This window comes from Rhopalosiphum padi, chromosome 3 (assembly GCF_020882245.1).
Source record: "Rhopalosiphum padi isolate XX-2018 chromosome 3, ASM2088224v1, whole genome shotgun sequence".
NCBI lineage: Eukaryota > Metazoa > Arthropoda > Insecta > Hemiptera > Aphididae > Rhopalosiphum > Rhopalosiphum padi.
In genome coordinates, this window is record NC_083599.1 from 71,857,834 (window position 1) to 72,002,012 (window position 144,179).

The window sequence follows — 144,179 nt, forward strand, 5'->3', positions numbered from 1 at the left end:
GGATTTATGCAATTAAATGTAATGCTGAATGAATGTAATTCATACTGATTTTAATAGTTGTCAAAAAATTAGAATTTTTTAATATTCTGAATAATTAATTATGTAAACACATTTAGCTAGTAATCTTCAATCTTAAAATTTGCCTTAGCAATAAAAATCTTTTTATTATTGCTACGTTTATATGATAATTTTGACGAAGGCTACTACTTTATATTTTTAACTTTTTATAAAACAAATATTTCTTAAGTTAGTGTCATGAACCCTCGACTACTAGATAAAGAAAATAATTCTTATTTTTCGTTATCAAATTTTCTATATTTCATTTATGCTGATATAAAGAATACACTATAAAACATATGTTTATATAATAGTTTTGACGAATATTACCAATTCATATTTTTAACTGTTTATAAAACAATCAATTCTCAAGTTAGAGTCTTCAAACCTTGACTACTAGATTAAGAAAATTATTCTTATTATTCATTATTTACTTTCTTATGTTTCTTTAAACCTGATACTTTTTAAACATTATAAAACGATTGTTTATATGATTATTTTGACAAATGTTACTAATTCATATTTTTAACTACTTATAAAATACTAAATTCACAAGTTATTATCCAACCAATATATATATTTAACTGACTACATTTTTTTAGATAGCAGTATAGCAGATTATTGGCGTTCATACCACTTGGGGAAAATAACAAGGTTCTATGTTGAAAACGAAAAAGACGATACAGATAATAAAAAAGGATTTATGCAATTAAATGTAATGCTGAATGAATGTAATTCATACTGATTTTAATAGTTGTCAAAAAATTAGAATTTTTTAATATTCTGAATAATTAATTATGTAAACACATTTAGCTAGTAATCTTCAATCTTAAAATTTGCCTTAGCAATAAAAATCTTTTTATTATTGCTACGTTTATATGATAATTTTGACGAAGGCTACTACTTTATAGTTTTAACTTTTTATAAAACAATTATTTCTTAAGTTAGTGTCATGAACCCTCAACTACTAGATAAGGAAAATAATTCTTATTTTTCGTTATCAACTTTTCTATATTTTATTTATGCTGATATAAAGAATACACTATAAAACATATGTTTATATAATAGTTTTGACGAATATTACCAATTCATATTTTTAACTGTTTATAAAACAATCAATTCTCAAGTTAGAGTCTTCAAACCTTGACTACTAGATTAAGAAAATTATTCTTATTATTCATTATTTACTTTCTTATGTTTCTTTAAACCTGATACTTTTTAAACATTATAAAACGATTGTTTATATGATTATTTTGACAAATGTTACTAATTCATATTTTTAACTACTTATAAAATACTAAATTCACAAGTTATTATCCAACCAATATATATATTTAACTGACTACATTTTTTTAGATAGCAGTATAGCAGATTATTGGCGTTCATACCACTTGGGGAAAATAACAAGGTTCTATGTTGAAAACGAAAAAGACGATACAGATAATAAAAAAGGATTTATGCAATTAAATGTAATGCTGAATGAATGTAATTCATACTGATTTTAATAGTTGTCAAAAAATTAGAATTTTTTAATATTCTGAATAATTAATTATGTAAACACATTTAGCTAGTAATCTTCAATCTTAAAATTTGCCTTAGCAATAAAAATCTTTTTATTATTGCTACGTTTATATGATAATTTTGACGAAGGCTACTACTTTATATTTTTAACTTTTTATAAAACAAATATTCCTTAAGTTAGTGTCATGAACCCTCGACTACTAGATAAAGAAAATAATTCTTATTTTTCGTTATCAAATTTTCTATATTTCATTTATGCTGATATAAAGAATACACTATAAAACATATGTTTATATAATAGTTTTGACGAATATTACCAATTCATATTTTTAACTGTTTATAAAACAATCAATTCTCAAGTTAGAGTCTTCAAACCTTGACTACTAGATTAAGAAAATTATTCTTATTATTCATTATTTACTTTCTTATGTTTCTTTAAACCTGATACTTTTTAAACATTATAAAACGATTGTTTATATGATTATTTTGACAAATGTTACTAATTCATATTTTTAACTACTTATAAAATAATAAATTCACAAGTTATTATCCAACCAATATATATATGTAACTGACTACATTTTTTTAGATAGCAGTATAGCAGATTATTGGCGTTCATACCACTTGGGGAAAATAACAAGGTTCTATGTTGAAAACGAAAAAGACGATACAGATAATAAAAAAGGATTTATGCAATTAAATGTAATGCTGAATGAATGTAATTCATACTGATTTTAATAGTTGTCAAAAAATTAGAATTTTTTAATATTCTGAATAATTAATTATGTAAACACATTTAGCTAGTAATCTTCAATCTTAAAATTTGCCTTAGCAATAAAAATCTTTTTATTATTGCTACGTTTATATGATAATTTTGACGAAGGCTACTACTTTATATTTTTAACTTTTTATAAAACAAATATTTCTTAAGTTAGTGTCATGAACCCTCGACTACTAGATAAAGAAAATAATTCTTATTTTTCGTTATCAAATTTTCTATATTTCATTTATGCTGATATAAAGAATACACTATAAAACATATGTTTATATAATAGTTTTGACGAATATTACCAATTCATATTTTTAACCGTTTATAAAACAATCAATTCTCAAGTTAGAGTCTTCAAACCTTGACTACTAGATTAAGAAAATTATTCTTATTATTCATTATTTACTTTCTTATGTTTCTTTAAACCTGATACTTTTTAATCATTATAAAACGATTGTTTATATGATTATTTTGACAAATGTTACTAATTCATATTTTTAACTACTTATAAAACACTAAATTCACAAGTTATTATCCAACCAATATATATATTTAACTGACTACATTTTTTTAGATAGCAGTATAGCAGATTATTGGCGTTCATACCACTTGGGGAAAATAACAAGATTCTATGTTGAAAACGAAAAAGACGATACAGATAATAAAAAAGGATTTATGCAATTAAATGTAATGCTGAATGAATGTAATTCATAGTGATTTTAATAGTTGTCAAAAAATTAGAATTTTTTAATATTCTTAATAATTAATTATGTAAACACATTTAGCTAGTAATCTTCAATCTTAAAATTTGCCTTAGCAATAAAAATCTTTTTATTATTGCTACGTTTATATGATAATTTTGACGAAGGCTACTACTTTATATTTTTAACTTTTTATAAAACAAATATTTCTTAAGTTAGTGTCATGAACCCTCGACTACTAGATAAAGAAAATAATTCTTATTTTTCGTTATCAAATTTTCTATATTTCATTTATGCTGATATAAAGAATACACTATAAAACATATGTTTATATAATAGTTTTGACGAATATTACCAATTCATATTTTTAACTGTTTATAAAACAATCAATTCTCAAGTTAGAGTCTTCAAACCTTGACTACTAGATTAAGAAAATTATTCTTATTATTCATTATTTACTTTCTTATGTTTCTTTAAACCTGATACTTTTTAAACATTATAAAACGATTGTTTATATGATTATTTTGACAAATGTTACTAATTCATATTTTTAACTACTTATAAAATACTAAATTCACAAGTTATTATCCAACCAATATATATATTTAACTGACTACATTTTTTTAGATAGCAGTATAGCAGATTATTGGCGTTCATACCACTTGGGGAAAATAACAAGGTTCTATGTTGAAAACGAAAAAGACGATACAGATAATAAAAAAGGATTTATGCAATTAAATGTAATGCTGAATGAATGTAATTCATACTGATTTTAATAGTTGTCAAAAAATTAGAATTTTTTAATATTCTGAATAATTAATTATGTAAACACATTTAGCTAGTAATCTTCAATCTTAAAATTTGCCTTAGCAATAAAAATCTTTTTATTATTGCTACGTTTATATGATAATTTTGACGAAGGCTACTACTTTATAGTTTTAACTTTTTATAAAACAATTATTTCTTAAGTTAGTGTCATGAACCCTCAACTACTAGATAAGGAAAATAATTCTTATTTTTCGTTATCAACTTTTCTATATTTTATTTATGCTGATATAAAGAATACACTATAAAACATATGTTTATATAATAGTTTTGACGAATATTACCAATTCATATTTTTAACTGTTTATAAAACAATCAATTCTCAAGTTAGAGTCTTCAAACCTTGACTACTAGATTAAGAAAATTATTCTTATTATTCATTATTTACTTTCTTATGTTTCTTTAAACCTGATACTTTTTAAACATTATAAAACGATTGTTTATATGATTATTTTGACAAATGTTACTAATTCATATTTTTAACTACTTATAAAATACTAAATTCACAAGTTATTATCCAACCAATATATATATTTAACTGACTACATTTTTTTAGATAGCAGTATAGCAGATTATTGGCGTTCATACCACTTGGGGAAAATAACAAGGTTCTATGTTGAAAACGAAAAAGACGATACAGATAATAAAAAAGGATTTATGCAATTAAATGTAATGCTGAATGAATGTAATTCATACTGATTTTAATAGTTGTCAAAAAATTAGAATTTTTTAATATTCTGAATAATTAATTATGTAAACACATTTAGCTAGTAATCTTCAATCTTAAAATTTGCCTTAGCAATAAAAATCTTTTTATTATTGCTACGTTTATATGATAATTTTGACGAAGGCTACTACTTTATAGTTTTAACTTTTTATAAAACAATTATTTCTTAAGTTAGTGTCATGAACCCTCAACTACTAGATAAGGAAAATAATTCTTATTTTTCGTTATCAACTTTTCTATATTTTATTTATGCTGATATAAAGAATACACTATAAAACATATGTTTATATAATAGTTTTGACGAATATTACCAATTCATATTTTTAACTGTTTATAAAACAATCAATTCTCAAGTTAGAGTCTTCAAACCTTGACTACTAGATTAAGAAAATTATTCTTATTATTCATTATTTACTTTCTTATGTTTCTTTAAACCTGATACTTTTTAAACATTATAAAACGATTGTTTATATGATTATTTTGACAAATGTTACTAATTCATATTTTTAACTACTTATAAAATACTAAATTCACAAGTTATTATCCAACCAATATACATATTTAACTGACTACATTTTTTTAGATAGCAGTAAAGCAGATTATTGGCGTTCATACCACTTGGGGAAAATAACAAGGTTCTATGTTGAAAACAAAAAAGAAGATACAGATAATAATAAAGGATTTATGCAATTAAATGTAATGCTGAATGAATGTAATTCATACTGATTTTAATAGTTGTCAAAAAATTAGGATTTTTTAATATTCTGAATAATTAATTATGTAAACACATTTAGCTAGTAATCTTTAATCTTAAAATTTGCCTTAGCAAAAAAAACTTTTTATTATTGCTACGTTTATATGATAATTTTGACGAAGGCTACTACTTTATATTTTTAACTTTTTATAAAACAAATATTTCTTAAGTTAGTGTCATGAACCCTCGACTAGTAGATAAGGAAAATAATTCTTATTTTTCGTTATCAAATTTTCTATATTTCATTTATGCTGATATAAAGAATACACTATAAAACATATGTTTATATAATAGTTTTGACGAATATTACCAATTCATATTTTTAACTGTTTATAAAACAATCAATTCTCAAGTTAGAGTCTTCAAACCTTGACTACTAGATTAAGAAAATTATTCTTATTATTCATTATTTACTTTCTTATGTTTCTTTAAACCTGATACTTTTTAAACATTATAAAACGATTGTTTATATGATTATTTTGACAAATGTTACTAATTCATATTTTTAACTACTTATAAAATACTAAATTCACAAGTTATTATCCAACCAATATATATATTTAACTGACTACATTTTTTTAGATAGCAGTATAGCAGATTATTGGCGTTCATACCACTTGGGGAAAATAACAAGGTTCTATGTTGAAAACGAAAAAGACGATACAGATAATAAAAAAGGATTTATGCAATTAAATGTAATGCTGAATGAATGTAATTCATACTGATTTTAATAGTTGTCAAAAAATTAGAATTTTTTAATATTCTGAATAATTAATTATGTAAACACATTTAGCTAGTAATCTTCAATCTTAAAATTTGCCTTAGCAATAAAAATCTTTTTATTATTGCTACGTTTATATGATAATTTTGACGAAGGCTACTACTTTATAGTTTTAACTTTTTATAAAACAATTATTTCTTAAGTTAGTGTCATGAACCCTCAACTACTAGATAAGGAAAATAATTCTTATTTTTCGTTATCAACTTTTCTATATTTTATTTATGCTGATATAAAGAATACACTATAAAACATATGTTTATATAATAGTTTTGACGAATATTACCAATTCATATTTTTAACTGTTTATAAAACAATCAATTCTCAAGTTAGAGTCTTCAAACCTTGACTACTAGATTAAGAAAATTATTCTTATTATTCATTATTTACTTTCTTATGTTTCTTTAAACCTGATACTTTTTAAACATTACAAAACGATTGTTTATATGATTATTTTGACAAATGTTACTAATTCATATTTTTAACTACTTATAAAATACTAAATTCACAAGTTATTATCCAACCAATATATATATTTAACTGACTACATTTTTTTAGATAGCAGTATAGCAGATTATTGGCGTTCATACCACTTGGGGAAAATAACAAGGTTCTATGTTGAAAACGAAAAAGACGATACAGATAATAAAAAAGGATTTATGCAATTAAATGTAATGCTGAATGAATGTAATTCATACTGATTTTAATAGTTGTCAAAAAATTAGAATTTTTTAATATTCTGAATAATTAATTATGTAAACACATTTAGCTAGTAATCTTCAATCTTAAAATTTGCCTTAGCAATAAAAATCTTTTTATTATTGCTACGTTTATATGATAATTTTGACGAAGGCTACTACTTTATAGTTTTAACTTTTTTTAAAACAATTATTTCTTAAGTTAGTGTCATGAACCCTCAACTACTAGATAAGGAAAATAATTCTTATTTTTCGTTATCAACTTTTCTATATTTTATTTATGCTGATATAAAGAATACACTATAAAACATATGTTTATATAATAGTTTTGACGAATATTACCAATTCATATTTTTAACTGTTTATAAAACAATCAATTCTCAAGTTAGAGTCTTCAAACCTTGACTACTAGATTAAGAAAATTATTCTTATTATTCATTATTTACTTTCTTATGTTTCTTTAAACCTGATACTTTTTAAACATTATAAAACGATTGTTTATATGATTATTTTGACAAATGTTACTAATTCATATTTTTAACTACTTATAAAATACTAAATTCACAAGTTATTATCCAACCAATATATATATTTAACTGACTACATTTTTTTAGATAGCAGTATAGCAGATTATTGGCGTTCATACCACTTGGGGAAAATAACAAGGTTCTATGTTGAAAACGAAAAAGACGATACAGATAATAAAAAAGGATTTATGCAATTAAATGTAATGCTGAATGAATGTAATTCATACTGATTTTAATAGTTGTCAAAAAATTAGAATTTTTTAATATTCTGAATAATTAATTATGTAAACACATTTAGCTAGTAATCTTCAATCTTAAAATTTGCCTTAGCAATAAAAATCTTTTTATTATTGCTACGTTTATATGATAATTTTGACGAAGGCTACTACTTTATAGTTTTAACTTTTTATAAAACAATTATTTCTTAAGTTAGTGTCATGAACCCTCAACTACTAGATAAGGAAAATAATTCTTATTTTTCGTTATCAACTTTTCTATATTTTATTTATGCTGATATAAAGAATACACTATAAAACATATGTTTATATAATAGTTTTGACGAATATTACCAATTCATATTTTTAACTGTTTATAAAACAATCAATTCTCAAGTTAGAGTCTTCAAACCTTGACTACTAGATTAAGAAAATTATTCTTATTATTCATTATTTACTTTCTTATGTTTCTTTAAACCTGATACTTTTTAAACATTATAAAACGATTGTTTATATGATTATTTTGACAAATGTTACTAATTCATATTTTTAACTACTTATAAAATACTAAATTCACAAGTTATTATCCAACCAATATATATATTTAACTGACTACATTTTTTTAGATAGCAGTATAGCAGATTATTGGCGTTCATACCACTTGGGGAAAATAACAAGGTTCTATGTTGAAAACGAAAAAGACGATACAGATAATAAAAAAGGATTTATGCAATTAAATGTAATGCTGAATGAATGTAATTCATACTGATTTTAATAGTTGTCAAAAAATTAGAATTTTTTAATATTCTGAATAATTAATTATGTAAACACATTTAGCTAGTAATCTTCAATCTTAAAATTTGCCTTAGCAATAAAAATCTTTTTATTATTGCTACGTTTATATGATAATTTTGACGAAGGCTACTACTTTATAGTTTTAACTTTTTATAAAACAATTATTTCTTAAGTTAGTGTCATGAACCCTCAACTACTAGATAAGGAAAATAATTCTTATTTTTCGTTATCAACTTTTCTATATTTTATTTATGCTGATATAAAGAATACACTATAAAACATATGTTTATATAATAGTTTTGACGAATATTACCAATTCATATTTTTAACTGTTTATAAAACAATCAATTCTCAAGTTAGAGTCTTCAAACCTTGACTACTAGATTAAGAAAATTATTCTTATTATTCATTATTTACTTTCTTATGTTTCTTTAAACCTGATACTTTTTAAACATTATAAAACGATTGTTTATATGATTATTTTGACAAATGTTACTAATTCATATTTTTAACTACTTATAAAATACTAAATTCACAAGTTATTATCCAACCAATATATATATTTAACTGACTACATTTTTTTAGATAGCAGTATAGCAGATTATTGGCGTTCATACCACTTGGGGAAAATAACAAGGTTCTATGTTGAAAACGAAAAAGACGATACAGATAATAAAAAAGGATTTATGCAATTAAATGTAATGCTGAATGAATGTAATTCATACTGATTTTAATAGTTGTCAAAAAATTAGAATTTTTTAATATTCTGAATAATTAATTATGTAAACACATTTAGCTAGTAATCTTCAATCTTAAAATTTGCCTTAGCAATAAAAATCTTTTTATTATTGCTACGTTTATATGATAATTTTGACGAAGGCTACTACTTTATAGTTTTAACTTTTTATAAAACAATTATTTCTTAAGTTAGTGTCATGAACCCTCAACTACTAGATAAGGAAAATAATTCTTATTTTTCGTTATCAACTTTTCTATATTTTATTTATGCTGATATAAAGAATACACTATAAAACATATGTTTATATAATAGTTTTGACGAATATTACCAATTCATATTTTTAACTGTTTATAAAACAATCAATTCTCAAGTTAGAGTCTTCAAACCTTGACTACTAGATTAAGAAAATTATTCTTATTATTCATTATTTACTTTCTTATGTTTCTTTAAACCTGATACTTTTTAAACATTATAAAACGATTGTTTATATGATTATTTTGACAAATGTTACTAATTCATATTTTTAACTACTTATAAAATACTAAATTCACAAGTTATTATCCAACCAATATACATATTTAACTGACTACATTTTTTTAGATAGCAGTAAAGCAGATTATTGGCGTTCATACCACTTGGGGAAAATAACAAGGTTCTATGTTGAAAACAAAAAAGAAGATACAGATAATAATAAAGGATTTATGCAATTAAATGTAATGCTGAATGAATGTAATTCATACTGATTTTAATAGTTGTCAAAAAATTAGGATTTTTTAATATTCTGAATAATTAATTATGTAAACACATTTAGCTAGTAATCTTTAATCTTAAAATTTGCCTTAGCAAAAAAAACTTTTTATTATTGCTACGTTTATATGATAATTTTGACGAAGGCTACTACTTTATATTTTTAACTTTTTATAAAACAAATATTTCTTAAGTTAGTGTCATGAACCCTCGACTAGTAGATAAGGAAAATAATTCTTATTTTTCGTTATCAAATTTTCTATATTTCATTTATGCTGATATAAAGAATACACTATAAAACATATGTTTATATAATAGTTTTGACGAATATTACCAATTCATATTTTTAACTGTTTATAAAACAATCAATTCTCAAGTTAGAGTCTTCAAACCTTGACTACTAGATTAAGAAAATTATTCTTATTATTCATTATTTACTTTCTTATGTTTCTTTAAACCTGATACTTTTTAAACATTATAAAACGATTGTTTATATGATTATTTTGACAAATGTTACTAATTCATATTTTTAACTACTTATAAAATACTAAATTCACAAGTTATTATCCAACCAATATATATATTTAACTGACTACATTTTTTTAGATAGCAGTATAGCAGATTATTGGCGTTCATACCACTTGGGGAAAATAACAAGGTTCTATGTTGAAATCGAAAAAGACGATACAGATAATAAAAAAGGATTTATGCAATTAAATGTAATGCTGAATGAATGTAATTCATACTGATTTTAATAGTTGTCAAAAAATTAGGATTTTTTAATATTCTGAATAATTAATTATGTAAACACATTTAGCTAGTAATCTTTAATCTTAAAATTTGCCTTAGCAAAAAAAACTTTTTATTATTGCTACGTTTATATGATAATTTTGACGAAGGCTACTACTTTATATTTTTAACTTTTTATAAAACAAATATTTCTTAAGTTAGTGTCATGAACCCTCGACTAGTAGATAAGGAAAATAATTCTTATTTTTCGTTATCAACTTTTCTATATTTTATTTATGCTGATATAAAGAATACACTATAAAACATACGTTTATATAATAGTTTTGACGAATATTACCAATTCATATTTTTAACTGTTTATAAAACAATCAATTCTCGAGTTAGTGTCTTGAGAACTTGACTACTAGATTAAGAAAATTATTCTTATTTTTCAATATTTACTTTCCTATGTTTCATTAAACCTGATACTTTCTTTATTTTTTATATTGGATCATAATATATAAATATAAATTTAAAAAATTGATATTCCAATATGTTATTTAATGATATATGTTCTTGTACTTCATACAATATAAATATACATAGTGGATGCTAATTGTCTTTATTCAACAACTAAATATTTTAATGAAATAAAATAGGGAAGGATTTCAGTTTACAGCTCCCTAAGTGATAATATAATTACATTTATTATGAATATAGGCATAACATTATAACTATAACGTCAATAACCAATAAAGTCAATTTCTATAAACACGTTACATTTATCTTAATAGGTCAGGTTTTAAATAAAATGAAACACATTTTCATACAAGAACTATTCTACCATTATCAGAATAAAAAGACATTTGCCTTAAAATCCAACCATTTTTTATTACCTATCGATTATTGTTAATTATCAGTTAATATAACTCATATTAATAAACAATTAAAATAATTTATAATCTTTATTCTTAAAAAATGTCTTACTCTCTTTCTGCAATATAAGCATAACTTAAAGGAGACAGATAATTGTAATTGATATCTTTAAAAACAGTTATGTACATACTCTGTTTTTGATCAATAAAAAAAAAAAAACACTGGTAGATACCTACAATATATTTTGTATCTAAAATATGTAAATACAATTATAAAATGTAATTACTAATTAATATTAAACAATATTTAATTTTTTATTTAATATTACAAATTTTTGCAACATAACTTATTCATCTATTTTGATGATAAATTTACGAAAATTGGACAGTAAACTATTCTTTATTACCAGAGTTTCTACTGATAAATTGTTCAAAATATCCTGATAAATCAAACAATGAAGAGTTTAGTATTTTAAAAGAAATGAGCTTGTAATAAATATTTATAATTATATCCCCTTATGTGCATCTACACATGAAACTATCTTTATTTTATTCCACTACAGTACCATACCAATACACACCAATAAGTAAGTTTTTAATATATCCTCATTTATGACAAAAATATTTTTAATAATTATGAATCAAATATATTATTAAACACTAATATACTCAGTTATCAATTCAAAAGTTAATACAATTTACATTTATGCATTATACTTATTTTAGTCTGTACAAGAAAATGGTAGAAATCAAACTATAGGTATTCACTAATTTTATAAAAAAAATTAATTAGTTTTGAACTTAATGTACTTTCCAAATTAAAATTATCCTCAATTACACATACACTATAAGATATTGAACTAGACATTATCATAATTTGTATAACATGAAATTTAAATTAAAAATACATAATACATTTACAGTTATTGTTTGGATATCCGCACATATCCTTCTATCCTTGATCAAAATTAAAGCAAATAATCAACTATATTATAATAATTAATATTATGTATTACTTTTTTAATATTTTTATCATCTTAAATTATAGTAAGAAAAATATTTGTGAAATATTTTTGTACAAAAATTTAAAAAAAACATATTGTAAGGAGATTCATATTTTTATACGATCAAAATCGGCTATTTTAATATCACAACATGTATATAAATAATCAGAAAATCTACTTAATATAATATAAATAAAGGATCACATTTTTATTTCATAGTTACAATTATTACAAATCAAAAACATTTATATAAACGTGAGATTTATTAATTATTATTTAAAATAATAAACTTATTCACAGTTTTATTTGTTTAGTTGTAGTATAATAATTATCATGATTTCATTAAAAAAACAATAATTGATAGTGATAATTGAATATATAAAAACTTATATGACTACTTAATTAATAAATTATTATACTTATCCTTCAAATGGTCTTATACAGGGGTGGACTGGGAATCGGGGGCGATTGCCCCTTTGCCTCCCTGGCTAGTTTTCTCTTTGTCTTTTACAATTATTTGGAATATTACAAGACATTGATTGCATTACGTAACCAATAGACAATTTTGGAGAAAGGTATCTCATCTTAGCTATGTGTACCTATACTTTATTTGAGAGTAATTGGGTATTATCCATCTGTTACACACAATACAACGACCTACTAAATTAAAATATACTCATAGTGTACAAGGTTTATCTTGTCTCTTGAATGGTATAATACAATTATCCATAAAATTGTACAATGATACATTTTTTAATGGTTGAACGATAGTTTTTGAATAATCTTCATTTTTTTCTTTATTAGACACATCCAAATAACGACGTAGATATGATTTTTTTTGGCATTTCGTTATGACTATTGGGCTATTTAATAAATGCCATCCAAGATTTTTTGCATAAAAAAGATTTTGAGGAACATATAATAATGCATCGTGTTCAAGATTGAAGTATAGTTTCTCAAGTTCTAGAAGACAATGAGGTATATATGTCTGAAAAAAATATAATTTTCTTATTATTCATAGGATTAAAACAACTAGATATTTAAATTCAGAATTTTTAAATAGTAATATTTTACATAGTTATAACCTGCATGAAAATTGAAATATCATAAAAACTCAAAGTACAAATGCAGAATATGTTGTTAAGTTTGTTTGATATTTCACAATTTACTCAAAAATTAAAGGTTACACACTACATTTGTTCTGATGACAAAAAATTTGATTTTTACAAGTTAGATATCATTAGTTGAGATAATAGAATAATGCAGTTAATTATTGAAAACTAATAAAAGGTTGTTATGATTTTAAATAGGTATTTGAGTATTTATTATTGTAAATTATATCACATTTGAAACTGATTCTTGGTATAAGTAATAAACATTTTTTTTATCAAGTGCTTACATAAAATATAAATACATTTTTTATAACTGCATAACTATTTAGATATTCACTTTTTCTTTAAGTCATTCATTATATTAATTTTTAAATACATATTATAATTCCAAGTTCTAAATTAATAATGAAGAATAATACATTTTTAGGATTTCACCTAAAATCTCAAAATTAATATATTTTTTAAATAATCTTGTTATGTACTATCCAAAAAACTAGAATCAACAAGTATACTAAAGTAATAACGCTGATTGGATGTGAAGGTGAATGGTACTGTTATACAATTTACATTAAAAACACAATACATTCAAAAGATAACGTAAAACAATTCATGCTTTATAAAAGTGTATTGTAAAAAAGACAGTTAGTAGATATAAATAGTAATAAATTCACTATATTACCAGTTCATTATATCTTGCAGATGACAAATATAGATTTTTCAGGAACATTATTTCAAATGGTAATCTTTTGAGGCCAGTAGAATCTAAATTTAAGTATTTTAATGTATTACAAATTGATGTCATCGATATCCAATTTCAGAAGGTATCTTGATTAGTAGGTACCGCGTATGCTTAGCACTTCAATAGGTAAACAACCAATTTCTACAGGAATCGTTGGTAAATCACAGTTTTCCAGCTGAAGTGAAGTGAAATGTGTCTTGTCCAATACAAGCTTATAATAATAATGCGCTCCCGTAATTCATTGACCATGATTTTTCTCTTATAAGCCATAAATTGAATTATATCGTCTAAAAAATTTACATCAAGTGATTCTATTAACAATAATTTATTGGGTTTTTTGAACTCCAATTGTAACTTTCGACTATTAATATTTGAGTGGTACACAAATCTCCACATGGCAAGTTGTGGTAGATCATGCATGTCTCCATTAAACATCGGTAATTATTAATAATTATTTATTGTTTGTGTCACCACTCGCGATTTGAAAGCCCCGAGCGTTAGATTGCTTTAAGTCTAAATTTTGAATTGTAACATATGAAACCGTATTATATTCAGACAACATAATTATTAAAATTAACGCGCACGTTCACAATTTATAAAAAATGAACAGTATTACTGACTATTGAGTACTGGTCATTATACCACAAAATTATACGGTCGACGTGGTGTTAGGTAGTGCGGTCAGGGCATCGGGCAGTTGGACCCCGAGATAACAGCTAATTTATTATCATGGAATTTTCATATACGCATAAATCAAGACCAACCAAAAATGCTAATGCGCCAACTATGAAGTATAAACATTTTAAAATTCCCATTACAGTTCAATTTCTATCTTAAATTTATCTATTTTAAAATTAAATTATAAAAAAATATTTTATTTACGAGTTGTTTTCCGGAAAAACCGTGAGAGATAGGACGAAAGACGTAAGGCTTTAAGTTGGCCCTCGTAACGAGCTACATAAGTTTTATGATTTTGATTTGTCGAAAACGTGGTATTACGACTTTTTAAAACATCGTACCTTGGCCAAGGGCTTTCAAAAACTATATATTTGAAATAACAACTTTTTGGAATAATGAAAAACTGCTGTGCATCTTAAACCGGCGTCGGATGGTAAACTACGACAAAATTATTAATGTAAATTATACAAATAGTGAAGAAATAATAGATGGCAGATACGATATTATGTAAGATATTCACTTTATGTATTTCATCGATACAAAAAATATAACGATAAAGAATACCATTGTATAATGTACCAATAGACTGTGTTGCCTAAGATAGATAAATATAGTCTGGTCTAACCACAAACGATTATTGTAGTTCGGACTTTTACAAACAAGATTTGGTAAATCTTAGAATAAACTATCACTGTTTGTGAGAGTCCGTAATATTTTAGGTACTAATTGTGTTATATTTTTTTCCTTGCTTTTTTTTTTGTATATCAGTATATCAATCACAATATTATATTACGATAACTTAAAAATGATATTATTATTATTTATGTATATTATATTAGGTACTACCATCAGATATATAATAATACGTATTAGCAGAGGCGTATGTAGAAATTAATTTACCTACTCTACAAACACCTACATACGTAAATTTACTGTTTATTCTAAAAAATTCAAAAGTATTACCTAACTTTATATTTACTCGAATAACTAGTATATTCTATGCGATATCTCAAGGGATTAATATTTATAGACTTTAAGATTATTAAGTTGTGAGATTAGTTTAAAATTCAAATGATTTATAATTATTTACAAACTTAAACAGACACAAAATTTTATTTTTAATTTATTAATGGACTGTAGTTTGAATATGAACTTATTGTCATTAACATCATAATCTTGATTATAACACAAAACTAAATAACTATAAATAAAAATAAAATAACTATTTTGCATATTTTAAAGATTTTTATAGTATATTAATCTGGGCCCTAAAAATAACGTATAAACATAAACAATTTTTTTTTAGTTATAATTTGGATGATTTGGAGAACTATAAAGCAAGACATTAAAAATTTCTATTCTTCAACAAAATGTATGTTTCCAGTATGTATGTTGTGTTTTATTAACTATATAAATAAAAAAAGAATTCATTGATTAAAACATAATATTTTTATTGTTATAACAATATGTTTATGTCTAATTATAACTAACAATTCTGTATTTTTTATCTATTCAATTTATTCTTAAAACTTATAAATATATAATATAATTTATTACAAATACATTGATTTTTGTATTAAATATTTTATTTTTTTAATACACTGAATCAATAAAGCATTAAAATCAAATTGCTTATGCTGTGGATCTCCTTTTCCTAATTGGGCTGCGTGTCGTCCCAAAGTATTTATTTTCTTTTTCAAATGGTTCGACGGGATCCCAGGCTTTTGGGGGGTGACCAAAATTTGGGTCGCTGTACCCTGCTGTTGTTGTTGTTGGATCTGAGAACCAACTGCACCTCTTCTTTCTGAATTTTTCACCCATCACTTGTAAATATATTCATTAATTATCATTATTCATTTTTATGAAGTGATGTATAAAAATATGACAATATTACATAAGTAGGTATAAAAGCGATAGTTACTTGCGCGCCAATGTTAATAAAAAATAAATAATCATTTACATATTTCATATTTAAGAGTATGTTAGTGCAATATTTGTTTTTCTCTCAGACTCACATGCAACATATTATGTAATAAGTTTTCACCTAAAATCGTTTTTTATGGCCGAGTTTAAATGATAAAAATCACAATGATTGCAATTGAAAAAAAAAATTTTCACATCTACAAAATAGTATTTTAATTGATGTTCCAATTTTAAATCTAAACAAAATGCAACTATATGAATAATTTTAAAAGGTATATCATTTAAATTGATTGTAATAATTAATGTATATATATAAACTTTTTTAAAGGGTTCAAATCGTATTAAAAAAAACAAGATAACACTGGACACATTACTAATTATCAACACAAAATGTTACCATCTCAGTGAAATTCTAACAACCAAAAACATGACGATCAAATGGGCACAAACTAACTTATTTAATTTTAATTTTTGTTATTTTTATTATTTTTTTTTTTTTTGATAATATTATTCTCATCACAGAAGCAGACTTATTATTGGTTATTTAAATATTACAATTTATTAATAAAGGAACAAAGAATTTGTTCATATTATGACTATTATTTTCTAATTATTTATAGATATAAAAATGGAAATACAATGAGTATTTTAAATATCTGTTTTTCATTTTAAAATATTAAAAAATGCTTTTTCTCACAATTGTTAAGTATTAAAAATATTTTTAAATGATTTATGAGATTTTTTAATCATTTGTAATCATTTAAATAATGTTTTTAAAAATATTATTTTCAAATAATATGAATCAAATGTATTTAAAATAATGTTTTAACATTTTATTTTGATTGGAAAAAAGGCCATTTAACATTTATCAAATAATGCATAAACCATTTTTAACTTTATTTTTAAACATTTAAAAAATATTTTTTTGCTACTAGGTATAATATAAGCTTAAAATTAAATATCATTAAGTTTATATAATAGATAATATCCTCAGCATATTATATCATTTTATTACCAATTTACCATTATTATTATTTTTTATTTTTAGTGGAGTAAAATTGTGAAATATTAGATTGTAAGAAGTACTTATAAAGTATTTACAACTATCATAGTAGAAAAAAATATAAAAAATTAAAAGCAAATCAATAATATATAATGTTTAGAAATAATAAAACAAAATAAAATAATAACATTGGTAATGGTAAAATAAAGTAATAAGTCTTAACAATAAATAAAAATATACATGCACAAAAAATAATATCTATAAATATTTTATAACGATAAAGATTATAATTTTTTACCTTCTTTATGCGGGAGCTGATGCTGTGCTTTTTCTGGAATCGCGTCGGGTGCATCATTGGTCGGCATCGCCTGTACATGTACAGTGACTGCCATAATTACAAACAAGCTTAGTATGAATAATTTCATGTTGATGCAGAGCTGAAATGATACGAAAAATGTTATTGGAAAAATTCCTGAATAAAATATAAACGACAGGCAAGAGAGTATAAAATATGTCACGGACAAAAAAATAATGTTCGGAAATCGTGGAGTACTTACGTGTAAAAAATATTCTTGAAAATAAAGGTGACTGTTGAGACATAAATGGCGATCGGCACCCCCTTTTATGCCCTGGCTGCGGCGGCGACTTCTTCGGCGTCGAACTGGTGGTGGTGGTTTCCACCACCGATCACGCGTCGAAGGCCTATTAGGACAGGAGCCTACCGGAGCATCGGGCGAACGGAAATTCTATTTGCTGAACTGCCCTCCGACCTTCCTGCTCACCCATCAATCGGTCAGCCCACTCAACCACCCTCATCGACAAGTACTGCGAACAAATACAGACATGCGCACAAGGTCAAACACTCTCACTAACACACATACATCTGTACAGCGGTGTTTCGGCGGTGGCGGCGGTGTTGGATGCCCGAAACCGGATGCCTGGACGACAAACGTCGAATGTAGAGTACCTACCTATATCAAATATAAAAATTTACGATGTATTCGAAATTATATATTTCAATAATATTTCGTAAAATGGAACGCGTTTACCCCTACTCGACGTCTGACTGTACAGCGTTCACACGAATTTTCTAGTTTATAATATTATATATTATATTATATAATAGGATTATGTTAAATTATTATTATATACGTATATACATACACGGTTACACAGATTGCGGCCAAAAAAGTTTGACCGCCACTGGTTTATAATAATATATTAATATCACATTCAAAATATCCAAAACATTTATTTACCCATAAAAAGTTTTATACCATAAATTAAACTAATTGTATTAATAAAATATCATAAGTATTAATATGTTTTGCTTGTTCGTAATCAGTCCCTATTTTAGTGTACAGTACATAAATGCATGTGTAATAAACTGTGAACTAATAAAGTGTATACATGTATTTACAAACGTTTTTAGTTTTTAATTATGTGCTAAACAAAATGTGCAAATTTAGTATAATTTTTAGTATGGTATTAAGTACCATATGACACAACATCACTACCGCAGAAATACAAAAACAGTCCTTTTATTCCAGTGGGTAAGTATAGAAACACCTCATATATTATATAATATATTGTATGGTGCAGAGTATACCGACAGAACCTTGGCGCCCGATGTTATGTAGACCCACCAAGTACAACAATAACAATGTACCTACAAATGCCATTTTTGTAATTTACCTTTTACAGTATTCAGACGATGGCAACAATGATTTTTTCTACGGTGAACATTGGACGACATGCGTTCATATGGAAACTTTTTAAAATGGTAGGCAGGTCCTACTTAACAATATTCATTCTACGACGTGTGACCGTTTTCATTGTGCGTAGTATTTGTACCATAGCTCTTATACGTATTGCATTTTAGGTGTTATTGTTGCTTTCAATGTTTTCTACAGTGTCGTACGGCCCCTTAAGAATTCATGACTGACCGGTTGTTTTAGAAATGAAACTATAACTGCAGGAAATTTATATTGAGATGGGTCGTCACTCGTCGCCTGCAGTGAGTTACGGTGGTTCTATAAAGCCAAGAAAATGTTCGAATCTCACGTATTGCTCTCATTCTTCGACTTATTAGTTATTATTACCAGGCGGCCGGTGCCGTAACCCTAGACATGCAATCCCCGATGAACGCATCATTTTAATAATGTGATAAATAATAATTTAATAATAATATTAGTTTAATGAAAATAATTATAATAATATTTTGATTTGCGCTTATTGCGCACAGCGCAAAAACAATGAATAAGATATTGTAATATTGCAAACCTTAAATTGTTAAATAGGTCTAAACTCTAAACCAATAAATTATTTAGTTGAGTTATAACTGAGAATTGTAATATTCACGTAATAAAGTGTATTGTATACTGAGTATATGGAGGCAACGAAATTATGACGTCACCCGTAGTATTTTTATTAATTATGGCTTGCTAAATAATTGTTATAAATATTTTTTAATGATATTTCTGTTTTCATCTTTTACACTAAATATTTTTAGTGTTTTTTTCCTAAATCTTAATGTTAAGTAATTATAATAGGTACATATTTCGTACATGAAGAAATAAAAACTATCGATAACGTTTAATACCTAGCTTGAATCGCATCATCTTGTCACTAATTTTAATAATTATATGCTTTAGATATCAGATACACAAGTACTCGGTATAAGATAAAATATAAAATTATAAAATATAGGAATTCGAAATTCAATCGAAAAACTGCGTCGTATATGATATTATTAGTGTTGTATATATGTATGTATATTATAAGTGTAAAAATTTATTTTTATTTTGAACAAACACACACGGGGCCGACTGTGACAAACACCACCCCACACCACAATCATTGTGCGCGGGATTCCTATAACAGCGGGCACCTGTATTCTTTACATTAAAACATAATACACAAAAGTTTAAATGCGCAGTAGAGATCGGCGGTCGCCTTTGGTGAGAAAAGAATGCCTACCCGAAATATATCACCCCTGACTGAGCGGTGAATTATAATTCCACAATTGTTACAATATGGGTAGGTATAGTGGTACCCATCGAACCACACTTTATGTATAATAAACGAATGAATTTCCGCTCTTTATAATATAATCGAATGTACATTTTCTTTTTCACCATATAAGGGTATGCGATTTAAAAGATACCACATTCGTACGTATTGTATTATATTAAGTCCATTATTGATTATTTTTGACCGAAAAAATACATTAGAAGACACCCGCTTACTTATTATTGTTATATAAATTGTAATAATATGTCCATTGGCGTCTATACAAAATGTTAACAAAGACGTCGTCTCTGCGACGCCACTGCAGACTTCGCCAAAATATGTTCCATATAGTATATTGGTGTTGAAATAACACCCTATTGTGTTGCCGTGTTGGTCGATTTACGAACATACGAAATAATAATGCATACCATCTGTTCATATGTATAAAACTATAAATGCGTGTACAATACCTACATCCGGCCGTTAGCTTAACATTTTTTCTTAAAAATATATATTTTTTTCACGTGAAGAAAAAATACAGACTGTTTCATTATACAGAATCAAAGCAGATACCTATGTACTGGACTTGTATTAAACACGCTATTAATTTTTCGTTTAATTTAAAATCATATAAACTGGTAATCACGGAATAGAAACATAAAAACGTATTATATTGTTTATACTCTAAGGTCAGAAATGGTTTCTATATAATATATATGTATAACTGTATAAGTTTTAATTTTTGAAGTACATAGCATAGTGCGATTGGGTATAATATTAATATTTATCAATATATGTATATTGTATATAGTACATGTTTAAATGTGTTTATGAGCACGATAATCTGTAGCAACAGACTTATTTTCCTTGTTGATTCTAAAAAGTGTTTTTATATTAACTGGGCCAAAGGCCACGGTGACGGCTGATGAGATAATTCTATACGAGATCTGAACACTTTTGAACATATGTAGGTAAAATGTGCACCACCATATGAAACGCCTGCACGTATTATTTTATTCTACCATCTATTGTATACTAAACACATAGAAATTTCGGAGTTAAATCTACAATAAATATGGGAGTTAAAAGTATATGCAGAGTATATGCAAAGTATAAAATAAATTTAATATGCATACTTATAGGAGGGATAGTACGATCTAAATGTATCAATGATTGAAATCACTAGCGACTTATTATGTTAGGTACATAAAGTACGTTTTAATTTAAACTCGTTTGAAAGCGGTTCTATAGTACTCGTTGTGTCTATAACTGTGTATATAAGCATCGAAGGGGTTGTGAGTTTAAAATATTTTTGGAAGGTGTCGACCTTGGTCGATATAGTACAGAACGCACAAATGACCAAAACATTTATTTATCCATAAAAGCTTTATATACTATGCATAAGTAAACTAATTTTATTATTTATTATGGCTTTATATTGATATGCAACGGTAATATATTTTATATGTAATCCGCTCCTATTTTAGTGTGCAGTATCGAAATGCATATCACAATACCTATCACTACTACAGTAATACAAAAACAGTTCTTTATTCCAGTGGATAAGTATAGTAACATCTCATATACTCATATATATTAATATTATATACTATAGCTGTATAGTGCGCTTTATACCGACAGAATCTTGGCGCCCGATGTTATGTAGACCCGCCAAGTACAACAATAATAACGTACCTACAAATGATACTTTTGTATTTTACCTTTTACATTACAAAGATTTATAGACTCGGAAGATGGCGAAAATGATTTTTTCTACGGTTAACATCGCACGACGTGTGTTCTTATGGATAGGTACTTTATAAAATGGTAGGTAGGTCCTATTTAACAATATTCATTCTACGACGTGCCGAAATATTATCTTGACGGAAAATATAATATATGTTTTGAACAAATGTAACGCAGTATACGGCGTCAGAAAGCCGGACATTTGCATTGCCTGTACCATGTACAATATACATAATATATTATGTAGACGATACACGTGCACTGCACAAGATCTTGTCGTCTTCTTTGTGTTTCTCGTTTAATTATTCTACCCTATACAGCGAAAAGTAAAATAAATCGATCTCTGTATAGTTTCTGCTTAGAGAACGTGTGACCGTCTTCATTGTGGGTGGCATTTGTACCATGGCTCTTATACGTATTGTATTTTAGATGTTATTGTTGCTTTCAATGTTTTATACAGTGCCGCCCCTTAAGAATTGTGTGACGGGTCGTTTTAGAAATGAAACGAACTGCGGGAAATATAATATATTGAAATGGGTCGTGTCCAGTGCGTTACAATAATGGTTATTTTTCTGTAAAGCCGAGAAAATGTCCGAATCTCACGTATTGTTCTCGACCTTCGGTTTATTATTACCAGGCGGCCGGTGCCGTGTTCTGTGACTATAACCGTACGCGTCCGGTGCCGTGTTCTGTGACTGACTATACGCACGAAACCCCAGACATGTAGGTAATCACTGATGAACGCACAATTTTAATAATGTGATAAATAATAAGTTGATAATAATATTAGGTTAATGAAAATAATAATAATAATATTTTAATTTGCTCTTACTGCGCACAGCGTAAACACAATGAATAAGATATTATTTTAAACCTTAAATTGTTAAATTGTTAAAATAGGTCTAAACCAATAAATTATTTAGTTGAGTTATAACTGAGAATTGTAATATTCACGTAATAAAGTGTACTGTGTACTGAGTATATATATATATATAACAGCAACAAAATTATGACGTCATGTGTATTTTTTATTAACTATGGCTTGCTAAATAATTGTTGTGAATATTTTTTAATGGTATTTCACTATTTCTGTTTTCATCTCTTTTGATACTAAATGTTGTTTTTTTTTTTATTGTGTTTTTGGCCTAAATCCTAATATTAAGTAATTAGAATAGGTGCGTATTATGCACATGAATAAATAAAAACTATCGACAACGTTTAATAGCTTGAATCGCACCATCTTGTCACTCATTTTAATAATTTTTCGATTCATATTTTTTTTTCGTTTTTTGATAAATTTAATGTGAAATTGTTCCAAATACTTTACATATAATTTTTTTCAAAATCATACTCGTAACAGATACACAAGTACCCGGTATAAGATAAAGTATAAAATAATAAAATATAGATATTCGAAATTGCAAAGAATAACTGCGTCGTAGATGATATTATTAGTGTTGTATCTTGTATATGTATGTCCATTATAACTTATAAGCGTACAAATATATTTTTATTTCGAACAAACACACACGGGGCCGACTATGACAAACACCATCCCACACCACAAGCATTGTGTGCGGGATTCCTATAACAGGCGAAACACATTTCAAGACTGCTGTGAATAGGTCAAACACCTAGCAATATGTGTATGGGTTTATATACAGTGGGCGCCTGTATTCTTCACATAAAAACATAATAAGTACAACAAAAGTTTTAATGCGCAGTAGATATCAGCCGTTTCCTTTGATGAGAAAAGAATGCCTACCCGAAATATATCCACCCTGACCGAGCGGCGCGTCGAAAAATAACAATTATTTACCAACTGAAATCTAAAATCTCTAGCTAAAAATACGACGCAGTAGACATCATCTTTTACGTTTATACGATCGGGATACGCGTTTCTGGAAAACACATTTATGACCTCCAACGACTTGAGATTTATAACCTACCTTTAAGGACATGACCGTCGTTATAAGAACGTTGAAAAATAATACATTTGACCAACTCCTTTTGAATCGAATGATTTTAAAACCATCATAAATTACATTGATTGTCACAAACTGCGTCGTAGTTTTGGATTTTGAAAAATAAAATATTAACAAAAGGATAAAGGTTCTTCTTTACACGCGGATGGACTGTCCGGATAAAGGGATGGTAACAATTTATTATTGACAAAAATTGGAAAGTATGTGTTATATAATAACAGTGTGCGAGGACCGGCTTTCGAGAAGCGTATTTATTCTTTTTTCCTTATATATTATACTCGTAAATATAATAATAATAATATTTTCGTATATAATAGGGTTTCAAAAACCTTTTTAAAAACCTCTATAGTATTCACCGAAAAACTCATCTTAAGAAAAATCATTATTGAAATCCTTAAAATGAAAGCGTACTCGTATATTTATTTGCTGGAATTCACGGTTGTTGGAAAAATAATTGTAAGTGAGTAGTTTTATATTTTTAATGTTTATGATATGTCTTGGAGACGTATGATCGTGTTTTTTTTAATTAAAATTACTTATTAGAGGTTAGTAGAAACAATTTGCTGTACAATAAGTGTTGAGTGCACTAAGTCACTGAGTAGGTTTTTATGTACTATTCAGTCAATAGGTAGAGTAGTTTAAACCAATTTGGAAATTAATACATTTTTGTTCAAATAAAATTTAAAAAAATTTCCTCTTATAGCACATGTCAAGGTGCATAACTCATATTTTAATATTTTGGAATATTGCTCCTAAATGTTACAAATGATACAATAATTGTCTTAACCCTTTCAGTACCAAGTTCATTTTGGTCATTAATTTTTTAATTTTATTATTCATATGGATTGCTTAATAAGGTAGCTAAAAAAAAATCAAAATGTTTAAACTATTTTTTCCAAAGTTATTGGCAATCTAGATCAATGCAGCCATTGGTTCTTAAAATGTAATTAACGAATCCAATAATTAGCTGCGGTTACAATAATAATTATTATTTCTCATATTTTAATTGATTTTGATTTTTATTCATTTTAAAATAATATTGATAACAATAGAAAAACATAATAATACCTTTTAAAAGTTATTAAGACAGAATAAGAATTTTGATATAAAAAATTAATAAAAAAAAATTTTGGGACTCCATGAAAAAATTAAAATTTTAATTCATTCCTAACTTTTTTGATATTTGTCAGATATATTTTCTGATAACGTCTTTGAATTTGTCTTGGCAAATCAATTTTTATTGTCAAATAAATGTAGTTATAGACTATTGAAAAATACAATGGATATTGGATACAATAATTTATTGTACTACCACAAAATGTTGTACTAAAGTAGTAAAGCTAGTATTGTCAATGGTACCTGTTGCCGCCATAGAATAGTATAATATAATAAAATACTATCGGTTACGGAGGAACAGCCGATCGACACACACACACACACTAACACTCGTGCGCACCAGCCGTTATTTTTATATTTATTTTTGTTTTAATTATATTTTGTGTATTGTAAATTATATAATGTTATGCAAATCAGGTATCGGTGCGTTATCTGCTAATGCCGACTCTTTCTTTGTCTTTCTCCGTACGTCGCCGTGAGAGAGTCCGTTGCGTCGTGAACAATATCTTTTTAAATATGCACAAATTGCTATTTTTTTTATAATTATTTATATATATTATTATATTTTTTTTACTCTATTGCGTGGGCGCTAATCGCCATATATTTGTTACTATATCTTTTTTATATACCGGTTGCGAATTGTCATATTTACATTATACTATTATCATATTTTATATTCATTGTCGCAATCGTCGTAGCATTTGCGTCTTTTTATACCTTTGTGAATATCTTTGTTGAGTGTGAATTTTTTAGTGTATTATAGGCTAGGTAGCAGCTGGCCAGCAGTGCACCGACAAGCCGTGAGTTATTTTTTATTGCTATTTATTTATTTATTATTATATTATTAGGTATTGATAACATTTACTCTGTTGAGCCAAAAGGGCTATATATTTTTTTATTATTGTGAGGCCAGAAGGGCTTTTCTTTTCTATATTCTATATTAATTATACCAGGTTACTGCTCTAATAGCGTTTTGTTTTATATTATAATTATTGTGTTATTGAGCCAGAAGGGCCATAACTTTTTTTCATTAGACTTTATTATATCTAATATCTATATTTTATTCTGTTTGGTCATAAGGGCTACACAGTTTTTGATATTTACTGTTTATACACTTGCAATTATTACCTAATTATTTTATATATTATTATTATATCTGTTTGTGCCGAATCGGCATTTTGGTTAGGCCTATTACTATATATATTTTTACTTGTTGGCCCAAAAGGGCCGTATCTTATTTCCCCCCCCCACAAAGTACCAACAAGATAAATTTTCCTTTTCAAAGAGGGGCTGAAGTAAAAAATCGAAGCATTATTACTACTCCAAAAAGTGATGACAGGCACAAAAAAAAAAATTTTAAAAAAATACACACATCATTGTAAAATCAATACATTCATCACTCCATTCAGAATCTAAAAAAATTATGGATTTACATTTTTTTACTGTTTAAAAAGTTGAGTCTCCGCTATATCTATATGTTTTTTTTTTATCAAGATATTTAATACAATATTTTTATTTATTGATAATGACCGATAAAATGTTTTTTATTTGTTATACTTTTGTAATTATTTCTACTAAAACAATAGGAATAGAAAACTATCAGCGGCCGTCATAACCACACACTTATTGTTCATAACCACACATTTTCCACCGTTCAATACCTCACACATTTATTCACAGTTAAAAATTAAACAGCAAAATCATAAAATTATTTTTCATCTGGACAAGAAGCTATAATCTCAACAAACGCCTTAAGAATCAAATGTGGCAAACAAAAAAAAGTTTTAACCATAATCCAGTTTGTGAATTATTATGTTTGTAATTTTATTTTAATACTGGAATAGAACTGATTTTTCTGTATTATCTCGAAAGCTTTATTTTAATGATTTGTAGTATTGATTAAACATGATTAACCGCTGTGTGATACTAAACGATATAATGTTATTTAATACGTTAATAATATATATCAATGGGTGCGGTATTGAACGATTTGTTTTGGAGAAAATATGCAGTATTAAGGTATATAAGTATGTGGTTGAGTGGTTCTAAACGACGGCCAAAACTATAGTTATTAATTGTTATTTTTAATAAAGCCGCAACTCGGAACTTTTGTCAACCAGCAAATGCCTTACGCCTGAAGAATTACTGACTACTGAAGGCATAACTAGACTCACCACTAAAATAGCTTTGGATTTCGCTTACGTTTCAGCTGACTGCAATACATATTATTTAGAGGTAAATAAATATTTTTATATATTTTTATAATATCTAGGGTACAATTTTAGCGTTTTATAATTTTATTGATATACGAATTTAATATAAATAAATACTAAAGACATAAATATAGACGTGTATTCTGCGAGCATTTCTAAGTATAAATTCATAAATAAAGCACATAATAATGTACTCACTTAATAGCTAATTTTTTTTTTATTTAAGAAAAATAGAATACATTACATTATACATTAAAAATTTACAAATTAAAAACTAGAAATGTAACAATGTATCTATTATTATTTTTAAATTTGAATCCACCTCCTTAAGCTGTGCTTGCGGCGAGGTAGATGAGTTGATAGTATACAATATAATATTTAAAACTTAAAAATAAGTGATACAGATTAACTTTAATAAAATACTTAAGCAATATTTGAAATATTTAAGCTCCTATTTAATACACAAGTAAGTCTAAATATAACAACATTAAGTATAAAATGTATTAAAACTAAAACAAAACCTAAAATTATGATTTCGAACAATATTAAAATATTTAAATACTAGATAAGATACAACTATATAGTTCAAGAAACAAATAGTTAACAATAGATTTTTTATTAGTTATATAATTATTCTTATATACATTACTAGAAATATATTTTTCTAGATACAGCGGCAATGAGTTAAAATTAGTTGGACCTAAATAGTCCACAAACTTTTTTCCAATACTCTTATTGGTGTAGTTTACTTGCATGTCATATGACCTATTTTCCCTTCTGTTATTTTTTTGGATACGAAATTTATCAATTTGAAACATAATAGAGAACTGCTTGTATAGATATCTGACCGGTAGAGCTTTAAACACTTAATAATTAATAGTGGTCGAACCATATAATTCTTTTTTATTTAAACATATTCTTATGGCAAGATTCTGTATCTGTTGTATCACGAGAGGCCTAATTGCATTGTCATTACACTCATTACAGCCACCCCAAAATTATTAACCATACTGAAATATTGATTTATTTAGTGTATTATATACAATAGGCAACATTTCTGTGGGTAAAAGTTTGTTCAGATTAAAGAGTTTGGAAATAATAAATCTTAACTTCATAACCAAATTTTCGATATGCAATTTCCAACGGAGATTACAGTCAATAATTAGACCTAAATATTTCACTCGAGTGAAGTTTAAATCACTAGTATTGCTAGAGTGGATAATAAAGTCATTGAACGGAATTGATAAGTTATAAATAGAAAAGGCAACAAATACATTTTTATTTATATTTAAAGTATTAAGTAAGTTTTATATTATTAAATTCTTTAATTTACTTAATTTACTCCTATTGCTTCCCGCCACCCGGTCAACCGGGAAATGTTTCCCTAAGGTGGTGTGACTGTAAAGCGAAAGTTCGCAAAGTTGTCAACGCCGCCGCTCCGTCGCGCGTCGCAACCTACACCACTGACCGCGGTTGTTCGTCGTCGCTCTTTTCTTTTTCGGCGTTCGGAGTGTTCGGACTTCGCGGGGCCTTTCCACGCGTCCTTCCTCGCTGCACAGCTACACAGTGTGTGTTTGTGCCATCTTTTTTTACGTGACCGTTTCGAGTGCCAGTGTCGTGCCTCGACGAACGCTTTCGTTCGTTTTATCGGTTTTCGTGCCATTCGCGATATTACGGCGGGATCGCTGTGTTAATTAGTTTGACCCCGTACGAACGATACGTTTTTTCGCGAACGACAAGTCGTACAAACCGCGTGGTTTCGAGTGTCCACGGTTCGGCGTCGTTATCGTCACGCGAATAATAACGATTCACAAATTCGCGTAAACTATCGACAACGTATATTCGCGCATTCGACGCATATTGTATCATGTATGCATGTCGCTGTAAGCCGCCGCCGTTTTCGTGTGTGCCGCTTTCGCCCTAGTCGCGATTATCATAAGGCGTATCGTCTCAAGTCGCTGACCCCGTTCAACAGACTTTTCACGCAACCAATCATCACCGTGTCGCGTTTGCAGTCGTCGTGGTCAGTGGTAACGTTGGTCTTGTCTTTTTATATAAGTTGTAAGTCCCCTTTTATGGACGGAGCATTTATGTGCTAAATTATTTATTATTATATATTTTTGTATATTTCGGGCGCCCCAATATTAATTATTATTATTTATTATGTTGTCATTATATTTATTATTTATTATAATTGTGTGCTCATAGTCTATATGCATCGTCTATATATATTATTGTGACACCAACCCTTGTAGAAGCGGTCGCGGCGCAACACCTATGGTCGTTTTATGATGAACATTGTCCCATGAGTTAATATAATATATAAATATAGAATACAAACGTCGTACCATTATGACAACAGACGCCAGTTGAAAAAAATAAGCTGTAGTTCGATCATATTATTAAGGTATTAAATGTACCCATTATAATTCCTCTGTTGTTACAATATGGATTGGTATAGTGGTACTCACCGACCGAAGGCATTTCCGTTCTATATAAATATAATATAATCGAATGTACATTTTCTTTTTCGCCATATAAGGGCATGCGATTTAAAAGATACCACATTCGTACGTATTGTATTATATTAAGTCCATTATTGATTATTTTTGACCGAAAAAATACATTAAAAGACACCCGCCTACTTATTATTGTTATATAAATTGTAATAATATGTTCATTGGCGTCTATACAGAAAGTTAACAAAAACGTCGTCTCTGCGACGCCACTGCAGACTTCGCCAAAATATGTTCCATAATACATCGGTGTTGAAATAACACACCCTAGCTATTGTGGTGGTCAATTTTCGGACACACGAATTAATATCACGTGCCATCTGTCCAGATGTATAAATGTGTATACAATACATACATCCGGCCGTTAGCTTAACATCTTTTCTTAAAAATATTTTTTTTTCACGTGTAGAGACTGTTTCATTATACAAAATCAATACGCAGATATATCTTGGACGTGTATTAAACACGCTATCATTTTTTCGTGTAATTTAAAATCATATAAACTGAAAACGGGAATAGAAACATAAAAACGTATTATATTTTTTATATTTTGAAGGTCAGAAATGGTTATTATGTAATATATAATAGGTATACGTTTCAATTTTTAAAGTATATACATATAATAAAATCGCCTGGTGCGATTTGGTAATATCAATATATACATATATATATATATCAATATATTTATATCGTGTACATATTTAAATGTTTTTGTGAGCACGATAATTAGTAGCACCAGACTAGTTTTTCAAATCCTAAAAAACGTTTTAAGTCAAAGGCCACAGTGATGAGATAATTGTCTACGAAATCTGAACACTTTCGAAGTTTCGAACATATGTAGGTAAAATGTGCACCACCATACGAAACGCTTGCACGTATTATTTTATTCTACCATCTGCTGTAGGTATACCATGTATATGTATTTCGAAAATTGTCTGTTTTGATCGTATTCCACTATCAAATTGATGCAGGTTAGGTTAGATTAGTGACCTATCTAAGTGACACATTTCAAAGTTTGCTCTGTAGTCTGTACCTACGTATCATTAATATTACGTAAAACATTTTACATAGGTATCCATAGTTTTTATTAAACCACAAAAAATTGGTAAATATCATATAATTTTATTTTTTATTTTAAATTTGTATTGCATAATGTTTTTTATTTTTATTTTTGATTCGATTCGTGAAACTAGCCGTCAAAATGTGTTGACATTGTTTACGAATACAAAATAATTTCTGATTGATCATATTAATGTATAATAATATGTCAATATTCACTAACAAGTTTAAACCTATCTATGTTCCTCAATTAAATTAGATTAAAACATCTATTGACTATTTTACTTTCAGTGAAATAGGAATTTCAAAAATTTAGTAGAAAGTTATTTATATATTAATAGTATATTAAGATATTGTTGCCATCTTTAGCATTGCTATATATTTTGTGATTTAATAATCATAAGACTTTTAAATTTTAATTATTGATTCCATACATACGACTTGAAAATAGTGGCGTGTCCACTGTCCAGAACTTTTTTTGTGGATGGGCCACAAAAGTTAAGTTCAGAATGGTTTTGCCCCCTCCTATATTATAATTTAATCTATTTAAGTTTTAGTATTTTTATTCTAAATGACTAATTTCAATATTTTATAATAAATGGTAGCTTACCTAAAACTAATTGTAATAGAAAAAGTTATGGAAATAAAAACAATATCCTGTATAATATAAAAAAATCCACAATTTCTCTTTAAATATTCAAATCTTACATTTTTATTGAATTATCTACCTAATCTAATCAAAACAATTTTTTTTTTAACTATAAATGATAATTTTATTTTTCATTGAGCATCGGACTTATACTAGTCTAGTGCTTATATAAAAATGTGGATGGGCACTTGCCTACCAGGCCCACCCCTTAAACACGCTAGTACGCTACTGCTTGAAAATTTAAGACGGAATTCCTCAAAGGATTTTCTGTTTAAAATAAATAATACTGTTAGAATAAGCTACATAGATAAATTTATTTTTTACGAGCGTTTGAAGATTAAATTATGACAAAATTAGATATATAAACGAAAACAACGATTTTTGTTATTTGCTCGTAATTCTAAAAAATATTTTTGCGGGAACTTAAAATATTCTACTATTATAGTTATTTATAACTTGATTATAGTTTATCTTATTTGTTTCTGTTCGATAACTATACATAATACATTAATGATCTTAGATTATACTTTATATTCAACAATTATTAGACAAAATATATTTACGAATTTTCAACAGTATCAGCACTTACGTTCGCGTGGTTGTAAAAATATCTTTATATTTTATATTTTTTAAATGAAATTAATTGGAAATGAAATGAAAAACAATTAATTGTAAATTATTCAAAAATTATTTAGAATTTAATTTAAATTTTACACGTTAACATAATTTTAAATTGTTCTTATGACATATTTTTTATTTTATACTACATATTTTGGCCATTTTAACTACATATTTTTGGTTTTTTATTACATTTAAATCCCAGCCCTAGTTATTATTACTTATTATACGTACTTAAATTTTTATTTTCTATGAACAATGGCATTTTATATGCTTTCTAATTTTAAATTTAATTTGATTTTATAACTGTTGGTAAAAATGTGTACCTACACTAAGTTAAAAATCTTATAAATATAAATTTAAATCTCTCGGTAGTAGATCTTGTAACAATATAATAATATTAAACATTTATTTGCATACATTTTATTGAATAGATATTGCAATATAATTTTTTAATTTTTACAAAATTTTAAATTTAAAAAAAATTAATGGTTAAAGCGAAATAATTTAAATTGTTATACTTCAAAATATAATATCATTCATAGGAACTCGAACCTTTTCGCCATTATGCACTTACATTTATTATTTTGTTACAGTGCCGGGTTAACGAATATGCCGCTCTTTACATACCTTATACCGTTCTATTCGTCATAAAAAAAAAAAATATTTGAACAAAAATAGTGTTAAAATAGTTTAATTTATTAATTGATATACATTTATAAACAAATAATAACATTGGTAGTTTTAATATAATATATAACTATTAGTAGTTAGTACTAAGTATAAACATTTAAATACAAATTGAAATTCAAAACTTTTTTTTAGCTTTCTGTGAAGCAAATTCTTTAATAAAACTATTCCAATCCATACATTGTAGCAAATTATTTTCAATAGACATTAGAGCCAATGATGACATCTTTTCATTAGATAATGAGGTTCTCTGGTAGTTCTTCACTCTCTTTAAAACTGAGAAAGACCTCTCCCCGCTAGAGTTTGAGCATGGTATAGATACAAAAAGTTTTAAAGCTATTTCCACATTAGGAAATGAATCATTTAACTTTGATTTTATTAATGCTTCAAGCAAACTGTGCATAGATAATTTTTCTTCTTCTGAAAAATGTTTTACTATTGTTTTAAATTGAATAATCTCATTCTCCAGGTCAGGTTCTAAATCTTCACTATAAATAGCTACTAATTGTTTTGATTTTTCACGTAAAATATCATTGTCAATTCCCTCTATATTTAAAAAAAAACCAAACATAGTATTTATCTCAATATATGCCATCTTTCTTTTATTTAAACATACAATGATTGTATCACAAATTGGTAAAAATGTTTCATTTTTGAATTTTTCTTGTCCGTGAAATATTGTATCTTGAACATTAAGGTCATCGTGAAAACATTTTTTTCGTTTATTTCTTTTTTCTTCGTAAGAAAAGACTTCATATCCAATCATTTGCTTTGCTTCAGCTAAAATATTATCAAATCTATTTCTTAAATCTTGTACATACATTTCTAGAGATTCGTACAATTTTACAACATAAGATAAATCAATATTAATACGTTGTAAATTTTTACTTGTAGCGTCGAATCTTTCTAATATTGGAGTCCATAGAGCTATCATAAATGAGAACTCGAGAGTTTCAATTTTTTTGTACAACGATTCTGCTTCGTGTCTTACACTAGTTTTCTGATCTATGTTCAAAGCTATAGTTTTCAATGAACTTAATACAGCTTCAAACCCAATTTTTAAACTCTTACAAACACTATATCTGGATGACCATCTAGTAGGGCATAAGTTTTTTACAAACATTGAGTTTGGTATATTTTTTAAATTTATTGAAAGTTGTTCCCACCGCCATGTCAATGCAGAAAAAAATACATAAATATTTTGGGCAAGTGAAAAAAAGTGATAACCTTCTTTGGTTATATCAGCAGCATGACAACCAACTAAATTTAATGAGTGTGCTGAACATGGACTAAAAATTGCATTTTTTGATTTCTCTTTAATACGAGCTTGCAGACCATTAAATATACCTGACATATTTCTTGCATTGTCGTATGATTGTCCACGACAGTTCTGTATGTCAATATTTAATTCAGATAATTTCGTTAATATTGAGACTTCCATTTCTTTACTTTTATGTCCAACCGATGGAATAAAACAAAAAAATTGCTCTACTGCAGTCCCACCTAAATTAACGTATCTAACAGCAATCGTTAATTGATCAAATTTCGTGATGTCGGGAGTAGAATCTACGATTAACGAGAAATATTTAGCAGACGTTATTTCATTTACTATTTTATGAAGTACAGATTTGTTCATAAGTGTTATTAACTCATCACAAATAGTGTGGGACAGATATGAGACATTTCCACGGCCTTTATTACCATACTCATCAATCAATTATGAATTAATCAAGGTATATTCCACATATGACATATCATAATAAATATTATTAAAGTTAAAATTATCAGTTAAAGAAAAAACAAATACATAATAATTAAATAATATCATATGTAATGTTTGTATACTAACACATTATCAAACGTTTTAGGAAATTTTAAAAAGTTGTGCAAATTGTATGCTAAATCTGTACCAAATTTCGAAAACATGTATACTAAAGATACAAATTACAGCAGTTGGAGAATTCAAAATGAACTTGTTGATATTTGTGCCAGTTCCATAAAATAAATCATACTTAATGAAATTTCAACTACTGGTTTCTTAGCTATTATGTGTGATGAAGCTAGGTTAGTATTTTAATAATAATCTATAAACCTAAGGAAACCAAATTGTAATTTTTTTTTGAACTAATGAATAATTATTAATAATTGTATTAAACACAGTATAATATGTGCTTATTTTCTCTAAACAATGAAAAAATATGTTTTAAAACAAAAAGTTATGTTGTAAGAAATAACTAATTATGTTCTTAGGAGTTATAAAGAAGAACAGCTCTCAATATGTGTACGATATGTTGTAAGATTGAAAGTTTTTGAAAGATTTTTGGGTTTCATAGACGTTTCTAGTGGTCAAAATTCAACTCAAATTTATTCAGCTATCATGCATTACTTTGAAGAACTAAATATAAACATGGAAATCGTTTATATAGTGGCTCAATCTTATGATGGAGCTAGTGTCATATCCGGTCATCTAAACGGAGTACAAGCTCAAGTGCAAAAGCGATATCCAGCAGCCATATATACACACTGTATGGCGCACCGACTTAATTTAGTTGTTTTAGATTTATGCAAATCAATAAAGGTAATTAATAAAAGAAAGTGAGTATTAACTAATTGACTATTACCAATGAAAAAATTTTTATTTATAGAGTGCACAAAAAGTATTTAATATATTAGAAGCAACCTATGTACATTTTTTTCGTCCATCTAAAAATGCTAAACTACTTTATATCCAAAAACAACTTGGTCTTAAAAAAGGTCAAGTAATGCGGATTTGCGATACACGTTGGATTTGTCGTTATAAGAACTGTGAGGCAATTATTCATAATTATAAATCAATTGTAGCTGCACTCCAAAAAGAAGTTGACGATCAATATGAAAAAGATGTAGCACAAGCAATAGGTGTTGTATAGACATTTTCATGAAAAATTAACAATGCATTTTTTAACTTACACATATTAGATTAATATAATTACTATCATATTTTATATGAAATAAATTAATAAAAGATTATTTTTAGGTATTTTAAATTCAATACAAAACAGTGATTTTGTTGTAATTGTATTTATACTCTATGAAGTGTTATCAATCATAAATGTGTTAAGTCACCAGCTTCAAAGCAAATCTGCTACTTTAGGTAAATCTGTAAATGTCATAAAAAGTGTAATATTGTCTTTTAACAAATTACGTTCCAATGATGCTTTTTGTACATTCTGGATTAAAGTAAAAGATTTTTGTGACAATAATGACATAGCATTAACAATACCATCTACAGGAGGAGGTTAGTAACAACTTTAACATATTATTAAATAAATATAACTGTTTAGATCTTATTATCTTAGGTAACTAACAATTTCATTGTGGTTATTTATAACTTTTATTATTTTATTTTGTTATAAGTGCTAAGTCAAAAACGCAAAAGAAGAGAACCTGTAACACTTCAAGATTATGCTTTGACTACTCCAACAGGGGCCGCATGTAGTACTAATGAAAATTTAAGTGCATCTGTAGATAATTATTGGCGAAGAACCGCATATTTCAGAATTATTGATGATGTGATTTCTAATTTGAATAAAAGATTTTCTGATGAAAGTCTAGAATTAGCTACATCTATTGATAATTTTTTCAATTTGAATTTAAAGGAAAGTTTATTTTTTATTAACAGATATAAGGTAATAAGTATGCTTATTGTTGATATAACACTAAGTAATTAATGTTTAGTTGATATAAATGTTAAAATTAAATATAACACTTTTTTTGTATATTTATATTTTTTCAGAATGTTTTAGGAACTTCATATGAAAGTTTGAAAGCAGAGATGATGGTATTAAAAAATTGTCTGGCTAAAAATTATTTGATAGAAGATCTTATGAATGCATGTAATCCAAGTGTATATCCATACGTTTTTAAATTAATCCAAGTTGCAATAACTATACCTATTTCTTTGGAAACGTGCGAAAGATCATTTTCTTCTATGCACCGTATAAAAAATTGGTTACGTACTAGCATGGTGCAATCTAGATTTACTAATCTTTCATCTTTGTATATAGAAAGAGAACTGACGAATGGATTAAAAAATGAAAATATCATTGACAAATTTGCAAAAAAATCTAGAAAATTAGATTTATTATAATCTCTTTCTAATTTGTTAATTGTTTCAGTTTTTATATTTATAAATGTACAATATATTAAATATTAAAAATTTGTTGTTAATTGATTTTATATACTAAAGGAATGTATTCTGTGTCGGTTATAAATGTTATAATATATTGGACAGAAAAAACATTGTTTATTGAAAATTAGGTTCACTATTTTGTTTTTTTTTTTTAAATTTAATAATTTATAATTTTATTTGAAAATAATAATGTATGTTTGATATATATAATCGTACAGGGGGGTGTGGGGGGCCAATATAAAATAACTTAAGGGACACCCTAATGTACATATATTACGGTTTTTAGTCACAAGTAATGCTTTTTACGACTATGTGTATAACAGTTATTCGTATTAGATTTCTAAATATTTTTTTAAATAGATAAAAAAAATATAAACATTTTAAAATAATACAATTATCTGACCCCTATCAATATATTTTTTTACTCTCATTTTTATTTTATTTACTTTTGTCCTACAGTATTTTAGTAATACCTACTATAACTACTACCTACTATAACCTAACTACTGTTACATTAAATTATTAACTATATAGCTTAAACAAAAATTAAATGTTTCATATTATGCTTTCTTATTACCTATAAATTATTATTTAATATTTATTGAAATACCAAATACAAAACTAGTATAAATTAATAACACATTTTTGAAAATTAATTTTAATTTTAATCATGTTATTGTTATAATAATACAAATTAATTATAATTTAGCATTTTAATTCTGATTATAAATACATGTATACATTTCATATTTATTTTGCAACATTCAATTTATGATTTTCTATAATTCATATAGGTAACTCAATATAACTTATATTATTGATCAATATTGAATAAAATAATATAATATTTATTTATGGATGCCAAATTATTTGCATAATAATAAATATGAGTTTTAAATTATAATATTTCATCTGGTTATCCTTATGGTTTTTAACAGTTTATAAATGTAAGTATATTTAAGTTAGATATTACTTAGTAAATAAGAAGTATGAACAAAGGTACATCAGTTAAATGTTTTATTATTTAGTAAAATACTGATTTTAATAAAAATTGCAAATTTAATTTTAATTAATAGATACATATTTTATACATAGTTAGGCAACAGATTTTTTAATAGGTATAATTAAGAGTTTTGATAATTTCATATACAACTATACCAATAAACTAAATTAAATATACTTGGATAAGTAGATAGTTTTCAGTATAATATAAATATACATAACAATTATTTTACAAAATTAGAAGACAATAGAAGAGTTAACAAGAGTTATTCGACAGATAAGAAAAAATAGATAAACATTGGTTTTCCAATGTCTGAATAAGAAATATTCGATGAATATAGTAGTTATTAGTTACTTTTTTGACCAAATATCAAATTATTTGGCAAATTAATACATACACCATTCATTCATGTGAGAGTTGATCATAGGACCCTTTGGAATGATCATGAATTTTGGATGAGATGCCAAATATTAAATGAATTTGTTTTTCTTGTTTTAACACACTACAACCAAATATGTTCAATAATTGCTAGGTATTTTCAACTCAAAATATTCAATTTTACAACTAGCTTATCTTCAGATTCTTCTAGACTATTCAACTTTTGTTAATTATTAGCAATATCTAATCCTAATGGTTTCAATACCTACTAAAGCATGTTTGGCTTTTAGGAAATTCACATTTTCTTCATTTGCACATTACACAATTGGAGCACAGAATAAATAATAATAAATAAATAATTATTCTGTGGTTGGATTATCATATAGACAATTCATAAACTTGTTATTTTTATTATTAAAAATAATATGTAATAAACAAAATATACAAAATTGTAGAAATTAATAAAACAATTAAATACCATTATTGACTGTAAGACAATTATTTTAATTGTTTAAAACAATATCATAAGCAGATAAACTATACTTTGATTCACCTAACTTTTCAAAATTAATGTGTTATATTATTTTTTTACCATTAAATGTAAGAATGACTTTTTATGTACTAAACTGAATTATTGAAAATTCAAAATATATCAAGTTATATCTTTCACAGCCTTTGATTCTTTATTTTATAAGAATATTATGATTTTCTACAGCATATTTTAATAGTCATTATTTTTCATTGAATAAAAAATAATTGGCCATCCTTTTTAATTCATAGTTTTTAGATGTCACTTCGTATCATAGCCCGACAAAAACTCAATCTCAAATTAGAAAAACTACAAATTAATTTCAATGATGAAAATAGAATATTTTAATAATGATAATAATAATAATAATACATTGATTAAATGAATAGCGTTGATAAAGATTGTTGAAATTGACTAATCATAATTAAAAAATGTATATAACTTGTTCTACGATCCACTATTATCACCTCTACTATCAGTACTACTATATTAGTAAGTTTATCCACCGAATAATTTTATTTGTCAGATAATAACTTTAAAAATAAGTTTATATTGAAAAATACTTGTGTTTTTCTCAGAAGTTTATTAATTTAATAAATTACATTTGTCCAAAAGTTAATACATTATTTATTTTGATTACATCAGCAGCATAATAGGATTTCAAATGTTTAATCATTGCACCTATTTCTTCTAGGAATTACTGGACAGATGATAGAAGGGATGTGTTATATTAAAAAAAGACTTGTTTGGAAATAGGAATGTTACCTAACAATTACCACAGTCTAAATAAGAAAATGCTTGAACCCTTGAACACTAACCAAATTCTTTTTTTTCCTATAGTATCTATCAAATCAAAATCATTACCATCAGTTAAGTGTTTTCAGGTTTTATAAAATTCATTATAACTATATTCATCATCATATACATTTTCAGTCCATCAGACTCGCACAACAAAATTTATCTTTATTGGCTAAATTTTTTTTAACCGCAAAAAACATAGAATTCTATCTTGTTAAAATGGGTACTGGGAACTTGCAACAATTGCAGATATCATACATTTTATCAATTGCAACAGAACTTCCACTTATAATATTCCAAAATTACTAGTTTTTCAAGTACAGATTTTGACATATTTTTTTTTGTATGATAAATCTGAAATTAAACTTACACCAGTAGTGGAAATCAAACTTACCATATGTGCAGCAAAAGTTAAATGTCTGGTAAAATAAAATTATCATCATACTCATTTACTGATTAAATACAATTTAAAAATATATTTAATAATTCAACCACATTTTGTATTTGCGTCATCGACCTAGGATTCTGTCAGAACTATTTTCATTAAAACATTACAAAGAGATTGTTGGTGCTACACTTTGCATTTGTGATTGCATAGAAAATATTCAAAAAGCTTTTCCAAAATTAGAAGTATTTTCTGTCACATAATGTATGATATTAGAATTTTTAATATTAAATTTTTTTATGATTTCAATTTTAAATTGCAAAAAAAAAAATAGAATATATCTCCATCATTTACAGAAAATATCACAATGGTCAATGGGTAAATCCTCACTGGACACCCCGTTTACTATGTATATACTATCATGTTAGATTAAGTCTCATAAACATAAAAATAAAAGTATTGAATTCAAAAAAATATTATTTAAAATACTTTATTTTATATTAAATAATATAATAATTAAGGTGGGTAATATTTCATTATGAATATATATGTTTTTTTACTTTTCTAAAATAGTTATATAATTTATTATATTTGTAACAAAATTAAACTTTGTTGAAAAAAATTACCAAGCATACTAAATTTATAAGAATTGTAATAATAATTATAAAGAGTATTTTTAATTATATAAAAAACCAAAATAAAATTGTGTACATTGCAGTGGAAGGGATACTGGGTACGCAAGAGACACCAAGCATTTAAGAGCACTCATTTTAGGCTCATTATTGGTTTGCGTTGGGTCTCCTGACACTGTAGTATTAGTATTCTTCTCCGATGTCAAGCGTCGAATTCTGTTTACCAACCTCCAGCCTGCATGCTGGCTGGCAATGGACTCGGTCTCGGCGGTGGTAGTTTCGATCGGCGAAGATGTTTGCAGCGAATTAAGTCTTGTCCGTAACAGCACACTCAACATGCCAAAGTTGGTGTAATCAGAATCGGCCAGCTTCAGAAGGTATTGCGTTTCTGACAATTCGTTAATGGGAACTAAAATTATGATTGTATGAATTATTTTCAACAAAAAATTTGGTTACAGGACATGTTAAAATTATAAAAAATATTTAATCAATTACTTTTTTGCATTGAATAAAAAGGAACAAATAACGTACTTAATAGTATAGATTTAAAACTATTAAATACCTATAATATATTTTAATTCAATATTTTACTAATATTTTGCAAAAACAATTAGATATATAAAGCCCAGAATAATAATAATTGAAAATAAGTATAATATGTATTCAATAATTTAATGTTTTTTCGTGATGTTTAAAATATAAAATGTATCTATATATTTTTCGAATTTGCGTTATTATTATAAATCGTAATATACTTATATATTATATGGAATTATTTATGCATATATATAATATCAATAATACAAGCAATACAATTATGATACATAACAAAATAAAATTACCTACTAAAAAATGAAAATTAATATAGAGGTTAAACAATTCGAAAAAAATATTAAATAAGCTATTATTTAAATGAAAAAAAAATATTTCAGTTGTAAAAATGTTTTTATTATAGATAATAATATTAGCAAAAATAATTTAGGAACTCACCATCAGGACGATCTATATCGGGGTGCATGTCGACTACTTCCCCAATGAAAACGATTGCGACGAACAAAATCAAGATTTTTGTTATAGACATCATGGTGTTGCAGTATGATGATCAGAACTCGGAATGCACTAATGCAGAAACTAGTCTTTTACAAACCACTTCTGTGACGGTGGAGCACTGTCGGACAATGGTTACATAAAATAAATGAGAAGGAGGGACAGGGACTACAGGTGCGCACCTACCAGTCGACCGATGCAACTGTTTGAACAACTGAACTCACCCGTCTGAAAACTGCGTACAAGGTTTTGATCTTAACATTCGCCTTACGACGATTTTTGTAACTCACTAACTATTGAAATACCTACCTATCAATAATATCTGAAAATATTCAAAACGTAAATTATTCCAACATTATTTTTCCATTTACAGTTTGTGTTTAACTAAAATAAATTTGATCGATATAAACTATAAGGTAATTTTAGAATGATGTATGTTAAGATTCAAAATGATATGATTTCTTAATATTATAATATATAAAGTATGTATAAGGTATTGTGTTTAGAAGGTATTTATACTAATATGTATTAATATATATTTGAGTATTAGTATTTAAACATGTATAGAATAAAGTAACTTCAAATACCTACTAATTACTATTACTCTAATCAAATATATTTTACCCAAATTTTAGTATAGGTATCTCTTGCGCGGTAAACATTTTGTTATTTTAATATTCGACTATTTATTTATTGACGCATTAATAGTGTTTCATACATAATTTCAAATACAAATACTTCCAAATGTACTTGAAAATTTTAAATATTTATTTTATTTTATTAATTATAAGCTATTTTTGGAACCGATGTGTGCTTGGACGCAATCGGGATACTTATATTTGGGATAAAATACGACTTCCTGTATTCGGGCCGCAATCGGGCTACTCTGATAATTTTGGAACGCGTGTACAATGCACGATGTACACAATGTACGTGTACTCAATAAATATAGGAACTTTGTTGTCATTATTAACATTAGATTAAAAATAATATGAGTACGCATGTTATTATAGGATTAGTTGTATTCGTAACATTTTAAAATCAGAGTAATATGTACAGCATTATATTAATAACTGGCTATGATTTAAATATTTAACCCTAGAGGTATTATTTTTTTAAATAATCGTTTCTTATAGAATAAAACATGCCTACAAACAGATTCGTGAATAAATACAAAACAAAATTGTCTGTATAATTGTGTTTATTTGTTCATTATCGTTGTAAAAACTGCAGGATACTTACAAAACATGCTTAGGTACTTATACTATCGTTAATCAAATGTTGATAATGACGACGGAGTATTTTGATTGAAAAGAAATTGAACCACTTAGTCACTGCATAAAATAATAATAAAAATAGTAATAATTGTGTGCATAATATAATCATGATAATATTATATTATTATTAATTAATAACTATTAAAATAGAAAATATTTTAATATAACACTGTTTGAAAAATTGTTGTTAATAAATAATAGTAAACATTGTATTTAATTAACAATTCATATGAAAAATACGAAAAACCACCACGATACAAATTTTCATAATATCAAGGTTTCGAATTCAGCATGTTGTATGCATATTTGCAGGATAAACATTTTGAAACAAAAAGTACTTCTAGTTAAGTAGAAATCTTTTTTTCTTATTTTTTTTATTAATGATGTTAATTGGGAATTTATAATCTGTACATTATATACAATAAGTAAATATGATGTGGCATAAAAACGGTTTTGAATAACTTTGAGGAATATTCATAGTAGAGTCATCTTTTACAATGATTTAAGGTAAAATTTATAAATAATATGGATATATTTTAAAAGTTAAGAAAAAATCTCAGTTAAGTAGAAATATATAAAATTCAGTCACTTGGATTTTTGGCGAGACAGTAAAATCGTCAGTTATTTATCGATAAACCCGTAAGAGAAATCTTTATTTGTGCATACATAGTTTATTGTTAGGATGGTCATTCTACGTGCCCTCGTACGAAAAATCGGTACATATTATACTCGATTTTTGATGTATTGTCCATCCTACACAATACTATTCGAATTTATTGAATTCGTAAAACCTGCCGTCTGGCGCCAACACGCATTAGGTATACGCTTTCTAAAATACCTGTAACACAATACAACATAATATGGATTTCATTACCAACACGAGTACATATTTTTGTCAAGTATATGAAAAAAAAGTAAAAATTAAAAGAAATAATTGCAACAAATTCCATTTTTTTTTTATCATTCAATATCGGAAACTTTCGGATAGTACTAATACTTAAATTATAGGTAACTTAATACTAAGTAAATTTTTATTTGTTATATTTTATTTTACGTATATAATATAATAATTAAAAAATGAATTTTAAACATATTATAGTTATTAATTATTATACATCGTATTATATGTACAATTTTTAATAAATATGTTAATCACATATATTCTGATTATATTTGACGCAAAGAGTGCTTCTAGTTACGTAAAAATATATAAAATTCAGTTACTCGGTTTTTAACTTTATATTATAAGGTTTTTATTATTTTCGGCGAGACATTAAAATCGTCTCAGTTATATTCATCGATAACCCCACTGGTGTATTGTCCACCCAACAACATTACTATCTGAATTTATTGAATTCGTAAAACCTGCCGTCTGGCGCCAACTCGCAGGAAGTACACTTTCTAAAATACCTGTAACACAATATAACATGAAATTCATTGCCAACAGGAATATATCAATGTTTTTGTTATATTATTGAAATAATGGTCTATACATGACCCAACCCTCGTGATTAATGGATTTGGAATTCAGCTGAAAAACTGGGAATCTTTTATAGACATCTAATGTGTTCCCTATACAATTATATAGGTAGTATAATCATTGACGTCATTGTGTGACTGGATTACTAAGTGTATTACAATTTACAATATTAATTCCATATTATTATATCGTTTATAGTGTATATATATTATATATATATAAATAGATACAATCTTAAAAGTTTTTTAAAGGTGATAGTACTTTGTTATTTCTTTAAAAATACGATGAGACGCAGTAGATGTCTACAACTATACAGTTTTCTTTTCCACTCATAAGCGATTAACCAAACAAACATTTGTAGACATTGATATTTAAAATATTATGTCCAAATAATTTACAAATTTAGATGTTCTTAATAGTAAATAGTATATTCATGTTAGAAAATTGCAATAATTAAAAACAAATAATGTAATATTAATACTATTGAGTTATACTTAGAATATTTTAGTTTAAATACCTATTATATGAAAACATATATTTTGTAAAGGATATATCTGCCCTGCCCTCTATTAATAAAGTAATATAACGCATACCGATCTCAATTTTTTGTACCCGATTTGTACCCATTTGTAACCTCCTTAAAAAAATTTGTATCCTTCTCCCTTTTGCGCAAAACCAAATCTATATAATTACACCTTAATAAACATTTATATTGTACATTTGGTACCTATTATAAGATGTTATTTATAAATTTTCGTGATTTGTAATCGTCGCATGTAAACAAATGTATACCTATTGTACATTTTTATTTTGTGTCCAAACGCTTTATAATTAAACTGGTATATTTATACAGACATATACTATTATATTATTTATAACTATTATAAGTTATACCTACATAGACATTAAAATGGGGAGGCATTCAAATGTTCCTACTTCCTTAATTGATAATGCCATTTGAAGTACCATAAGGAAAAAGTGTGCGAAAATGATTCAAGTAATTATACATCTTTTAATAATAGTATATTATATTATATTGTATCATTTATACACATTTTAAAATGAGTTTTTATTATTCTAATAGATAGATATAATTTGTAATAGATTAACATTATATAGCCTGCTTAGTGTATACACTATACACCGTACAAGCATTCTGGTAAGTGATAGTTTTCAAGTACGAGTACCTATTGATACAAAAATATTAATTTTTATTCCTCAGATTAGGAAGTTGTTTCTGGCATACCTACCTATTTACTTGTATAGTTGTATGTTTTAATTGTGTATTGATTATTGTGTTATTTTTATTACTAATCAGTCATTCATTATCTCCATCGTATACGGATGACTCAATACTTTAATTTTCATATCAATTTCCACACTTCGTTTCAAGTCAAGTTTAAGTGGAATGTTACCAGTGTTTTCCAACTGGATTGAAATATCGTTTTTGGTCATGCATTTGTAACGTCTGTACACACTCAATATCCACTTCAACTAAAAAACATTCCGTCGTTTCCCGACAAATGCCTCAAAAAATCCATTGTTGAGGTACAACTCTACCAGCATTATTGGTACTGGTTTAGTTGACGCCCGTCACTTATATTTTTCTTATTTTCGGTGTGCTAATAAATTTATACGGAATTTAATAATAATAATAACAAAATAAATACAAAAGTATGATATATTGATACATGGCCGATTACTACAAAAGTATATGAAAATTATGTTTATGAATAATATTATAAAAAAAATAAAACTTATGCAGGTGGCCAAAATTCAGATATATCTTTCAATATTTCCTCAAATTGATCGCGTCCGTTCAATTTATTTCACCACATAAACTGTCAAATATGAATCGAGGAAGTTTCTCTTGGTCGCTCTTCGTTTCTTGTTTCCCATTTAGCACTTCCCCACATCCTCACAACATTCCGGGTATGAACTCCACTTAAAGGATCCACAAAATTATATTTGTGATTTACTGTTGAATGGTTATAATCTCCGATTTGTTTGATATTATTATAAGCTCGCCAGGAATCTGATAGAATGGTCGATCCAACTCGTACACGGTCATAAATTATTGGTAAAAATGTTTTTTCCGACCGATCGGGTACACATAGAACGAAACACTCATTGCTATCACGACATATGCCACCACAAACCCATTGCTGCGACAATATTCGACTTGCATTATTTTTACGTCTGACAAATAAACTTTCATCAATCTCAACTATGCAACCAGACAGTTTCCATACACATACTTCTCGAATATAATTGTTCCAATCTACTACAGTAACTTTGCTCAGTCCAAATTCACATTTACAAAAGTCCACCGATGTAAGTTCATAAGCCCAACCATAAATAAAATTAACAATAGTTGGTAACTTTGCCTTAGTACTTTGTAGGTAACCAATTATTGGTCTTAACCAGTGTTGTGCATTATCTAGATAAAATATAATTATCTTTTTATCTTATCTAGATAAAAAAAAATGTAAGTACTTTTTATTTTATCTAGATAAATACGAGGTGTGTTCAATAAATACCCAGACAAAATTAATTAAAAAATATATTTATAACTTATGATCTATTTAAATGGATCACCTTCAAAATAGTGTCCTTAAGCTTCAATACAATGCTCCCAACAGTCTTGTCACTTTTTGAAAAACCTTTGAATTTCTTCCAAGGTTATATAACCTTTAGCTCCTGTGTAATATTTCATTTTTATGTTCATCACATGGAAATGTTAGTAAACTGGTATTATTTTCTATAAAATCATCTATTGTATCCTGAAATACACTAGGCATAATACAATATTTCGAGAAAGAATTTTCTATTGCTAATATAATACTGTGAAAATGTTCATTTGGGTGAATCAGTTTTCCTCTAGATTTTAAATTAGTAAAAGCTGCTTCAGATTTACTTGAGTAAACTTTATCAATTATAAGGAAATAAATTTGTTATTTTGTTTTAATTATAAATTAATTATTATGTACGTTATTTTTTTACCTTTTTGAAGAAAGTTTGAATGTTAAGAATTTGAGAAATAGTTTCTTTTTCTTTTTTCTTTTTTTCCTCAGCTCTTTTGCGATATTCAGCGCCACTTAATTTTGTTCGTTTTCATTTATTAAAAATTAACGCTTTTAACAAAAATGTTGCACTTTTTTTCAGTTATATTAAGACTGATTACGACTAGTGTCGACGAGAATCGAGAGACGAATAATAAAATAATAAATAGTATAATACAAATTAAAAACAATTGCTTGGTAGTATATAAAATATAAATAAATCATTCGAAACTATTAAGAGGCCGTTCTGGTAGCGAAAAATCGACCGTAAAAACATGCTTTCGTACTTCCCATTTTCCTCAGCTCTCAGTAGTCGTAGAAACATGATTTATACACCAAAATAAACTTGAGAAGTTCCTCTAGATGATCTCGTTCCAGATTTTTGAATTTTTTTTTCAAACCGGAGATATTTGCATTTGAAATTTTCAAAATTTTCAAAATTTTTAAAAAATCATATAAAATAGAAAAAAAAAGATATCAAAAATCTGGAACGAGATCATCTAGAGGAACTTCTCAAGTTTATTTTGGTGTATAAATCATGTTTCTACGACTACTGAGAGCTGAGGAAAATGGGAAGTACGAAAACATGTTTTTGGTTAAAAAATCATAAATTTACAGTCGTCATGTGCTGCTCTGCTAAGTATAGCGGCAGCGTTCGAGAACAGTGTTCATGCCACCACCCCGCGCGCGACTGCAGCCGTACCGCACCATAGGTTTAAACTGGTTTTCATATCGCAGTTTATAAATAAATATTGTCAATACGATAACAATTATGTTGGTGACCGAATAATATTTTAACCGATATCGAATTTTATATTTCGTGTATTATTATTTATTATTCTGCACGCCGTATTAAAGATCTCACATTATCATAAAATTATTATAATTTGTTTAATAAAAGTACGATTTGAATAATTATTTTTTTAATCTTGAAGAGAATTTGATGATTTAGTTAATTTTATTTACGCTGAACCACATATGAAAAAAAAAAATATGAAATTTAAATCGATATAACAAAAAAACACCTTAGGTACCTACAATCTGCACGGTTACATATGAATAAATAATAGCCTGTTGAATAAAGTGACAAATGTAATTAATGTACTTACGATATAACTCGATAACTTATAATAGTCTAAATAATAAGCGATTTAAATCCCTAATTATATTAATTATTTACATAAATCAGTCAAATACTGTAATTATTTTTAATTAGTAGGTACGTCTATTACAGATTATTTATTTATTAAATTTAATAATAACAAATAAACAAATTTAAGCCAATTCAAAATATGACAAAACTAGTTGACACCAATATACATTTTTTTTTTTAAATTATTAATTAAATAATTATATTTACAACCAATATAATATACTATAAGTACATTTGATACGAGAATGAGAAGCACTCGAGTACAAAATAAATCGTCAAATCGTATAAAATATTAAAATAATAAAGCTATGTAGTTATAATTTATCAGAATATTATATGTATATCATAATATGATAATATATAGTAGTAATTACTAATTATTGTTATAATATATATTTTTTTTTAAATATTAGAAACGGTTTTATTTATTTTTCATTTTTTAATTTTCGCTTTTTTTGTTTTTATATTTTCCAAAATATGTTAAGGATCTAAAATTTTGAAAATTACCAAAAAATGTGTATTTAGATATTACCTATCTCCTTCCAAAAACTCCATACCAATCTGAAGTCACTGGACTTATAAAAAGAAACACAATGTCATATTGTAATTCACATTGACTTATTATATTGGCTTTTGGTAATTTTTTTTTAGAGTAATAATAGGTATCACATATGAAAATTTAGTTAGGTACAAACTATAAATTCTTCGAAAACCAAATACAATATACAAATTAAACTTCATAGAAAATATAAACAAGTTAATTTGGCATATTTAACTGTGCAATCAATATAAATTGATTAAATTAAAATTGAATTACTTTTTACAAAATATTAATAATCATACAATTTATTATAAAAAAATACTTAGACACAATTTTTTTTTTTTAATATGTATTTGAAGTTAAGCTCTACACAGGGCCGTTTTCAGCTTTTTTGAGGCCCCGGAAAGTGAATTTATTTTATTTAATTTATTCGCAAAGTAAAAATGCTTAAACAATTTAAAACAATGCTCTTTATAAGTTATTTATTTCTCAATTACGAAATATCGAAAAATGTATTTTCAGAATTTTTTTACTAGTGTTTTAAGTTAGTATTTTGATAAAATTCATTAAAATCTCAAAAATATATAAACTATATAATAAGAAATTTATAAAAATGTCTTCACAAACAATTTTGATATTTTGTAATACTCATTTTTTAAAATAAATAATACTCGTAAATAAATAAAATAACAGTAGGTACCTATATTATTTATATATAATAATATACTTGAAATTTTCACCAAATGTTTATATTATTATTTTTATTATAAAATACAATTTTCAAAATTCTTTAACTCTTTTTGAACTACTTATATAGGCGTGACAAATATTCATCTATTTAATTTTTTTCTTCCATAAATGGTTCAACATTTTTAAACATTTAATACAAGATCCTAAATAACTTAATTTTTTATGTGTATAAAAATATAAAATACATAAGCGCAATTTTTTATAAATGCATTTGAAGTTTAAGCTTCATTTTAGTCCCTTTAATTGTGTTTATGCATTTAATCGACTTAAATACTAAATAATCCTAAAAATATTTAAAGTTTACCTAATTGTTTCCCATGATGAACGCACGATAGTTAATTATTAGCACCAGTCACTATTTTTTTGTAAATTTTGCTACTACACACTTTTTTTTTTTATTTGCATATCAAGACAATATCAGGGTTATCACTAGTAAAGATAGACTTTTTTTCGTCTATTTGTCATTTGTTATTGTACACAAAGATAAGGGCTGATCAGCACCTAAGAAAAAGGTTCTACAACAGGTTTGATTATACCACAGAAAATTCTTTAATCTATTCTGTGATTATACCTTGGAATTGTGCCTTGAGGATTGAATTAAAATAAAAACGAATTAAATTATATAATCCTTATTTAATTATTAAAAAAAATATTCGTGTTTTATAAAAAATATTGTTTTGGATACGAATTGCTAAAATTGTCCTCATTCAAGAACTCTGATTTTTTTTTTTTGATATCGGTTTTTGTTTTTAATATATTCATTTTACGTACGGAGATGATTTGTCAGTCTATACTCTATAGGATAATTAGTATAGGATATATTATATGATAACTTATATTTAAATAATTGTGATGTACAATATTTTACTTGATTTCGTAAACAAATTAATTTCATATGCTCATAAAAATTTTTCTATATTGATGCTGGAATTTTTTTTATAGTTATTTGAAGAAAAAGTTATGGATAACCTTTTGTTGTGTTTTTTTAACCTTAGATATAAATTATTACAAAAATTTTATGAATTTTCAACTTCAAAATGCCTTGCAAATGTTCGCAATTTTGTTATATTTTGTAAACATTTGAACTTTTAATGCTTATAAGCAAAAAAATGTGACTAACGATTTTTGTTTTTTTTTTTTTACTACCATAAGAATAATTTATAATAAACCTTATATTAAATTTTAAAGATTTTTTGAAAGCCGAATTTGTTTTATCGATATTTCAAGAAAAAAATTCCCGTTTTTCCGTTACTTTTTCAAGGTTTTTCCTGACGCTTTTGAAAACTACTACACAGCATATTTTACTTTTGACCACAAAGTACCAACTAGATTCAATTTCCTTTTCAAAGAGGGACTGAAGTCAAAAATCAAAGCACTATTACTACTCTAAAACGTGATGACAGACACAAAAATAAAAATAATAAAAACATTCATATACGTACGTAAACATAATAAAATAAAAATTTAAGATATTTAAAATAAGTGTGACAAAATTAAATTAGTATACCTAACAGTGATTCATGTTTACTTGCTTACACGTACATACCTACTTAGATGTATAACTGTAAATAAATAAAACGACAAACATAATCGTAATACGACATTTTATTTTGAATTTTTTGCATATTTTTCAATAATTTTATCGTTTAGTGTATATAATAGGTAATCTATTTTTCAGCAATTACAATAAATTTTTGTTACCAAATTTCGATAGATAATGAAAAAATAAATATTTTTTTTTAAATAGGATTTGATATATTTTAAATACACACCAATTTCGTCTATTGGTATCTAATATTTGAGATAAATTTTTGAATACATATAGTACATTCATTTATATTATTTTATACATTTTTTATTCAACTATAATATGTTTAGTTTTTTTTTTTAAATGTACGAGGTAAAAAGTATAAAATTGTCAAATGTTTATATTATTATATTGTATTTTAAATAAACATAAATTGAAAGTAAAATCGTATTATTTAAAAGGTATTTTCTTTTTTAATTCGATTCGATATCTATATTTATTAAAGACATATTATCTACATGTTTTGACAATTTTAAGTATGTATTAGTGCATGCTTTTTTAACTAATTTTTAATACATGAATTTCCGGGTCATATATTTATAAATAAAATGTATTTTCTTAGGTTTAGTATCAGAGAATACCAAGGTATTCAATTTAAATATTTGATAGACAAAAACATTTTTGGAAAAATGGTGGAAGACAAATTTTTTAAATTATGGGGTTGATTTACGGCGTGTTGGGGCTAATGATGGGGATATTCTTCGTTGCAATAGTTATATTAACTATACTTGTGGACACATTTATGTATCAAACTTTTTGGCAAGACTTTTTTCTAGCATTACCTACCCATATAATTTAATACTTCGGTCTCATAAACACAGCTATAGGTACTTGTACATTAAAAATCAAGAGTTTGATGCGTTGGAAATAATAAACTTTCAGTGTCATAAAAAAAAAAAACAATAATTATCCGAATTTGTAGCATGAAATGGTTTAAAACCATCAAAATTAATAATGTATGTATTTATTTATATGAATGAATGTAGTGATTAATATATTGATTTGTTTAATTTGTATGTACATTTATTATATTTATAACTATAAATTAAATTGTAATTATATTTTATTCATAACGTTATATTAATCGATGGCAATAATTTATAAATTATTAGTATTATTAAATTGTTACTGATAGTTTTTTAAATAATAACTATATGTTGTAAAATAGCTTTTATAGTTTAGTTTAAGTATTTCCATACATATTTAGGGAACAGAAACTTCAATCAATAATACGATAAACAATATCGTAAAATTAGTTTATGAACGCGCAAGCGAGCGCGCGCTTATCAAATTCAAATTTCAAATTACCCCAGTAATATAAATACAAAATAGCATTGACGCGAAACGTTCTAGACGGCGGTCCGAGAAATAATAATGTGCCGCTCCTGAGACTATTGCGCGTAGCCTCTCTTTGGTAAAAGTGGGCGTGGTTACGGGTGACCGCCGCCGCGGCGATATGAAATTCAACGCCATCTCTTGAGCGTTGTATACGTTTCACTTTTACCAGAACGGCCTCTTAATACTAAATATAATAATCTGTTGGTTATAAATGTATAATACAAGTATACAAATACAAACACATTAATGTGTTGATTATGTGTCAATGTGTTAGTGTGTACTATTGTAAACATATCGTGTACAAATTAAAATAAAAAATAATACGATAATAAGGACGAAAATAGAAATGCGTCGGTCATCCGAGCTCTCTAATAGTATGGTCTCGACGTGATAACTTATTGATTGACAATACACTCATAATATAATATTATATTATATTACAATTATTATTATTTTGTTCCCACATTTTTCAATGATTAATAATAATTTTTCCTAAAAATTAGAATATATTAGAAATCTTAAAAACCTTCATTTTGGCCGTTAAAAAATTGCCGCCCCTAAAAAATTGCCGCCGGGGGCAACTGCCCCCTTTGCCCCCCCCCCCCTTAACCCGGCACTGATTTTGTATAATACTACCTACTCGTATATTATAAACTATATTTTTATTAAATATTTAAATTAGTTTTAAAGTTTTATATCACGAATCTATTCACACTGTACGTTTTGCTCTATAACACGCTGGTTTTTGACTTAATACTAAAAGTTAATAATAGTGGCAGTTTACCATGGCATCAATCGCATAAATTATTTTATATTTTTAATTATTTTAAGTTTTTACCTTAAACATTTTTTGAATTATGTAGGTACAAATGACAAATGGCAATTATCGACAATGTTGAATGCACATTACGGGTATAGTTTTAGATATGTTAAAGAAGTGTACATAAATAAATGTAATGATTATATTGAATTATGCAAATCATAATAAAATAATAAATAATGTATTTCGTTCGTACAGGGCTTTTTTTTTCAGTGAATTTTAAGAGCTTTTTTCCGAATACCGAAGAGCAGACGGATTTTTTATTAACCTTATTTTGTATAGGTACCTATGAATATATATTATAAATTTTAATATTATGTATATTATATTAATATATTTTAATGTATTTTATTGAATGAAGTATAACTTATGATGATTGATGATTTTAATAATAAAATATATATTTTATCATCCTCGTGTCTAATTTATATGTCTATCATTAGTAACGCGTCTAGACGAAATATGATTATTGTAAATTGAATGCATACCTACTTATAGGAGAGTTAGTACCTACCTTAGCAAACACACATAATCTATTATAGCCTATAGGTATACTAAACGTCTATCAGTCTACGCAGACGTCAAGAACGTCTACAGCCTATATATACACACAAATGAGATGGTATATAACATATTATACACAATATCAGCTTGACGTTATGAAAAATACTTTGTGTAGATAATTTTAAATGTCTATTAGTAGATGATTTTTAGACATTTTATAATAGACTATAGACTGTAGAATGTAGATAGAAAATTATGAACATCTATTATTGGTTAACAATTTGTAACTGTAAACCTAACCTACAAGTGATTTCTGAAAAACAACATTTTAAAAGAACACTATAAAAGAATATTTTATACACGGTTAAAGACAAAAATTACCAACCACCAATTAATCTGTCATCTGTCAATAGGCACAAATAGTGTGACGTCACATTGTCTATTGATAAGACCGACGGTTCAAAACAAACTGTTATCATGGTTCATTCCATAAGAAATACATGGTCGAATGCATCAGTTTTAAGTGCATATGTATTTTTTTATTAAAGTTCTAACTATTAAAAACATGTTCCTTACAAGTTTATACATATGTACCGACCAAAAATATGAAGCTAAACGATTTTTTCGTCAATATAAACAAAGTGTAGTATTTAGTATTTCTTTGGCACACACGTTATACCATAATATACTCTATGCATTATACACAAATCAGTTAAGTATTATTAATATTTTTTACTATTGCAATTTTTACATAGAAGTATGTACTATTTTCCCTCCATTTTACATAATAAGTATGTTTTATGCATTGTCTATGGTTTTATGACTTTTATATACATATAATAATTTGTTGTGTTTTTCTTTTTGAGCCATTTGCTTACCCAAAGCTCTGTTTCGGCGATCTTCAGTGAGTCAATAAACTGTAGTGTCAGATTTCCTTCTTGAAGTGAGTATAATATATATTATCCTTCATTAGTCAATTTACTAATGTAGGAAAATTAATTTATTCCAGTAAAAAATATGACGTCAAACAGCATCATCAAACTTTTGTGGACCATTAATTTTATTGATGATAAAAAAATATTTTCTAAAGGAGAAAATTCTTTTGAATGTGGCTATGTCAAAAGTTTTAACTACATACCTGATGTAGGTATACTTAGTGGTCAAGTGCATGCAAGTATGAAAAATAAATTGTATGATGTTAAGGTAAATAACTTTGTAATTTTGATTGTATCATTTATAATATGATCCCTAAAATAATTATAATATTTAATCTTTATAGATATTTTTCAAAGATAAAAGTATTGAACATGGCAGCTGTACATGTCCGACAGGTTTGACAAAATGTCATCATATGGTTTCTCTTCTTTTACATGGGCATAATAATATATCTGTAACTGATATATCATGCAGCTGGTCAAAAAAATCTGTAAGAGAAAATGATAAAGTATTGAATAATTTTAAAGCTGTTACTGATACACACAATATTGATTTTAAAGCTTTATGCTTTGATAAATTAATAGCAACTAATCAAACAGTTGGATTTTCATGGTTGTTAAGTCCTAATTAATCTGTCATCTGTCAATAAGTGAAATACCACGATAATATAATATAATTATCTTTAATAATTGTCGATATAAATAACCAAGCGCAATATGATAACGTCGTAGCAGGCTGTTAGGTTATTTGCTCATTATTTTAGTGATTATGTTGCGATTGCACGTATGTGTTATGTAAGTAAAGTTTACTATATAAATAGGTATTATGAGGAGCAAAGACTATAAAGATATTTCTAGTCTTAATGATAGGTATTTAACTTTTATCTACAGTGATTGTTGCTCGTCTGAAAAACCCCTCGGAAAAACCCTATGGGCTATGGCAATGGCATAGTCGACTTGGTCGTGAAAAAATAACCCAATCTGATATCCATTATCGTTCGACGTTCATCATTTTACAGTTGTACCTATACCTATATACACTAGCAGACAGCAGTTATTATTATTTTATATTTATTTCATTGCGGACGGAATTTCTACAGTCAACATATTTTGTCATTGGTAAGTATGATAATTAGTTAAATTAAAATGCCTAAAAATCTTACAAATTAGTCAACGAATTGAGTAGAAGTCAACGATTCCGTAGGTTTCACTCATATATTGAAAATAATTCCAACATTAGAAGTAGTAGTAACAGTAATAGTAACATAATCTATTGTAATTTGACTAATACTAGTCAGGTCACTAGTAGTTCCATTCCAATAACTCCAAATGCAATATAATATATAATGTAGGTAATGAATTTAATATTTTTATAATATATAATATAGTTAATATTATATATAATAATACTCACCAGTTATATTTTTATTTTTCTTTGATGATATGTGATATACATTTTATGTTTAAAGTTTATTTTATTATTTTTATATTGGATCATAATATATAAATATAAATTAAAATATTGATATTCCAATATGTTATTTAATGATAAATATTTTATATCATTATTCTTTAAAATGTGTATGCTATATAAGAGTCAATAAATTAATATTTTAGTTGCATTTGTTTGATTAATTACAATAACCGCACATATTTCAAAATCATTTTTAAAATAAATATTTAAAAAGATAATTTTCTATTATATTATATTATATAATATAATTATCATTTTTTTATTGAGTTGTAATTCTTGCTTGCTAAATACTATACGATAATAATAATTATCATTGGGTTAAAATATTCATTGAATATTTAAAATTATTAATAACTGAACATTAACTAACATTATGATAATATTGATAATATGTTAAGATAACATGAAATCAGTGGCCAAATAATTTTGTAGTAATTTTACAGTAACATGTACAAATATTATCATAGCATTTATGAAATGTTTTACTAAATGTTACTGTTTTATAATTAACAGCCTTATAGGTAGACTATTCTTTAGTTATTTTTAAGTTTGTTATTATATTAGTTATAACTAAAATATACAATATAATATTTACAGTAATTTACTGGTAAACTACTAGGTAATACCATTTCACTAATTTTATAAAAAAATATTAATTAGTTTTGAACTTAATGTACTTACCAAATTAAAATTATTCTCAATTGAATACACTATAAGATAACCAACTAGACTTTATCATATTTTGTATAACATGACATTTAAATTAAAAATACATACTACATTTACGGTTATTGATTGTATATCCGCACAAATCTTTCTATCCTTGATCAAAAATAAAGCAAATAATCAACTTTATTATAATAATTAATATTATGTATTACTTATTTAATATTTTTAATATTATTAAAGAATACAATTATCAACTTTTTATCATCTTAAATTATAGTAAAAAAAAGATTTGTGAAATATTTTTGTATAAAACTTAAAAAAAACATATTGCAAGGAGATTCATGTTTTTATACGATCAAAATCGGCTATTTTAATATCACATGTATATACCTATATGATCAGAAAATCTACTTAAACAAAGGATCAAATTTTTATTTCACAGTAACAATTATTAAAAATCAAAAATATTTATGTAAACGTTAGATTTATAAATTATTATTTAAAATAATTAACTTATTTATAGTTTTATTTTTTTAGTTGCAGTACAATAATTATCATGATTTCATGAAAAAACAATAATTGATAGTGATTATTGAATATGTAAAAACTTATATGACTATTTAATTAATAAATTATTACACTTATCCTTCAAATGGTCTTATACAGGGGCGGACTGGGTATCGTAGGCGATTGCCCCTTAGCCTCCCTGGCTAGTTTTCTCTTGGTCTTTTACAATTATTTAGAATAATACAAGACATTAATTGCATTACAAAACCTATGGAAAATTCGCAAAAAGGTGTCTCATCTTTGCTATGTGTATACTTTATTTGAGAGTAATTGGGTATTATCCATCTGTTACACACAATACAACGACCTACTAAATTAAAATATACTCATAGTGTACAAGGTTTATCTTGTCTCTTGAATGGTATACTACAATTATCCATAAAATTGTACAATGATAAATTTGTTAATGGTTGAATGGTAGTTTTTGAATAATTTTCATTCTTTTCTTTATGAGACACATCCAAATAACCACGTAAGTATGATTTTTTTCCGGCATTTTGTTATGACTAGAGTCCGGTTTTTTATACGAAAACATATTTTTAACAAGTGTACAATGTCCTTTTACATCTTAAATATATAATTTTGCTGGTACGTCTGCACATATTAGTTTTATGCAGAATTTATATTTGCTATTACTATGATCAAAACCATTTTCAATAATATCTTTAGCCTGTTTAACAAAATAATTTAGAAACTATTGCATTTTCTGGTTTTATTGCCAACCGCGATAGATACCAACGATAAAAAAACTTTATTTGAACCAAGTATTCTTCCTAAAATGGGCCATAGTTGACTTCCAGACGATTAACTTATGGAAAGACCATCAATTCCAATTACAACTATAATTTTTCCAATTTTAACTGGCTTATAATCATTTAAAATATTAATAACTCCCTTTTTAAGACCATAATGTCAATATTTACCAAAATTAATGTCATTAATTTTATAGGAGTTTGAAATAATGCTCTCGGATCACTATAGGCAAGTCATAATGACATGAATGGGTTTTTAATATGCTTAATAATCCACGTAGTTGTTTTTGATTGATATTTAACTGCCTATGAAGCTATTAATTCTTTGAAAGTTACTTCATATTTTGTATTAAAATTAGTTGAAGGAAAAATTGATATCTCATGAACTTTTTAAATATATATTTCATCATGTTATTAATAATAACATTTGAATATCAAAATAAAGTGGAACTGTAGTCTGTACTACTATTATTATTGTAAGCTATTGTCTGTATTTATAATATTGAGAATGTCAGTTTCAGTAACCTCTATTATAATACCATTTTCAAGAGTAACTGGTTTAATATTATCAGGAAATAGTACATTTATGATATTCTTTTTTTGATTTTGAATTATACATCGAAGCTGTCTGGAAGAAATTTCATTATCAGTACGCATAAGCCTAAAGTAATACGAGTAATATTTAAATTTGTAACACCTTATATTTTTATTTTAATTTTAAAATACTATTGCAATATAATAATATATAATAATCATTAATAATAATACAATTATGAAGTCGAATTGAAATAGAATAATAGATTCGAAACTAAACTAGTAGTATTTAAATCATTATTATTAATAGTAAAATTCTTTTATTGATGTATGATTTCAAAATTGTTTTCAGGGTGGAAAGATGCATTATCAACAAAAGGCAGATTTATAATATTATGATTATGATTATTTTCTGTACTAGTATTAAGAACATTAGGAAACAACATATTTTCTACATTTTTTACACGCTTTATATTCTACGCAACAATAACTATCTTGTGGAAATATCAATTACTGGGCTTAAATCCTTAATAAATATAACAATATTATAAATTGGCAGGAGTTAATGAGTTAACTACCTATTTATTTATTTTACAAAAACATTTTTCAATAAAAAGCTAACTTATTAAATTTTAAACTATGTATACTATAACAAATAACAAATATAAAATAAATGTATAATAATAAGAAACATCACAAATTAAAAATTTTTATATCTAGCTTAAAAAGTAAATAAAAAAAAAAAAAATGAATATGGACACAAATCATGTAGGTATTAACATTTTGGTTTTTAATAATAATTGTATATTTATAAAGGGAGGTACAGAGTCATGCACACCTGTCACTTAATAAATCATACTCCGGAAATTCTGGAAATGGATTCGGTGCCCAATGCTTAGCAAATATAAGAGCAAGAGAACCATTTGTAGAATGTCCATCTGGTACTCCGTAGTAACCGTTATATTTCAAAATCTCTGGCAGACCATCACACCATTCATCTGCGCTAATCAACATCTTGATTGTTCCTTGTTGGTTGAGTATTTTGTACAACTGCAGTAAGTGAACAAAAAAATAAAAATAGATTAACCACAGAAACGTACAACATGTATACATTATGCATATTATATATTAGAACTCCGAGAACCAACCCTATCCCCAAACATTAACATCAATACATCTTTATGTCTAGGACTACAGCAGTTTTTTTATTGTAATTAGATTTAGCGTTAGTTAAATCGTGAGTGATATAAGTATAATGACAAAGACGAGTAATGATCATTGAAAATTGATCATTTATGTAATTTATAATAATTTGAAGTATTTTCCCATTAACTATTTCTTTTTTAATGGCTAAATTAATAAGTGAATGGTGTTCGCTAAAGATTGGCCGATTATTGAACATCAAAATATTCTACTGCCCTAATTTATTAATTGAATCTGTAAGGTATGCTTAAACATAGTATACTCACGCTACATCTGTAGTTATTTTTTTTTGCACTATTGATATATAGTTTGACATACCAGCCTTCAATATTTCCATTCTCTATGAATGGATGTTTTAATGAACACTGAAACACGTATCCTATTCTATTTCTTAGAAGTACTAGAACAAAACAAATACATGAGTAATGAGCAGTCTTGTAAAAAATACTTTTTTAAAAATTTTTAAAATACCAACACTAGTATTCGCATGAAAAAATATTAAAAATATTTTTAAAACGCTTATAAAATAATGTATTTTACGAACACTTACAAAGTATTTGAATACAAATATAAGTAATTTTTTTAATTTTTTCAAATCTACATACCTATACCATACATAATACTGTAAATTTTAAAAATATTACAATCAATTTTAATCTCTAAAGATTTTTAGAGATAATAACATGTTAGTCAAAACAGTTAAAAAATGTTCTTTTATAGTCATTTTTTTTTTATGATATTTTTATTCCATATTTTTTTTAATATTTAAAATTTTACTATTTATTTTTATAAGAAATTGATAAAACTGATTTCTTTATAACATTTAAATACGAGTAATTAAGTTTTTGTTAATAATACTTCTAAAATGTATTCAGAATACTAAAATTATACTTTAAAAAATTGTACTTGGAATACCATAATAATACTTCATAATGTAGTTAAATATTAGTATCCAAATACTGGTATTCGAATATTTTACAAGACTGGTAATGAGTATAATGGATTTAATAGTACTTATTATTAATACTTAATTTTTATGGGATCTGTTTTTGTGAAATTATAGTGTTTTGGTATTTCTACTATTAAACCAGCATGATTTTATATTATTAAGTTATAAAAATGGGCTCGAAAATTGTAAATAATATGTATTATTTGAGGATATTTATAAGTCAATTGATGCTAAAATGTACAATGGATTATAATTTATAAACAACATAGTCTTGAAGGCCAAAATCACTAAAAGAAAGAAATAATAAGTAGATGCTTAGTTGTATTTTCGGAACGGACGTGAAAATCTATACCAGTTGCGGTGATACCAAAAGGTTATTGTTCGTGTATTTCATTATGTAAGAGAGATGTCGACTAAATTATATATAATAAATACAAGATTTTAGTCAGGGAGAGCTTTCTGCAGCATAGGACCTGCCCCTTACTATTGTAGTGTAACAATATAATAATTCATTATACATACCCAATTTTTGATGACGTCTAACGAATCTAACGCTATTATCAATATCGCCCAGTAAAACTTCAAACGCTGGTACTTTATCGCCAATTTCTGCTCGCATAGAAGCACATCCGCCTGCCGGTGGATTTAAACTGCCCAACACCATCACTTTAAATTGTTCGTCTGGTGATCCGAATGGTGGACAGGAATCTTTGATTCTATCCACGATGACTATACACACAAGACGAATACCACATTAAATTTAAGAATATTATACTGTTTGTTTATACAATATTGTTATTGCGCTTTCATACATGGTCGTCTAAGCGAGACAATGATTAAGACGAGAACATGTCTGCAGATGGTTATATGACAAAAATAAATACTCCTATTTCATCATCAAAAGCAGAAATTATTAATTCTTCAGTGACCGATAAGAGTTTTGAAAAAAGTATGTATATTTCTAAAAAGTGTAATACACATTAAAATAATATATTTTATTATGAACTGGATGAATGTGACAAAACAAATTTTTGTAAAATAATTATTTTAATTTAAATGGTTTATATCATCATATATATTAAGTAATAACTAGCATTTAATTTGTTATTATAGGTTCACAAAAGATTCTAAAAGCCATATTTAAAAAATATTATATATTTACAAACTGATATAGAACATATTGAAATATAGCAAAATTAAATATTAAGTAAATTAGAATCAAATTATGGAAATAATAACATACAGGATGATATAATTAATGTTAATGAATTACAAGAGTGTAATTTTCCAATAGATGATTTATATAATTTAAATATTAGAGAAGACCAATTTAATAGAAATTTAAATTTAAAAAAATGATTGATATGTATTTAGTGGTAAAATATATCATTATTTATTAATTTATTAAATAATATAAAACTATAAATTATTATTTAATTTACAAATTGTTTAACGTTACACCTACTAGAATATGAAACTTAATGATACTCGTATTCCCTCCTATATTAGATACATAATGGTTTATATTTTAAAAACAAATATCAATTTTCTGTAGTAATTACTTAAATTATTGTAGTTATTTTCACTTTAAACTAGTAGTTAAAATAGTTGTACAGTATGTTTAATATGTATTATAACATTTATATTCCTTTCATTTTAGGTTCAATATTTATTTAGGTAATAATAATAATTGTACTACAAAGAGAATACTGATGAAATTATTTACTAACAATTTAGTATCTCTATTCTCATATAATGGTAAAAAAGGAAAAAAGAAATTTTGCAATCTGATTATTTGTTCTGTTATTTTTAGTAAGATTATTAATTGAATATTATTTTTTCACATTTAAATAAGTGTATTATAGTTATTTATCATTATTTTACAAATGCTATAAAATTTCAATGCAAATTTATGAATGTTTCACAAAATGAATTTTACTAAAACTAACTTTCAATATTTATTAATTAAAAATTAAAGTTGATTAAATATAAAATGTTTAATATCAAATGTTAAATAAAAGTTTATTTAATATATATTTGTTGTGTGGGTATTATATCATTATAATACTAATTTATCATTATTATTACTATTAGTGGAATAAAAGTGTGAAATATTAGATTGAAAAAATACTTTTGCAATAGAATGTAACAATCACAGTAAAAAAAAAATATAAAAAATTAAAAGCAAATTAATAAAATATAAAATTAAATTAAATAATAACATTATTGGTAATGGTGAGATAAAGTAGAGATATAAGTCTTAACTATTAATAATATGTACATGCACAAAAAATAAATATTAAATATTTTATAACGATAAAGATTATAATTTTTTACCTTGTGTATCCGGGAGCTCTTGTCCTGGTTCTGTTTCTGGAAAGATATCAGGTACATTGTGAATCGCCTGTATGCGAAAAGTGACCGCAAGTAGCATAAATAAAATTGCCATGGACGCCATCGTGTTTTGGGTTTGAGAGTACGCGTAAAAATTTAACAGGAAAATAAGTTGACTATTGAGACAGAAATGGAGATCGGTGCTGCTGCGCTCCCTCTTTTATGCCCTGTCGGCGGCGGCTGCTCTTCTCAGTGTTGCCAAGTATAAAAAAAAAAAACTTGTAACCTGATAAAAATCAACCAGTTTTCAACCAGAAAAAAATTCAAATAACTATATATTCAACTAGAATAGGTTAGGTTTATTTAAATTTAATGTAATTCATAAAATTCATTAATTGTTTAACCATCTATTTATAATTAGTTGTTTACTGTTTTTAACTGGATTTTCAATGGATACAACAATATAATTTTTCCCAAACAAGTGATGAGTGAAGTTAATTGATCTCAATTTTGTTGGATCTGCATACTCAGATTCAACAAGTTTATTAACTCTTTAAATTTCTTCCAGAAGAGGTTCATTTTTATTTTGATAAATTTGATTAGTTTAAAAAAATAACTAATCAAACGAAAAAATAACCAGAAAAATGACCATCAACTAGATTTAAATATTTAACAACTAGAAGCGGCAAAAAAACCAGATTTAGTCTTAAAAAGACCAACTTAGCAACACTGCTGCTTCTTCAGCGTCGGAGTAGTGGTGGCTCCCACCACCGGTTGCGCGTCCAAGTCCTTTTAGACTAGGAGAAAACACCATCGTCCAGCACTGCGAACAAATACAGACATACGCACACGATCAAACACTCGCAACAACACACATACATACGGCGGAGTTTCGGCGGTGGCGACCGTGTTTGATGCCCGGACAATATAAATGTATACGAAAAGATATTTTAATAAAAGATGAATATTTCGAAAAACAGAACGCGTATCTTATCGACGCTTGACTGTATAATAGCGTTCACGTGAATTTTCTTAGATAATATATTATATATTATAATCAGTGTTGGGATTAGATCAGTACTTTTTTTTATCTAGATAAAGATAAAATGATAACTAAACTTAAATCTGTTTGGCGCACAAGTATTTGGGGTACCGCGGTTGCGGTGTAAGTTTTGCCAACCGGCCCAATACACTTGCCGCCTAAATTTCGTTGTTGAATTGAGTCCGTGTGTAGAGAAGGTTTTGGAGGCTAGACAGGCATGGAGGTAGAATAAATAATTGAACACGCATTTTGTGTCGGACGCGTGTGCGTCGAAAGTCGTTTATTATAAGTAAAATACGCGGGTGACTAGGCGTACAATGTTAGCCGTTTCGCCGGGTGCTCGATGCTCGGGCGTGCGGTGATTGCGTCGGGACGCACGCGAGTTCGTATGGTAGGTACCTAATGGCTAATTGTGAGCGGTTGCGCGAAAGCCGTCGAGTTCATGTCGCGAGACCGGGAAAATATGGGTAATTATCAACAATTATTGAAGATAGATTTATGTTAATCAAAATTCATCTAATTTAATCATTATTTAATTTTAATTGATATGTTATATTTTTATGGCTTTGCAAGGATTGTGCATCGTATTTTTTATAGGAATATGAACATTATGAAACTTCATCGGATTAGGTTCCCGGTGGACATCACAACTGGTGTTCATTTTTCAATCAATTTTTAATCAAGGTGTTTACACCTCTATATATCCACCTTGGTTCGAGCTCTTAATTCAGTTTATTAGCTATAATTTCTTACTGAGGGGGCGAATTCTTATCTTGGGGGCCGAACTGTAACCATCCCGCGGTATTTATAGTCAAAACGTAATCCACGAATTAAAAAATGTTTTAATTACATTAATAATTTATTTATGAAAAGTGAAAAACCAACATAATTAATTTTCTCCAAAGCCGGATATCGTACAAATGTCTGGAGGGATAATAGATTATTTATAGAAAGAACTAATAATACTGCATTATTTGGAATTTAAGTATTGTATTCAGACCGGAAACATGTATTTTACTGATACTCATAATATAGCTATATTATAAATATATATTAATATATTTTATACAAGATGTTCAAAAACAAAAAGTGTAGAAGTGGTCTTTTTTCTTCTTCGTTATTGAACATTTTAAATCAGGGATTGAAAACTGTACCGAAAAGAACTGGTTTTGGAACCGGAACCCTTTGAATATTGGGAACTAGAACCTCACGGAAACCCTAACATAATATATAAATTAATTTAAAAACCAAAACCAAAACCTTACCGGAACCGTTACTTTTTTGTAAACGTTTTTTAAGATTAATTTCGGTTTTTAATAGATTAAACAGTATAGTATAGATATAGCATGTTGTGATAATAAATAAAAAGTTGGTGATATATTCTCAATTATGCAAATATCGCTTTTTTAACTTGGTTAATTGTTGCTTAATTTTTCAATATTTAAAAACTGCTTAGAAATTACTCAACTAAAAAATTTTTTACTTTTATAAAACATGAAAATATACAAGAATGGTTAACTTATACTATATTATACATCTACTTATTACCTAAAGTTCGTATAATCGTATAGGACTACCTATTTTCTTTTAATTATTGTGTATATACGTAAACCGTTAACCATCTGTGGATCGCCGAAAAAAAATTTCATATTATACTGTTATATTTTTTTTTATTAATAACAATGAAATATTTGCAAATACAATTATAGTACGAGCTTTAGAAGTTGTTCTCGTTTTAATTTACCGGTTGGACATCGAGGAACGACGTCTACAAATATAATACCGCCACGCAGTCTCTCGTGGTCTTTCACTCTATCTGAAAAAAAAATTATCAAAATCTTGACAACAAGAAACTCAACACATTTCGGCGGGACATATTATCCATGACTGTAGAATCTTACCATGTATTAGTTAGGCAAAATTGAATACCGAGCATCATTAATAAAATTCCCGTGTACTAAAATATAGGAGAAGTGATCATAAATTTGTTTTCAATGGGTTCTTCCATTAATGACCTTAAAATTAACAATATTTTGTTTTCAAACTCAGGCATTGGTCGACTGACTTATTTATTTAAATACTTACTGCTTGAAAGATATTAAAGCTGATTTCATTGCGTCGTCAGACAAATAAATTCCTTTCCGAGTTCTTATGGTACCACTCGAATATATAACTGCATGTGGGCCAATTGGAGTTTTTTGATTTTATCGGACGGACAAACAAAATTTGTTCCGCAACAAACAGCAATCGTCCGTATAGTATGCTATCAAGAACAGTCAATCTATATACATTGATTTGATAAATATTAATACATAAAAATACTAAAATACAAAATAGGTATATATTTTATTTTAAATGTATGTAATGAAGTGTTTATGTGATGCGTAAGCATTGTAAAATATCATATAACTTACACCAAAAAGACTTTCGTTGTTATTCAATTGAGCTACAAACATTTCTGCCAATTTTTTATTATGCATAATCACTTTCGGTCCAAATATTTGTATATTGAATGCCATTTTTGCAAACGTTCATAAAACTTACGAGTAACTGTACGAACATTTAAACGACCTTTTATTTATAGTCGTGTGTACATAGTTTTTGACCTGTGGACCTGTAGTTTTATTATATTTAATGCTTTTGCAAATATTATAATATGTCTATTTGTTAAGTCATTATACATTTGAAATGATATTTCAGGATATTTAAGTGGTATAGTCCCATGTAAAAACTTTTTGAAGGCCAGTGTTTCTATTAATTGTTTGCCGTTCCACAAATCTAGAAGTACAAATAATAGATAAGCATATATTATATATATATATATATATTCATTATTAATAAGGCACTAAGGTACAATTATTATTATTGTGCAGTTCAGCAGTTGACACAACAATACAAATAAATTACAATACTTTTCCTTTAATTAATAATACTTTGTCTAACAATACGAAGTGATTCATTATCACGAACCACTCATTATTTCAAAAAGTATTCATGTTTTCGAAAACATTTTATATATAGTTTCAAGTTATTAAAAAATTATATTTTTAATTATTTTTATCCTTATTTTTTTTATTTATATAAAAAATGATATATTATAATATATAATTATTATATTAATTATTATAATTTATTATAATTTACAAACTATAACAATATTACTACGAAATGGACAATCGTCAAAATTTAGTTTTTCGGGTAAAATTAACTTTTTAATAATTTACCAATAACGACGTTTGACGTTTGACTTAATTTTACTAAAAATATTATTTATCAAGAGGTATTATATATATATAAATATAAGTATATAATATAAATTTATAAATGTTACATTATAACGATAATTAATATATTATTATTAATATTTATTAGTTTAAATATTTTGTAAGTACCTGCTTAACTATTAAATTTTTATTGAAAATAAAGATATTGATAAATATAAAGATATAACCGATTTTTGAATCCACCTTTCGGCATAACTAAATCACTAAGACGTCATATCATACAGTTTATGTGTTCATGCTAATGAAGGTATTTTACAGCTGTGATTAATTACCTATGTAACCAGTACACGTATATTATACAAAAAAATAGGAAGGCCATAAATCATCGTACATTGACCAGTAAACAGTAAACATTTGACAACTTTAGTTTATATATTATTAACACCTTGTTTGCAATTCGATAATTAAACATCCGTCAATTAATATAGACTATTAAGTTCGTTCCCATTATTATCGTAATCAGTATCGACTTGAATTTTCATTAATACTTGAATAACTTGGTGAATATGTATGGGGGGGGGTATACAATTGACTATTGAAAACTCCGAAGAACAGCAACGTGTGCAGCTTTTTCATAATCTGCATGTAATATTTTTACACTTAAGTTTTTTCCTATTAACTGCATTAATAACTTTATTATGGTTTTCCACATTAACACATATGTTGATGCTTGTGATGCTTGTTTATTTTTTAAAAAACAGTGTATCAAAGGTAAATAATAATAATTTGTATAAACATGAATTGTATACAATTGCATGAAATGTTTTGGCGCATACGTAAAAGTTCCATCGCCATAGACGTGTACATAGTACATTATTATAAAGTATTTCCAAGTTATCTTATCTTACAGGTAAATAAAATAACAGAATTATCGTCACTTGAAAAACAAAATTGACTTTTATGCAACAACGTTTGTTTCATTTCTAAAAGTTGTTTTAATGATTCGTCATAGTTTGATGGTAATTGGTAATGATGTGGAAAAATGCTTTTTTCGTACTCAATATATTGAACGGCGTATCAGGCGTATCAGCTTCATGTCACCATGGTCTATGTTCTCAGCAACATCAGTATTTTTAATTCTTGGCATATAATTTGTTTGGACGAGTATGCAGATCATTTTCTGCCTTTATTTTCAGTGAGATTCTTACAATTTCTCTTGATATTACCTGATTTGAATATACCTCATGGTTATGTTCCGAACTTTTAGATTGGTCGATAATTTGGTCACTATTATTAACAATAATTGTTTATTATAATATAATATAGTTATTTAGCATTACAAATTTTGTTACTACACACCGATAATTAAAATTTCCATTTTTTAATTGCCGATACTCTCGAAATTTAAAATTATTTGTTATTATACAACGTTTTTCTCTCCGTGTAAAACAAATAGCGTTCTTTGTTATTACGCCGCAATCAGAGGCTTAACTAAAATGTACAAGAAATTTGTTATAAATTATAAGGATTATCAATTATTGCTGGAAACATTTAATAAAAATAGTGTTAGATTATAAAAAAGCAATAAAGATTAAAACTTGTCTCACACGACATGTGCTTGACGATCATAACTTATTATTTATACTGATAGGTGACAACTGATGAGATAGGTACCATGATTGAAAATAATCGTTGTACTTTAAGACACCCTGTACACCCAAAACTGTACCTATCTAGAGCATCTCATAGGCTTTTATTGATATCTTAATTTTTAAGCGAGTTATGGTTATGTAATATATTGAAACTTTAAAATGCTCGTATATCTATACCGACTAAAAAGAAGCCTAAAGCGCAATTGTATCAAAGGTATGTAATTTATTGATTTAATGAAATATTATATAATATTATCATTTATATTATATAGGTATATAACTTTTATAAAGCACATGACAAAAATACAAAATGTCGATTTATTAGGATAACGTGATTTCGTTTATTGATATGAAAAATAATAATAAAAACCGATATTACCAATGACCAATGAGAGATGGCGAACTTCTCTGTAGTCAGGGAACGCACGGGGTGGTGCGTAGAAATTAAGTTGTCATTATACCTATCTATTTTGTCATGATTTTTAACACATAATATAACATATTATGCAGATAGTATAGATGTATAATATTTGAACATAACTACTATGTATTCATTACTCTGTGTATTCTATATATAAAATACTGTATAATTTATGATAATAATATTTGTATAGTCATATATATTTTGACTATGCACATTTTCGTATTAGTATTTTTTTACTTTTTAGCTATCTGAGTGACCGGAAAATAAAAATTTAATGTTAAGTATTATCAATCTAATTTTAGCAATACATTTTTTAACTCGAGCACTCCATAAAATAATTAGAATCTAAATTTATACCTATATTATACTTCATTAAGATTTAGAGATTGGTGTAAATAAGATAAATTTCGAAGAAACGTTTAATGTAAGTACTTGAAAGATTATATTCATGCCACGAACTCAAAGATTTCGATGACATTTATTCTATGTATAAAAAAAATAACATTTAATATATAAACAATATATATACAACATAATAGTACCTAATACCTATAGCTACATGTAATAAAATAATGTCTATTTCAGCGAGTATAGGTATATTCAACACCGTGTGATTGCGATTTATGAACTACCGAGTTCAGAGTGTTATATAGACTTGTACTAGGTATCTATATAAATGTATAATTAAAACAATGAGAATGATTAACAGACAGCTGCTTACTTCAATATTAACTATTAATCATTACCATTACTTTGTATATTATGTATATATATATATATATATATATATATAATATTAGTGATAGAGGCATATAGCTAATATATTTATATATTTATATTGATATATTATAATATTTTTCAGTTTGCAAGTTTCTAAATATTTAACGTTGGATTTTGTAACTGTTCGTTGGTCTAAACTGTGTAGACTGTACAGTGTACACTATACATATTATATAATTTACATTCACGTCTCATATGATTATATCAATACTTAATATCTAACGATTTGTTCGATGGTAGGGTATTTTAAATAATGTATAGATAGGTAACCTACTGCCCCGTACTCGACACATTCCGATTTGTATACACAATACAAATTATAAATGTAATCACAATGTAAATATTATATTGAAATATCGAAAAGATAAATAGGTAGTATAAAAAAAAATCAAAAACAAATAATAGGTTAGTATTTACATAATGTTATATTCTTAAACAGGGTGATTTTTTTATTATGATCAACTCATTATTTTAAAAAGTATTTATGTTTTTGAAACAATTTTTTTAACATTGTTTCGAGTTGTTAAAATATCAACGTATTTTTAAATATTTTTTATCCTTAATTTTTTTTTAAGTTGTTAACTTTTTTCAATGACAACATAGAGTTTTAATTTCATATTCCAAAGCAGAATATTTTTCTGAATATGTCAATACTTTTAGGGCGAGTAGCTAATGAGTTATTAGTATTTAAAGTTTTTATGCGCGGAGTGGAGTGGTACAAGGCTACCCCGCATAATGTTTGTCCACTACGCCACCTGATTAAACTTTAAAATTTAAATACATATTTCATAAACTACTCGCCCTAAATTCGAATTTTATGTATTAAAATTCTCAACAAATTATTCTGCTTTGGAATATGAAATTAAAACTCTATTTTGTCATTCAAAAAAGTAAAAATTTAAAAAAAAAATAAGGATAAAAATAATTAAAAATATAATTTTTTAATAACATGAAACTATATAAAAAAATGTTTTCGAAAACATGAATACTTTTTGAAATAATGAGTGGTTCGTGATAAAGAATCATCTCGTATTGTTAGACAAAGTATTATTAATTAAAGGAAAAGTATTGTACTTGATTTGTATTGTTGTTTCAACTGCTGAACTGCACAATAATAATAATTGTGCCTTATTAATAATGAATATATATAATATATGCTTATCAATTATTTTACTTCTAGATTTGAGGAACAGCAAACAATTAATAGAAACACTGACCTTCAAAAAGTTTTTACATGGGAATATTACACTTGATTATCATGAAATATCATTTCAAATATATATTGACTTAACAAATAAACAGATTATAATATTTGCAAAAGTATTAAATATAAAACTACAGGTCCACAGGTCCAAAAATAAGTAAACACGCGATCAGTTTGTCTATAAAAATGAGGTTGTTTCAAACGTTCGTACAGTTACTCGTAAGATTTTTGAACGTTTGCAAAAATGGCATTCAATATACACATATCTGGACCAAAAGTGATTATGCATAATAAAACATTAGCAGAAATGTTTGTAGATCAATTGAATAACAACGAAGGTCTTTTTGGTGTAAGTTATATGATATTTTACGATGCTTACGGATCTCATGTATTCTTTACATACAATTATAAATTATAATATAATATATACCTACTATGTATTTTAGTATTTTTATGTTTTAATGTTTATCAAATCCATGTATACAGATTGACTGTTCTATCGGTAAACAGTACAGCTATCCAAAATTGAAAAAAGACGTTTTAGCAATGGCTACTGAATTTAAAAAACTTGATTTTGGACACGGGGACGTCGTGATGATTACAGACTATGGCTCGTACGAAGCGCAAGTAATTATATTAGCTTGGATATTGATCGGAGCAACTATAGCTGCGTTGGATCACAGTTTAAGAAAAAGTAATAGTTATGATTCGATTTTGTACAATATTATATAGTTTGATTTGTTTCGTTTTATTTTTCATTAACGATGTTTTATAGGTGTCTTGACAGCGCTCATCGAAGAGTCCAAACCAACCGTATTATTTTGTAATACGCTTAGTATAAGAACAATAACAGATGTTTTAAATAATATTACGCATCAACCAATATTGAAGATTTCTACCATGGTTCGTGACGGCTTTACTACATATACGAGTATCGTTGTGGCGGCGGAACAAATAATTTTATTTGTTTGTCCGATAAAGTCAAAAAATCCAACTGGCCCATGTGCTATATATTCGAGTGGTACTACATGAACTCCTAAAGAAATTTATTTGTCTGACGACGCTATGAAATCAGCTTTAATATCGTTCAAGCAGTGAGTATTTAAATTAAATAAGTCAGTCGATCAATGCATGAGTTTAAAAAAATATATTGTTAATTTTAAGGTTATTAATGGAAGAACCTATTGAAAACAAATTTATGATCACTTCTCCTATATTTTGGTACACGGGAATTTTATTAATAATGCTCGGTATTCATTTTGGAAAACCAAGATTATTTTTCTCGACCAAATCAACCATTGAACAAATACTTGGTTCAATAGACAAATTTAAAGTATGCAGTAAACACTATTATTTTTTCTTACTATACTATAAATATTAAATAACTGCTTATATTTTTTAAGTTACAATACATTTTATATGTAAAATTAGGTTATGGATAACGCTAAATCAAATACATACTAAATATATAATACATATATACACGCATAATGTAATAGTGCGTTATAGAATATATCATACCTACTATACCTATATGATTTACCTAATATCAACATTTTTAATGACTGGTGTAGCTGCAATCAACGAAATGACGTTCTGTCAAATGGCAAATGGCCACATGTATAATATCCAGAGTTTAACGACGTGCGTAGTTGGTGGGTCTCCGATGCGAGCTGATTTACAAAAGACAGTAGTAAACAATTTATTGCGGGGAAGGATACCGATCAAACAAGGGTACGGTGCATCTGAACAGGGTATTATAGCGGTTTGGTCGATGGATTCGGGTATAGGTACCGTCAGAGACGGATCTGTCGGTTGACCAGCAGCTGGTATAAAAATCAAAGTTAGTCGGATAATATAATTGTTTGTCGTGTTTATTAATTAATAATTATATTTTAAACATCGTTTTTAGATCGTTAGCTTGGAAACTGGTGAATGTGTTGGCCCCAATATTGAAGGCGAAATTCGTAATAAATCGGTGTCCAACATGATGGGATATGTCAACGACATGAAAAAAACGATTTGCTCGTACGACGAGGACGGTTATTGGTTTAGGAGCGGTGATGTTGGATACTATACGGACGATTGCTGTTTGTTCATTGTCGGTCGGATTAAAGAGTTGATGATTTACAAGGACCAGAGGGTACGATAAAATTTTCGATCGAAAACCGTGTGATATTTTTAAAATCACGCTATTACATATACTTAAATAATAATATATATTATATAAATGTTCATAGATCGCTCCGATCGACATAGAAACCGTTTTATTAAGTCATCCTACCGTACTCGATGCCGGAGTGACGGGCAAATACAGTGTTCACGGAGATTTTTTGATAGTAGTTGTCAAAGTCATATCTGGTCAAAATGTCGCACCCGACGTACTCTTATCGTATGTCAATGGTAAGATTCTACAGTCATGGATAATAATATCTCCCGCTGAAATGTGTTTAGTTTCTTGTTGTCAAAATTTTGATAATTTTTTTTTCAGATAGAGTGAAAGACCACGAGAGACTGCGTGGCGGTATTATATTCGTAGTCGACGTGCCTCGATCTCCAGCCGGTAAATTGAAACGAGAAGAACTTTTTAAGCTCGAACAATAATTGTATTTGCATATAATTCATTATTATTAATAAAAAAAAACATAACAGTATAATAGTCTATAATTTTATTTTACTTTAGCTTGTACTCTTTGTAATTAAACACTGTTTAGTATAAGTTTAAAATCAAGTCTATAATTATAACTACTGTTTTCCATGTATATTATTTCATTACTATAATTTCTTGTTAACCTACTAATTATTACAATGTATCTATAAATTTCCGTTTGGCGTTAAATAAAATAAAATAAAATATGGAATTTTTTTTCGCGAGATGGTTTTCCACAGATGGTTAACGGTTTACGTATATACACATTAATTAAAAGAAAATAGGTAGTCCTTATATACAATTATACGAACTGCAGGTAATAAGTAGATAAACTGTATAATATAGTATAAGTATTCCATACTTATATTTTCATATTTAATAAAAGTAAAAATTATTTTAATAGAGTAATATTAGTAATTGCTAGTGTTGGCCAACGATATAATTTTCAATATCGATATCGTATTTTTTCCCCCGATATCGTATTGCGATATCGGTATTTTTCCGATATCGATATCGAAGCATATTAAAAATTTAAAACATTAAAAGTGTAGAATGCATATTATATTACGAGTGTATTGAAAGTATATTAAAAGTATAGAATACATATTGTTTTAATATTATATTGTGAGTGTAAATTAATTATTAATTATTAATTAACAATTATATATTATTTTTTAAATTTCTTCTTCGAGCAGTTTTTCCATCAATGTTTCAGAACTTGGGTTCGATTTGAAATATGAATTCAAAAATAACAGTTGATTGAGTCGTTCAGGAGATAATCTATTTCTTTTCTTGGAAATGATTGTTCCAGCTTCGCTAAATAACCGTTCACAGGGAACACTAGTGGCCACTATACTTAAGTACTTTTTGGCTAGTAATGATACAGCTGAGTATTTAGATTCGTTTTCTTTCCACCAATTTAAAGGATCTTGATCGTAGGGAACTTTGATTTTCAAATTTTTATACTCTTCAAGTTGTTTCATCCGTAAAACCGCAAAATTCCGAGCCCCGATTAATCACACCGATATTGTGATATTTTCGATAATTATTATTAGATATCGATATCGAAATTATTGAAAAAATACCCACGATATCGATATCGTATCGAATTATACTAAGTAGTTCTCAAATATTGAAAAATTAAGCAACATAGTTAAAACAAGTGATATTTGCATAATTGAGAATATTTCAGGGATTAGGGAATACTATGTTTTCTTTTCATAGTACCTTGGAATATTTTATAAATGTTGAGAATAAAATAATAATTAATTTTAATTTTAATTAATATTTAATATTGTAAATTTTAATTTTGAGGTATACCTATATACAATTATTTTGAATTCTATTTTAGTTTTAAAATTTATGGTTTTATGTTAATCATAACATTGTGAATCGTTTTATAAAAAACTAGCGGCCGGTGTACCTCGATCTTGGGCGTAATAGGAGCAGCCTTCGGCGACTTAGAAGGGGTCGAGTGAAAATCGTTTCACGAGAAATTCGGTTGGAAATAGTACTCGGAAATCAGTCACTAAAACATGTGATGAAGTCTATTACCATGTTTATGAGTTATGAGTTATAATTTGGTGTAAAAACGTTTTTAAAAACGAATATAAAAATAAAAGTAAAATGTTAAATGTACCAAATATCTATATAATTCAGGCATATTATATGTAGAATAAATTATAGTCACATAGAAGATTATATAATACCTACATATTCTTTACATTGTGAAGTAATGTTTATTACTACCTAAATATACTACATGTAGTTATTTATTATGATTTATGAGTAATTTTTTGTATTATTAGTCTTTAATAAAAATTAACATATTATATATTTATAGGTTTTATTAATAATTAACAAATTACGTAATATGAAAACCCAACCTAATTTTCCATGTAGTCAGTTGTGGATTTAGTCTCAATGCAACACTAAACAGGTATAATTAAGTATATTTAGGTATATGTACTACATTACTAGTCAGTAATTACAATATTATCTACTATAGTCTATAAATATTGCAATATTTATACGCCGTATACAGACATAATGTACATCATTGGCGGAAACCATGATAAAAATCATGAAAGTATTGTGACCGTCGAAGCAGAAACGTCTGCAACAACCAGTGAAATACTTAATGATTTAGGAGACATAAATTTGGGACCGGCTAAACTTAAAACTAACAAAGGTACCTATGATTTTATTATAATATTTTATTTATCTAAAAAATATATTAATTAATTATACAGGGTGATTCTTTAATCATGAACCACTCATTATTTCAAAAAGTATTCATATTTTTGAAAATATTTTTTTACATTGTTTCAAGTTGTTAAAAAATTTACGTTTTTAAAAAAAAATTATATTTTAAAATATTTTTTTATCCTTAATTTTTTTAAGTTTTTTACTATTTTGAAGTCTCCAATATATATATATATATATATATATATCCACTATAAATATGATTTCAAAATTATTTTCCGGGTGGAAAGATGCATTATCAACAATAGGCGGATTTATAATATTATGATTATGATTATTTTCTGTACTTGTATTAAGAACATTAGGAAACAACATATTTTCTACATTTTTTACACGCTTTATATTCTACGCAACAATAACTATCTTGTGGAAATATCAATTACTGGGCTTAAATCCTTAATAAATATAATAATATTATAAATTGGCAGGAGTTAATGAGTTAATTACCTATTTATTTATTTTACAAAAACATTTTTCAATAAAAAGCTAACTTATTAAATTTTAAACTATGTATATTATAACAAATAACAAATATAAAATAAATGTATAATAATAAGAAACATCACAAATTAAAAATTCTTATATCTAGCTTAAAAAGTTAATAATAATAATAATAATAATATATTTATATAAGGAGGTAAGAGTCACCCTAATGCACACATGTCACTTAATAAATCATACTCCGGAAATTCTGGAAATGGATTTGGTGCCCAATGCTTTGCAAATATAAGAGCAAGAGAACCATTTGTAGAATGTCCATTTGGTACTCTGTAACCGTCATATTTCAAAATCTCTGGCAGACCATCACACCATTCATCTGCGCTAATCAACATCTTGATTGTTCCTTGTTGGTTGAGTATTTTGTACAACTGCAGTAAGTGAACAAAAAAATAAAAATAGATTAACCACAGAAACGTACAACATGTATACATTATGCATATTATATATTAGAACTCCGAGAACCAACCCTATCCCCAAACATTAACATCAATACATCTTTATGTCTAGGACTACAGCAGTTTTTTTATTGTAATTAGATTTAGCGTTAGTTAAATCGTGAGTGATATAAGTATAATGACAAAGACGAGTAATGATCATTGAAAATTGATCATTTATGTAATTTATAATAAGTTGAAGTATTTTCCCGTAAACTATTTCTTTTTTAAAGGCTAAATTAACAAGTGAATGGTGTTCGCTAAAGATTGGCTGATTATTGAACATCAAAATATCTAAAATGACTAGTGGGGAACGTTGCTAGCCATAACAAATGCATTGCGTTTCCGCGTAATTCATAAGTTTATAACACTTCTAAAATCTTTGTAAATAATTAAAAATTTACCTGAATTTTTTTAAAGTTATGATCATATTATAATACCTGTTTTTTTGTCAAAAAATACGCTAATTCAAAAACAAAAAGTGAAATCAATGTCATTAATACTCATTATTACCACTATGTATAGGAAAATGTCAACAACGTCTCTCAGTGATCGCGGTTGGTCGCTTTCCGTTCGGTGTTGTTCGATGTATAGAAGTGGGACAAGTTTTTACGGTCGTTCTCTCGTGACGTGAATTATTATAGGTGTCTAAAATTTATAGTTGAGTAAAGATTAGGTAGGTAAAATTTGGACATTGTTATTGTTGGTTAATGGTATTTAATTTTACGAATTTATGATAAGAATAATATGAACTTGTTAGACGTATTTATGGTTTTTAATATAATTTTTAACGTGGAAATTTTAATCTCTGAAAGTATGAAATATTTTAGAATTATCTATGTATACATATAATGTGTATTATAAACAACCATCCACGTACAAATGACAGGAGTATGTATATGTATAAGAAATCGCGTTGTTGTTTGTATGCGTTATTCTACTGCCCTAATTTATTAATTGAATCTGTAAGGTATGCTTAAACATAGTATACTCACGCTACATCTGTAGTCATTTTTTTTTGCACTATTGATAAATAGTTGGACATACCAGCCTTCAATATTTCCATTCTCTATGAACGGATGTTTTGATGAACACTGAAACACGTAGCCTCTTCTATTTCTTAGAAGTACTAGAACAAAACAAATACATGAGTAATGAGCAGTCTTGTAAAAAATACTTTTTTAAAATTTTTTAAAATACCAACACTAGTATTCGCATGAAAAAGTATTAAAAATATTTTTAAAACACTTATAAAATAATGTATTTTACGAACACTTACATAGTATTTGAATACAAATATAAGTAATTTTTTTAATTTTTTCAAATCAACATACCTATACCATACATAATACTGTAAATTTTAAAAATATTACAATCAATTTTAATCTCTAAAGATTTTTAGAGATAATAACATGTTAGTCAAAACAGTTAAAAAATGTTCTTTTATAGTCATTTTTTTTTTATGATATTTTTATTCCATATTTTTTTTAATATTTAAAATTTTACTATTTATTTTTATAAGAAATTGATAAAACTGATTTCTTTATAACATTTAAATACGAGTAATTAAGTTTTTGTTAATAATACTTCTAAAATGTATTCAGAATACTAAAATTATACTTTAAAAAATTGTACTTGGAATACCATAATAATACTTCATAATGTAGTTAAATATTAGTATCCAAATACTGGTATTCGAATATTTTACAAGACTGGTAATGAGTATAATGGATTTAATAGTACTTATTATTAATACTTAATTTTTATGGGATCTGTTTTTGTGAAATTATAGTGTTTTGGTATTTCTACTATTAAACCAGCATGATTTTATATTATTAAGTTATAAAAATGGGCTCGAAAATTGTATATAATATGTATTATTTGAGGATATTTATAAGTCAATTGATGCTAAAATGTACAATGGATTATAATTTATAAACAACATAGTCTTGAAGGCCAAAATCACTAAAAGAAAGAAATAATAAGTAGATGCTTAGTTGTATTTTCGGAACGGACGTGAACATCTATACCAGTTGCGGTGATATCAAAAGGTAATTGTTCATGTATTTCATTATGTAAGAGAGATGTCGACTAAATTATATTTAATAAATACAAGATTTTAGTCAGGGAGAGCTTTCTGCAGCATAAGACCTGCCACTTACTATTGTACTGTAACAATATAATAATTCATTATACATACCCAATTTTTGGTGACCTCTAACGCTATAATCAATATCGCCCAGCAAAATTTCAAACGCTGGTACAAAATCGCCAATATCTGCTCGCATAGAAGCACAACCGCCTGCCAGTGGATTTAAACTGCCCAACACCATCACTTTGAATTGTTCGTCTGGTGATCCGAATGGTGGACAGGAATCTTTGATTCTATCCACGATGACTATACACACAAGACGAATACCACATTAAATTTAAGAATATTATACTGTTTGTTTATACGATATTGTTATTGCGCTTTCATACATGGTCGTCTAAGCGAGACAATGATTAAGACGAGAACATGTCTGCAGATGGTTATATGACAAAAATAAATACTCCTATTTCATCATCAAAAGCAGAAATTATTAATTCTTCAGTGACCGATAAGAGTTTTGAAAAAAGTATGTATATTTCTAAAAAGTGTAATACACATTAAAATAATATATTTTATTATGAACTGGATGAATGTGACAAAACAAATTTTTGTAAAATAATTATTTTAATTTAAATGGTTTATATCATCATATATATTAAGTAATAACTAGCATTTAATTTGTTATTATAGGTTCACAAAAGATTCTAAAAGCCATATTTAAAAAATATTATATATTTACAAACTGATATAGAACATATTGAAATATAGCAAAATTAAATATTAAGTAAATTAGAATCAAATTATGGAAATAATAACATACAGGATGATATAATTAATGTTAATGAATTACAAGAGTGTAATTTTCCAATAGAATATTTATATAATTTAAATATTAGAGAAGACCAAATTAATAGAAATTTAAATTTAAAAAAATGATTGATATGTATTTAGTGGTAAAATATATCATTATTTATTAATTTATTAAATAATATAAAACTATAAATTATTATTTAATTTACAAATTGTTTAACTTTATACCTACTAGAATATGAAACTTAATGATACTCGTATTCCCTCCTATATTAGATACATAATGGTTTATATTTTAAAAACAAATATCAATTTTCTGTAGTAATTACTTAAATTATTGTAGTTATTTTCACTTTAAACTAGTAGTTAAAATAGTTGTACAGTATGTTTAATATGTATTATAACATTTATATTCCTTTCATTTTAGGTTTAATATTTATTTAGGTAATAATAATAATTGTACTACAAAGAGAATACTGATGAAATTATTTACTAACAATTTAGTATCTCTATTCTCATATAATGGTAAAAAAGGAAAAAAGAAATTTTGCAATCTGATTATTTGTTCTGTTATTTTTAGTAAGATTATTAATTGAATATTATTTTTTCACATTTAAATAAGTGTATTATAGTTATTTATCATTATTTTACAAATGCTATAAAATGTCAATGCAAATTTATGAATGTTTCACAAAATGAATTATACTAAAACCAACTTTCAATATTTATTAATTAAAAATTAAAGTTGATTAAATATAAAATGTTTAATATCAAATGTTAAATAAAAGTTTAATTAATATATATTTGTTGTGTTGATATTATATCATTATAATACTAATTTACCATTTATTACTATTAGTGGAATAAAAGTGTGAAATATTAGATTGAAAAAATACTTTTGCAGTAGAATGTAACAATCACAGTAAAAAAAAATATAAAAAATTAAAAGCAAATTAATAAAATATAAAATTAAATTAAATAATAACATTATTGGTAATGGTGAAATAAAGTAATAAGTCTTAACTATAAATAAAATGTACATGCACAAAAAATAAATAATCAATATTTTATAACGATAAAGATTATAATTTTTTACCTTGTGTATCCGGGAGCTCTTGTCCTGGTTCTGTTTCTGGAAAGATATCAGGTACATTGTGAATCGCCTGTATGCGAAAAGTGACCGCAAGTAGCATAAATAAAATTGCCATGGACGCCATCGTGTTTTGGGTTTGAGAGTACGTGTAAAAATTTAACAGGAAAATAAGTTGACTATTGAGACAGAAATGGAGATCGGTGCTGCTGCGCTCCCTCTTTTATGCCCTGTCGGCGGCGGCTGCTCCTTCAGCGTCCGAGTGGTGGTGGCTCCCACCACCGGTTGCGCGTCCAAGGCCTAATAGACCAGGAGAAAACACCCCCTCCCCCTCTACACTATCGTCCAGTACTGCGAACAAATACAGACATACGCACACGGTCAAATACTCGCACCAACACATATACATACGGCGGAGTTTCGGCGGTGGCGACCGTTTTTGATATTAAATATGACAATACAAATGTATTCGAAAAGATATTTTAATAAAAGATGAACGCGTATCTTATCGACGCTTGACTGTATGGCGTTCACGTGAATTTTCTTAGATTATATATTTATATATTATGTATTATAATCAGTGTTGGGATTAGACCAGTACTTCTTTTTATCTAGATAAAGATAAAAAGATGACTAAACTTAAATCTGTTTGGCGCACAAGTATTTGGGGTACCGCGGTTGCGGTGTAAGTTTTGCCAACCGGCCCAATACACTTGCCGCCTAAATTTCGTTGTTGAATTGAGTCCGTGTGTAGAGAAGGTTTTGGAGGCTAGACAGGCATGGAGGTAGAATAAATAATTGAACACGCATTTTGTGTCGGACGCGTGTGCGTCGAAAGTCGTTTATTATAAGTAAAATACGCGGGTGACTAGGCGTACAATGTTAGCCGTTTCGCCGGGTGCTCGATGCTCGGCGTGCGGTGATTGCGTCGGGACGCACGCGAGTTCGTATGGTAGGTACCTAATGGCTAATTGTGAGCGGTTGCGCGAAAGCCGTCGAGATCGTGTCGCGAGACCGGGAACGTCGTGTACGTGTTCACCGACGGGTCGAAGCCTGGTTCGAGTAAGTGTTCGTTCGTCGCGGAATCGCAAGATGTAACGGCTGGACCGTACGCGTCTTAGCGCGTGCAGGACATGTCGTGTCGGAGGGTCATTACATCTCGAATTTGCGATCGTCGGTGCGCGTGGTCGTGGTCACATACCCTCGTGTACATGGTGCGGAACGACGGAGTTCGCGTCGGTGGCTTAAAGGTTCGGCTGGACTTATCACGGTTGTAGCTCGGTCGAACGTCGTGAGCAAAGAGGAAAAGCTTCTCTTCGCGGGATGATTTCGCGCATAAGGCGCGGTTTGGGGGACGCGATCGCTGCGTCGCGTCAATAGATAGGTACATAGATGAAAATTCACAACGGTCGCATACAAGTAAAAATATCAAAACGAATATAATTCAAATAATTATGAACGAATATAAAGTAAGGTAAAATTCACGTATACAAAATGATAACATCGGTCGGACGGATCGACCAGTCAAGTGGTGACAATCGGTGTCGCCACATCTGTCTAGAATCTAGATAAGGATAAAAGAAATAACAATGAATAACAATTCTGCTAAAGAGTACACTAGGATAATATGATATAAATACTGTTTATTGTACACATACATTTGTTAGATATTTCCATAGACCGTTCAGTAATAATATTTTAAATATAAGTATATTATAGTAATAGCATTGATTATAAATACTATTTATAGTCAACGATAATAGTATCTACCTATTATCAATATTATGTCATAATATAATTATATTTATAACTACAATATTTATTTACAATAATCATGTCAAGGCGTCAAGCAGAGGTAGCAAATCAAGGAAATAATTAATTTACCATTTCTTTAACTAATATTTAACATGACAATGGTTAAACATAAATAAATAGCAAGTCTATGTATACATCTTCTCCACAAACAAATCACTCATACCCAAAAAATATGGCTAATTATCAACAATTATTGTATTATTGAAGATAGATTTTGTTACGTATTCTACTGGGGATCCGAGGGCACATATCACACGCATTGATAAAGTACGACTGCTTTATTTATTATTAACGCACGACGGCGGAACACATAATAATGTTATATTTACATATTATACATGTAATCTCTGATAACAATATATCGTGCACATCGATAGCATATTATTATTGTTGTACAATATAATATATTTTATATATTCATACATAACATCTTTCCCTTCTAATATAATTTTAGTACAATAAATTAACTTATACAAAATGTATACAATTTATAAAATAATAATAATAATAATTCAACATTTACAATTTTATACATTACACATATAACTTAAATAGATAATACAAATTTTTTTTTTTTTTGACACCAGTACTTCACTCTAGTTCCCCTGGGTGTACCGTGTCATTTAAATAATTCTTTTTTAATTTATTGACATGCATTAATCTGATTTTTTTTCCAACCCGAACCAAATAGCTGCATGTTCCTATCATTTTCATTATACGTCCAGTTAACCATTTCTGCCCTTTTGAATTATTTCGAACAAGAACTTTATCATTTATTTCGTACTTAGTAACATTAATATTTTTATTCTTTTCTACAATATTTGGTGTTTTTAATACGGACAAATGGTTTTTTTTGGTTTAAAATTAATTATTAATTCTGACGGACTACAACCTGTGGTTGTTGTTGGTGTGTTACGATATGATACTAAAATATTATTAATTTTTGATTGTATTCTTTTTACATCTCTCTTTACACACAAACTCTTTATTAATAATTTTTTTATCATTTGCACCCTTCGCTCTGCCTACCCATTTGACTCAGGATTGTAAGGCGGCGTATGTACTAATTTTATACAATTTTTCTCACAGTATTCTTTAAATTCATTTGCACCAAACGGTGGACCGTTATCGGGCACCAATATCTCTGGCGAACCAAAACGACAAAAACAATTTTCTAGCACTTCAATTACTTATGTAGCCGTTGTACTTCCCATTGCAAAACACTCAATCCATTTGCTAAAACTGTCGACAATAATTAATAATTTAAATTGATTTATTTCTAAAAAATCTATTTGTACTCTTTTCCAAGAATCTGATGGATTTTCCCATGGTAGGTATATACACTTTTTCACTAACTTTCTTATCATTTTGATTACATTGGCATTCCGTACAAGTCTTAATAAATTTGTCTATATCAGAATCGATATTAGGCCACCATACATACGACCTTGCAAGCATTTTCAAACGAACAATACCCGGATGGTTTTTATGTAATAACACCAATACGTCCTCTCTTAATGACTTAGGAATTACCACACGATTACCTAATATCAAACAGTCATTTACTAACGATAATTCTTCCCGTCTTTTATAATATTATTGATATTCAGAATTTAATAACTTTTCTCCCGGCCAACCTTCTTTTGTATACCGACTTATTTCTAAATCCTAATGAAGTATAATATAGGTATGTTTACAGTCTTAGTAAAACTATTTTTATAGTGTAGGGTACCTATCTAATTAGGTTACTTTTATCATTTATATTTATTATAGATATAGGTAATTATATATTTAATTTCTGATAATCTGGATAGATTATTGCTATAAATTTAGATTCGAATTATTTAATGAAGAACGAGAGCCAACAAAATGTTTTGCTAAAATGAAATGGGTTACACTTACCATTAAAATTGTATTTTCCGGTCATTTAGATAGGTAAAAAGTAAAATACTTATACGAAAATGTGCAAAGTCAAAATATAATAACTATACAAATATTATTATCATAAATTATGCAGTATTTTATTTATATAATACACAGAGAAATGAATACCTAGTAGTTATGTTCAAATATTATACATCTATACTATCTGCATAAAATGTTATATTATGTGTTAAAACTTAAAAATCATGACAAAAAAGATAAGTATAATGCAGTGGCGTATTTAGAATTTTGCTGCCCCGGGTACACATTTTTTTAATGCCCTTTTTTCTCTCACAGTTTTTTTTATAGTAGCAATTTTTCTTACCCTAAAAAAACTTACAATACATGTGATATGCTGTATCAATAGTATCATGTAGTATAAAAATCTATCGAGTGTCCTAGAATGTTGAATATCGTAGGTTTTCTTAGTAGTACCCATGATAACAAAAAAATTAAAGCCAATTGTAAAATTTATTAATTTATTCTCATAATATGTTTACAAACATCATTCAATTAATTTTTTTCGTCGCGCATTTGATCTTGCAAGATCTTCAATTATTTTATCATAGTTTAATGAATTTGTCAACTGTGATTCAATATTTAGAATCGCCAAAGAGTTTAAACGATTATCACTCATAGAAGATCTAAGGTATGTTTTAACTCTTTTAAGAGTACTAAATGAACGCTCGGCTGAAGTATTTGACGCAGGAACACACAAAAACATTCGCAATGCAATATTAACGTATGGGTAAATATCATGTAAATTATCATCTTTCAAGACTTTACATAAATAAAGCACCGATTTTGTTGTTACGCTTTCTGGTAAGTCTTTTAAGTAACTACGAAAATGAATACATTCATTCATAAACGATATATCCAGATCTTGAGGATATTGTTTTTGTAACACTTCAGCTTTTTGTCTTACTTCTAATACTGACAACTCAGTAATGTTAAACAAAAATCCAAATGAAGTATTAATTTTTAAAAAATAACAAACATTTTTATTATCATTTTATTTCAATCTATTAAAAAAAAAGTTCCCAGTTAAATTTGCTGCCCCCAAAAAAGTGCTGCCCGGGGCAATTGCCCCCCTTGCCCCCCCCTAAATACGCCACTGGTATAATGACAACTTAATTTCTACGCACCACCCCGTGCGTTTCCTTTCAACAGTGTAGTTCACCATCTCTCATTGGTCCTCAATAATATCGGTTTTTATCATTATTTTTCATATTAATAAACAAAAGCATGTTATCCTAATAAATCGACATTTGTATTTTTGTCATGTGCTTTATAAAAGTTATATACCTTTAAATTATAAATGATAATATTATATAATATTTCATTAAATCAATAAATTACATACCTTTGATACAATTGCGCTTTAGGCTTCTTTTTAGTCGGTAAAGGTACATCTATAGGAGATGGATAAACCCGATAAACAATAAATACTGTATATATGATCTCGAATCTCGTGCACAACAAACATGAAGCATTGAGCACACTAATAAACGAATGCTTATAATTTTTATAAAATAAAATAATAGGTTTTGACAATATTTCATTTAATTTACAAACTATAACAATATTACTACGAAATGGACAGTCGTCAAAATTTAGTTTTTCGGGAAATATTGACTTTTTAATAATTTACCAATAACGACGTTTGACGTTTGACTTAATTTTACTAAAAATATTATTTATCAAGAGGTATTATATATATATATAAATATAAGTATATAATATAAATTTATGAATGTTACATTATAACGATAATTAATATATTATTATTAATATTTATTAGTTTAAATATTTTGTAAGTACCTGCTTAACTATTAAATTTTTACTGAAAATGAAGATGTTGATAAAGATAAGGATATAATAACCGATTTTTGAATCCACCTTTCGGCATAACTATATTACTAAAACGTCATATCATACCGTTTATGTATATATTCTAATGAATGTATTGTAATACTAAATAAATAATTTAAATGCATAAATCTAACCTGAAAATATTTAAAATTAAAATAAACTTTTCACGATATGTTTGAGCTCTGTTACATATTTGGTTCAAATTATTATTTTATTTTTATACCAACTTATGTTTATAATTCAGAAATTGTATTAAAAAAAATAAAAGTAATATATTTTATTATAGGCGATAGGCCTTATTTACTTTGTTTAGTTTTAGACTTTGGTACACTTTGACCTAAGGCACTTAACCTATAATGCTTAGATTAATATATTAATATTACGAGTATAATATAAATATTAAAAAAAAAAATTATATTATTAATCAAACACATTTATTATTTACGACATTATATACGACGATATTTTTTTTTTTTGATATTGAAATAGAACTGACTTTTCTGTATAATCTCGAAAGTTTTATTTTTATGATTTTTTGATCTTGATTAAACATGATTAACTGGTGTGCGATACCAAACCATATAATGTTATTTTATACATTATTTATAAGTATATTATATCAATGGCTGCGGTACTGAACAGTTTGATTTGGGGAAAATATGCGGGATTAAGGTATTATAGGTGTGCGGTTTTGAACGACGAACTTTTTCTGAACGTGTGCGGTTCTGAACGACAGCCAAAGCTATAATTATTAATTGTTATTTTTAATGAAGGGATTAAACACTATAATGCCTTTTTTTATATTTCTCTTGCCTTCTTTTCATAATATTGTGAAAAAATTCAATAGGTACAATATAAAATTAATTTTAATTAAAATTTATCAATTTTATCATATATTTGGAAAATTACCGACATTTTTGTTTAAAATCCACGTCACTAATACTTTATAATACAAAATAAAATAATATAAGATATCATGTATAAATTCAATATTTGAATTATTTTTGAATTTATAACAAGGAAGTTTAATATCGATGGATCTTATAGACATGCACGGATTCAGGATATCTAATTGAGAAATTAAATATACTAATGTACAGAAAACTACAATAGAACTGGCTCAAATTACTTCGCAGGACCAATATTATAATAATTACGTGTATTTATAAACGTTTTTAGTTTTACTTATGTGCAAATATATAAGACTTGTAGTAAAATTTTTAGTATGGTATTAATTACTATATCACAATATCACTACCACAGAAATACAAAAAAAGTCATCCTTTTATTCCAGTAGGTAGGTAGGTATAGAAACACTTCATGTACATTATATATTGTATGGTGCAGTATTCCGACAGAATCTTGGCGCCCGATGTTTTGTAGCCCCGCCAACTACAACAATAATACGTATAATAATAATAATAGTTAGTAATAATTAGTAAAATGTACTTTCAAATGACACTTTTGTATTTTACCTTTTACAATAAAAAGATGTATTGACGGTTAACATCGCACGACGTGCGTTATTATTGATACTTTTTAAAATGGTAGGTAGGTCCTATACTTAACAATATTCATTCTACGACGTGCCGAAATATTATTTCCACAGACAATATGTTTTTTGAAGAAAATTGACGCAGTACACAGTAAAGGCGGAAATTTTCATCCCCTGTAGCATATATTTATATATAATAGTAGACGACACACGTGCACTGCAAGATCTTGTCGCCTTCTTTGTGTTTCTCGTTCCTTTATTCTACCCTGTACAGCGATAAGTAAAATAAATCGACCTCTGAATAGTTTCTGCTTATAGAATGTGTGACCGTCTTCATTGTGGGTGGTATATTTTGTACTATACCTCTTATACGTATTGCATTTTAAATGTTATTGTTGCTTTCAATGTTTTATACAGTGCCGCACGGCCCTCTTAAGAATTGATGACTGACGGGTCGTTTTAGAAATGAAACTACAACTGTAGGAAATTTATATTGAGATGGGTCGTCACTCGTCGCCTGCAGTGAGTTACGGTGGTTATTTTTCTATAAAACCAAGAAAATGTTCGAATCTCACGTATTGCTCTCGACCTTCGTCTTATTATTACCTGCAGGCAGCCGGTGCCGTGTTCTGTAACTGACCATACGCGTTCGGTACCGTGTTCTGTGACTGAGCATACCCACGAAACCCCAGACATGCACTCGCCGATGAACGCACAATTTTAATAATGTGATAAATAATAAGTTGATAATAATATTAGGATAATGGAAATAATAATAATAATATTTTAATTTGCGCTTATTGTGTACAAAGCAAACACAATGAATAAGATAATATTATAATTTATTATTGTATACCATAAATTGTTAAATAAGTCTAAAAGAATAAATTATTTACTTGAGTTATAACTGACAATTGTAATATTCACGTATTAAAGTGTACTGTGTACTGAGTATATGGTGGAAAAGAAATTATGACATCATGTGTATTGTGTATTTTTTTTTTTATTAACTATGGCTTGCTAAATAGTTGTGAAAATTTTAATAAAAAAAAAAATTATATTAATAATAATAGGTATATAAATATATAAAATAATATAAAAAAATACTAGAATAAAATAATATATAAATAAAATTAATATTTTTTTATAATGGTATTTCTATTTTCATCTCTTGATAAAAAATATTTTTGAGTGGTTTTGTCCTAAATCTTAATATTAAGTACCTAATTAGAATAGGTGCGTACCTATTTCGTACAGGAATAAATAAAAACTATCGATAACGTTTAATAGCTTGAATCGCACCATCTTGTCACACATTTTAATAATTTTTCGTTTTTTGATAAACGTAGTGAAATTGTTCCAAATCGTATGCTTTACATAAAATTTATTCAAAATCATACTCGTAAACAGATGCCAGATACACCAGTATCCGGTATTAGATAAAATATAAAATTATAAAATATAGGAATTCGATATTCTAACGAAAAACTCTGTCGTAGATGATATTATTAGTGTTGTATATTATGTATGTATATTGTTAGCGTATAAATTTATTTTTCTTTTGAACACACATGGCGCCAGTGCGCCCAAGATATATTTTTCAGGTGTAGCAAGAAATAATTTTACCCACCCACCCACCCACCCCCTTTTAAACTCAAAAGTCAAAATAATATTATTTTATACATTTTATCATATTATTTTAATTGATAATATTAGTAAATATTAAGGTACCAACCAATATAATCTGTGTTTTGTCAGAATAAGGTGTATTAATTTTTAAAGAGATATACCAATATACATTCATACCAATATGTAACAGGCATTATATTTTTTAAATTCATTAAAACCTTCAAAATAAAAATTTATTTTCGAGTGTTATGTAAATAGTATACAGTATAGGTGGTTTACTGTTTACTTCAAACAGTTTACGAAATATAAAGCATGAACAAAATACAATAACATTATCATTATTTTATAAAAATAATTAATAATGAACATATTTCAAGTTAATTATTTTATGTTATTATACCCATTACCTAGTACCCACCCTCCCCTTATTTTCAAGGTGTAGCGACCGCTACACCTAGTAATAGGGGTGGGCGCCACTGCATGGCGCCAACTGTGAAAAACACCACCCCACACCACAATCATTATGCGCGGGTTTCCTATAACAAGCGAAACACATTTCAAGACTGTTGTGAATAGGCCAAACACCAAGGTTATGTGTATGGACATTATATACAGCGGACGCCTGTATTCTTCACATAAAAACATATAATACACAAACATTTTAACGCGCAGTAGAGACCGGCGGTCGTGTTTGGTGAGAAAAGAATGCCTATCCGAAATATATCCTCCATGACCAAGTGGTGCATTATAATTCCACTATTGTTACAATATTGGTAGGTTTAGTGGTACACATCGAACTACACTTATAATGTATAATAAACGAAGTCATTTCTGCACTATATATAGTCAAAATTGAATGTACATTTTTTTTTCACCATTTAAGGGCATGCGATTTAAAGATTGACCGGAAAAATACATTAGAAGACACACACCACTTATTGTTGTTATAAAAATTGTAATAATATATTATGTCGATTGGCGCCTATACATGCAGAATGTTAACAAAGACGTCGTCTCTGCGACGAGGTACGTACATCTACATAGATATAGATTAATGATAATGTATTATTTGTGATACCATATTATGATAATCAAAAATAAGTCTTTCTTCTATGTTCTATCTTATTCCTGAAAAGTGGAAAATATTTAAGAAATCACGTTAATCATAATAATAAAAATAATCAATATAATCGACCGCACATATATCGACTCTGTTGACATAAGCAATTAGTCGTCGAATTTTAGGATGTTATATTGCTATAGCTTTACATGATTATGAGTATAATATTGTATTAATATGTATACCTGATTAAGAAAACTCCTATAATGAAATTTTAATGTTTTTGTGGGTCCTATACAGTAAACTTCCAAAAATGGACTGATAAAAATAATAATAATATCAGTCTTAGGTATAGGTTTTATATACTATCATAGTATATACAAATAATAGTTACCCAATTATATTAAAAACAATAATAATAAAAAAAATGGTAATTTGATTATAATAAGTCAATACAAAACAAGTGGTAGTACCTACTTAATACATTTTTAATACTAAATAAAATAAATATATGATAATAAAATGGTTAAAAATATTTATAACATTGCTTAGGTTTAATTTTTTAGTCTATATTTTGATATTTTATTTTCATTCAGTTTTTTAGTTTCTAATTTGTACTCGACAATTGTTCATATGGTTTAGGCTTATTAGAACTTTGTATTAATATTACAGTCTCGGTTTCAATTAGTTTTAAGACTTCAATAAATTTATATGTTTATGTATTAATAACATACTATGCGGAGGCCGGAGACTCAAAATAGATATTAAATTTGTTATGGAAAAATTCGCGTGCATTGATTATACGTTTGTAGTGTTTGTACGCTGAATGCTTGAACTTTTTTCCCCCTATAAATGAGAAAGAAAAATTGAATCCTTTGACTTCGAAATTGCAACCTTATGTTGGTACATTATATTTGAAATGTTTGGTGCCAGTTATACATTTATTATCACTCCATTAGGAGTCAACTAGATATCTGTATGATATCTGATAACTACATATCTGATGTAGTATAATAGCACAAAACTTTTGCGTTGTTTTTGGTTCATACTTTTAATAAATCCAATGATGAGCGGGACAGCTATGTTAAGTTAAATATCATCTATGCGCCAAATCATAAAACCAAAAAAATTATTTATCTTCACGAACTACGCTAAATGTTATTATCAGGTACATAATCAAATTTAACACAGATTTTTTACGAGAACCAAAGTGCACAGGGCTAATAAATATATAAATATATAATTACGATGAAATCGCTCTGATAATATCTATTTTTAATGTATATTATATAGAATGCATAAAGATGTATAATATTATAAACCAAAACACTTAAAAGAATCAAGGAACTAGGAAGTCATATAGGCTAACACTGGCGATATAAGAAAGGTACATAATAAATTATAATACATATTGTAAATACGTTTAATATGTGTATCTCGTCCTCTCACTCTTTTGTTAATACGAAATGATTTGTTTTCGTAAACCGCACACTTCTTAAGGATTTTTAATTATTTTTTTTTTTTTTTAGTAGATTCTATTTAATGTTTTTTATAATTCAAAAATTTTTACACAATAACATACTTTATAATGGTTAAACAAATAAATAAAAAATACAAAATCATTAAACGTAATCTTTGTCTTTACATAATTCCAAATGTTTCTAAATTTAAGCTATCTAATGTAAAAAAATAATATTTACGTACGTTTAATAATACGCTAAGTATTAACGTTTAATTTAATAAATTGTTCGGCATCGATTTGTTGTACCCCTCCCCTTTCTACAAAAAAGAAAAAAAATTTGTCTATGCGTATTATTCTATTCCATCTACTGGCTTCTCCAAGGTCTTATATATAGGCCATATAGGTATATCTCAGGTATTTCAAACTTACTGAAACATTGGTCGTATAATTCCTGCTGAATCGGGCAAATCTCAACTTCTTTGGCATTAAATTGTCTCAAATATGTATCAAAATTCTCACTGAGTTTTTTTACATTTAATTCTGTAGCTGGTTTATTGGATATACATTGACGAAACGTATTACCATCCACTTAATATTTTCTAGGTGCAGGTAATATACTATTCAAAATATCATCACAACTATATCGTTCGCATTCGTCCGTATCATCACCAGATTCCATTGGACGAGCATTGCTTTTATCCTAATGAAGTAAATTTAAAAAAATTGGGTATTTTTGTATATCATATAAATACCATATATAATTTCTATTAATTTCTCTTCTAAAAAACTCAAGATTTATGCTTAAATCGTGAGCAAAAAGTAAATAAACTTGTTTGTTACTAGTATATATTACAAGCTTTGAAGTTTACAAAATTAATACTATATTCCAATCAGTATTAATTCCTGCAATCTGTATTTATGTTCTTCTAGTGATATATATTTTTTTCATTCAAATTGTATTAATATAGGTACAAAGAAATATAGGCATGTTTATTTTTTTCTTAATTATTATTTTTCATTATCAATAAAAATTATCATATTATGCTACGAAACATTCTTTATATATGATTAATTTAAAATGAAGGGAGTAGTTTTGTTACTTCTTGTATTGAACATTACCTAAATAGTTTTATTATAATTTTTGGATTTATAAATAGGATTATATTTATGTATAAATTTAAATAATATATAAGTTAAAGATGTCTGACAATGGCAATTTCTAAAATATTATTACAAGTATTTACAGGAAATATTAAATGGTACCTAACTATAACTAATTGGAAAAAAAATAGTATTTACCTGTTTAGAAATGCTATTATTAGGTATCAATAATGGTTTTTCAAATAGTACCAAATTAACTCTGGATTGAAATAATAATAAATCTTCATCAACATTTATTTTAAATACCTTCAACTACTAGGAAATTAATAATATATACCTGCCTAGTGTCTATAATTGTATGGAATAAAATATTATTCTATATATAAACCAACCCAAATGGACGCCGAACAACGATGTTGTAATTATGCTAAATTATCTTATACTTGCGGGTAACTTAATAAAAAAAAACTAGGAAAAAAACGCCAACGATTGGTTTTTTTAAACGAATACCTACGTACTGTAATGTGCGATTGTAACAGTCCGTGTCGGCAATTTAAAAAATCTAGACGACGTTTGTTATCCGGCCGTACGAAAAAATCGTATTATAAAAATGAAAAAAAAGAGAGAGAGTGAGAGAGAGATTATTTTCGCGTTGGAATTACATCCTTCACGTGCTGCACTCTATCGCGGATCGCCGCTACCGCTACGGGAATTGATGTTTATATTTATTACTATTATTATTATTATCGTTCGTCCACGACGCGCCGCCGTATGAAAATAATAATAATATAATATAGGGCGGCGGTGAACGACGGAACGCCAACCGCTTGGCGGCTGTGAAGTTGGCCGCCTGATTTACGCCGCCGGTACGTGCACGCCGCGCCGCCGTAAACGATCAACGCAGACGGCGCTCACCTGCGCGGTTTTATGACGCGTACTCTGGGCTGGGCCGTTTTGGCGACCTTGACCGAGAGTGGGCCGGAGCGCGCTCCGGGTCTCGGCGGCGGACGGGCCGCCCGCGCAGCCGGTACCGCCGTAAGGTCCTCTTATAGTCGGCGGCCGCAAACTCGGTGCCCGTGCCACCCGCCCAACGACGATGACGACGACGATAAAATTATTATTATAAAAAACGAAGATCATTAGTCCTAGGGCTAGGATTTCTATGCAGTAAAAAATTGTAAAATATGCAGTTTATTTATCATATCACGTTTTTGACGTAGATTATTTTTTCGATATTATTTTTCATTTATATTAATATTGTACACATTTTTAATTGATTTAAACTGATTATTTTGTCTGATAGTAATGTACTATATTTAATAACGTTTTTAATAAATTTACTTATTTTATAAGTATTTAATTATTACATTTTAATAATTTACATAATATACACTTAACACTTAAGTATATAACTATATACATAACTATTTAGATTAATATATACTTTATGTATATAATAGTACAAAGTGTCCGCGTTATGCAGTTTAAACAATGGACCGTACAAAGTGACCGCTTACCATATATTATATAGTCACGATTAAATTAAATTTATATCAATTTAAGATATAAAATTGAAATTTTAAACACCACGAAATATGTATGGAGGGCCACAGCAAACAGTTCCAAGTGCCGCATGTGGGTTGCCGGTGCCTGATATATTATAATCGATTATCCTTCCTGTAGCAATTGTACGATATCCGGCTTTGGAGAAAAATAATCTTTGTTTGGCGGGTCGGCTACAACAACCCAAACAAATATATTTTCAATTCGTTTCATTTCTAAATCCACTCGTCTTTTGTCAATTATTTATACGAAATACACTATATTATATTTAATTTATTTAATTAATAATCGTCGTAGTATTAATAGTAAATGTGTTTTATTAATAATATAATATTTTTTTTGCTAATATTTATATTATAATCTATTAATCTAAGCATTACCGGTTATGGGCCTTAAGTCAAAGTGTACTAAAATCTAACAGTAAACAAAGTAAATAAAACCTATAATAAAATATATAACTTATTTTTTAAATATAATTTCTGAATTATTAACGTAATAATAAAATAATAATTTGAACCAAATATGTAACAGAACTCAAACATCTCGTGAAAAGTTTATTTTAATTTTAGTTATTTTCAGGTTAGATTTATGCATTTCAATTATTTATTTAGTATTACAATACATTCATTAGAATATATACATAAACGCCAAACAGTATGATATGACGTCTTAGTAATTTAGTTATGCCGAAAGGTGGATTTAAAAATCGGTTATATCCTATTATATTTATCAATATCTTTATTTCAGTAAAAATTTAATAGTTAAGCAGGTACTTACAAAATATTTAAGCTAATAAATATTAATAATAATATATTAATTATCGTTATAATGTAACATTTATAAATATATATTATATACTTATATATATATAATATCTCTTGATAAATTATATTTTTAGTAAAATTAAGTCAAACGTCGTTATTGGTAAATTATTAAAAAGTCAATATTTCCCGAAAAACTTAATTTTGACGACTGTCCATTTCATAGTAATATTGTTATAGTTGTAAATTAAAATAAAATATTGTCAAAACCTATTATTTTATTTTATAAAAACTATAAGCATTCGTTTATTAGTTTGCTCAATGCTTCATGTTTGTTGTGCACGAGATTCGAGATCGTATACAGTATTTATTGTTTATCGGTTTTATCCATCTCCTATAGATGTACCTTTACCGACTAAAAAGAAGCCTAAAACGCAATTGTATCAAAGGTATGTAATTTATTGATTTAATGAAATATTATATAATATTATCATTTACATTATATAGGTATATAACTTTTATAAAGCACATGACAAAAAATAGTCACCGAATTTACCGGTAAAATTTTACAACGTAAACTTACAAGACTCAAATCACTATAAAATATATGAACTTATGAGTAAATGAAGTAATATTTTATTGTTTACTGCCTACTTTCAAATTTACAGTTAAGATGAGGATGCCGCGTAGTATTTAGTTATCTCTCTTTAACCAACATAGCGAATTTTACGTTCACAAAAATGACTATAACCATATTAATTTCTCAAATTAGAGTAAAATAACCTATTATAGAATTTAAAGTTAAGAATATTATCTAAGGCATCTCATGAGCGTTTTATTATATTTTTATTTTAAAGCGAGTTATGAGTATTTTAAAATTGTAAATTGTTTATATATCTTAAAAAACTCATAACTCACTTAAAAATAAAAATATATTAAAACGCTTATGAGATGCCCTAGATAATATGTTCTTTACTTTAAATTCTATAATAGATCATTATTCATTTCACTCTACTTTGAGAAATCAATATGGTTATAATCATATTTGTGAATGTAAAATTTGCTATGTTGCGCATATTTTATAGTAAATATTATATAATACTATTAATAATATTATATTATAATATATTATGTATAATTAATAATCGTCGTAGTATTAATAGTAAATGTGTTTTATTAATAATATAATATTTTTTTTTCTAATATTTATATTATAATCTATTAATCTAAGCATTACCGGTTATGGCCTTATGGGCCTTAAGTCAAAGTGTACTAAAATCTAACAGTAAACAAAGTAAATAAGACGTATAATATTATATTATATGACTTTTATTTTGTTTATATAACTACTGAATTATAAACATACTTTTGTATAATAATAAAATAATATATAATAATATAATATAATATAATATAATATATATAATTAATTTGTACCAGATACAGAACTCAAAAATCTCGTGAAAAGTTTATTTTAATTTTAGTTATTTTCAGGTTAGATTTATTCATTTAAATTATTTATTTAGTATACATTACAAAGTTGTTGGATACAAGTTTTATTTTAAATTTCGCGCGGTCATGTCGCAACGATAATGTGCCGTAATATTGTCAGCCGGCGCGGAGCGTCCAACCTTAGGGCCCCCCCCATATCGCCGCGACCAAGCTGTCAGTCAGCGGTGCCCCGTCACCGGTCTTTTGTCGTCCTCCTACCGTCTACGGAACGGGTTCACCATCCGGTGCCCTGTCGCCGTCAATCCGCCATTATTCGCGTTTGGTTTTTGTGTTTTTTGCTCATCCGAGCTAATCTCCGTGCCGCGTTCGCGAACGTTGTGTTTTTGGCTCGCTAACCACCCGACGTAGTGTTATTTCGTCGGTAACCAGCCGTATTGACTAATCCCCCGAGCCCCTGTGCTCACCGACTCATCGCGCACGTGCTTGTGCCCGCGATTCGAGTCACGGCCGTCTGTGCCGATACCACGAGCTGTATTTCGTGTCCGTCGCCCGTCCGATTTTGAGCCCCGCTCACTCACGCGCCCACGTGTTCCGTCTGCCCGTTTATTACGCAGTGCGAACCGTCGCGTACTTTGGTTGTCGTTTGAGCCGCGACAATGGACGTCCGCGCGTTCCGTTATTCTTGTGTATAAATCTTGCACCCGTAAGTATCACGTCCGATCACCTCGATCAACGACCGCGTCGTCCAATTTGGAACACCTCCATACCACCGTCGACCACCGCACGTACGTACGCGGTGTCGTCGACCTTTTCGTCATATTCGACGATAGTGCGAGTGTCGCAATCAACGCCCGCAGCACCATCGTCGTGTTATCATCGAACCACCCGGTAATCAGGTCGTACACACGATATCATTTGTTGTTATTATTTTTACTCGTCACCATATTCGACGTACCTACTATTTTGTATTATTTTGTCGTCTCCGATGTACATTACTATTCGATTTATCGCATGTGATCGTGCTTATTTACTAATCCTAGTTTTAAGCTATTTTATTGCAAAACACTCAAATGGTTTTGTGCATTGTTATGTATATATAAACCATGTGTTGTCACTGGTCACCTAATACTCATCGTTTAAGTTAATTAGTCAGATTTAAACCACCTAAAATATACAGTCCACTCTCCCTCCTTAATAAATTTAAATAAAATTTTTTGCTTTCGTAATACAGTCTAATATTAAAATGTATGTGTATACAATCAAAGATTAAATACATTGGTACTGGTTTGTTATAGCCCCGCCACTCACGTTTGTTATCGCCCCGCCGTTCATATAACAATAAATACATCGCATATAAATATATTAAAAAATTGAATAATAATTAATATAAAACAGTGATATAATTAAAAATGTTTATGCTTTATGCCAGCGGTTCTAAAACTTGTATGACCACGGAACCCTTGACAAATAATTTGTGTTTTGCGGGACCCCCTTCTTTAAATAATTTAAAAGAATAATTATTAATATATATTATATATATATTTAACTTACTACATTTTTTTAGATAGCAGTAAAGCAGATCATTGGCGTTCATACCATTTGTGGAAATTAACAAGATTCTATGTTAAAAATAACAAGAAAATACGGATAATAATAATCGATTTATGCAATCTACGTGAAATGCTGAATGAATGTAATTCATACTGATTTTAATAGTAGTAAAAAAATAAGAATTTGTTAATAATCTGAATAATTAATTTGGTAAAGACATTTAGCTTGTAATCTTCAAACTTAAAATTTGCCATAGATATAAAAATCTTTTTATTTTTGCTACGTTTATATGATAATTTTGACGAATATTACCAATTCATATTTTTAACTGTTTATAAAACAATCAATTCTCAAGTAAGTGTCTTGAAATCTTGACTACTAGATTAGGAAAATTATTCTTATTTTTCATTGTTATCTTTCATATGTTTCATTAAACCTGATACTTCATAAACAATATAAAATAATCATTTATATAATTATTTTGACGAATATTACCAATTCATATTTTTAACTACTTATTAAACAATAAATCACAAGTTATTATTCATCTTATATATATATTTAACTTACAACATTTTTTTAGATAGCAGTAAAGCAGTTCATTGGCGTTCATACCACTTGGAGAAATTAACAAGATTCTATGTTAAAAATAACAACAAGATACAGATAATACTAATCGATTTATGCAATGTACGTGAAATGCTGAATGAATGTTATTCATACTGATTTAATAGTAGTTAAAAAATAAGAATTTGTTAATAATCTGAATAAATAATTTGGTAAAGACATTTAGCTTGTAATCTTCAAACTTAAAATTTGCCATAGCTATATAAATCTTTTTATTTTTGCTACGTTTATATGATAATTTTGACGAATGTTACTAAATCATAATTTTAACTTTTTATAAAACAAGCAATTCTTAAGTTAGTGTCATGAAACTCTGACAACTAGTTAAGGAAAATGATTATAATTTTTTGTTATTAACTTTCCTATATTTTATTTATGCTGATATAAAGAGTACACTATATAACATATTTGTATAATAGTTTTGACGAATATTACCATTTCATATTTTTAACCGTTTATAAAACAATCAATTCTCAAGTTAGTGTCTTGAAACCTTGACTACTAGATTAGGAAAATTATTCTTATTTTTCATTGTTATCTTTCATATGTTTCATTAAACCTGATACTTCATAAACAATATAAAATAATCATTTATATAATTATTTTTACGAATATTACCAATTCATATTTTTAACTACTTATTAAACACTAAATCACAAGTTATTATTCGTCTTATATATATATTTAACTTACTACATTTTTAGATAGCAGTATAGCAGTTTATTGGCGTTCGTACCACTTGGAGAAATTAACAAGATTTTATGTTAAAAATAACAACAAGATACAGATAATACTAATCGATTTATGCAATGTACGTGAAATGCTGAATGAATGTTATTCATACTGATTTTAATAGTAGTTAAAAAATAAGAATTTGTTAATAATCTGAATAAATAATTTGGTAAAGACATTTAGCTTGTAATCTTCAAACTTAAAATTTGCCATAGCTATATAAATCTTTTTATTTTTGCTACGTTTATATGATAATTTTGACGAATGTTACTAAATCATAATTTTAACTTTTTATAAAACAAGCAATTCTCAAGTTAGTGTCATGAAACTCTGACAACTAGTTAAGGAAAATGATTCTAATTTTTCGTTATTAACTTTCCTATATTTCATTTATGCTGATATAAAGAGTACACTATATAACATATTTGTATAATATTTTTGACGAATATTACCAATTCATATTTTTAACTGTTTATAAAACAATCAATTCTCAAGTTAGTGTCTTGAAATCTTGACTACTAGATTAGGAAAATTATTCTTATTTTTCATTGTTATCTTTCATATGTTTCATTAAACCTGATACTTCATAAACAATATTAAATAATCATTTATATAATAATTTTGACGAATATTACCAATTCATATTTTTAACTGTTTTTAATACAATCAATTCTCAAGTTAGTGTCTTGAAACCTTGACTATTAGATTAGGAAAATAATTCTTATTTTTCATTATTATCTTCCATATATTTCATTTATGCTGATATAAAGAGTACACTATAAAACATATTTGTATAATAATTTTGACGAATATTACCAATTCATATTTTTAACTACTTTTTAAACACTAAATCACAAGTTATTATTCATCTTATATATATATTTAACTTACTACATTTTTTTAGATAGCAGTAAAGCAGTTCATTGGCGTTCATACCACTTGGAGAAATTAACAAGATTCTATGTTAAAAATAACAACAAGATACAGATAATACTAATCGATTTTTGCAATGTACGTGAAATGCTGAATGAATGTTATTCATACTGATTTTAATAGTAGTTAAAAAATAAGAATTTGTTAATAATCTGAATAAATGATTTGGTAAAGACATTTAGCTTGTAATCTTCAAACTTAAAATTTGCCATAGCTATATAAATCTTTTTATTTTTGCTACGTTTATATGATAATTTTGACGAATGTTACTAAATCATAATTTTAACTTTTTATAAAACAAGCATTTCTCAAGTTAGTGTCATGAAACTCTGACAACTAGTTAAGGAAAATGATTATAATTTTTTGTTATTAACTTTCCTATATTTCATTTATGCTGATATAAAGAGTACACTATAAAACATATTTGTATAATAGTTTTGACGAATATTACCATTTTATATTTTTAACCGTTTATAAAACAATCAATTATCAAGTTAGTGTTATGAAACTCTGACAACTAGTTAAGGAAAATGATTCTAATTTTTCGTTATTAACTTTCCTATATTTCATTTATGCTGATATAAAGAGTACACTATATAACATATTTGTATAATATTTTTGACGAATATTACCAATTCATATTTTTAACTGTTTATAAAACAATCAATTCTCAAGTTAGTGTCTTGAAGCCTTGACTACTAGATTAGGAAAATTATTCTTATTTTTCATTATTATCTTTCATATTTTTCATTAAAACTGATACTTCATAAACAATATAAAATAATCATTTATATAATTATTTTGACGAATATTACCAATTCATATTTTTAACTACTTTTTAAACACTAAATCACAAGTTATTATTCATCTTATATATATATTTAACTTACTACATTTTTTTAGATAGCAGTAAAGCAGTTCATTGGCGTTCATACCACTTGGAGAAATTAACAAGATTCTATGTTAAAAATAACAACAAGATACAGATAATACTAATCGATTTTTGCAATGTACGTGAAATGCTGAATGAATGTTATTCATACTGATTTTAATAGTAGTTAAAAAATAAGAATTTGTTAATAATCTGAATAAATGATTTGGTAAAGACATTTAGCTTGTAATCTTAAAACTTAAAATTTGCCATAGCTATATAAATCTTTTTATTTTTGCTACGTTTATATGATAATTTTGACGAATGTTACTAAATCATAATTTTAACTTTTTATAAAACAATCAATTCTCAAGTTAGTGTCTTGAAATCTACTAGATTAGGAAAATTATTCTTATTTTTCATTGTTATCTTTCATATGTTTCATTAAACCTGATACTTCATAAACAATATTAAATAATCATTTATATAATAATTTTGACGAATATTACCAATTCATATTTTTAACTGTTTTTAATATAATCAATTCTCAAGTTAGTTTCTTGAAACCTTGACTACTAGATTAGGAAAATTATTCTTATTTTTCATTATTATCTTTCATATTTTTCATTAAAACTGATACTTCATAAACAATATAAAATAATCATTTATATAATTAATTTGACGAATATTACCAATTCATATTTTTAACTACTTTTTAAACACTAAATCACAAGTTATTATTCATCTTATATATATATTTAACTTACTACATTTTTTTAGATAGCAGTAAAGCAGTTCATTGGCGTTCATACCACTTGGAGAAATTAACAAGATTCTATGTTAAAAATAACAACAAGATACAGATAATACTAATCGATTTTTGCAATGTACGTGAAATGCTGAATGAATGTTATTCATACTGATTTTAATAGTAGTTAAAAAATAAGAATTTGTTAATAATCTGAATAAATAATTTGGTAAAGACATTTAGCTTGTAATCTTCAAACTTAAAATTTGCCATAGCTATATAAATCTTTTTATTTTTGCTACGTTTATATGATATTTTTGACGAATATTACCATTTCATATTTTTAACCGTTTATAAAACAATCAATTATCAAGTTAGTGTTATGAAACTCTGACAACTAGTTAAGGAAAATGATTCTAATTTTTCGTTATTAACTTTCCTATATTTCATTTATGCTGATATAAAGAGTACACTATATAACATATTTGTATAATATTTTTGACGAATATTACCAATTCATATTTTTAACTGTTTATAAAACAATCAATTCTCAAGTTAGTGTCTTGAAACCTTGACTACTAGATTAGGAAAATTATTCTTATTTTTCATTATTATCTTTCATATTTTTCATTAAAACTGATACTTCATAAACAATATAAAATAATCATTTATATAATTATTTTGACGAATATTACCAATTCATATTTTTAACTACTTATTAAACACTAAATCACAAGTTATTATTCGTCTTATATATATATTTAACTTACTACATTTTTAGATAGCAGTATAGCAGTTTATTGGCGTTCGTACCACTTGGAGAAATTAACAAGATTTTATGTTAAAAATAACAACAAGATACAGATAATACTAATCGATTTATGCAATGTACGTGAAATGCTGAATGAATGTTATTCATACTGATTTTAATAGTAGTTAAAAAATAAGAATTTGTTAATAATCTGAATAAATAATTTGGTAAAGACATTTAGCTTGTAATCTTCAAACTTAAAATTTGCCATAGCTATATAAATCTTTTTATTTTTGCTACGTTTATATGATAATTTTGACGAATGTTACTAAATCATAATTTTAACTTTTTATAAAACAAGCAATTCTCAAGTTAGTGTCATGAAACTCTGACAACTAGTTAAGGAAAATGATTCTAATTTAACATTATTAACTTTCCTATATTTCATTTATGCTGATATAAAGAGTACAATATATAACATATTTGTATAATATTTTTGACGAATATTACCAATTCATATTTTTAACTTTTTATAAAACAATCAATTCTCAAGTTAGTGTCTTGAAATCTACTAGATTAGGAAAATTATTCTTATTTTTCATTGTTATCTTTCATATGTTTCATTAAACCTGATACTTCATAAACAATATTAAATAATCATTTATATAATAATTTTGACGAATATTACCAATTCATATTTTTAACTGTTTTTAATACAATCAATTCTCAAGTTAGTGTCTTGAAACCTTGACTATTAGATTAGGAAAATAATTCTTATTTTTCATTATTATCTTCCATATATTTCATTTATGCTGATATAAAGAGTATACTATAAAACATATTTGTATAATAATTTTGACGAATATTACCTATTCATATTTTTAACTACTTATTAAACACTAAATCACAAGTTATTATTCATCTTATATATATATTTAACTTGCTACATTTTTTTAGATAGCAGTAAAGCAGTTTATTGGCGTTCATACCACTTGGAGAAATTAACAAGATTCTATGTTAAAAATAACAACAAGAAACACATAATACTAATCGATTTATGCAATGTACGTGAAATGCTGAATGAATGTTATTCATACTGATTTTAATAGTAGTTAAAAAAATAAGAATTTGTTAATAATCTGAATAAATAATTTGGTAAAGACATTTAGCTTGTAATCTTCAAACATATAATTTGCCATAGCTATATAAATCTTTTTATTTTTGCTACGTTTATATGATAATTTTGACGAATGTTACTAAATCATAATTTTAACTTTTTATAAAACAATCAATTCTCAAGTTAGTGTCTTGAAACCTTGACTACTAGATTAGGAAAATAATTCTTATTTTTCATTATTATCTTCCATATATTTCATTTATGCTGATATAAAGAGTACACTATAAAACATATTTGTATAATAATTTTGACGAATATTACCTATTCATATTTTTAACTACTTATTAAACACTAAATCACAAGTTATTATTCATCTTATATATATATTTAACTTGCTACATTTTTTTAGATAGCAGTAAAGCAGTTTATTGGCGTTCATACCACTTGGAGAAATTAACAAGATTCTATGTTAAAAATAACAACAAGAAACACATAATACTAATCGATTTATGCAATGTACGTGAAATGCTGAATGAATGTTATTCATACTGATTTTAATAGTAGTTAAAAAAATAAGAATTTGTTAATAATCTGAATAAATAATTTGGTAAAGACATTTAGCTTGTAATCTTCAAACATATAATTTGCCATAGCTATATAAATCTTTTTATTTTTGCTACGTTTATATGATAATTTTGACGAATGTTACTAAATCATAATTTTAACTTTTTATAAAACAAGCAATTCTCAAGTTAGTGTCATGAAACTCTGACAACTAGTTAAGGAAAATGATTCTAATTTTTCGTTATTAACTTTCCTATATTTCATTTATGCTGATATAAAGAGTACACTATATAACATATTTGTATAATATTTTTGACGAATATTACCAATTCATATTTTTAACTGTTTATAAAACAATCAATTCTCAAGTTAGTGTCTTGAAACCTTGACTACTAGATTAGGAAAATTATTCTTATTTTTCATTATTATCTTTCATATTTTTCATTAAAACTGATACTTCATAAACAATATAAAATAATCATTTATATAATTATTTTGACGAATATTACCAATTCATATTTTTAACTACTTATTAAACACTAAATCACAAGTTATTATTCGTCTTATATATATATTTAACTTACTACATTTTTAGATAGCAGTATAGCAGTTTATTGGCGTTCGTACCACTTGGAGAAATTAACAAGATTTTATGTTAAAAATAACAACAAGATACAGATAATACTAATCGATTTATGCAATGTACGTGAAATGCTGAATGAATGTTATTCATACTGATTTTAATAGTAGTTAAAAAATAAGAATTTGTTAATAATCTGAATAAATAATTTGGTAAAGACATTTAGCTTGTAATCTTCAAACTTAAAATTTGCCATAGCTATATAAATCTTTTTATTTTTGCTACGTTTATATGATAATTTTGACGAATGTTACTAAATCATAATTTTAACTTTTTATAAAACAAGCAATTCTCAAGTTAGTGTCATGAAACTCTGACAACTAGTTAAGGAAAATGATTCTAATTTAACATTATTAACTTTCCTATATTTCATTTATGCTGATATAAAGAGTACAATATATAACATATTTGTATAATATTTTTGACGAATATTACCAATTCATATTTTTAACTTTTTATAAAACAATCAATTCTCAAGTTAGTGTCTTGAAATCTACTAGATTAGGAAAATTATTCTTATTTTTCATTGTTATCTTTCATATGTTTCATTAAACCTGATACTTCATAAACAATATTAAATAATCATTTATATAATAATTTTGACGAATATTACCAATTCATATTTTTAACTGTTTTTAATACAATCAATTCTCAAGTTAGTGTCTTGAAACCTTGACTATTAGATTAGGAAAATAATTCTTATTTTTCATTATTATCTTCCATATATTTCATTTATGCTGATATAAAGAGTATACTATAAAACATATTTGTATAATAATTTTGACGAATATTACCTATTCATATTTTTAACTACTTATTAAACACTAAATCACAAGTTATTATTCATCTTATATATATATTTAACTTGCTACATTTTTTTAGATAGCAGTAAAGCAGTTTATTGGCGTTCATACCACTTGGAGAAATTAACAAGATTCTATGTTAAAAATAACAACAAGAAACACATAATACTAATCGATTTATGCAATGTACGTGAAATGCTGAATGAATGTTATTCATACTGATTTTAATAGTAGTTAAAAAAATAAGAATTTGTTAATAATCTGAATAAATAATTTGGTAAAGACATTTAGCTTGTAATCTTCAAACATATAATTTGCCATAGCTATATAAATCTTTTTATTTTTGCTACGTTTATATGATAATTTTGACGAATGTTACTAAATCATAATTTTAACTTTTTATAAAACAATCAATTCTCAAGTTAGTGTCTTGAAACCTTGACTACTAGATTAGGAAAATAATTCTTATTTTTCATTATTATCTTCCATATATTTCATTTATGCTGATATAAAGAGTACACTATAAAACATATTTGTATAATAATTTTGACGAATATTACCTATTCATATTTTTAACTACTTATTAAACACTAAATCACAAGTTATTATTCATCTTATATATATATTTAACTTGCTACATTTTTTTAGATAGCAGTAAAGCAGTTTATTGGCGTTCATACCACTTGGAGAAATTAACAAGATTCTATGTTAAAAATAACAACAAGAAACACATAATACTAATCGATTTATGCAATGTACGTGAAATGCTGAATGAATGTTATTCATACTGATTTTAATAGTAGTTAAAAAAATAAGAATTTGTTAATAATCTGAATAAATAATTTGGTAAAGACATTTAGCTTGTAATCTTCAAACATATAATTTGCCATAGCTATATAAATCTTTTTATTTTTGCTACGTTTATATGATAATTTTGACGAATGTTACTAAATCATAATTTTAACTTTTTATAAAACAAGCAATTCTCAAGTTAGTGTCATGAAACTCTGACAACTAGTTAAGGAAAATGATTCTAATTTTTCGTTATTAACTTTCCTATATTTCATTTATGCTGATATAAAGAGTACACTATATAACATATTTGTATAATATTTTTGACGAATATTACCAATTCATATTTTTAACTGTTTATAAAACAATCAATTCTCAAGTTAGTGTCTTGAAATCTTGACTACTAGATTAGGAAAATTATTCTTATTTTTCATTGTTATCTTTCATATGTTTCATTAAACCTGATACTTCATAAACAATATTAAATAATCATTTATATAATAATTTTGACGAATATTACCAATTCATATTTTTAACTGTTTTTAATATAATCAATTCTCAAGTTAGTGTCTTGAAACCTTGACTACTAGATTAGGAAAATTATTCTTATTTTTCATTATTATCTTTCATATTTTTCATTAAAACTGATACTTCAAAAACAATATAAAATAATCATTTATATAATTAATTTGACGAATATTACCAATTCATATTTTTAACTACTTTTTAAACACTAAATCACAAGTTATTATTCATCTTATATATATATTTAACTTACTACATTTTTTTAGATAGCAGTAAAGCAGTTCATTGGCGTTCATACCACTTGGAGAAATTAACAAGATTCTATGTTAAAAATAACAACAAGATACAGATAATACTAATCGATTTTTGCAATGTACGTGAAATGCTGAATGAATGTTATTCATACTGATTTTAATAGTAGTTAAAAAATAAGAATTTGTTAATAATCTGAATAAATGATTTGGTAAAGACATTTAGCTTGTAATCTTAAAACTTAAAATTTGCCATAGCTATATAAATCTTTTTATTTTTGCTACGTTTATATGATAATTTTGACGAATGTTACTAAATCATAATTTTAACTTTTTATAAAACAATCAATTCTCAAGTTAGTGTCTTGAAACCTTGACTACTAGATTAGGAAAATAATTCTTATTTTTCATTATTATCTTCCATATATTTCATTTATGCTGATATAAAGAGTACACTATAAAACATATTTGTATAATAATTTTGACGAATATTACCTATTCATATTTTTAACTACTTATTAAACACTAAATCACAAGTTATTATTCATCTTATATATATATTTAACTTGCTACATTTTTTTAGATAGCAGTAAAGCAGTTTATTGGCGTTCATACCACTTGGAGAAATTAACAAGATTCTATGTTAAAAATAACAACAAGAAACACATAATACTAATCGATTTATGCAATGTACGTGAAATGCTGAATGAATGTTATTCATACTGATTTTAATAGTAGTTAAAAAAATAAGAATTTGTTAATAATCTGAATAAATAATTTGGTAAAGACATTTAGCTTGTAATCTTCAAACTTAAAATTTGCCATAGCTATATAAATCTTTTTATTTTTGCTACGTTTATATGATAATTTTGACGAATGTTACTAAATCATAATTTTAACTTTTTATAAAACAAGCAATTCTCAAGTTAGTGTCATGAAACTCTGACAACTAGTTAAGGAAAATGATTCTAATTTAACATTATTAACTTTCCTATATTTCATTTATGCTGATATAAAGAGTACAATATATAACATATTTGTATAATATTTTTGACGAATATTACCAATTCATATTTTTAACTTTTTATAAAACAATCAATTCTCAAGTTAGTGTCTTGAAATCTACTAGATTAGGAAAATTATTCTTATTTTTCATTGTTATCTTTCATATGTTTCATTAAACCTGATACTTCATAAACAATATTAAATAATCATTTATATAATAATTTTGACGAATATTACCAATTCATATTTTTAACTGTTTTTAATACAATCAATTCTCAAGTTAGTGTCTTGAAACCTTGACTATTAGATTAGGAAAATAATTCTTATTTTTCATTATTATCTTCCATATATTTCATTTATGCTGATATAAAGAGTATACTATAAAACATATTTGTATAATAATTTTGACGAATATTACCTATTCATATTTTTAACTACTTATTAAACACTAAATCACAAGTTATTATTCATCTTATATATATATTTAACTTGCTACATTTTCTTAGATAGCAGTAAAGCAGTTTATTGGCGTTCATACCACTTGGAGAAATTAACAAGATTCTATGTTAAAAATAACAACAAGAAACACATAATACTAATCGATTTATGCAATGTACGTGAAATGCTGAATGAATGTTATTCATACTGATTTTAATAGTAGTTAAAAAAATAAGAATTTGTTAATAATCTGAATAAATAATTTGGTAAAGACATTTAGCTTGTAATCTTCAAACATATAATTTGCCATAGCTATATAAATCTTTTTATTTTTGCTACGTTTATATGATAATTTTGACGAATGTTACTAAATCATAATTTTAACTTTTTATAAAACAAGCAATTCTCAAGTTAGTGTCATGAAACTCTGACAACTAGTTAAGGAAAATGATTCTAATTTTTCGTTATTAACTTTCCTATATTTCATTTATGCTGATATAAAGAGTACACTATATAACATATTTGTATAATATTTTTGACGAATATTACCAATTCATATTTTTAACTGTTTATAAAACAATCAATTCTCAAGTTAGTGTCTTGAAATCTTGACTACTAGATTAGGAAAATTATTCTTATTTTTCATTGTTATCTTTCATATGTTTCATTAAACCTGATACTTCATAAACAATATTAAATAATCATTTATATAATAATTTTGACGAATATTACCAATTCATATTTTTAACTGTTTTTAATATAATCAATTCTCAAGTTAGTGTCTTGAAACCTTGACTACTAGATTAGGAAAATTATTCTTATTTTTCATTATTATCTTTCATATTTTTCATTAAAACTGATACTTCAAAAACAATATAAAATAATCATTTATATAATTAATTTGACGAATATTACCAATTCATATTTTTAACTACTTTTTAAACACTAAATCACAAGTTATTATTTATCTTATATATATATTTAACTTACTACATTTTTTTAGATAGCAGTAAAGCAGTTCATTGGCGTTCATACCACTTGGAGAAATTAACAAGATTCTATGTTAAAAATAACAACAAGATACAGATAATACTAATCGATTTTTGCAATGTACGTGAAATGCTGAATGAATGTTATTCATACTGATTTTAATAGTAGTTAAAAAATAAGAATTTGTTAATAATCTGAATAAATGATTTGGTAAAGACATTTAGCTTGTAATCTTCAAACTTAAAATTTGCCATAGCTATATAAATCTTTTTATTTTTGCTACGTTTATATGATAATTTTGACGAATGTTACTAAATCATAATTTTAACTTTTTATAAAACAAGCATTTCTCAAGTTAGTGTCATGAAACTCTGACAACTAGTTAAGGAAAATGATTATAATTTTTTGTTATTAACTTTCCTATATTTCATTTATGCTGATATAAAGAGTACACTATAAAACATATTTGTATAATAGTTTTGACGAATATTACCATTTCATATTTTTAACCGTTTATAAAACAATCAATTTTCAAGTTAGTGTTATGAAACTCTGACAACTAGTTAAGGAAAATGATTCTAATTTTTCGTTATTAACTTTCCTATATTTCATTTATGCTGATATAAAGAGTACACTATATAACATATTTGTATAATATTTTTGACGAATATTACTAATTCATATTTTTAACTGTTTATAAAACAATCAATTCTCAAGTTAGTGTCTTGAAACCTTGACTACTAGATTAGGAAAATTATTCTTATTTTTCATTATTATCTTTCATATTTTTCATTAAAACTGATACTTCATAAACAATATAAAATAATCATTTATATAATTATTTTGACGAATATTACCAATTCATATTTTTAACTACTTTTTAAACACTAAATCACAAGTTATTATTCATCTTATATATATATTTAACTTACTACATTTTTTTAGATAGCAGTAAAGCAGTTCATTGTCGTTCATACCACTTGGAGAAATTAACAAGATTCTATGTTAAAAATAACAACAAGAAACACATAATACTAATCGATTTATGCAATGTACGTGAAATGCTGAATGAATGTTATTCATACTGATTTTAATAGTAGTTAAAAAAATAAGAATTTGTTAATAATCTGAATAAATAATTTGGTAAAGACATTTAGCTTGTAATCTTCAAACATATAATTTGCCATAGCTATATAAATCTTTTTATTTTTGCTACGTTTATATGATAATTTTGACGAATGTTACTAAATCATAATTTTAACTTTTTATAAAACAAGCAATTCTCAAGTTAGTGTCATGAAACTCTGACAACTAGTTAAGGAAAATGATTCTAATTTTTCGTTATTAACTTTCCTATATTTCATTTATGCTGATATAAAGAGTACACTATATAACATATTTGTATAATATTTTTGACGAATATTACCAATTCATATTTTTAACTGTTTATAAAACAATCAATTCTCAAGTTAGTGTCTTGAAATCTTGACTACTAGATTAGGAAAATTATTCTTATTTTTCATTGTTATCTTTCATATGTTTCATTAAACCTGATACTTCATAAACAATATTAAATAATCATTTATATAATAATTTTGACGAATATTACCAATTCATATTTTTAACTGTTTTTAATACAATCAATTCTCAAGTTAGTGTCTTGAAACCTTGACTATTAGATTAGGAAAATAATTCTTATTTTTCATTATTATCTTCCATATATTTCATTTATGCTGATATAAAGAGTACACTATAAAACATATTTGTATAATAATTTTGACGAATATTACCTATTCATATTTTTAACTACTTATTAAACACTAAATCACAAGTTATTATTCATCTTATATATATATTTAACTTGCTACATTTTTTTAGATAGCAGTAAAGCAGTTTATTGGCGTTCATACCACTTGGAGAAATTAACAAGATTCTATGTTAAAAATAACAACAAGAAACACATAATACTAATCGATTTATGCAATGTACGTGAAATGCTGAATGAATGTTATTCATACTGATTTTAATAGTAGTTAAAAAAATAAGAATTTGTTAATAATCTGAATAAATAATTTGGTAAAGACATTTAGCTTGTAATCTTCAAACATATAATTTGCCATAGCTATATAAATCTTTTTATTTTTGCTACGTTTATATGATAATTTTGACGAATGTTACTAAATCATAATTTTAACTTTTTATAAAACAAGCAATTCTCAAGTTAGTGTCATGAAACTCTGACAACTAGTTAAGGAAAATGATTCTAATTTTTCGTTATTAACTTTCCTATATTTCATTTATGCTGATATAAAGAGTACACTATATAACATATTTGTATAATATTTTTGACGAATATTACCAATTCATATTTTTAACTGTTTATAAAACAATCAATTCTCAAGTTAGTGTCTTGAAATCTTGACTACTAGATTAGGAAAATTATTCTTATTTTTCATTGTTATCTTTCATATGTTTCATTAAACCTGATACTTCATAAACAATATTAAATAATCATTTATATAATAATTTTGACGAATATTACCATTTCATATTTTTAACCGTTTTTAATACAATCAATTCTCAAGTTAGTGTCTTGAAACCTTGACTACTAGATTAGGAAAATTATTCTTATTTTTCATTATTATCTTTCATATGTTTCATTAAAACTGATACTTAATAAACAATATAAAATAATCATTTATATAATTATTTTGACGAATATTACCAATTCATATTTTTAACTACTCATTAAACACTAAATCACAAGTTATTATTCATCTTATATATATATTTAACTTACTACATTTTTTTAGATAGCAGTAAAGCAGTTCATTGGCGTTCATACCACTTGGAGAAATTAACAAGATTCTATGTTAAAAATAACAACAAGGTACAGATAATACTAATCGATTTTTGCAATGTACGTGAAATGCTGAATGAATGTTATTCATACTGATTTTAATAGTAGTTAAAAAATAAGAATTTGTTAATAATCTGAATAAATAATTTGGTAAAGACATTTAGCTTGTAATCTTCAAACTTAAAATTTGCCATAGCTATATAAATCTTTTTATTTTTGCTACGTTTATATGATAATTTTGACGAATGTTACTAAATCATAATTTTAACTTTTTATAAAACAATCAATTCTCAAGTTAGTGTCTTGAAATCTTGACTACTAGATTAGGAAAATTATTCTTATTTTTCATTGTTATCTTTCATATGTTTCATTAAACCTGATACTTCATAAACAATATTAAATAATCATTTATATAATAATTTTGACGAATATTACCAATTCATATTTTTAACTGTTTTTAATACAATCAATTCTCAAGTTAGTGTCTTGAAACCTTGACTATTAGATTAGGAAAATAATTCTTATTTTTCATTATTATCTTCCATATATTTCATTTATGCTGATATAAAGAGTACACTAAAAAACATATTTGTATAATAATTTTGACGAATATTACCAATTCATATTTTTAACTACTTTTTAAACACTAAATCACAAGTTATTATTCATCTTATATATATATTTAACTTACTACATTTTTTTAGATAGCAGTAAAGCAGTTCATTGTCGTTCATACCACTTGGAGAAATTAACAAGATTCTATGTTAAAAATAACAACAAGATACAGATAATACTAATCGATTTTTGCAATGTACGTGAAATGCTGAATGAATGTTATTCATACTGATTTTAATAGTAGTTAAAAAATAAGAATTTGTTAATAATCTGAATAAATAATTTGGTAAAGACATTTAGCTTGTAATCTTCAAACTTAAAATTTGCCATAGCTATATAAATCTTTTTATTTTTGCTACGTTTATATGATAATTTTGACGAATGTTACTAAATCATAATTTTAACTTTTTATAAAACAATCAATTCTCAAGTTAGTGTCTTGAAATCTTGACTACTAGATTAGGAAAATTATTCTTATTTTTCATTGTTATCTTTCATATGTTTCATTAAACCTGATACTTCATAAACAATATTAAATAATCATTTATATAATAATTTTGACGAATATTACCAATTCATATTTTTAACTGTTTTTAATACAATCAATTCTCAAGTTAGTGTCTTGAAACCTTGACTATTAGATTAGGAAAATGATTCTAATTTTTCGTTATTAACTTTCCTATATTTCATTTATGCTGATATAAAGAGTACACTATATAACATATTTGTATAATATTTTTGACGAATATTACCAATTCATATTTTTAACTGTTTATAAAACAATCAATTCTCAAGTTAGTGTCTTGAAACCTTGACTACTAGATTAGGAAAATTATTCTTATTTTTCATTATTATCTTTCATATTTTTCATTAAAACTGATACTTCATAAACAATATAAAATAATCATTTATATAATTATTTTGACGAATATTACCAATTCATATTTTTAACTACTTTTTAAACACTAAATCACAAGTTATTATTCATCTTATATATATATTTAACTTACTACATTTTTTTAGATAGCAGTAAAGCAGTTCATTGTCGTTCATACCACTTGGAGAAATTAACAAGATTCTATGTTAAAAATAACAACAAGATACAGATAATACTAATCGATTTTTGCAATGTACGTGAAATGCTGAATGAATGTTATTCATACTGATTTTAATAGTAGTTAAAAAATAAGAATTTGTTAATAATCTGAATAAATAATTTGGTAAAGACATTTAGCTTGTAATCTTCAAACTTAAAATTTGCCATAGCTATATAAATCTTTTTATTTTTGCTACGTTTATATGATAATTTTGACGAATGTTACTAAATCATAATTTTAACTTTTTATAAAACAATCAATTCTCAAGTTAGTGTCTTGAAATCTTGACTACTAGATTAGGAAAATTATTCTTATTTTTCATTGTTATCTTTCATATGTTTCATTAAACCTGATACTTCATAAACAATATTAAATAATCATTTATATAATAATTTTGACGAATATTACCAATTCATATTTTTAACTGTTTTTAATACAATCAATTCTCAAGTTAGTGTCTTGAAACCTTGACTATTAGATTAGGAAAATGATTCTAATTTTTCGTTATTAACTTTCCTATATTTCATTTATGCTGATATAAAGAGTACACTATATAACATATTTGTATAATATTTTTGACGAATATTACCAATTCATATTTTTAACTGTTTATAAAACAATCAATTCTCAAGTTAGTGTCTTGAAACCTTGACTACTAGATTAGGAAAATTATTCTTATTTTTCATTATTATCTTTCATATTTTTCATTAAAACTGATACTTCATAAACAATATAAAATAATCATTTATATAATTATTTTGACGAATATTACCAATTCATATTTTTAACTACTTTTTAAACACTAAATCACAAGTTATTATTCATCTTATATATATATTTAACTTACTACATTTTTTTAGATAGCAGTAAAGCAGTTCATTGTCGTTCATACCACTTGGAGAAATTAACAAGATTCTATGTTAAAAATAACAACAAGATACAGATAATACTAATCGATTTTTGCAATGTACGTGAAATGCTGAATGAATGTTATTCATACTGATTTTAATAGTAGTTAAAAAATAAGAATTTGTTAATAATCTGAATAAATAATTTGGTAAAGACATTTAGCTTGTAATCTTCAAACTTAAAATTTGCCATAGCTATATAAATATTTTTATTTTTGCTACGTTTATATGATAATTTTGACGAATGTTACTAAATCATAATTTTAACTTTTTATAAAACAAGCAATTCTCAAGTTAGTGTCATGAAACTCTGACAACTAGTTAAGGAAAATGATTCTAATTTTTCATTATTAACTTTCCTATATTTCATTTATGCTGATATAAAGAGTACACTATATAACATATTTGTATAATATTTTTGACGAATATTACCAATTCATATTTTTAACTTTTTATAAAACAATCAATTCTCAAGTTAGTGTCTTGAAATCTACTAGATTAGGAAAATTATTCTTATTTTTCATTGTTATCTTTCATATGTTTCATTAAACCTGATACTTCATAAACAATATTAATTAATCATTTATATAATAATTTTGACGAATATTACCAATTCATATTTTTAACTGTTTTTAATATAATCAATTCTCAAGTTAGTGTCTTGAAACCTTGACTACTAGATTAGGAAAATTATTCTTATTTTTCATTATTATCTTTCATATTTTTCATTAAAACTGATACTTCAAAAACAATATAAAATAATCATTTATATAATTAATTTGACGAATATTACCAATTCATATTTTTAACTACTTTTTAAACACTAAATCACAAGTTATTATTCATCTTATATATATATTTAACTTACTACATTTTTTTAGATAGCAGTAAAGCAGTTCATTGGCGTTCATACCACTTGGAGAAATTAACAAGATTCTATGTTAAAAATAACAACAAGATACAGATAATACTAATCGATTTTTGCAATGTACGTGAAATGCTGAATGAATGTTATTCATACTGATTTTAATAGTAGTTAAAAAATAAGAATTTGTTAATAATCTGAATAAATGATTTGGTAAAGACATTTAGCTTGTAATCTTCAAACTTAAAATTTGCCATAGCTATATAAATCTTTTTATTTTTGCTACGTTTATATGATAATTTTGACGAATGTTACTAAATCATAATTTTAACTTTTTATAAAACAAGCATTTCTCAAGTTAGTGTCATGAAACTCTGACAACTAGTTAAGGAAAATGATTATAATTTTTCATTATTAACTTTCCTATATTTCATTTATGCTGATATAAAGAGTACACTATATAACATATTTGTATAATATTTTTGACGAATATTACCAATTCATATTTTTAACTTTTTATAAAACAATCAATTCTCAAGTTAGTGTCTTGAAATCTACTAGATTAGGAAAATTATTCTTATTTTTCATTGTTATCTTTCATATGTTTCATTAAACCTGATACTTCATAAACAATATTAATTAATCATTTATATAATAATTTTGACGAATATTACCAATTCATATTTTTAACTGTTTTTAATATAATCAATTCTCAAGTTAGTGTCTTGAAACCTTGACTACTAGATTAGGAAAATTATTCTTATTTTTCATTATTATCTTTCATATTTTTCATTAAAACTGATACTTCAAAAACAATATAAAATAATCATTTATATAATTAATTTGACGAATATTACCAATTCATATTTTTAACTACTTTTTAAACACTAAATCACAAGTTATTATTCATCTTATATATATATTTAACTTACTACATTTTTTTAGATAGCAGTAAAGCAGTTCATTGGCGTTCATACCACTTGGAGAAATTAACAAGATTCTATGTTAAAAATAACAACAAGGTACAGATAATACTAATCGATTTTTGCAATGTACGTGAAATGCTGAATGAATGTTATTCATACTGATTTTAATAGTAGTTAAAAAATAAGAATTTGTTAATAATCTGAATAAATAATTTGGTAAAGACATTTAGCTTGTAATCTTCAAACTTAAAATTTGCCATAGCTATATAAATCTTTTTATTTTTGCTACGTTTATATGATAATTTTGACGAATGTTACTAAATCATAATTTTAACTTTTTATAAAACAATCAATTCTCAAGTTAGTGTCTTGAAATCTTGACTACTAGATTAGGAAAATTATTCTTATTTTTCATTGTTATCTTTCATATGTTTCATTAAACCTGATACTTCATAAACAATATTAAATAATCATTTATATAATAATTTTGACGAATATTACCAATTCATATTTTTAACTGTTTTTAATACAATCAATTCTCAAGTTAGTGTCTTGAAACCTTGACTATTAGATTAGGAAAATAATTCTTATTTTTCATTATTATCTTCCATATATTTCATTTATGCTGATATAAAGAGTACACTATAAAACATATTTGTATAATAATTTTGACGAATATTACCAATTCATATTTTTAACTACTTTTTAAACACTAAATCACAAGTTATTATTCATCTTATATATATATATTTAACTTACTACATTTTTTTAGATAGCAGTAAAGCAGTTCATTGGCGTTCATACCACTTGGAGAAATTAACAAGATTCTATGTTAAAAATAACAACAAGATACAGATAATACTAATCGATTTTTGCAATGTACGTGAAATGCTGAATGAATGTTATTCATACTGATTTTAATAGTAGTTAAAAAATAAGAATTTGTTAATAATCTGAATAAATGATTTGGTAAAGACATTTAGCTTGTAATCTTCAAACTTAAAATTTGCCATAGCTATATAAATCTTTTTATTTTTGCTACGTTTATATGATAATTTTGACGAATGTTACTAAATCATAATTTTAACTTTTTATAAAACAAGCATTTCTCAAGTTAGTGTCATGAAACTCTGACAACTAGTTAAGGAAAATGATTATAATTTTTTGTTATTAACTTTCCTATATTTCATTTATGCTGATATAAAGAGTACACTATAAAACATATTTGTATAATAGTTTTGACGAATATTACCATTTCATATTTTTAACCGTTTATAAAACAATCAATTTTCAAGTTAGTGTTATGAAACTCTGACAACTAGTTAAGGAAAATGTTTCTAATTTTTCGTTATTAACTTTCCTATATTTCATTTATGCTGATATAAAGAGTACACTATATAACATATTTGTATAATATTTTTGACGAATATTACCAATTCATATTTTTAACTGTTTATAAAACAATCAATTCTCAAGTTAGTGTCTTGAAACCTTGACTACTAGATTAGGAAAATTATTCTTATTTTTCATTATTATCTTTCATATTTTTCATTAAAACTGATACTTCATAAACAATATAAAATAATCATTTATATAATTATTTTGACGAATATTACCAATTCATATTTTTAACTACTTTTTAAACACTAAATCACAAGTTATTATTCATCTTATATATATATTTAACTTACTACATTTTTTTAGATAGCAGTAAAGCAGTTCATTGTCGTTCATACCACTTGGAGAAATTAACAAGATTCTATGTTAAAAATAACAACAAGATACAGATAATACTAATCGATTTTTGCAATGTACGTGAAATGCTGAATGAATGTTATTCATACTGATTTTAATAGTAGTTAAAAAATAAGAATTTGTTAATAATCTGAATAAATAATTTGGTAAAGACATTTAGCTTGTAATCTTCAAACTTAAAATTTGCCATAGCTATATAAATATTTTTATTTTTGCTACGTTTATATGATAATTTTGACGAATGTTACTAAATCATAATTTTAACTTTTTATAAAACAAGCAATTCTCAAGTTAGTGTCATGAAACTCTGACAACTAGTTAAGGAAAATGATTCTAATTTTTCATTATTAACTTTCCTATATTTCATTTATGCTGATATAAAGAGTACACTATAAAACATATTTGTATAATAGTTTTGACGAATATTACTATTTCATATTTTTAACCGTTTTTATTACAATCAATTCTCAAGTTAGTGTCTTGAAACCTTGACTACTAGATTAGGAAAATTATTCTTATTTTTCATTATTATCTTTCATATGTTTCATTAAAACTGATACTTAATAAACAATATAAAATAATCATTTATATAATTATTTTGACGAATATTACCAATTCATATTTTTAACTACTCATTAAACACTAAATCACAAGTTATTATTCATCTTATATATATATTTAACTTACTACATTTTTTTAGATAGCAGTAAAGCAGTTCATTGTCGTTCATACCACTTGGAGAAATTAACAAGATTCTATGTTAAAAATAACAACAAGATACAGATAATACTAATCGATTTTTGCAATGTACGTGAAATGCTGAATGAATGTTATTCATACTGATTTTAATAGTAGTTAAAAAATAAGAATTTGTTAATAATCTGAATAAATAATTTGGTAAAGACATTTAGCTTGTAATCTTCAAACTTAAAATTTGCCATAGCTATATAAATATTTTTATTTTTGCTACGTTTATATGATAATTTTGACGAATGTTACTAAATCATAATTTTAACTTTTTATAAAACAAGCAATTCTCAAGTTAGTGTCATGAAACTCTGACAACTAGTTAAGGAAAATGATTCTAATTTTTCATTATTAACTTTCCTATATTTCATTTATGCTGATATAAAGAGTACACTATATAACATATTTGTATAATATTTTTGACGAATATTACCAATTCATATTTTTAACTTTTTATAAAACAATCAATTCTCAAGTTAGTGTCTTGAAATCTACTAGATTAGGAAAATTATTCTTATTTTTCATTGTTATCTTTCATATGTTTCATTAAACCTGATACTTCATAAACAATATTAATTAATCATTTATATAATAATTTTGACGAATATTACCAATTCATATTTTTAACTGTTTTTAATATAATCAATTCTCAAGTTAGTGTCTTGAAACCTTGACTACTAGATTAGGAAAATTATTCTTATTTTTCATTATTATCTTTCATATTTTTCATTAAAACTGATACTTCAAAAACAATATAAAATAATCATTTATATAATTAATTTGACGAATATTACCAATTCATATTTTTAACTACTTTTTAAACACTAAATCACAAGTTATTATTCATCTTATATATATATTTAACTTACTACATTTTTTTAGATAGCAGTAAAGCAGTTCATTGGCGTTCATACCACTTGGAGAAATTAACAAGATTCTATGTTAAAAATAACAACAAGGTACAGATAATACTAATCGATTTTTGCAATGTACGTGAAATGCTGAATGAATGTTATTCATACTGATTTTAATAGTAGTTAAAAAATAAGAATTTGTTAATAATCTGAATAAATAATTTGGTAAAGACATTTAGCTTGTAATCTTCAAACTTAAAATTTGCCATAGCTATATAAATCTTTTTATTTTTGCTACGTTTATATGATAATTTTGACGAATGTTACTAAATCATAATTTTAACTTTTTATAAAACAATCAATTCTCAAGTTAGTGTCTTGAAATCTTGACTACTAGATTAGGAAAATTATTCTTATTTTTCATTGTTATCTTTCATATGTTTCATTAAACCTGATACTTCATAAACAATATTAAATAATCATTTATATAATAATTTTGACGAATATTACCAATTCATATTTTTAACTGTTTTTAATACAATCAATTCTCAAGTTAGTGTCTTGAAACCTTGACTATTAGATTAGGAAAATAATTCTTATTTTTCATTATTATCTTCCATATATTTCATTTATGCTGATATAAAGAGTACACTATAAAACATATTTGTATAATAATTTTGACGAATATTACCAATTCATATTTTTAACTACTTTTTAAACACTAAATCACAAGTTATTATTCATCTTATATATATATATTTAACTTACTACATTTTTTTAGATAGCAGTAAAGCAGTTCATTGGCGTTCATACCACTTGGAGAAATTAACAAGATTCTATGTTAAAAATAACAACAAGATACAGATAATACTAATCGATTTTTGCAATGTACGTGAAATGCTGAATGAATGTTATTCATACTGATTTTAATAGTAGTTAAAAAATAAGAATTTGTTAATAATCTGAATAAATGATTTGGTAAAGACATTTAGCTTGTAATCTTCAAACTTAAAATTTGCCATAGCTATATAAATCTTTTTATTTTTGCTACGTTTATATGATAATTTTGACGAATGTTACTAAATCATAATTTTAACTTTTTATAAAACAAGCATTTCTCAAGTTAGTGTCATGAAACTCTGACAACTAGTTAAGGAAAATGATTATAATTTTTTGTTATTAACTTTCCTATATTTCATTTATGCTGATATAAAGAGTACACTATAAAACATATTTGTATAATAGTTTTGACGAATATTACCATTTCATATTTTTAACCGTTTATAAAACAATCAATTTTCAAGTTAGTGTTATGAAACTCTGACAACTAGTTAAGGAAAATGTTTCTAATTTTTCGTTATTAACTTTCCTATATTTCATTTATGCTGATATAAAGAGTACACTATATAACATATTTGTATAATATTTTTGACGAATATTACCAATTCATATTTTTAACTGTTTATAAAACAATCAATTCTCAAGTTAGTGTCTTGAAACCTTGACTACTAGATTAGGAAAATTATTCTTATTTTTCATTATTATCTTTCATATTTTTCATTAAAACTGATACTTCATAAACAATATAAAATAATCATTTATATAATTATTTTGACGAATATTACCAATTCATATTTTTAACTACTTTTTAAACACTAAATCACAAGTTATTATTCATCTTATATATATATTTAACTTACTACATTTTTTTAGATAGCAGTAAAGCAGTTCATTGTCGTTCATACCACTTGGAGAAATTAACAAGATTCTATGTTAAAAATAACAACAAGATACAGATAATACTAATCGATTTTTGCAATGTACGTGAAATGCTGAATGAATGTTATTCATACTGATTTTAATAGTAGTTAAAAAATAAGAATTTGTTAATAATCTGAATAAATAATTTGGTAAAGACATTTAGCTTGTAATCTTCAAACTTAAAATTTGCCATAGCTATATAAATATTTTTATTTTTGCTACGTTTATATGATAATTTTGACGAATGTTACTAAATCATAATTTTAACTTTTTATAAAACAAGCAATTCTCAAGTTAGTGTCATGAAACTCTGACAACTAGTTAAGGAAAATGATTCTAATTTTTCATTAACTTTCCTATATTTCATTTATGCTGATATAAAGAGTACACTATAAAACATATTTGTATAATAGTTTTGACGAATATTACTATTTCATATTTTTAACCGTTTTTATTACAATCAATTCTCAAGTTAGTGTCTTGAAACCTTGACTACTAGATTAGGAAAATTATTCTTATTTTTCATTATTATCTTTCATATGTTTCATTAAACCTGATACTTCATAAACAATATTAAATAATCATTTATATAATAATTTTGACGAATATTACCAATTCATATTTTTAACTGTTTTTAATACAATCAATTCTCAAGTTAGTGTCTTGAAACCTTGACTATTAGATTAGGAAAATAATTCTTATTTTTCATTATTATCTTCCATATATTTCATTTATGCTGATATAAAGAGTACACTATAAAACATATTTGTATAATAATTTTGACGAATATTACCAATTCATATTTTTAACTACTTTTTAAACACTAAATCACAAGTTATTATTCATCTTATATATATATATTTAACTTACTACATTTTTTTAGATAGCAGTAAAGCAGTTCATTGGCGTTCATACCACTTGGAGAAATTAACAAGATTCTATGTTAAAAATAACAACAAGATACAGATAATACTAATCGATTTTTGCAATGTACGTGAAATGCTGAATGAATGTTATTCATACTGATTTTAATAGTAGTTAAAAAATAAGAATTTGTTAATAATCTGAATAAATGATTTGGTAAAGACATTTAGCTTGTAATCTTCAAACTTAAAATTTGCCATAGCTATATAAATCTTTTTATTTTTGCTACGTTTATATGATAATTTTGACGAATGTTACTAAATCATAATTTTAACTTTTTATAAAACAAGCATTTCTCAAGTTAGTGTCATGAAACTCTGACAACTAGTTAAGGAAAATGATTATAATTTTTTGTTATTAACTTTCCTATATTTCATTTATGCTGATATAAAGAGTACACTATAAAACATATTTGTATAATAGTTTTGACGAATATTACCATTTCATATTTTTAACCGTTTATAAAACAATCAATTTTCAAGTTAGTGTTATGAAACTCTGACAACTAGTTAAGGAAAATGTTTCTAATTTTTCGTTATTAACTTTCCTATATTTCATTTATGCTGATATAAAGAGTACACTATATAACATATTTGTATAATATTTTTGACGAATATTACCAATTCATATTTTTAACTGTTTATAAAACAATCAATTCTCAAGTTAGTGTCTTGAAACCTTGACTACTAGATTAGGAAAATTATTCTTATTTTTCATTATTATCTTTCATATTTTTCATTAAAACTGATACTTCATAAACAATATAAAATAATCATTTATATAATTATTTTGACGAATATTACCAATTCATATTTTTAACTACTCATTAAACACTAAATCACAAGTTATTATTCATCTTATATATATATTTAACTTACTACATTTTTTTAGATAGCAGTAAAGCAGTTCATTGTCGTTCATACCACTTGGAGAAATTAACAAGATTCTATGTTAAAAATAACAACAAGATACAGATAATACTAATCGATTTTTGCAATGTACGTGAAATGCTGAATGAATGTTATTCATACTGATTTTAATAGTAGTTAAAAAATAAGAATTTGTTAATAATCTGAATAAATAATTTGGTAAAGACATTTAGCTTGTAATCTTCAAACTTAAAATTTGCCATAGCTATATAAATATTTTTATTTTTGCTACGTTTATATGATAATTTTGACGAATGTTACTAAATCATAATTTTAACTTTTTATAAAACAAGCAATTCTCAAGTTAGTGTCATGAAACTCTGACAACTAGTTAAGGAAAATGATTCTAATTTTTCATTATTAACTTTCCTATATTTCATTTATGCTGATATAAAGAGTACACTATATAACATATTTGTATAATATTTTTGACGAATATTACCAATTCATATTTTTAACTTTTTATAAAACAATCAATTCTCAAGTTAGTGTCTTGAAATCTACTAGATTAGGAAAATTATTCTTATTTTTCATTGTTATCTTTCATATGTTTCATTAAACCTGATACTTCATAAACAATATTAATTAATCATTTATATAATAATTTTGACGAATATTACCAATTCATATTTTTAACTGTTTTTAATATAATCAATTCTCAAGTTAGTGTCTTGAAACCTTGACTACTAGATTAGGAAAATTATTCTTATTTTTCATTATTATCTTTCATATTTTTCATTAAAACTGATACTTCAAAAACAATATAAAATAATCATTTATATAATTAATTTGACGAATATTACCAATTCATATTTTTAACTACTTTTTAAACACTAAATCACAAGTTATTATTCATCTTATATATATATTTAACTTACTACATTTTTTTAGATAGCAGTAAAGCAGTTCATTGGCGTTCATACCACTTGGAGAAATTAACAAGATTCTATGTTAAAAATAACAACAAGGTACAGATAATACTAATCGATTTTTGCAATGTACGTGAAATGCTGAATGAATGTTATTCATACTGATTTTAATAGTAGTTAAAAAATAAGAATTTGTTAATAATCTGAATAAATAATTTGGTAAAGACATTTAGCTTGTAATCTTCAAACTTAAAATTTGCCATAGCTATATAAATCTTTTTATTTTTGCTACGTTTATATGATAATTTTGACGAATGTTACTAAATCATAATTTTAACTTTTTATAAAACAATCAATTCTCAAGTTAGTGTCTTGAAATCTTGACTACTAGATTAGGAAAATTATTCTTATTTTTCATTGTTATCTTTCATATGTTTCATTAAACCTGATACTTCATAAACAATATTAAATAATCATTTATATAATAATTTTGACGAATATTACCAATTCATATTTTTAACTGTTTTTAATACAATCAATTCTCAAGTTAGTGTCTTGAAACCTTGACTATTAGATTAGGAAAATAATTCTTATTTTTCATTATTATCTTCCATATATTTCATTTATGCTGATATAAAGAGTACACTATAAAACATATTTGTATAATAATTTTGACGAATATTACCAATTCATATTTTTAACTACTTTTTAAACACTAAATCACAAGTTATTATTCATCTTATATATATATATTTAACTTACTACATTTTTTTAGATAGCAGTAAAGCAGTTCATTGGCGTTCATACCACTTGGAGAAATTAACAAGATTCTATGTTAAAAATAACAACAAGATACAGATAATACTAATCGATTTTTGCAATGTACGTGAAATGCTGAATGAATGTTATTCATACTGATTTTAATAGTAGTTAAAAAATAAGAATTTGTTAATAATCTGAATAAATAATTTGGTAAAGACATTTAGCTTGTAATCTTCAAACTTAAAATTTGCCATAGCTATATAAATATTTTTATTTTTGCTACGTTTATATGATAATTTTGACGAATGTTACTAAATCATAATTTTAACTTTTTATAAAACAAGCAATTCTCAAGTTAGTGTCATGAAACTCTGACAACTAGTTAAGGAAAATGATTCTAATTTTTCATTATTAACTTTCCTATATTTCATTTATGCTGATATAAAGAGTACACTATAAAACATATTTGTATAATAGTTTTGACGAATATTACTATTTCATATTTTTAACCGTTTTTATTACAATCAATTCTCAAGTTAGTGTCTTGAAACCTTGACTACTAGATTAGGAAAATTATTCTTATTTTTCATTATTATCTTTCATATGTTTCATTAAACCTGATACTTCATAAACAATATTAAATAATCATTTATATAATAATTTTGACGAATATTACCAATTCATATTTTTAACTGTTTTTAATACAATCAATTCTCAAGTTAGTGTCTTGAAACCTTGACTATTAGATTAGGAAAATAATTCTTATTTTTCATTATTATCTTCCATATATTTCATTTATGCTGATATAAAGAGTACACTATAAAACATATTTGTATAATAATTTTGACGAATATTACCAATTCATATTTTTAACTACTTTTTAAACACTAAATCACAAGTTATTATTCATCTTATATATATATATTTAACTTACTACATTTTTTTAGATAGCAGTAAAGCAGTTCATTGGCGTTCATACCACTTGGAGAAATTAACAAGATTCTATGTTAAAAATAACAACAAGATACAGATAATACTAATCGATTTTTGCAATGTACGTGAAATGCTGAATGAATGTTATTCATACTGATTTTAATAGTAGTTAAAAAATAAGAATTTGTTAATAATCTGAATAAATGATTTGGTAAAGACATTTAGCTTGTAATCTTCAAACTTAAAATTTGCCATAGCTATATAAATCTTTTTATTTTTGCTACGTTTATATGATAATTTTGACGAATGTTACTAAATCATAATTTTAACTTTTTATAAAACAAGCATTTCTCAAGTTAGTGTCATGAAACTCTGACAACTAGTTAAGGAAAATGATTATAATTTTTTGTTATTAACTTTCCTATATTTCATTTATGCTGATATAAAGAGTACACTATAAAACATATTTGTATAATAGTTTTGACGAATATTACCATTTCATATTTTTAACCGTTTATAAAACAATCAATTTTCAAGTTAGTGTTATGAAACTCTGACAACTAGTTAAGGAAAATGTTTCTAATTTTTCGTTATTAACTTTCCTATATTTCATTTATGCTGATATAAAGAGTACACTATATAACATATTTGTATAATATTTTTGACGAATATTACCAATTCATATTTTTAACTGTTTATAAAACAATCAATTCTCAAGTTAGTGTCTTGAAACTTGACTACTAGATTAGGAAAATTATTCTTATTTTTCATTATTATCTTTCATATTTTTCATTAAAACTGATACTTCATAAACAATATAAAATAATCATTTATATAATTATTTTGACGAATATTACCAATTCATATTTTTAACTACTTTTTAAACACTAAATCACAAGTTATTATTCATCTTATATATATATTTAACTTACTACATTTTTTTAGATAGCAGTAAAGCAGTTCATTGTCGTTCATACCACTTGGAGAAATTAACAAGATTCTATGTTAAAAATAACAACAAGATACAGATAATACTAATCGATTTTTGCAATGTACGTGAAATGCTGAATGAATGTTATTCATACTGATTTTAATAGTAGTTAAAAAATAAGAATTTGTTAATAATCTGAATAAATAATTTGGTAAAGACATTTAGCTTGTAATCTTCAAACTTAAAATTTGCCAAAGCTATATAAATATTTTTATTTTTGCTACGTTTATATGATAATTTTGACTAATGTTACTAAATCATAATTTTAACTTTTTATAAAACAAGCAATTCTCAAGTTAGTGTCATGAAACTCTGACAACTAGTTAAGGAAAATGATTCTAATTTTTCATTATTAACTTTCCTATATTTCATTTATGCTGATATAAAGAGTACACTATAAAACATATTTGTATAATAGTTTTGACGAATATTACTATTTCATATTTTTAACCGTTTTTATTACAATCAATTCTCAAGTTAGTGTCTTGAAACCTTGACTACTAGATTAGGAAAATTATTCTTATTTTTCATTATTATCTTTCATATGTTTCATTAAAACTGATACTTAATAAACAATATAAAATAATCATTTATATAATTATTTTGACGAATATTACCAATTCATATTTTTAACTACTCATTAAACACTAAATCACAAGTTATTATTCATCTTATATATATATTTAACTTACTACATTTTTTTAGATAGCAGTAAAGCAGTTCATTGTCGTTCATACCACTTGGAGAAATTAACAAGATTCTATGTTAAAAATAACAACAAGATACAGATAATACTAATCGATTTTTGCAATGTACGTGAAATGCTGAATGAATGTTATTCATACTGATTTTAATAGTAGTTAAAAAATAAGAATTTGTTAATAATCTGAATAAATAATTTGGTAAAGACATTTAGCTTGTAATCTTCAAACTTAAAATTTGCCATAGCTATATAAATATTTTTATTTTTGCTACGTTTATATGATAATTTTGACGAATGTTACTAAATCATAATTTTAACTTTTTATAAAACAAGCAATTCTCAAGTTAGTGTCATGAAACTCTGACAACTAGTTAAGGAAAATGATTCTAATTTTTCATTATTAACTTTCCTATATTTCATTTATGCTGATATAAAGAGTACACTATATAACATATTTGTATAATATTTTTGACGAATATTACCAATTCATATTTTTAACTTTTTATAAAACAATCAATTCTCAAGTTAGTGTCTTGAAATCTACTAGATTAGGAAAATTATTCTTATTTTTCATTGTTATCTTTCATATGTTTCATTAAACCTGATACTTCATAAACAATATTAATTAATCATTTATATAATAATTTTGACGAATATTACCAATTCATATTTTTAACTGTTTTTAATATAATCAATTCTCAAGTTAGTGTCTTGAAACCTTGACTACTAGATTAGGAAAATTATTCTTATTTTTCATTATTATCTTTCATATTTTTCATTAAAACTGATACTTCAAAAACAATATAAAATAATCATTTATATAATTAATTTGACGAATATTACCAATTCATATTTTTAACTACTTTTTAAACACTAAATCACAAGTTATTATCCATCTTATATATATATTTAACTTACTACATTTTTTTAGATAGCAGTAAAGCAGTTCATTGGCGTTCATACCACTTGGAGAAATTAACAAGATTCTATGTTAAAAATAACAACAAGGTACAGATAATACTAATCGATTTTTGCAATGTACGTGAAATGCTGAATGAATGTTATTCATACTGATTTTAATAGTAGTTAAAAAATAAGAATTTGTTAATAATCTGAATAAATAATTTGGTAAAGACATTTAGCTTGTAATCTTCAAACTTAAAATTTGCCATAGCTATATAAATCTTTTTATTTTTGCTACGTTTATATGATAATTTTGATGAATGTTACTAAATCATAATTTTAACTTTTTATAAAACAATCAATTCTCAAGTTAGTGTCTTGAAATCTTGACTACTAGATTAGGAAAATTATTCTTATTTTTCATTGTTATCTTTCATATGTTTCATTAAACCTGATACTTCATAAACAATATTAAATAATCATTTATATAATAATTTTGACGAATATTACCAATTCATATTTTTAACTGTTTTTAATACAATCAATTCTCAAGTTAGTGTCTTGAAACCTTGACTATTAGATTAGGAAAATAATTCTTATTTTTCATTATTATCTTCCATATATTTCATTTATGCTGATATAAAGAGTACACTATAAAACATATTTGTATAATAATTTTGACGAATATTACCAATTCATATTTTTAACTACTTTTTAAACACTAAATCACAAGTTATTATTCATCTTATATATATATTTAACTTACTACATTTTTTTAGATAGCAGTAAAGCAGTTCATTGGCGTTCATACCACTTGGAGAAATTAACAAGATTCTATGTTAAAAATAACAACAAGATACAGATAATACTAATCGATTTTTGCAATGTACGTGAAATGCTGAATGAATGTTATTCATACTGATTTTAATAGTAGTTAAAAAATAAGAATTTGTTAATAATCTGAATAAATGATTTGGTAAAGACATTTAGCTTGTAATCTTCAAACTTAAAATTTGCCATAGCTATATAAATCTTTTTATTTTTGCTACGTTTATATGATAATTTTGACGAATGTTACTAAATCATAATTTTAACTTTTTATAAAACAAGCATTTCTCAAGTTAGTGTCATGAAACTCTGACAACTAGTTAAGGAAAATGATTATAATTTTTCATTATTAACTTTCCTATATTTCATTTATGCTGATATAAAGAGTACACTATATAACATATTTGTATAATATTTTTGACGAATATTACCAATTCATATTTTTAACTTTTTATAAAACAATCAATTCTCAAGTTAGTGTCTTGAAATCTTGACTACTAGATTAGGAAAATTATTCTTATTTTTCATTGTTATCTTTCATATGTTTCATTAAACCTGATACTTCATAAACAATATTAAATAATCATTTATATAATAATTTTGACGAATATTACCATTTCATATTTTTAACCGTTTTTAATACAATCAATTCTCAAGTTAGTGTCTTGAAACCTTGACTACTAGATTAGGAAAATTATTCTTATTTTTCATTATTATCTTTCATATGTTTCATTAAAACTGATACTTAATAAACAATATAAAATAATCATTTATATAATTATTTTGACGAATATTACCAATTCATATTTTTAACTACTCATTAAACACTAAATCACAAGTTATTATTCATCTTATATATATATTTAACTTACTACATTTTTTTAGATAGCAGTAAAGCAGTTCATTGGCGTTCATACCACTTGGAGAAATTAACAAGATTCTATGTTAAAAATAACAACAAGGTACAGATAATACTAATCGATTTTTGCAATGTACGTGAAATGCTGAATGAATGTTATTCATACTGATTTTAATAGTAGTTAAAAAATAAGAATTTGTTAATAATCTGAATAAATAATTTGGTAAAGACATTTAGCTTGTAATCTTCAAACTTAAAATTTGCCATAGCTATATAAATCTTTTTATTTTTGCTACGTTTATATGATAATTTTGACGAATGTTACTAAATCATAATTTTAACTTTTTATAAAACAATCAATTCTCAAGTTAGTGTCTTGAAATCTTGACTACTAGATTAGGAAAATTATTCTTATTTTTCATTGTTATCTTTCATATGTTTCATTAAACCTGATACTTCATAAACAATATTAAATAATCATTTATATAATAATTTTGACGAATATTACCAATTCATATTTTTAACTGTTTTTAATACAATCAATTCTCAAGTTAGTGTCTTGAAACCTTGACTATTAGATTAGGAAAATAATTCTTATTTTTCATTATTATCTTCCATATATTTCATTTATGCTGATATAAAGAGTACACTAAAAAACATATTTGTATAATAATTTTGACGAATATTACCAATTCATATTTTTAACTACTTTTTAAACACTAAATCACAAGTTATTATTCATCTTATATATATATTTAACTTACTACATTTTTTTAGATAGCAGTAAAGCAGTTCATTGTCGTTCATACCACTTGGAGAAATTAACAAGATTCTATGTTAAAAATAACAACAAGATACAGATAATACTAATCGATTTTTGCAATGTACGTGAAATGCTGAATGAATGTTATTCATACTGATTTTAATAGTAGTTAAAAAATAAGAATTTGTTAATAATCTGAATAAATAATTTGGTAAAGACATTTAGCTTGTAATCTTCAAACTTAAAATTTGCCATAGCTATATAAATCTTTTTATTTTTGCTACGTTTATATGATAATTTTGACGAATGTTACTAAATCATAATTTTAACTTTTTATAAAACAATCAATTCTCAAGTTAGTGTCTTGAAATCTTGACTACTAGATTAGGAAAATTATTCTTATTTTTCATTGTTATCTTTCATATGTTTCATTAAACCTGATACTTCATAAACAATATTAAATAATCATTTATATAATAATTTTGACGAATATTACCAATTCATATTTTTAACTGTTTTTAATACAATCAATTCTCAAGTTAGTGTCTTGAAACCTTGACTATTAGATTAGGAAAATGATTCTAATTTTTCGTTATTAACTTTCCTATATTTCATTTATGCTGATATACAGAGTACACTATATAACATATTTGTATAATATTTTTGACGAATATTACCAATTCATATTTTTAACTGTTTATAAAACAATCAATTCTCAAGTTAGTGTCTTGAAACCTTGACTACTAGATTAGGAAAATTATTCTTATTTTTCATTATTATCTTTCATATTTTTCATTAAAACTGATACTTCATAAACAATATAAAATAATCATTTATATAATTATTTTGACGAATATTACCAATTCATATTTTTAACTACTTTTTAAACACTAAATCACAAGTTATTATTCATCTTATATATATATTTAACTTACTACATTTTTTTAGATAGCAGTAAAGCAGTTCATTGTCGTTCATACCACTTGGAGAAATTAACAAGATTCTATGTTAAAAATAACAACAAGATACAGATAATACTAATCGATTTTTGCAATGTACGTGAAATGCTGAATGAATGTTATTCATACTGATTTTAATAGTAGTTAAAAAATAAGAATTTGTTAATAATCTGAATAAATAATTTGGTAAAGACATTTAGCTTGTAATCTTCAAACTTAAAATTTGCCATAGCTATATAAATCTTTTTATTTTTGCTACGTTTATATGATAATTTTGACGAATGTTACTAAATCATAATTTTAACTTTTTATAAAACAATCAATTCTCAAGTTAGTGTCTTGAAATCTTGACTACTAGATTAGGAAAATTATTCTTATTTTTCATTGTTATCTTTCATATGTTTCATTAAACCTGATACTTCATAAACAATATTAAATAATCATTTATATAATAATTTTGACGAATATTACCAATTCATATTTTTAACTGTTTTTAATACAATCAATTCTCAAGTTAGTGTCTTGAAACCTTGACTATTAGATTAGGAAAATGATTCTAATTTTTCGTTATTAACTTTCCTATATTTCATTTATGCTGATATAAAGAGTACACTATATAACATATTTGTATAATATTTTTGACGAATATTACCAATTCATATTTTTAACTGTTTATAAAACAATCAATTCTCAAGTTAGTGTCTTGAAACCTTGACTACTAGATTAGGAAAATTATTCTTATTTTTCATTATTATCTTTCATATTTTTCATTAAAACTGATACTTCATAAACAATATAAAATAATCATTTATATAATTATTTTGACGAATATTACCAATTCATATTTTTAACTACTTTTTAAACACTAAATCACAAGTTATTATTCATCTTATATATATATTTAACTTACTACATTTTTTTAGATAGCAGTAAAGCAGTTCATTGTCGTTCATACCACTTGGAGAAATTAACAAGATTCTATGTTAAAAATAACAACAAGATACAGATAATACTAATCGATTTTTGCAATGTACGTGAAATGCTGAATGAATGTTATTCATACTGATTTTAATAGTAGTTAAAAAATAAGAATTTGTTAATAATCTGAATAAATAATTTGGTAAAGACATTTAGCTTGTAATCTTCAAACTTAAAATTTGCCATAGCTATATAAATATTTTTATTTTTGCTACGTTTATATGATAATTTTGACGAATGTTACTAAATCATAATTTTAACTTTTTATAAAACAAGCAATTCTCAAGTTAGTGTCATGAAACTCTGACAACTAGTTAAGGAAAATGATTCTAATTTTTCATTATTAACTTTCCTATATTTCATTTATGCTGATATAAAGAGTACACTATATAACATATTTGTATAATATTTTTGACGAATATTACCAATTCATATTTTTAACTTTTTATAAAACAATCAATTCTCAAGTTAGTGTCTTGAAATCTACTAGATTAGGAAAATTATTCTTATTTTTCATTGTTATCTTTCATATGTTTCATTAAACCTGATACTTCATAAACAATATTAATTAATCATTTATATAATAATTTTGACGAATATTACCAATTCATATTTTTAACTGTTTTTAATATAATCAATTCTCAAGTTAGTGTCTTGAAACCTTGACTACTAGATTAGGAAAATTATTCTTATTTTTCATTATTATCTTTCATATTTTTCATTAAAACTGATACTTCAAAAACAATATAAAATAATCATTTATATAATTAATTTGACGAATATTACCAATTCATATTTTTAACTACTTTTTAAACACTAAATCACAAGTTATTATTCATCTTATATATATATTTAACTTACTACATTTTTTTAGATAGCAGTAAAGCAGTTCATTGGCGTTCATACCACTTGGAGAAATTAACAAGATTCTATGTTAAAAATAACAACAAGGTACAGATAATACTAATCGATTTTTGCAATGTACGTGAAATGCTGAATGAATGTTATTCATACTGATTTTAATAGTAGTTAAAAAATAAGAATTTGTTAATAATCTGAATAAATAATTTGGTAAAGACATTTAGCTTGTAATCTTCAAACTTAAAATTTGCCATAGCTATATAAATCTTTTTATTTTTGCTACGTTTATATGATAATTTTGACGAATGTTACTAAATCATAATTTTAACTTTTTATAAAACAATCAATTCTCAAGTTAGTGTCTTGAAATCTTGACTACTAGATTAGGAAAATTATTCTTATTTTTCATTGTTATCTTTCATATGTTTCATTAAACCTGATACTTCATAAACAATATTAAATAATCATTTATATAATAATTTTGACGAATATTACCAATTCATATTTTTAACTGTTTTTAATACAATCAATTCTCAAGTTAGTGTCTTGAAACCTTGACTATTAGATTAGGAAAATAATTCTTATTTTTCATTATTATCTTCCATATATTTCATTTATGCTGATATAAAGAGTACACTATAAAACATATTTGTATAATAATTTTGACGAATATTACCAATTCATATTTTTAACTACTTTTTAAACACTAAATCACAAGTTATTATTCATCTTATATATATATTTAACTTACTACATTTTTTTAGATAGCAGTAAAGCAGTTCATTGGCGTTCATACCACTTGGAGAAATTAACAAGATTCTATGTTAAAAATAACAACAAGATACAGATAATACTAATCGATTTTTGCAATGTACGTGAAATGCTGAATGAATGTTATTCATACTGATTTTAATAGTAGTTAAAAAATAAGAATTTGTTAATAATCTGAATAAATGATTTGGTAAAGACATTTAGCTTGTAATCTTCAAACTTAAAATTTGCCATAGCTATATAAATCTTTTTATTTTTGCTACGTTTATATGATAATTTTGACGAATGTTACTAAATCATAATTTTAACTTTTTATAAAACAAGCATTTCTCAAGTTAGTGTCATGAAACTCTGACAACTAGTTAAGGAAAATGATTATAATTTTTCATTATTAACTTTCCTATATTTCATTTATGCTGATATAAAGAGTACACTATATAACATATTTGTATAATATTTTTGACGAATATTACCAATTCATATTTTTAACTTTTTATAAAACAATCAATTCTCAAGTTAGTGTCTTGAAATCTACTAGATTAGGAAAATTATTCTTATTTTTCATTGTTATCTTTCATATGTTTCATTAAACCTGATACTTCATAAACAATATTAATTAATCATTTATATAATAATTTTGACGAATATTACCAATTCATATTTTTAACTGTTTTTAATATAATCAATTCTCAAGTTAGTGTCTTGAAACCTTGACTACTAGATTAGGAAAATTATTCTTATTTTTCATTATTATCTTTCATATTTTTCATTAAAACTGATACTTCAAAAACAATATAAAATAATCATTTATATAATTAATTTGACGAATATTACCAATTCATATTTTTAACTACTTTTTAAACACTAAATCACAAGTTATTATTCATCTTATATATATATTTAACTTACTACATTTTTTTAGATAGCAGTAAAGCAGTTCATTGGCGTTCATACCACTTGGAGAAATTAACAAGATTCTATGTTAAAAATAACAACAAGGTACAGATAATACTAATCGATTTTTGCAATGTACGTGAAATGCTGAATGAATGTTATTCATACTGATTTTAATAGTAGTTAAAAAATAAGAATTTGTTAATAATCTGAATAAATAATTTGGTAAAGACATTTAGCTTGTAATCTTCAAACTTAAAATTTGCCATAGCTATATAAATCTTTTTATTTTTGCTACGTTTATATGATAATTTTGACGAATGTTACTAAATCATAATTTTAACTTTTTATAAAACAATCAATTCTCAAGTTAGTGTCTTGAAATCTTGACTACTAGATTAGGAAAATTATTCTTATTTTTCATTGTTATCTTTCATATGTTTCATTAAACCTGATACTTCATAAACAATATTAAATAATCATTTATATAATAATTTTGACGAATATTACCAATTCATATTTTTAACTGTTTTTAATACAATCAATTCTCAAGTTAGTGTCTTGAAACCTTGACTATTAGATTAGGAAAATAATTCTTATTTTTCATTATTATCTTCCATATATTTCATTTATGCTGATATAAAGAGTACACTAAAAAACATATTTGTATAATAATTTTGACGAATATTACCAATTCATATTTTTAACTACTTTTTAAACACTAAATCACAAGTTATTATTCATCTTATATATATATTTAACTTACTACATTTTTTTAGATAGCAGTAAAGCAGTTCATTGTCGTTCATACCACTTGGAGAAATTAACAAGATTCTATGTTAAAAATAACAACAAGATACAGATAATACTAATCGATTTTTGCAATGTACGTGAAATGCTGAATGAATGTTATTCATACTGATTTTAATAGTAGTTAAAAAATAAGAATTTGTTAATAATCTGAATAAATAATTTGGTAAAGACATTTAGCTTGTAATCTTCAAACTTAAAATTTGCCATAGCTATATAAATCTTTTTATTTTTGCTACGTTTATATGATAATTTTGACGAATGTTACTAAATCATAATTTTAACTTTTTATAAAACAATCAATTCTCAAGTTAGTGTCTTGAAATCTTGACTACTAGATTAGGAAAATTATTCTTATTTTTCATTGTTATCTTTCATATGTTTCATTAAACCTGATACTTCATAAACAATATTAAATAATCATTTATATAATAATTTTGACGAATATTACCAATTCATATTTTTAACTGTTTTTAATACAATCAATTCTCAAGTTAGTGTCTTGAAACCTTGACTATTAGATTAGGAAAATGATTCTAATTTTTCGTTATTAACTTTCCTATATTTCATTTATGCTGATATACAGAGTACACTATATAACATATTTGTATAATATTTTTGACGAATATTACCAATTCATATTTTTAACTGTTTATAAAACAATCAATTCTCAAGTTAGTGTCTTGAAACCTTGACTACTAGATTAGGAAAATTATTCTTATTTTTCATTATTATCTTTCATATTTTTCATTAAAACTGATACTTCATAAACAATATAAAATAATCATTTATATAATTATTTTGACGAATATTACCAATTCATATTTTTAACTACTTTTTAAACACTAAATCACAAGTTATTATTCATCTTATATATATATTTAACTTACTACATTTTTTTAGATAGCAGTAAAGCAGTTCATTGTCGTTCATACCACTTGGAGAAATTAACAAGATTCTATGTTAAAAATAACAACAAGATACAGATAATACTAATCGATTTTTGCAATGTACGTGAAATGCTGAATGAATGTTATTCATACTGATTTTAATAGTAGTTAAAAAATAAGAATTTGTTAATAATCTGAATAAATAATTTGGTAAAGACATTTAGCTTGTAATCTTCAAACTTAAAATTTGCCATAGCTATATAAATCTTTTTATTTTTGCTACGTTTATATGATAATTTTGACGAATGTTACTAAATCATAATTTTAACTTTTTATAAAACAATCAATTCTCAAGTTAGTGTCTTGAAATCTTGACTACTAGATTAGGAAAATTATTCTTATTTTTCATTGTTATCTTTCATATGTTTCATTAAACCTGATACTTCATAAACAATATTAAATAATCATTTATATAATAATTTTGACGAATATTACCAATTCATATTTTTAACTGTTTTTAATACAATCAATTCTCAAGTTAGTGTCTTGAAACCTTGACTATTAGATTAGGAAAATGATTCTAATTTTTCGTTATTAACTTTCCTATATTTCATTTATGCTGATATAAAGAGTACACTATATAACATATTTGTATAATATTTTTGACGAATATTACCAATTCATATTTTTAAACTGTTTATAAAACAATCAATTCTCAAGTTAGTGTCTTGAAACCTTGACTACTAGATTAGGAAAATTATTCTTATTTTTCATTATTATCTTTCATATTTTTCATTAAAACTGATACTTCATAAACAATATAAAATAATCATTTATATAATTATTTTGACGAATATTACCAATTCATATTTTTAACTACTTTTTAAACACTAAATCACAAGTTATTATTCATCTTATATATATATTTAACTTACTACATTTTTTTAGATAGCAGTAAAGCAGTTCATTGTCGTTCATACCACTTGGAGAAATTAACAAGATTCTATGTTAAAAATAACAACAAGATACAGATAATACTAATCGATTTTTGCAATGTACGTGAAATGCTGAATGAATGTTATTCATACTGATTTTAATAGTAGTTAAAAAATAAGAATTTGTTAATAATCTGAATAAATAATTTGGTAAAGACATTTAGCTTGTAATCTTCAAACTTAAAATTTGCCATAGCTATATAAATATTTTTATTTTTGCTACGTTTATATGATAATTTTGACGAATGTTACTAAATCATAATTTTAACTTTTTATAAAACAATCAATTCTCAAGTTAGTGTCTTGAAATCTTGACTACTAGATTAGGAAAATTATTCTTATTTTTCATTGTTATCTTTCATATGTTTCATTAAACCTGATACTTCATAAACAATATTAAATAATCATTTATATAATAATTTTGACGAATATTACCAATTCATATTTTTAACTGTTTTTAATACAATCAATTCTCAAGTTAGTGTCTTGAAACCTTGACTATTAGATTAGGAAAATGATTCTAATTTTTTCGTTATTAACTTTCCTATATTTCATTTATGCTGATATAAAGAGTACACTATATAACATATTTGTATAATATTTTTGACGAATATTACCAATTCATATTTTTAACTGTTTATAAAACAATCAATTCTCAAGTTAGTGTCTTGAAACCTTGACTACTAGATTAGGAAAATTATTCTTATTTTTCATTATTATCTTTCATATTTTTCATTAAAACTGATACTTCATAAACAATATAAAATAATCATTTATATAATTATTTTGACGAATATTACCAATTCATATTTTTAACTACTTTTTAAACACTAAATCACAAGTTATTATTCATCTTATATATATATTTAACTTACTACATTTTTTTAGATAGCAGTAAAGCAGTTCATTGTCGTTCATACCACTTGGAGAAATTAACAAGATTCTATGTTAAAAATAACAACAAGATACAGATAATACTAATCGATTTTTGCAATGTACGTGAAATGCTGAATGAATGTTATTCATACTGATTTTAATAGTAGTTAAAAAATAAGAATTTGTTAATAATCTGAATAAATAATTTGGTAAAGACATTTAGCTTGTAATCTTCAAACTTAAAATTTGCCATAGCTATATAAATATTTTTATTTTTGCTACGTTTATATGATAATTTTGACGAATGTTACTAAATCATAATTTTAACTTTTTATAAAACAAGCAATTCTCAAGTTAGTGTCATGAAACTCTGACAACTAGTTAAGGAAAATGATTCTAATTTTTCATTATTAACTTTCCTATATTTCATTTATGCTGATATAAAGAGTACACTATATAACATATTTGTATAATATTTTTGACGAATATTACCAATTCATATTTTTAACTTTTTATAAAACAATCAATTCTCAAGTTAGTGTCTTGAAATCTACTAGATTAGGAAAATTATTCTTATTTTTCATTGTTATCTTTCATATGTTTCATTAAACCTGATACTTCATAAACAATATTAATTAATCATTTATATAATAATTTTGACGAATATTACCAATTCATATTTTTAACTGTTTTTAATATAATCAATTCTCAAGTTAGTGTCTTGAAACCTTGACTACTAGATTAGGAAAATTATTCTTATTTTTCATTATTATCTTTCATATTTTTCATTAAAACTGATACTTCAAAAACAATATAAAATAATCATTTATATAATTAATTTGACGAATATTACCAATTCATATTTTTAACTACTTTTTAAACACTAAATCACAAGTTATTATTCATCTTATATATATATTTAACTTACTACATTTTTTTAGATAGCAGTAAAGCAGTTCATTGGCGTTCATACCACTTGGAGAAATTAACAAGATTCTATGTTAAAAATAACAACAAGGTACAGATAATACTAATCGATTTTTGCAATGTACGTGAAATGCTGAATGAATGTTATTCATACTGATTTTAATAGTAGTTAAAAAATAAGAATTTGTTAATAATCTGAATAAATAATTTGGTAAAGACATTTAGCTTGTAATCTTCAAACTTAAAATTTGCCATAGCTATATAAATCTTTTTATTTTTGCTACGTTTATATGATAATTTTGACGAATGTTACTAAATCATAATTTTAACTTTTTATAAAACAATCAATTCTCAAGTTAGTGTCTTGAAATCTTGACTACTAGATTAGGAAAATTATTCTTATTTTTCATTGTTATCTTTCATATGTTTCATTAAACCTGATACTTCATAAACAATATTAAATAATCATTTATATAATAATTTTGACGAATATTACCAATTCATATTTTTAACTGTTTTTAATACAATCAATTCTCAAGTTAGTGTCTTGAAACCTTGACTATTAGATTAGGAAAATAATTCTTATTTTTCATTATTATCTTCCATATATTTCATTTATGCTGATATAAAGAGTACACTATAAAACATATTTGTATAATAATTTTGACGAATATTACCAATTCATATTTTTAACTACTTTTTAAACACTAAATCACAAGTTATTATTCATCTTATATATATATTTAACTTACTACATTTTTTTAGATAGCAGTAAAGCAGTTCATTGGCGTTCATACCACTTGGAGAAATTAACAAGATTCTATGTTAAAAATAACAACAAGATACAGATAATACTAATCGATTTTTGCAATGTACGTGAAATGCTGAATGAATGTTATTCATACTGATTTTAATAGTAGTTAAAAAATAAGAATTTGTTAATAATCTGAATAAATGATTTGGTAAAGACATTTAGCTTGTAATCTTCAAACTTAAAATTTGCCATAGCTATATAAATCTTTTTATTTTTGCTACGTTTATATGATAATTTTGACGAATGTTACTAAATCATAATTTTAACTTTTTATAAAACAAGCATTTCTCAAGTTAGTGTCATGAAACTCTGACAACTAGTTAAGGAAAATGATTATAATTTTTCATTATTAACTTTCCTATATTTCATTTATGCTGATATAAAGAGTACACTATATAACATATTTGTATAATATTTTTGACGAATATTACCAATTCATATTTTTAACTTTTTATAAAACAATCAATTCTCAAGTTAGTGTCTTGAAATCTACTAGATTAGGAAAATTATTCTTATTTTT

At 25.5% G+C, this 144,179-nt stretch overlaps 7 protein-coding genes, 3 long non-coding RNA genes and 2 pseudogenes across 11 annotated transcripts; 6 read left to right on the plus strand and 6 right to left on the minus strand.

Moving 5' to 3' along the window:
- Positions 1 to 13,137: 13,137 nt before the first annotated feature.
- Positions 13,138 to 14,731, minus strand: LOC132925596 (uncharacterized). The gene is made up of 2 exons (XM_060989976.1): positions 14,253 to 14,731; positions 13,138 to 13,449 (listed from the first exon to the last, which is right to left on the minus strand). Exons 1-2 carry the CDS (start codon positions 14,373 to 14,375, stop codon positions 13,138 to 13,140), a joined length of 435 nt encoding a protein of 144 aa, XP_060845959.1. The 5' UTR covers positions 14,376 to 14,731.
- A 676-nt stretch (positions 14,732 to 15,407) lies between these two features.
- LOC132927901 (uncharacterized) lies at positions 15,408 to 17,350 on the plus strand. The gene is made up of 3 exons (XR_009661889.1): positions 15,408 to 15,497; positions 16,297 to 16,373; positions 17,242 to 17,350. It is a non-coding gene; the product is annotated as an uncharacterized LOC132927901 (long non-coding RNA).
- Positions 17,351 to 33,638: 16,288 nt separating this feature from the next.
- Positions 33,639 to 35,156, minus strand: LOC132925597 (zinc finger MYM-type protein 1-like). Its single transcript, XM_060989977.1, has one exon. The coding sequence runs from the start codon at positions 35,154 to 35,156 to the stop codon at positions 33,639 to 33,641; it is 1,518 nt and encodes a 505-aa protein (XP_060845960.1).
- A 288-nt stretch (positions 35,157 to 35,444) lies between these two features.
- Positions 35,445 to 36,119, plus strand: LOC132924285 (zinc finger MYM-type protein 1-like). The gene is given in 2 exon segments (XM_060988501.1): positions 35,445 to 35,584; positions 35,771 to 36,119. Coding segments are annotated over 2 exon segments (489 nt in total).
- Positions 36,120 to 41,417: 5,298 nt separating this feature from the next.
- Positions 41,418 to 42,588, minus strand: LOC132928062 (uncharacterized). The gene is made up of 2 exons (XM_060992625.1): positions 42,407 to 42,588; positions 41,418 to 41,825 (listed from the first exon to the last, which is right to left on the minus strand). The coding sequence occupies exons 1-2, from the start codon at positions 42,498 to 42,500 to the stop codon at positions 41,461 to 41,463; spliced, it is 459 nt and encodes a 152-aa protein (XP_060848608.1). The 5' UTR covers positions 42,501 to 42,588; the 3' UTR covers positions 41,418 to 41,460.
- Positions 42,589 to 55,827: 13,239 nt separating this feature from the next.
- LOC132924167 (uncharacterized) lies at positions 55,828 to 56,416 on the plus strand (annotated as a pseudogene).
- Positions 56,417 to 62,272: 5,856 nt separating this feature from the next.
- On the minus strand, positions 62,273 to 64,559 carry LOC132925598 (uncharacterized). Its single transcript, XM_060989978.1, has 3 exons — positions 64,397 to 64,559; positions 62,582 to 62,788; positions 62,273 to 62,289 (listed from the first exon to the last, which is right to left on the minus strand). The coding sequence occupies exons 1-3, from the start codon at positions 64,515 to 64,517 to the stop codon at positions 62,273 to 62,275; spliced, it is 345 nt and encodes a 114-aa protein (XP_060845961.1). The 5' UTR covers positions 64,518 to 64,559.
- An 8,401-nt stretch (positions 64,560 to 72,960) lies between these two features.
- On the plus strand, positions 72,961 to 75,323 carry LOC132927943 (uncharacterized; annotated as a pseudogene).
- Positions 75,324 to 78,278: 2,955 nt separating this feature from the next.
- LOC132925599 (uncharacterized) lies at positions 78,279 to 82,793 on the minus strand. Its single transcript, XM_060989979.1, has 4 exons — positions 82,568 to 82,793; positions 80,770 to 80,967; positions 79,565 to 79,698; positions 78,279 to 78,503 (listed from the first exon to the last, which is right to left on the minus strand). The coding sequence occupies exons 1-4, from the start codon at positions 82,686 to 82,688 to the stop codon at positions 78,279 to 78,281; spliced, it is 678 nt and encodes a 225-aa protein (XP_060845962.1). The 5' UTR covers positions 82,689 to 82,793.
- A 4,011-nt stretch (positions 82,794 to 86,804) lies between these two features.
- On the minus strand, positions 86,805 to 87,275 carry LOC132925600 (uncharacterized; the record flags this gene model as incomplete). Its single annotated transcript, XM_060989980.1, has 1 exon — positions 86,805 to 87,275. A coding segment is annotated over one exon (471 nt), but the record flags the coding sequence as incomplete, so codon positions are not given.
- Positions 87,276 to 99,613: 12,338 nt separating this feature from the next.
- On the plus strand, positions 99,614 to 101,686 carry LOC132927572 (uncharacterized). Its single transcript, XR_009661768.1, has 3 exons — positions 99,614 to 100,387; positions 100,829 to 100,935; positions 101,577 to 101,686. It is a non-coding gene; the product is annotated as an uncharacterized LOC132927572 (long non-coding RNA).
- A 3,251-nt stretch (positions 101,687 to 104,937) lies between these two features.
- On the plus strand, positions 104,938 to 108,789 carry LOC132927938 (uncharacterized). Of its 2 annotated transcripts, none has more exons than XR_009661907.1 (6): positions 104,938 to 105,044; positions 105,865 to 105,971; positions 106,434 to 106,540; positions 107,184 to 107,290; positions 108,111 to 108,217; positions 108,680 to 108,789. It is a non-coding gene; the product is annotated as an uncharacterized LOC132927938 (long non-coding RNA). The 2 variants fall into 2 exon arrangements; XR_009661908.1 differs by having other exon boundaries at positions 108,684 to 108,789.
- The last annotated feature ends 35,390 nt before the right edge of the window (positions 108,790 to 144,179 follow it).

Bases quoted from the DNA above. Each gene is read 5' to 3' on its own strand.
- LOC132925596 (XM_060989976.1), bottom strand. From the start codon at position 14,375: ATGACATCAATTTGTAATACATTAAAATACTTAAATTTAGATTCTACT. The intron at 13,450-14,252 runs GTAATATAGTGA...TATTTTTTTCAG, and splicing joins CTGCAAGATATAATGAACTG to ACATATATACCTCATTGTCT.
- LOC132925597 (XM_060989977.1), bottom strand. From the start codon at position 35,156: ATGAACAAATCTGTACTTCATAAAATAGTAAATGAAATAACGTCTGCT.
- LOC132928062 (XM_060992625.1), bottom strand. From the start codon at position 42,500: ATGATGTCTATAACAAAAATCTTGATTTTGTTCGTCGCAATCGTTTTC. The intron at 41,826-42,406 runs GTGAGTTCCTAA...TCATAATTTTAG, and splicing joins CGATATAGATCGTCCTGATG to TTCCCATTAACGAATTGTCA.
- LOC132925598 (XM_060989978.1), bottom strand. From the start codon at position 64,517: ATGGCGTCCATGGCAATTTTATTTATGCTACTTGCGGTCACTTTTCGC. The intron at 62,789-64,396 runs GTAAAAAATTAT...TTGTGTGTATAG, and splicing joins AGAGCTCCCGGATACACAAG to TCATCGTGGATAGAATCAAA.
- LOC132925599 (XM_060989979.1), bottom strand. From the start codon at position 82,688: ATGGCGTCCATGGCAATTTTATTTATGCTACTTGCGGTCACTTTTCGC. The intron at 79,699-80,769 runs GTATGTATAATG...GTTTTGTTCTAG, and splicing joins TAGAGGTCACCAAAAATTGG to TACTTCTAAGAAATAGAAGA. The intron at 78,504-79,564 runs GTGAGTATACTA...CACTTACTGCAG, and splicing joins AAAATGACTACAGATGTAGC to TTGTACAAAATACTCAACCA.